We start from the raw sequence: 144,179 nt of genomic DNA, 5'->3' as shown, positions 1-144,179 counted from the left end.
GGCCTGCACTCCAGCTGCCTGAACCCAAATTGATGCCTCCTGGGGACAACCTAAACCCATGCAAAAGCAACAGGTATAGAGGATAAAGCCCTGATTCTCTGTAACCTAATGGACTTTGTTTCCTACTACACCCTCACTTGGCCTCTTCCCCTTACAAGTCATACTTCCAAACCCACTAGCAAGGGATGCTTCTTAATAAATGAATATATTTCCAAGAATCCTCTTCTCAGAATCTGCTTCTGGGAAACCAATGTAAGAGGATCGAGTTAACTGGCCCAAGTACTTGCTTTAAGACCTTGGTTACAAATCAAACACTTGGATGAGAAATGTTTCCATCTTAGCAAGGCTTCACACACAAGCTTTAGTATTCTCTGAAAATTTGAGAGAATAAGATGGGCATTTTGTCCTTCATTATAAAAGATGGAGGACTACTAGAGTTGAGAAGTGAAAACACAGTGATGCATTTTGGATCAAGATGACCTTCTGGGTAGCAATCACTCCTGAGTTAGAGTCATCAGACTTTCCATTGTTGCTTGTTCCCAAGTGAAATATTTCCTAAACAAAATTCAGAATGTGCCAAAATAAGCAAGGCCTTCTTAGGTGCTCAAAATTACAAGGTAATTATAACCTTCTAAGTAAAATACAATTAAGTAGGAGTAAAATGGTCATCATTTGAATGTTTAATGGAATTCTATCTAAGAAAATCTCTTTATCCTTAGAGCTTAATTGTTTGCAGTAGATAAAACCCTGAGCCCCTTCACAGTAGAGGCATTTCTAGTTTATCTTTGTATCTCTAGTAGTCGATATAAAAATGTGTTAAATGAGTAAGTAAATAGACTTTAGTTGACTTTTAGCTATTGGTATACTAAACAACCAATGGCTTTTATGCTTTAGAATATTATTTGTTCCGTTTTTTGCTTTCCCTCTGTAAAGGTCCTTTTGAAAATTCCAATCTGACCAGGCTGAAACTAGTGAGGAATTATCCAGGCCAGAAGAAAAGAAGAGACTTTTCGTGGTCAAGTGGGGTAATGGTAGCAGTAGTCCCAGTTGGAAAATCAGGGAAGCTTGGAGACCAAAGATGTCTAAACTTTAGCATGCTCACCTAAAAGATTGTGAAAGCACAGATGGTTGGGCCCCATCTCCAGAAGTTCTGATTCAGCAGGTCTGAGGTAGAAACCAGGAATTTGCATTTTTAACAAGTTCCAGATGATGCTAATGCTGCTGGTCCAGGAACTACACTTTGCCCTAGAGTGGTCAGCAAACCACTGCTCGCGAGCCACATGCGGCTCTTTGGCCCGTTCAGTGTGGCTCTTCCACAAAATACCAAGTGCGGGCACGCACGTACAGTGCGATTGAAACTTCGTGGCCCATGCACAGAAGTCGGTATTTTGTGGAAGAACCACACTGAAGGGGCCAAAGAGCCGCATGTGGCTCGCGAGCCGCGGTTTGCCGAGCCAGTTTGCCGACCACTTCCCTAGACCACTGATGCCCAATCTTGGCTTAATGTGGAGTCACCTGGAGTGCTTTTAAAATGTTGATGTCTGGGTTCTCCCCAACCCTGATATTTTGATTAATGGTCTAGATCAGAGTCTGGAAATTTTGACTTGTAAATGTAGTCAAGATGCAAACCATTGCCCTATCCCATGGTGCATAAGGCATGTGAAAAAGTGTATAAGCCTTCCAGCTCTGAAACTTCTCAGACCCTCCTCCCAGTTCCCCACAGTAATGTGGTTTTTTTAAGTATCTTTTTATTGATTTCAGAGAGGAAGGAAGAGAGAACTAAAAACATCAATGATGAGAGAGAATCATTGATCAGCTGCCTCCTGCAGGCCCCACTCTGGGGATTGAGCGCACAACCCAGGCATGTGCTCCAACCAGGAACTGAACCATGACCTCCTGGTTCATAGGTCGATGCTCAACCACGGCGCCACTCCCGCTAGCCCCACAGTACTGTTTTTAAATACACTTCAGTTATGCCTCGCTTCCTGTATCACAATTACTTGTTTGGATTTCTATCTTCCACCCATAATAATGGAGCTCTTTGAAGATAATTTATCTCCCTTACCACCCTAGTACCAACCTAGCTCTTAGTAAATGAAAGGTTTTTTGGCTTTTTTTGTTGTTGTTTTTGTTTTTAAATATTTTATTGATTTTTTACAGAGAGGAAGGGAGAGAGATAGAGAGTTAGAAACATCGATGAGAGAGAAACATCGATCAGCTGCCTCCTGCACATCTCCTACTGTGGATGTGCCTGCAACCCAGGTACATGCCCTTGACCGGAATCGAACCCGGAACCTTTCAGTCTGCAGGCCAACACTCTATCCACTGAGCCAAACCGGTTTCGGCTTAAATGAAAGGTTTTTGAATGAATGTTGAACCATGTATTATTCAGATTGTTGACTCCTCCCTTTTGGGCAAAAAAGGTTCTTACTCTTCCCAATTGACTCTCCATTTCCACCTAATTGCTGAAGGCCTTTACCTTTAACATAATTTAAAGATAAAAATCAATTTAGTAAAATCTCATACCATAAATTGCAAAAACAACAAAACTAAGCCCAAACTATTTGAATGGCTTCCAAAAAATAGAAGCTAAAACAGAGCTATATTAAGTGAACTAATTAAATAAGGAAATGAGAATTTTGCTATTGCATTACAAGTTCCTGGTTTTACCTAAATGAATGATTTTTTTTTTAAAAAACTGTGGAAGAGCAAAATGACTTCATGGTAAAACTCTAAGCCCTAGAAGATCCTAGCATCCCTTCTATTCTAAACTTAGCTCAGCCACTGGCCCACCATGTGAATGAGTCACTGCTCTTCCTTGACTTAAATCATCCCTCTTATAAAACTTGTTAGGGAAAGACGTCACTGCAAATTAGATGTTGTAGCTAAGTTTAGCTATCCTTATGACATAAATATTGTAACGTATGTGAGTTCAATCATTTTTGTCTCATGACTTATATTTGGGCAGGTGCTTGAATATGTGTTTTTATATATACTGTAGCTAAAGATATACCTTCAGCATACACATAGATTATATGTATATTAATATATATGCAAATATCCACAGAAAGCACCTTGCACAGAAACATCCTTGAGCTATTTTAAGAGGCAGCATTATTTTACTGACAAATGTTCAGAATTTAGCTCTTCTACTTGCACCCAGCCTAATCTCTATGAATTAACTGTTCTCCTCAGAGAGACTGTGTATGAGTATGTAAGTGTGCAGATTGGAGGAAAGATGAGAAAAACTGTCCTCCCCCATCCCTGGCTTCTCCTCAGACAGTGCCATTCACATTAAGCCATACACGCAGGTGCCAATGGTATAACCTAGGGGCCCATGGGGTCTCTACCAGAAGAAATCCCTCACAGGCTTCTCAGAGAAGCCTGGGGTTCCAGTCATCACAGCATTACCTTCATTTTTTAAGGGCCTTCTCAAAGAGATCATGCATTTTACCTGGATCAGGACAGGGTGTTATCTGGCAAAGGTTGCCCATTTAAAATATGAGTGACAAGAGATTATCTGATCAACCCCACTACCACCCACTTATTGTCACTTCTTTGGGATAAGGATACTGAAAGAATGAGGAAAAGGAAGACTACACACAGAGAGACTTGAGAAGGCCTGAATCCTGCTTGGGAGGAGGAAATTAGAAACCTGGACAGTCCAGAAGCCCCACGAGGGTCTAGGCACCAGGGAGCAAGAAGCAGAGAACAGTATGAGGAACACTAGAAGCTAGGTAATTATGAGCAAAAGGCTAACTCTGGTCAGCCGTGACTAAGACTGATCTCTGCATGGGAATGCACAGTTTACAGAGAACTTTCTCAACTCATTGGAATCCCATAAAATCCCGGTGATTTAGGTATTGTTATTTTCATCCTCGTTTTATAGAGGAAGAATGTGAGATTCAAATAAAACTGAGTGGCTCACCCAAGTTCACTCAGCTAGTAAATGCAGAGCCTGGACTGCAAACCATAGTCATCAAAATCCAACCAGTCTTCTTGTTACACTGTGTCAGGCCAAGCAGTGGCTATGCCAAACGATGCTGTCCCTTCCAATACACACAGATGTGATTATATTCCACCACTGAGTTTCCACTTACTGTGGCCAGAACTGACCCATGCTCCCAACAATAGTCAACAGGCTGCTCATATAAAGGGAACCAGTACATAAACCCTAAAACATGGGGCAAATAACTAAAGGAAAAACTTAAGAGGGAAATAAATATTAAGGTAGGTAAGGAAGATATCCCAACCCCCCTAATCCAGAGGAGTATGTTGTTAACATCATCCTGTGGGTGAACGGAAGATCTGAGACCACAGAATGTAGGTTTTGGGAGGGGCCTCAAGAGTGTGGACCCACACCTCCAATATCAAGCCCATTGGCCATCTAGCCTGTCCATCAATACTGAAAAAGAAACATTCTTCAATTTCCTTCAGAAACCCATTCCCATGTCCAGTCACCTTTCCTATGGAAAAGGTGCTCTTTTGTATCTAATTTAAATATTTTTCTATTCATTAGTTTTCTTTGGTCTGTTTAAGAAGAGATTATCCATGCCATTTAAATAATATATTTAATATTTTAAAGCCTACTAAGCATCCTTTCAGTATTTCCTCCCTAGTAAAACAGGCACATCTCCTTTGAGATCTCATAAGTCCTATTTTTCATGCCTTTAATCAATTCCATTGCTCATCTGTGGTCCCTTTCCAATTTTACCACATACACCTTAAGATGTGAAGACCAAAATACAGTACCCTGGAGGCAATACTCTGCAGAATAGAACAATAAAAGGCTGGTTTCCTAGCTTCTGAAAAAAAGATCGCAAAATAAAACCCAGCGTCACGTTCATGCCCAAATATCATTAATAAATCACAGCACCACCTTGCCGATTCATCGAACGTGTGCCCCTTCCCTGGCACTACCCTCCCTCCTCAGCTGTCTCTCAGTGGTCCATGTTGAATGCTCCTGCACATAACCCTACCCTGACCCTTCCTATGCAGCATCTCTAGAGAAGAAAGATCCACAGCAACTCACACGTTTAAAATATAAGAGGAGCCACTTCTCATTATCACAGATGACTGGAGAATCACAAAATTTTAGAATGAATGGAATGTTTAATCTAGCACCACAATGGGGCGGGGGCGGGGGGCGGGGGGAGGAATTCACAATGTGCATAGGTGCTCAATGAAGCCTCTATAGGTACAAATAGCCTAAGGACATTTGTAGGTGATTTATACACTTAGGTCTGTCTATATCAAGGGAAGCGTTATCCCCATTCACCCCCTCACAGGTTTGATTAGCAAAGCAAGCAAAACTGAGAAACCCAGAAGTAGTACTTGGAGCTTGTTGGAAAATATATCGCGGCAGGGCCAGCACTTAGCCATTTTCTCTCTTGTTTTCCCTTTCCACCTGCATATTAAACTAAGCTATTCGCTCCTCACAAAGGGAAACTACTGCAACCTGAATGTTCCCATTTTTCTCCCTGAAGCAAAACAAGATTGTGTAAGTAAAAGCCCCAGAAATGTTCTAATCAAGAATGAGAACTAAACCCCCAACAACTAAGATTTAGGCAAACAAGATAATAGATTCCAGAATCAGCAGAGCCTCCTGATGTCGCTAGCAGCATTGCTAGCACACAAAACTCAATGCTTGGCTCTTAATAGAGACATCCTCACAGCTGACTGCCCCAGGCTTCTCTGCCTGGAGGTGCAGAGGCCCTGTTGGCAAATATTTACTCAGTCTCAGAGCCTCCTTTCCAGAGTGGTATTTTTCTTTACTCTGCTGATGGAAGGCAGCCCTATAGATGCCAGAAGCTGGTCCATCCTTGCTGCTTGACACAGTCACTGCAGGAAAGAAACATCTGCACAGCATATGTTTCAAGGGACCTGGCATATATAGCATATTGTTCTTAATATGTTTGCTCTCCTTAGCGCCATGTGTTTTAACCAAGGTCACCTCTCCGAGAAAGGTTGTTTCCCCAGGTGGAGATTTTTCCCTGAGGTTAGGGAGGGGATGCAACCCCTTAACTAAGTGCCAGGCGGGTAGTTAACCACTTTAACTACAAACAATCACGCTTAAGCTACATAATCTTTACTCCCTGGAATGGAGATAAGAAATGCCCTAACCTTTGTAATAGAAATTGACAGGATTAAAATCAACTGGTATAAATACAGATGTAACAAGACAATAAACATCAGATCCTAACCAGAACTTTGGCTGGAGATCCTGGCTAGAGGTCCTGACTAGGCTGCTGATCAACTGAAGGCTGTCTCCGTGTCATTCCTTCTTCGCCGACTCCGTCCACACCTTTGGGGACCTCTGGACCTGCTGGGGTTGGACCCCAGCATATAGAGGCCAATGAAGTAGCACTATGTGCCACTGACCCTCCTACAGCATCCAGTATGGAGCCTGGGCCATCTCATATTCTCCCAGAATTCGCTTAGTTCTCTGAAATGTTAGCATGTTGCCTGCATTGCCAGCTGGGTAATCTAATGTAGTCATTTCAATAGAGAAGAGCCTAAAAAACCAGTAAAATTATTCTATTATATGTATTTCACAGTTAAACCATATCTGTTTCCAAAAATATACACAGTTATTTATTAGCCATATTTAAACTGGTTAAAGCACAATGAAGGTAAGAGATATTTGTACTCCCATGATCAGTGCAGCATTTTTCAAAATAGCCAAGAGGAGGAAACAACCTAAGTGTACACTGACAGATAAACACATAAAGAAAATGTGGTATAGCCGAAACCGGTTTAACTCAGTGGATAGAGCATCGGCCTGCGGACTGAAGGGTCCCGGGTTCGATTCCGGTCAAGGGCATGTACCTGGGTTGCGGGCACATCCCCAGTGGGGGATGTGCAGGAGGCGGCTGATTGATGTTTCTCTCTCATCGATGTTTCTGACTCTCTATCTCTCTCCCTTCCTCTCTGTAAAAAAAAAATCAATAAAATATATTTTTTAAAAAAAAAGAAAATGTGGTATAGCCCTGGCCAGTGCGGCTCAGTGATTAGAGCTCTGGCCCAAGTATTGAAGGGTCAAGCGTTCAATTCTGATCAGGGGCACATACCTGGGTTGCAGGTTCGATCCCCAGCCCCAGTTGGGGTGCATGTGGGAGGCAACCAAACAATGTGTGTCTCTCACATTGATGTTCCTCTTTCTGTCTCTCACTCTCTCTTTCTCCCTTCCCCTCTCTCTAAAAAATCAATAAGCATGTCCTTTGGTAAGAATTTTAAAAAAATCTATTCTCTTGTACTTGACTGTAAGTGGCAAGATGAATTTACAATAAAATTATGTTCATATCAAAACACACATACACTAAGGATAGAGCATTTAAGAAAAAATAAAGATAGTATCAACCATGCTATACTCAGCATTCTTAGGTCTATAACCAGGGCCGGTTTCATGGCCATACAAGCTGTATAGTCACATTGAGACCCAAGCTCAGAACAGGCCTGCACTTGATTTAATACCTTGTTCTTATTGTTGTTGTTGTCTATAAATTCTTAATAATTTTAAGGGTCTTGCATTTTCATTTTCCACTGGGCCCCACAAATTATGTAGCTAATTCTGTTTGTGTCTGTTCACAGAGTGGTCATCCTTACATAGTTCATCCTATGTGACTACACATTGATGGTGTCTGATCATTATTATATAATCTGTGCAAAATGAGGCAAAGCTTGTAAAATAAGAAAATAAACCAGCATATTGACACAGGAAGCTTACTAAAGGTAGTTATTTTAACTAGATAAAGTAGTTACGCTGGTGGTTGGGCATTTTAGTTTGAGATAAAAGAGATTTGGAAATCTCTTACTTTGGACTTCCCTCTACCTGATCTGACCTACCACTGGGCAAGCAAATTACCATTGCTACCCTCCCAAGCATATCTCCCTCCAGGAAGTGGGAAGACCTGGGAAGCCATGCTCATCAAACCTCCTTAAGCCTGATATCTTCTGATATCCTTTGCTAAAAAAAAAGAAATCCTCTTTGCTTATTACAATAATGGAAACTCCTAGAATATGTAGGTGTCTAAGTGCTCATTTTCACCCTCCAGCTCATTTCTCTGAAGGATTTCTTCAGGGTCATCTAAAGGAACCAAAAAAAGGGGGGGGGGGGGGGGGGCGGTATTTTCAGAGACTTGAGTATCCTTGCAGCAATCAGGTGATTAAGTTGCCTATAGTTCTTAAATAACATGAATGAAAAATGAAACTAAGCCTAAAGTCTAAGTGACTTTAGTCTATACAGAGATAATTTATTAAAAATAACTAAAAATTAATTATTGCAAGATTTAATCAGACAAACCTTACTCCATAAATTTGTTGATTTTTTTCCCTCCTTTTGTAGGATGCTTTTCATAAGAATATAGCTTATATTCTTTAAGAATAACTTGTTAACTTTAAACTGTTAAAAAACAAACAAACAGTTCTCCCTTCCTACATCTCAAACAAATATTCCAGTAAGACAGCATCCTCTCTCCATTACTAATGATAATAGAGGGAAGCAAGTATTGATTAGATTTATGGGAAATCTAGGGCCTTGCTTTGACAGTTTCAATATCTTTTTTTTTTTTAATTGATTTCAGAGAGGAAGGGAGAGGGAGATAGAGATAGAAACATCAATGATGAGAGAGAATCATTGATTGGCTGCCTTCTGCACGCCCCCTACTGGGGATCTATCCTGCCACCCAGGCATGTGCCCTTGGCTGGAATCAAACCTGGGACCCTTCAGTCCGCAGGCCGACGCTCTATCCACTGAGCCACACCAGCTAGGGCTCAATATCCTTCTTCACCAGCCTTTCCACCAGGATACCTAGCAATCAGCAAGTTGAACTGGTTCACAATTTTGTTTCTTCTCCTTTCCCCTCTCTAATTGAAGCACAATAAATAATCAGAAGACAAAATCTGCGAGTAGGATTATCAGCTCCTTACATAATTATAAAAGTTATGTGAGCAAGATGTGCCCCCTGCAAAATCACAACCCCAAAATAATTAATACTAAGAGCATCATTTTTTTCCCCAGTTCACTGAAGGACAGAGCATCTGGTTTCCACAGGCAAAAGAGTATATGGCTCCTTTAACTGAGTAACATGCAATTAAGTGTCTTCCATGGCTTTTCATGGTTTGATAGCACATTGCTTCTTAATGTTGCATAATATTCTATTGTCTGGATGTATCACAGTTTATTTATCCATTCATGTACTGAAGGAAATCTTGGTTGCTCCCAAGTTTTGGAAATTATAAATAAAACATGGGTGTGCAGATTTTTTGTGTGAACATAAGTTTTCAACTCCTTTGAATAAATTCCAAGGAGCCTTATTTGCTTGATCCTATGGGAAGAGTGTGCTTAGTTTTGCAACAACAACCAAACTGTCTTCCAGAATGGCTTTTTTATTGAGTTTTATCATAAGTTTCATCAATATAGGAAATAGCAAATTTTTTTAATCCTCACCTGAGAATATTTTTCCACTGATTTTCAGAGAGAGTGGAAGAGAGAGTGAAAGACAAAGAGAAATATCAATGTGAGAGAAAAACATCAATTGGTTGCCTCCTGCATGTATATGCCCCCAGCAGGGCCCAGGCCCGGGAGGAACCTCCAATGGAGATACCTGCCCTTGACCAGAATCGAACCTGGGACCTTTTGGTCCACAGGCCAACACTCTATCCACTGAGCCAAACTGGCTAGGATGCAATTTTTTTTTTAACTCAGAGTAGAGCAGTTAATTCTAAGCCAATAGTGGTTCAAAGAAGTAGCATAGTTGATGGCAAAGATAAGTCAAGGCTCCTCAAAGGATATTTCTTACCACAGTTAAAAAAAAATTACTATAGTTCACATCTATATGTTTTGTAATATTTAAATATTGAAATATTAAAATAAAATTTTAGTAGAGGATGTGAAATCTTTCAAACATTGGACACTAGAACTTGTAACACTTCCTGTTCACTGGAACCTCTGCAAACCAGTCATAACACTCTCTTCTGTGTTCTGAAGATACTAAACCAATTTGAGTTGGGTTTTCCATTACTTAAAACACAGGTCCTAATTTATATTACAAACAACAAACACAAAAACTGGTTTAAGCAATGAAGGGGATTTATTGGCTTATTTAATAGGGAAGTCCAGCTGTAGTTCAGGCTTCAGGATTGGTTTGATTCAAGGGCTCAGTGACGTTGTCAAGGACATGTTCCTTCCTATTCATCCTGTCTGTCTCTTATGGTGTCAGTTCCACTACAAGGCTGCCTTCTTTTTTTTTTTTTTTTTTTTTTAAATATATTTTATTGATTTTTTACAGAGAGGAAGGGAGAGAGATAGAGAGTCAGAAACATCGATGAGAGAGAAACATCGATCAGCTGCCTCCTGCACAACCCCCACTGGGGATGTGCCCGCAACCCAGGTACATGCCCTTGACCGGAATCGAACCCGGGACCCCTCAGTCCGCAGGCCGACACTCTATCCACTGAGCCAAACCGGTTTTGGCAACAAGGCTGCCTTCTTACTAGTATATGGTGTGTTGCATTATACATTCAGAAGGAAAGAAATAACTTCTTTCCCAGAAACTTCATGAAAAAAAAATCTTCTCTAATCCAACTATCTTAAAATGGGTCACATGTTAAGTCCTGAACTGTGGTCATGGAGTGCAATTATCCTGATTCGTTATAGCTAGAAGTGGAGTTAGTGTCTCATAAAAACCATGTCCTGCATGAGAGACATGTGGCCAAGACAGCAAAAATCAGGATAGTGAACAAGAGAAGGGGAAATGTGCACAGATACACATCATACTGTCTATTTTCTTTTAGGTTTATAGGTAGTATTCCCCCCTGAATTAGGATTCTGTAATATATATCAAAGATATAGCTAAGAAGAAAATAAACTTAGACCAGATGATATCACCTACATATAATGTTCCACTGTTAAGAAATATTTTTCATTATATCCGTTTTCCTGTCTATGAACTCATGTTTCAAATTACATTTCTGTTGATGGGAGGTTTCTTTGGCAGCTGCAGATAACTGCTCTGTAAATTATCACTTTGAGAGCAGTCCAGTTCCCAGTCTGCATCTCAAGAAAACCTTTTTCCTTTATTCTAAAAAAAGGTATTACTGTCTTGAGACATAAGGTGAATTCTCTTTAGTTTGAAAATACAATTCTTCTTTATCAGAATCCTATATAATAAAAGCCTAATATGCAAATTGTCCCCTCCACCAGGAGTTCAACTGCTCGCTATAACGTGCACTGATCACCAGGAGGCGGCGCAGAACATGGCCGGTGTCAGGAACACATTGCTAGCAGCAGGCAACAGTGGAGGTGCTGCTGGCCCTGATGGGCCCCAATGAGAGCAGGACCGTGACGGAATAGTGGAGCAGGTGAGTGGGCAGTGCCAGGCCAAGGTGGGTGTGAGCAGGGCCTGATCCACCCCCCTCCCCCCCCATCACCCCACAAATGGCCACCAGCAGCAATGGTGGGGAGGCGGGGGAGGCTGCCGCCTTGCTCCCAGGTGCTGAGGGAGCCGGGCAGGGGACCTGGCCCTGACTGATCACCCCACAGATGGCAACCAGGGGCCAGGCTGGGTCGGGGAACTGGGGGAGGGTGGCGGCGACCAACCTCCCATGGCACCCAGGCAGGAGGCTATGACCTCTCACTGGCTACCTGGAGGTGAGGGTGACGGGGGATGGTGCAGTGAGAATGCGGGGTGTCTGCCAAGCTCGCTCTCACTCCCCGTTACCCTCCCTCGGGACTCCAGGGCTCACGGGCCAGGGAAGCTTCCACACTCAGGTGCTGGGCACCTGCAAGGAGCCTGCCCCACACTTACGCACTTACACGGCCTCTTCTGGGTGAGCCAGGTCGCAGCTGCCAGGACCACAGGGGCTGGTTGGGCTCCCCATGGGTTTGTGCAGGAGCCGGTCTGCAAGGCTGGCTGGGAGAGAGTACTCTGCCCGCCTGGATTCTGTGTGGTGCCGCTGGGAAGCCCAGAGGCCCACACTGCACCCCAGCCTAACAGTGTCTGGCTGCGCTCACCTCATCTCTGCGTGGGGACTCGGGCTCTGTGACTCAGATGGAGGGGGGTGTGTGGGGGTCCAGGGGCCCAGGTGCTGCCCAGGGCCCAGAGGTCAGCTCGCACTTCGATCACCAGCCAGGCCTAGGGACCGCACCCGTGCACAAATTTCGTGCACCAGGCCTCTAGTGAAAAAATAAAGGCCTAGTGGCTTGAGTCTGTTGCAGCCTTTTGCCTCTATGTGAATTTATAGTTCATTTTTTCTTATGGCAGAAACACACCTAATTAATTTGGCATTGTTTTCTATGTAGCTTTTGTTGGGGGGAGTTCTAGTTTGATACATGATGAATACCTAAGTTAAATTCACTCCCTATATATGCTTTGTAGTTGTCCTATTAGAATAAGGGAGAAATGTCATAGTGAATTCTGCAAGTCCTCTCATTATTTCAATCACTCAAAAGAGATATTTATTATGTTCTCAGAAGTGTGTGTATCATCTATGCCCTTCAGGAGGTCGTCTGACTGGGGAGATGAGCCATACTCTTTCAAAATAGTTAAGGAACAGGGCAGAGCAGTGTGGAATTAAGATCACAAGAAGTACTACGGAGAGTAAAGGTCACAGGAAAAGAGTGGGAGGATGGTGCTGGGGAATGAAGATATGGTCACTCTGGGAAGCTGAGGAGGATCCCTAGAAAAGGAGGGCTTGAGTTGGACCTTATGAAATGTTTAGGTTGACAGGTAGAAAAAGGACATTCTGGGCATGCAAGAATTGTTGACCAACCAAAGATGAAAAGAAGCATTTGCGTTTCAAAGATTGATAAGAACCTCTCCTTCTGAAGAAGGAGGATCCATGTTGGGGAGTAGTAGGAGTAAAACTGGCTACACAGTGGATCCAGAGTATGAAGACCTTTGATCCCTGTGACAGTAGAGGCTCCCCTGGAACATCGCATGAGAGGAACATGATAAGAAGGAATTAAAACTGCCAGTTGAAGGGAGAACCACCAGTTACAAACCAAGGTAGGAAGCCAGTGAAACCATGGGCACCAGCAAGAGGAATGAGCATCTACCTTCTTCAAAGGGTTACGATGAAAGAGAAGAGTTCAGATTTGATTTTGGTTTCCAATTTTTAACTGTGTGAACAGTAGGGCTGAGTTTAAGGTCATAGTGGGGCACCAAGTGAAATCAACTTGTAAATAGTTGTGGGGGGAGAGGAATGCACTCAAGCCAAATTTGGATATAATGCAATTGGAAGTAGACTTCTGGATCTGAAGAAGTACTGCCAGCTAACTGCACAGTTTCTCTCTATTATTTCAATAGTCTCTCAGTCATGTGACTGAATTTCCTCAACATTGCTTAAAGGATCACTCTCCTTCCTCTGTAACAGACAAATCCAACCAGAACATATAAGTAAAATAATGCTAACTATGGCCTTAGTGATCTAAAGGAAATATTGCAATTTTCAAAGAACCTAATGTCCATCCCAGGAGAATATGGCTCATTGATGTATTTATTACTTTGTGCAAGCAGCATGACCTGTTACCTATTTAATGCGGGGGGAAAAACACTCAGCCCCTGCACACATAGGTGCCTACATGTCACCAAATTCTAAATCTATGTGATCTCAAACTTCAGTGCCTATTAATCTAGAACTTTTAGTTATAATACAGAGTCACTGTTTCTGTTAGAGCCCTAAAATCTGCATTATTAACAAGTCCCCCAGGTAAAAAAATATATATATATATATTCTTTGGAAAAGTACTACCTTAACTCCCAGCTGTTAAGCTCTCTCAACCAGCATGCCTCGCCCCTTTTAGGTGTCGAATAAATTGTATTGTATTAAATCAATGTATTCTCAGCCTTTACAGCTTTAAAGCCCATATTATAACTTCTTGGATACCTAAATATATCAAGCCATCCAATGAAAAGCAATTTTTTTGAGTTATCCTATGTAAGAGAAGAGCCAGTTGCTATATACATGAGCTTGACTTGAACTCGGACAAATCTGGGGCTTTTCTCTACTTTCTGGACAAGTCATTAGCCCCAATCAAAACACTTATCTTTCTTCATTTTTTTCCATTGACCACACTAGGGCACTATATATGTCTCCATGGAGTGGGGGTGGGGGAGGGTATTTAAAGATGACAAAAAATGCCATATCTCATAAAACCCAATGTAAATATGAATTATACAGTATCCATTTCTTTTAATTTACTGCAAATGGGATTTCTAGATCATAAGTTCCTCCCTATATGATTCTGGGCCTTAAATACTGAGCTACATTCTGTAGATAGTTTTTTAATTCTTGCTGCTCTTTTGATTTTTGCTGGTCCTTTAGTATTATTGTGACATATTTACTGACTTATTAATTTAGTGCATTAATTTAAAATGAAAATCTGGCAACTTAAATTAAATAATATGACTAATTATAAGTGACTTTCAATACAAAATTTTTTAACCCAGATATCATCAAAGGCTTCAAAAATAAACACCTCTGAGAAGTTTATAAAAATTTTATATGAAGGCTTTGCTTTAAAGGCTTCTAATGTAAATTAATAAAACAAATAATTCACAAATGACTTTTCATATTTTGTCCTAGGCTTCAAAGTGCATTTTCTTTTAAAGGTATTTACCTAACTCTTTGCTTACTTATGGTGTTTTTTTTTCCTTCTGTCCAAAGCATTTTAATCACAGATAGTTGTCTATAGTTCTCTAAACATGTTAAAACCTTCAAAATTAATTATTTAAATCATCTTTATACAGAACTTTAGAGAGTCCAATTTAGTCTGCAGAGTGACTTGCAAGAAAACAATGTTAGGCTGATATTTTAGAAGCATAACTAATACACAGGTACTCTCTCCCACCACTGGATAGTAACTTTCTTAAATACTGAACAATCTATATAAACATTAGGGGATAGAAATCCATCTAAATTGTACATCCTATAAATGTCCCAACATTCGTGCCCATTTATAAGCTTAATATCTCCTCAGGTATTCTTCTCTAAGTAGCTACTTCATATTTTTAGTTGAATCCATAACCCATCAAGCAGATATTAAAGCACATTTATGAAAATACATAGATGCTTAAATAAGTATATATCCCAGACATTAAAATTCTTATGGTTGGTAAAGGAAATATAATACTTTAAGAGATTTTAAAGTAGTTATTTCCTGATGTCTTTTTTCTCCAAACATTAGACGAAGTTGCATTGTTTACAAAAATTTATTCATACAAATTTCACACACTTCATATAACAGTTATCAAAGACCTAATTATAGATATCATGTGTGTAATACTTGGTTAAGATGTTTTTATAATCATTTGCACACAAAATAAGAGCTTCAAGACTAACATCTACCTAAATTATCACTATATCATAAATCTGCTTTAGGTTAGTAAGGCTCTTGGCATTTCTAAAAAGTATACAAAAGATTAAACTGGATGATCACCGTAAATGCTTGCAACTAGCCACAGAAACACTAAATTAGACTTCATAAATAAAAGGTTAACTAGAGCCCTATTTCACCACTAACAGCTGACACAAATACAGAAAATTCTGCCCATTATCCAAGAAACAAATAATTAAGACTAAAATGCAAGCCGATGTGTTGCAGCATTGTAGGGCCACTAAATAGCCATCTGTGATTCGTGGCGATTTAAAAGGCAAAGAAAGGCACTACAGCTGCAAACTGCGTCCCAGGTCACATTGCCTGAGGAGACTGCAGAATTAAAGAAAGATTGATCCCATACACAGGACTCAGGCATAGATCGAAAGCCTCTGTGCTTTCACTGTCTGCAATGTGATCTCCTGGCAGCATCCATCCCGCCTGGGAATGCAAATTCAATTCTGTTTTCTTTGATTTATGACTTCATACTGATCAAATCCGTAAAGGAAAAGGAAAGGTCCTTTAGACTTTACAAGCTAATGTTTAATCTTTTCTTGTTGTTCTTCTTCTTCTTTTTCAAAAGAATCTGTGCCTGAAATCTGGGAGTTTGTTTTGCGTGTTGTTGCTTGATCTGGTTGTTGGGTGAAGGTTCTTTTGTTTATAGAGATTACTTGATATGTTCAAGAAATTGATAGGAAACAGACAGACATGCTTTCTGTAGCCAAGAAAGGATACAAAGGGAAGTTCTCAGGGTCTGGTGGAGCTTGTTTGCCTTACTCTAGACCACAAATATAAGATAGTACTCATACATAAGACGAGGTTTAAATGATTTATCAATTAGTAAAACTGAGCAACATGTGAACACTACACATTCTACTATGACAAAGGTTGGTTTATGAAATAAATTTTACTAAGCAATAAGCCATAATGTAGAAAAATACATTTTACCTACAAACTCAATAAACAAGAAACAAAAGGTTCATATTTAGTGCATCATTATTTAGTGATAACTACACAGGGTTTCCTAAACTTTACAATAAGCGCTTGCATCAAACAACAACAAAAGTAAGACACATTCACAAGTTTAAGAGAAGTGAATGAAAATGGTAACCAGTACTTAAACAGTGCAAGAGGGTAGGAAGGCAGAGTCTTCAGGGGAAAAAAACACCAAAGAAAAGGGTGGCTCCTACAGAGCAGGGTTCAAAGGGGAGGATCCTGGCCATTTCACAAGATGAGAAGCATGGACAGCACTGGAGAAAAACACATTGTACTTTGCATCCATTTCTAACACCCAGCACCCAGTCAGTCAGGCTGGGGACCTAAGGTGGGGACTCGGCTTAACCCCAGCATCCCAGATCTGGGGCAGCCCCAAAAGAGTCCCTCTCCAGGGTCCTCCTCCTGCTGCCTTATGCTCTGCCTCTTCCAGTATACCTGCATTTCTTTCACTTTGTTCCAATTGTCCTAACCTTGGGATAGTGGGTTTCCTGGAAGTACAGAAAAGGGAGCTCTTACTCCAGTCTCCCTTCTCTGTATAATCTCCCAACTCCTGCCCCAGGGAATGGTGTGAATTCTGGGGAGAAGCACAATTTAGATAGAGCTGTTGTTTTATCGGGAGAATTTCCTTGTGGGCTGAGAGTCCAAAGAGAGACAAATACACATAAAAGTAGAATCAAAGAAAGCAGAAGTATTAGAATTGTCACCCAGCAAAGGGGATAGTGCCTAGTTGAGTTGGGCTGGGATTGAAGCAGCCTGCCCCAGAGACTCACCGGGAGAGAATGCTCTACAGCAATTCTCCCAAACCATTACCTCAAAATCTCCCTGAAGCAGGGCGTCATTGTTTATATACAGTAGCAAATGGTCAGTATTAACATCTTCAGGCCTGTTGTGGATAAAAATACTATCCTTTTAATTCCAGTTTACAAAAATAGGAGTAATATTTAAAACAATGATTGTCTATTTTTCTATCTATTTTATATAAATACATAAACAGCTCAGGTGAATTTTCAATCCTGGTGCACATTTTTATGAACTGCTCTCTATTATACTTATATATATTCTTAAATATATATATTTATAATATATATCAATAATTGGTCCACAAAGTATATCTGTGCATTCTCTAGTGCTTTGTAAAAAGAAAAACAATATTATTATCAAAATATTCATTTAATGGCTTTACTTCATACATAAATAAATGTTTGGATAGAACACATGAGCGATGACTGTTCCAGTTTGTAAGGAAAATGACTTTTCATTGTGTCAGGGTTGTATACACAAGGTAGCTGGTAACTCATCGCTACAAATACGCTATTCGGCGTCCTTTGTTTTTAACTCTTTGTTTATACCTTTTCCCTAGGACAGCAGCCAAGTATTTCTTGACAGCCATTTGTTTCCTGTAGCGGCTGTAGCTGTCCGTGAAGATTCCGTCTGAGTGGCGCTTGGAGAGCGGATCCGAGTCATCTTTTGCGTTATCGCTTCGAATGCCACTGCAAGGATAGGGGTCGGGGAAAGGGTGGCAGGGCGGGAGACACAGGTTCAATAGCTGCAAGGAGCAGGCGGGCCCCACCCCACGAGGGAGCCTGCAGAACGGGCACGGGCACGGGGTCTTACTACCCTCTGCCTGGCCTTCCGCTGCCAGTAGGAGCTGGAAGGGAGCTGCGACAGAAACCTCTCATTCTCCCTCCCCGCCCAGGATTTCCTGGTGCCATGCTCTTAGGAAAGGGGCCCCTTAGGAGGGCCCGGCCAAATGCACACAATTTAAGCCTAACCTCTGTCCATGCGATATGACCATCCCGTCCATGCGATTGCGCTGAATTGTCCTAATAGAAAATAACAAAAGAGCCCTAAATACCACGTCGGCTACTGCCCTGGAGTTTACATCAATCCTGTTATTGCTACCGAGTCAGACACAAGCATTCCCCTTCCACACGCTAAGTTGTAAAAACGTGATAATAATACAAGTCGACAGACTGTAGGCAATATTTTTCATCACATGAATTATTTATTACGAAAAATGTAATCTGTTTCCCCACGGGCTTTATTAAAATGCTGCCTTCTGCTGAGAGATGCTCCACACGGCCCTGTGCTCTGCGTAGGTCTAGCACAAGCAAAAACGGTTTCCCTAGGTGTCCAAAGTTGAGGGTTTGTTGGTTTCCATTTGAATTTACAATAAAATAATCTTTTAAGGCAAACTTAGAGGAAATTATAGCACATCGTCCCGCGAAGCTTGAAGGTTTTGAATGACTGAGGGGACTATTTGGTTTCTCTTTTTTCAATTCAAAACGGATCAAACCCTCCGGTTTCCCTGCCCATACTTTTCTCTGCTGGATCCCCGAGCTCTCTCGCCAAACTTCAGGTACCGCCTAGTAATCGTCGCAGGTGGCTGGGGGCTGGCCCCGCAGACCCTGCAGATCCCGCGGCACAGACTCGCCCTCAGCCCCACGTGCACGCAGAACGTAGGCACCGCACCGCCCACCCCGCGCCCGCGCTCCAAACCGACGCCCACCTCGGCGCGCGCGCGCCACCTCGCGCCCATTAACTCTTTCACAAACTCTTACCCCACGCCCTTGGCCACGAGCTTCTGCAGTAATTTCTTGCGGGACAACTGGTCCAGCACTTTGCGGTAGGCCTTGTGAAGGATCGCGTGGGCCACATCTCTAAAGGGGAGGCAAAGTGCGCGCCCAGGGTCACCGCCTCTGTCCCCCAGTAGCTGCCCAGCTCCCCCATCCGCCACCCCCCACGGGGCACCCTCGCCTCTTGGGCTGCTCCGGGAAGCTGCCGGGAAACCCCAGAACTCCCGAATAACTTTCTTGGGACGTTCCCATGAGTGACTGCCAGGAGCGGGAGTTCCTCTTGCCCTCCCAGGTGGCAGGTGTGGAGTCTGGGCTCCTCACCGGCCGGCCGGGCGCGCATTCACTGCCACCCCTTGACCACAGACCTTTCGCGACTAACTTTCTGTCGCTGTCGTAGGCACCTGGGAGAAGACAGCCTGGAGGACTTTTATGGAAAAGAACCTACAAGGTTGGTCAACACCTGTCCCTCCCACAACCTCAGTCCCGGGTGCGGAGGCCGCACGGTCAGTACCTTATCTCCCCCGGGTGGTTGAGCGCGTGGGCTTCGCGGTGCGCAGAGGCGGATCTGTCTATGCGGGGCGGCTCCGAGTCATAGAAGTTTTGCAGCTGGTTTCCGTCCTGGTCGTACGCCTCATCCTCCGACCTGCAGGGACAGCCCGGGGCAGAAGGAGTGCTCAGTACCAGTGCCTCCTAGGCTCTGCGAGGACCCCCAAAACATGGGCTCTCTCTGCTTTTTCTTCCTCCTAAAAGGTCTCCCACGGAGAACTGCCTATTCTTCCCCGGACAGGGGTCGAGGTCGAGTAAAGGGTGGGGGTGGGGGGACTACATCCAAATGAAATTCCCACCCCGCGAGGCGGCTCTCCCAATCTTCCTTGTGCGGGCGAAGGGTCGCCCAGCGGGGCCGCAGCCACCCGGGGCACTGGGAAGCCGATGCGTCTCCGCCGACCACGCACACCTGGTCTCGGAAAAGGACCGCCCCGCTGCCCGCCTGGTGTCTGGGCCTCCCCGACAAGCCGCGAAGGGCGAGTACGAGAAAGATCCTAAGAGACTAGGCGCTGGCCAACTCGCAGACCCAGCAGAGGAGGCCAGGAGCAAACCAGAAAGGGTGGGGGGATGGGGGTGTACAGCGGCCAACTCCGGCAACCACCCGCACCCAGCCTCTGCGCCCAGGGGAGCCCTTTCCCGCACAGATGTAGGTCACGGAGAACCTCCGGCTTCTATTTTGGGCCGGAGAGGATCTGGCAGGAACGCGAATAATAAGATGCCGCTAAACTTGGTTTGGCGGCGGCTCATTCTGTGGCAGGTCCGTGCCCTCCGTTGCCTCTCGCCCGGGGAAAGGGCCTTTGGAAATAGCTGGGGGGGGGGTGGGGGGGTGAAATGGGGCTTTTTAAGTCCACCAAAAAATTGTTCTCGTTCATCTGTTACGATGGCGAGGCGACGGGACCGCATCTCAACCTTGGGGACCGGGAAAATGGGCACCAGGGGACCGAGAGCCATTAAGAGCGCTGCGGCCTCGCAGTCGCCCTTGCCTACCGCTTCTAGCCTTGATATAGGACGGGGAGGGGGGCGGGGGTTAAAACACAAAAACTCCTCACTTTGGGCCGCTACAGAGACCCGGAAATCGGCCCGGGCAAGCCTCGCTCCCTGGGAGGGGTTCAAGTCGCGCGTCCTTATTCCGCACTCCTTTCCTTCCCCCCTAGAGAGGTGAGGGCGAGGCACGCACACCCCTTTGCCTGCCTCGCGCCCAGCCTTTCTCGGGAGACCCGCCTCGGCCCTGGCCGGCTGGCCGGAGCCCCCGGGCCCCGCTGGCCACCTTCACCCTTCCCTGTACCCAGAGGCTGGAGTCAGAAACCTTCTCTCGGGCCAAATCAATGGTCAGCGGCCCCAGCGTTTCGGGGCGCGGCTCGGAGAAAGAGCTTTGCAGGCGGAACTCGCGCTCCTCGCCGCCCGGCGCCGGGTGACGCTGGTGCGCGGACGCCGAGCTGCAAAGCGAGCTTTCACTCACCGGGTGACCCGTGGGGCATTCTAGGGCTGAGAGGGGGAACCCGACTGATTAGAAACCAGGATTAAGTGGGGGGGGGGGGGGGAGCCAGGCGTACTGCGCCCGGGGCGGGCAGGGCTGTCCAGATCCTGCCCGCTGCTTGCTTTCTCTTCCCCGCTCCCTGCATCCACTGCACCCCACTGCACCTGTTTCTCCCCTCCCTCTCAGACTCGTTCTTCCTTCTCTCAAATCGCTTTTCCTCAACCGTACCCAGTCAACACTCCCCTTCCTCAAGACAGTCTGAGACTCGAAATGCAGTCGGAAAATATCCCTTGAAAGAAAGCTCTTCCAGGAGAAAGAAAGAATTGGAAATAGGTGAGAGAGACCCCTCCGCGCCCGTGCGGAACCAGCTGCAACAAAGCAAAATCCCTGGGAGCTTCACGCTCAGCCCTCCCAGCCGGCTTCGGGCGCCCAGGTTCGCCTAACTCCAGCGGAGACCCGGGCGAAGTCAAGCTCCAGGCCATGCCCGGCCCCCTCCCGCGGGCGGGGCTGGAGGTGGATAGGTTTCTCCTGCCAGAGGTTGCGCGCTGGGTCCACCGGGGCCCCTCGGCGGCCTCGGGCTGGGGGAGGGGCGCCAAGCCCAAGTGGAGTCCGCGGGGTCCTCGAGCTCAGCGGGGGCCAGGGGCCCGCCGCCCGCTGCCCGCCCACCCAGGCCGGCGGCGGCTCTCTGGAGCGCGTGGGGAGGTGGTCGTAGCCGGGACCGAGGAACTGCAGGGGGACTGCGAGGAGGTGCCGAGGGAAGGGAAGCCCAGCCTCGGTTCGTCCGGGCAGCCAGCACCTACCTGATCCCGGGAAACGGGAGCCCGGTGGTGTCCGGTGAGCAGTACACGCTGCTGTGCATTATTATCCCGTAGACCAGCAGGGCCAGCCTTGTTCCGCTACACATGGCCATTCTGTGCGGGACGGGAAAGAGGGCACACAGCTGTCAGAAGGCCCCCGGCCCGCCACCCTCCAGCCCCAAGAACTCGCGGAGCTGGAGGTCCGGAGCAAAAGGCTCCCGGCGTGGAATACCCCTTAGTGACAGCCCGAGCTCGCCCCGCCACTTCCTCCTCTCTGTAGGTAGTTAGAAATAGATCTAGGCATCGCCAGACCTGGTGCGAAGGAACACGAACTAGGACCCTCATGCCGGCAAAAGGTTCGGCAGTCAAGTGAGCCGCCTGATTGGAAAAGACTCCCTCCCCCTCCCGCTACCATTCAGTTCTTACCGCCGCTAGGAAGGGTTTGCTGCCAAGTAGGACGGTTAGCAAAGGGTTCCTCCAAGTTTCTGCGCTGGAGTCACAACGCAAGAGGCATCGCCGTCTGGTGTTAGTGTCTGGGGGGGAGGCCGCAGGAACGAACAGGAGCAGCAGGAGGAGCTGGAGGACTTGTTTGCTGCGGCCACGATTCTGTTCAAAAGTTTGTAGACGCACAGAACTAGGAGGGAGCGTGACACCGAGAGAATGGGGCGAGGAGAGAGAGATGTCGAAGGAAGAAAGAGGAGGCGGCAAGCTAAAGTGGGGGTGGAGGACAAAGTGACCTAAGTCCACCGGGAGAGAGAAGGAAGTGATTAAGGAAAAGAGGGGGAAATCCAAGGAGGAGAGGAAGGGAGAGGAAGAGGGCCAAGGCGAAGCCGGTGTCTGGGGGAGCCGCCGGGTCAGGCAGCTTCTTGAGTAGGCAGTGCCTCCTCCGCTCCGAGGCCCCTCTGGCTGCGGCTTCTTCTGCTACCGCCGGTGGTTACAGAGGTGACCGGCCCTCTGCTCCTATTTATATAGGCAGTGGGCAGAAATCTATCTGAACATGGTTTGGGAAGAGGCTTCTTCGTCAACATCTGTCTGCCTGTGGCCTTTAAGTACAGAATATTTTGTTGCACTGTTGCGCTCATGAAATGACTTCCTTTTTTCTCTCTCTCTCTCTCAGTCACGCAATGATCGGGTATCAGAAAAAGACGTCAGCATCCTAGTCCCTCAAGGAACATATTAACTATTCTGTGCTGTCCTCTTGGATGATGAGATCTGGAGTCATCCACTTCCCATAAACACCTTTCACTCACACAATCCAATTTTTAGGAAGTCCAATTATTTTGATGGTTTTCAGTTTTACCCTTTCCTCCAAGATGGGTGAAGAATTCATAGAATTTAGGGCATGGCAAAAGACATGTTTTTAACGATGTCCCTACTATTTCTCTCTACTTTTCATCAAGCCCCAGCAATCAGAGCTCTGGTCTCTGGAATTAAGCACCATCAAGCTCTCCTATTAATACATTTAATTTAATCTCCTAATTTCTTGCGTATGTTCTTTCAGATAGACAATTAAATGTGGAAGTCGTTTTGTTTTTAAAGGGAAGTCTTGCAGGATTTTCAGTAAATTGCTAATGAGTCTGGCCGTCGTTGACAGTCTGGCTATGAGTGGATTAATTAGAGTCAAGCTGCATCCAGAGCCTGGCTCTGAGTACTAAACCTGTTTGGTCACAGATGCTATAAACATTGAAAATTGCCCCTGATTCCATCTTTCACCACCGCCTCTAAACCTGAGAATTTGGCAGGGATGCTATTAATGTGGCAATTCATTGCCCAAGTACCCCACTCTTCAGACACCCCCCTTGCAGTGTCTATAAATGCCCTGAAAGCGAAGAATGGTCCGACCATTCTAGATTTCAGTAAAGAGCATTCTATGTCTCCTGTTAGGACTGGATTTAGAGCTCTAGATATGACCTATTTGGACACTTTCACACTTTCTGTAGCTCTTACTGATTTGAAGATTGAATGTGCAAGATTGTGCTTTCCACAAAAATTCAAATTTTAAGAATTTTGGAGTGAGAAATGTTTTTCCCCTTTATTTACAACAGGAGTTGTAAACTGGGAAAGTACAAGGATTCCCAGTACAAGTTCACCTACTGAGGGTTTCTAACAGGAATCCCTCTGATGGGGCTGCTAAAAAAAAAAAAAAAAAATTAACTGAAAATGAGGTGGGAAGAGGAGAGCAATAAGGGAAGACCACAACACCAGGAGACTTCCAAGTCCCTGGGTAATTTAAGAAGATTTGTAAATTTCTATTCCAGTGAAAGAACTCGGGTCTATTTCTTTCGAAAAGGAAATAGAGTCATCAATAACCATTAGTGTGTGCATGTTAATTATTTGGATCTTAAAAATTCAAGGAAATGGCAATTTAGTGAGAGTGTTTCCTGTTACCTTGATTTGGATCTAACATTTAAATAAGCTATATTAGTTCTGCATGCTTTTTCTAAGACAAAATTATAATGCTTCGTGTCAATGCCTTTCTTGCTCTCTTATTTGAGGTTTAATTCTTCCTCCAAGAAGACAAAGTTTTGCTTATTCCTCTCCATTATTGACCAGAAACTGCCACTTCCTGTCCGTTTATTCCTGGGGATGCCCCAGATTGCTTGCCTGCAGTTAAGCTTCAGACCACATCTACATGGAGATGTATCTCTTTGTCTCCACTGCATATGTTCACTGATTTATGCTGGAGTGTTTGCATGCGTGTCTTCCGTGTTCAGCCCTGCCTCTTGAGGAAGCTCACACAGAGTGGGAGGTGAGCACCACCGATAATCAAGCAGATGTCTTTCTTACAAAAGCGCCCAAGGCTATTACGGACTCTGGCTTTCGTGTCTTCCGCCTTGCCTCACGTCAAAGATGAGCTCCATTAAAATCCTTATTCTTTCCTCCCACGCGAATTCTGAAATGAATTCAATCTGTAGAAATACTTGAAAATTTCCAAGTCTCCTTGTACAAATTCACTATCCAACTTTAGTAAAGGGAGCCACCATGTGGGGAGTTTGTTGACTTCATGGCTTCTTAAAGGGGGGAAACCACAAACACCATTAACTCGGTGGGGAAGGCAGACGGTGGAACTGCTGGCCCCACAGCCCTGCAAGACTGAGCCGCACCTCTGGCTTGCGAAGGTTGCGCCACTTCCCTCTCCTCAGTGAAGCACTCTCAGAGGAGGTCAGGGCCTGATGAAGTGAGAGGCTAAGTAGAGAATTTAATTTGAGAGTTTTAGTCACTGAACTCCAGAAAAATCTAGCTTTGGAGACCCACTCATTTCTCAGTACAATCTAAAGACCTGTCCAGCCCCCCACACACAGCTCGCTTGTGGGACAAGATCGTGCTGCAGATCTTTCCTGCCATTTATGTCTCTGATTAGGTGAGTTTGGTGCCAGTGGGAAGGGAAGCTTTCCTGTTCTGGAAAGTTCTGGCCCTGGGCCAGGGGAAGTTGGAAGGCTGAGGGAGTGAACTAGAGGCTGAGGACCGGGTCGAGAAACTGCGGGAGTCTGGGGCTGCACCCCTGCCTGACCAAATCTTCAGGCCATTTTTGCTTTCTTTTCAGTGGAGGGGACTGCGGGGCAATCGAGGTCTCAATGACTAAAACTACCTCCAAGAACTCTAGAAAATGGGAATTTGCTTCTAAGCTTGGGAGAGTTCTGTCAGGCTGCAGAGGCCCGGAAGCAACCCTATTGTGGGACAGGGCAGTACCGACTTGTTCAGTACAAATGCAGGCACCAATCTGGCCTACTGTGAGGGATGGGGCCTGGGCCGGGGAACCTGAGGACCCCCACCAAAGTGCCCTGTGTGGGTGGAGAAGGGAGAAGGGGAGAGAGTGTGAGAGGATAATTGGGAGGGGCAGGAAAAAGGGGAAGAGCCTTCCAATTTTATCCTGTTCTTACCGGGCTTCTCTCCCAAGGGAATTTTTACATCCTCCTGAAATGACTAAGGTTAAGAGCCAGAGAGACACCTTCAGATGTCCTATATGTGCTTGAAAATGACATGGGGGAAAGAGGGAGAAGATGAAGAAGGGACCAAAGAGTTAAAATTTCCTATTTATAGAGAACGCAGAGGAACGTTAGCCCCACCCCTTATCCTAATGTTCCACAGGCCAGTGGAATTCCCAGGCCATGGAAGCAGAGAATGGCATGTAACTGGAATCATGTTCAGTTAGAAAAGTTGGTGGGACCACAGAAATCTTCAAATTGGAAGATTTCATCCATGTCCTCTGTCATGCCAAGGGACCTGAGGGAAGGCGGCGGTCTCCTGCTAAGGAGTGACCCAAAAGCTGCTTGGAAATACTTGCTGAAAATGATAAAGACCCTGAATTCCAAGTCCCTAATGTATCAACTCCTTTTTTATCCTGTTTGTCCTGAAGGTATGAAAACATAACATTTGGTCTGAAATGGTGAGTATTAGCCAAAAACCTAGCTTTTTTTTTTTCTTGGTCACTGGCACATCTGTCTTCCTTGAAGTGTCAAGACTTTCAATCATTTGGTTTAAAGAACTCTTTAGCCCTTGGAAAAGTAGATTTTGTATTCAAACAGAAGAATACGTCTAGCATATTCACTGAGTGTTGGAACTTGCAGGTGGCTTGACAACATTAGCAAATACCTGGCATAGACAAGAGCCAGTTCCCTAGGGTACAGAGATTTCTACTTCTTTCCTTCTGGCCTAGCTACCCATCCTACACATAGTTTCCATGTGTCCACTTTTTCCCGCTTTCTTTGGGCTATGGAGCAGCTCTCCCCAATGCCTGTACCATCATCACCCTCACCTCCTACCCCAACACATAGGAAAGAACATCTGATATGAATATGCACATGGCATATTCATGCATTCCTAGTTTAAATAATACTAAATTGGACTGGGAAAGTCTTAGATTCTATTAATTTCTAATTAGTGCATGGCATATGAATCAGGTTATACTAAGCTTTTTCGAGCTTGATGGAAAACATCATCCTCTCACATGAGTGACAAAAGTAAATTACAACACTATTTTCAATTTCACTCTAAACTTTTTCTCTTCTGATTCTTCCAGGAAATGTGATGACTAATGACTCACTTCATACTGATTCCACCTGTAGGGAAACCCAAATGTTCTGCCTCAGAACATCATGACCATCACTTACTGCACTGCCTGCATCATGCCCTTCTGAACTCACTATGAAGTAAGGAGCTGATGAGCTTACCCATAATGTGTCATGACTTATATCTCTGACCTTCAGAATTTAGTATTTCACACACTATAAAAACAACCAGCAACGGAAGTCTTCCCAAATCACATGAGCAAAAGCATCTCTCTCTTATTCAAGCACAGGATTTGCATGTTCACAGGGTCAAGAGATTTTGCCAGTTGTTTTAAGACAAAGCAAATACTCAAGAAGCAAAAACTAGGATCTAACCTCTGCTGCCTGTTTGAGTGATTTCAACTACCTTACAAATATGGCTCTTGAAGGCTGTGTTCTCTGAAATATTTTGGGAACCAAAAGTATATACCCCAGACTTCACTCTGCAGCATCTGTCAAATTCTCCAGAGATTTCCAGAACATGTCCTCTTAAAAGCCAAGGGGAAGACAGCCTTCTCTCTAATTCATTCTAAATCCTCTGCTCATATAAGGCTTAAATGCAGGAAGAAAAGATTGGAGAGGATCCAAGAAACTCAATATCCTAAATGAGCTTTTGTGATGGCTTCTGAAAATGTTGGAAGAAAGGTCTGTGTGCACAATAAAACAAGGTTTTAACATGTAAATCATAAAAAGGATATTGCTCTACATAGCATTCCAAACCTCTGTCCTCTGAGTTCAGACTCAGCCTTAAAATTTGTGAATATAGGTATATTTGTAATAATTTTGGAGCCTCTGAATTTTATTATCCTTATTACTCGCACTTTGTAGTAATAATAACTGCAAATACATAGATATGACTTTGAAAAAAGCTATCATCTGCTTGGAATACAATTATATTTGCCATGAGTTCGATATTTGAAAACTTCCAGTTATTATTTATTTAAATTCTCTTAAATTCTTCCTTCCAATGGGGCTGCATGATTTTGCTACTCCCCAGTTAATAACAGCAATAACAGCAGCATTAATAACTATTTACTAAACCCTTACTTGCTAAATGCTATTTCCTTTACCCTCAAACTATCCTCTGTCTAGACACTATTAATATTCCATTTCACAAGTGAGAAATTGAGGCTCAAAGTGGTTAGGCATCTTACCCAAAGTCACACAGCTTCTACATTGTAATGCAGAGATTCAAATTCAAATCCCAATGACCCCAGGTAGTCTTAATGACCATAGTATATTGTACTGGTTTACATATTTATTTTCTTTAGAGTTGTTATAAACACAAATTGCTAATTTGATATGAGCTCTAATCTGTGACCCACCTGAGAAAAAAGCAGGTTTCTTACTAATTTTCAAATTTAAAATTATGTTTAATGTAATAGTAACCAAATTGCTATTAATACAGTAGAAACTGGTTGTTAGATTACAAACATATCACATACTTATAGGCTTTGATAAGTAGATATGCTTCTAAAAATATGTGCATTGATAGTGCACATATTCTTATTTACATATGTCAAATTGTTGAAAAGGTAAAGAAAAATACTGCCATCCTAAGTCATTATTTAAAATTATTTCATACCTAAAAATGTAGCAAAAGTTTCAGTGATGTGCTTAAGTTAAAAAAAAGAAACAACAACTCTCATTTTCTTTTCTTTTTTTTTTTTTTTAAATATGTTTTATTGATTTTTTTACAGAGAGGAAGGGAGAGGGATAGAGAGCTAGAAACATCGATCAGCTGCCTCCTGCACACCCCCTACTGGGGATGTGCCCGCAACCCAGGTACATGCCCTCGACCAGAATCGAACCTGGGACTCCTCAGTCCACAGGCCGACACTCTATCCACTGAGCCAAACCGGTCAGGGCGAGCTCTCATTTTCTAAGATCACCATTTAATAGTCATTCTGTCGTCATCCTATTTTATCAAATCATCATGTAATTCAGTATCACAGAAACCATATTATTTTCAGTGAGTCAAGATTTCTGTGAGTCAAAGAGATGATGTATATAAAAATGTTTTATAGCCCTAACCGGTTTGGCTCAGTGGATAGAGCATCGGCCTGCGGACTGAAGGGTCCCAGGTTCAATTCTGGTCAAGGGCATGTACCTTGGTTGCGGGCACATCCCCAGTAGGGGGTGTGGAGAAGGCAGCTGATCGATGTTTCTCTTTCATCCATGTTTCTAACTCTCTATCCCTCTCTCTTCCTCTCTGTAAAAAAATCAATAAAATATATTTTAAAAAATAAATAAAAATGTTTTATAAACAATTGATTCTACACCAATATAAGGAAATTAACATTTACTGAGCTCCTTCTTTGATAGCAGTGGCATGCTCTATGTTATCAAACAATGCCCCATTTAATACTCTTATTGCTCTCAGAGGTAGATATGTTAGCATTATTCCTATTTTTACTGATGGTTAAACTGAGACTCTTAAAGGTGAATTAACTTGCCCAAGACACACAGCTAACAAATGACAAAGTCAAGTTTCAAACCCAAGACTGGCTATTTTCAAAGTTTCTGTGCTTTCTCCTACCATTTGACCTCCTTGTTATTGCAACCCAAGATTATAAATACCCTTATTATAAAAGGGGAAAGAAACACCAGTTTTCATAAAAGCACATGATTATTTAACAAAACATGAGGGTTTTCCCAGTTTTGTTAAGTTATAATTGACATACAGTATCAATTTAAGGTGTATAGCATAATGATTTTTATAATATATATATTTTTTAAATTTTTATTGATTTCAGAGAGAAAGGGGGAGAGAGAGAAAGAGAGAATCATTGATCGGCTGCCTCCTGCATGCCCCCTACTGGGGACCAAACCCACAACCAGGCATGTGCCCTTGACCAGAATCAAATTCGGGACCTTTCAGTCCGCAGGCTGGATCTCTATCCACTGAGCCAAACCAGCTAGGACATGAATGAAGATTTTTAATGTAAAAGAAAATCACAAAAAATTATAAAGAATTTTAAGTTTGGGCCCTGGCCGGTTTGTTTAGTGGTTAGAGTGTTGGCATGTGGACCAAAGGTCTCGGGTTCAATTCCTAGTCAAGGGCACATACCTGGGCTGCAGATTCAATTCCCAGCCTCAGTCAGGGTGCCTGTGGGAGGCAACCAATGGATGTGTCTCTCACATTTATGTTTCTCTCTCTCTTCCTCCCTCCCTCCCTCCACTCTGTTTAAGGATCAATGGAAAAAGTATCCTTGGGTGAGGATTAGCAACAAAAACAGCAAAAGAGAATTTTAAGATTGGAAAAGAAAGTTTAAGACTGATGACTTAAAAGAATTTTTAAAAAGAGATTGATTAAGTGACTAAACTATTTTTAATTTCTCTATTAAAAGAAAATCCACAAATAAAGTTAAAGGACATGGAAAATTGGGGGAAATGTTGCCATTGTTCGTGAAAAATAAAGAATTCACATTTTCAAAATGTAAAGAATACTAACAAATTCACACCTAAATGCAAAGTTGGTAAAGGACAAAAAGGCAATTCACGAAATTAGAAATATGAATGGCCAATAAATTTGCACAAAGTTTCTCTTTTCCCAAATGGATAGTCAGCTGTCCCAGTATCCTGTTCTTTCCATTGGAAATTGCATAATAGTGTTTAGTTCCTCATATTTATGTATTTTATATTTATTTCTTTGATCCATACTGTGTAGCATAATGGTCATACAAGTGCAAATTAAAATGTTGTGAGTTTTTTAATTTACCAAATTGGAATAATTTTTTTATATTCTACTATGTTGTATTGTCAAACATGCCAAGAAATGTGTGTCTCAAGCCCTGCTGGCAGGAGTGCAAATTGATCCAAGTTTTCCAGAGAGCAGTTTGTCAATTATGCATTAATTTGACCCTCTGATCTTACGCCTATGAATTTATGCTGTGGAAATAAGCACGGATCTATCCAAAGATTAACTACATCCCTATTCACAGCATCATTGATTATTATAAGGAACATTTGAAAACAACCATAAAATGCCCCATAGTAGGGGACTGATTAAATTTCTTTTAATACCTCCCTACAATGGACCATCATTTCTATTGTAGAATGATGAAATGAAGTAATGCTGTAAAAAATCCTTCATGGCACGAAAAGATGCTTCTAATATGTTGTTCATGTTATTTTTCATGAACAATGCCAACATTTCCCCTCACATACAATACAATACCAGTTTTGTAAAACCAAAACATTTATGCATGTGCATCTGGAAGGACATATACCAAAACATTAACACTGTTCATTACCAGTGTTGGAATTATTAAGGAGATAATGGATTTTTCATTTTCTTTTTATTCTTAGCCATTTTTTCATCGAATTTTTTAAATGAATAGTATATTTTTATAATAAGAAAAATAAGTATGAGATTTATTTTCACATATAATACATGACTTTTCTTACCACATTTCCAATAAATATGTACTTCTTCTTTGTTAACATTTCTTTTGTCTTATACTGAGCTAAGCATCTATTTGAGTTTCTTCATCATACTGATCTGTGACCTTCACTTGGAAGGAAAGCTAAAGACAAACCAGGACAGAAGAAAGAATAGAACCAAGGCAACACATCCAGGAAATAAGTTTAGCAAAGGCAGGTATGAGAAGAAACACAACAGAGGAGAGAGCCAACCAATGCAACCAGCAAGAGTGGTTGTTTCTACCCTGGCCGGTATTGGAGCATCAGCGCACACACCAAAGGGTCATGGGTTCGATTCCTGGTCAAGGATCCATACCTGGGTTGCAGGTTTGATCCCCAGCTCCAGTAAGGGTGCATGCAACCAATTGATGTGTCTCACAGCTCTCTCTCTCTCTCTCTCTCTCTCTCTCTCTCTTCCCCCCCTTCCACTCTCTCTCTAAAAAAAGAAATCAATGAAAAAAATATTCTTGGGTGAGGATTAACAACAACAAAAGATTGGCTTTTTCCACCCTGGCCAGTGTAGCTCATTTGGTTGGGCATTGTCGAGCCAGCCAATCAATGTTTTGCTCTCACATTGATGTTTCTCTCTCTTCCTCTCCCTTCCTTTCTCTCTCATATAAGAAAAAAAAAAAAAACAGGAGTGGCTATTTCCAATGAATATATTGAATCTTCTTGTGTGTAAGTCAATACTGATAAGATTAATTAAATGTGTTAAATCAAATTTGTGCTGAATGAGGTTACACTGCATCTTGGAAATATACTCTATCCTACATTATTCAGAGGTGGATCATATAGCTTGTAGTTTACACAGAATTTGGCTCCTTTTTTGATCCAAGTCTGTTGATTCATTTTGTGGGACCAAGAAGGTCCAGACATGATTAGTGTCTCCTGACCCCCATCTCTCCTCCACGAAGTATATCCTTTGCATGCCAAGCTTTGGGGATAGTCGTTATCAGGGCTGAACAACATCTAGCAAGCAGGCTTGGACAGGTGCCATGTTTGAGACCATTAGACAGAATTTTCAAGAGGTGATGTTATGGGATGAACTGTGTTCTCCAAAAGGGAGGTGTTGAAATCCTACCCCAGTACTTCAGAATGTGACCTTATTTGAAAATTGAGGCTTTGCAAATATACTCAAGTTAAGATGAGGTCATTGGAGTGGAACCTAATCTAATATAACTGGTGTGCTTATACTTTGAGGAGATTTGGGCACAGACACGGATATGTACAAAGCGAAGATTATGTAAAGAAACAGAGAGGAGCACCATGTGAAGATTGGAGTGACTCTGTCACAAGTCAAGAAATGCCTGGGGCTACCAGAAGCTGGAAGAGACAAGGGGGTTCCTTCTCGTACAGGTTTCAGTAGGAAGATGGCCCCGCCAACACCTTGGCTTGAACTTCTAAGCTCTAGCATTATGAGACAATACATTTCTGTTGTTCTGGGCCACCCAATATAGCATGCTTTGTTTCAGCAGCCCTAGGAAACTAACACAGGTGTTATAATCAACCCTCCAAAAAAAAAGTGCAGGTAATTCCTTAGGGATATTGGGAAATACTGAAGTATTGAGGATCTGCCCAGCCAATATGCTCAGGGGTTGAGCATCAACCTATGAACCAGGAGGTCATGGTTCAATTCCCAGTCAGGGCACATGCCTGGATTGTGGACTCGACCACCAGTGTTGGAGAGTGCAGGAGGCAGACAATCAATGATTCTCTCTCATCATTGATGTTTCTATCTCTCTCTCCCTCTCCCTTCCTCTCTGAAATTAAATAAACAAATTATATATATATTCTTTTTTAAAAAAAGGATTGAAGATCTGCCTCTACCTGCATGTGCAGGCAAAACTTCTGCCTGTTTTATACATATACCTTTACATATAACTTTTCATTTTGCCATCATTTTTCATGTTTAAATTGAGATCAAAGTTTGGTCTCCCTCACAGGAATACTGCACAGCATTAATATCTTAAAACATATTGGGAAGCACTTTGAAAAGGAAGGGAGTACATAAATATAGCAGAACCAGGTAACGTGACAGCCATAATAAACATGCTGAACAGAAGTGGTTTTGAGACCTAATAGATTAAGGCAATTGTTAACTCCATTTAATGCTTTTTAAATGGCTTGCAATCTTATGATGCTTCACTAGTGTGTTAAAATAACACACTGCACCAGCTGATTGTGGTGTGCAGACAGAGTGATCTTGTAGAGCTGTCTACTTGGTTTACATGCAACAGTGTGTGATGGCCATTCCCTAGAGGTTCACACAACAGACAACTCGTAAATAAGGCTATCCTAGGACGGCCAATGTTTTGCTAGCTAAATAAAATCTCTTTAGGAAAACTGCATGACCCAGAGTAACAGGAAGAAAACAAAAGGAGACCACGGGCCTTTGAGATGGAGCACCAGAGTGCCTTGAGACACATGGTTCTAGATTCAGTGGAAGACAGTACTCTATGAAGTCAGCCCACTCTTTTATCCCAAATGTCTCTGGTGTAGGGAAAAACACATGTTTTAGAGTGCGAAAATTGTTTTCACCTGTTCTCTTATACTTTAGTAAATCTGAGCAAACTTTTACATTTAGGATCAAGCTCTCGCCCCGATATGTAAAGCAAACAACCCAACTCTTGAGCTAGAGGCACCCAGAATTATCTAAAAAGCTAAACATAGTAATACTACATACCACTGCACATAAAGATTTGAGGTCCACAGTTTAGTACTATATGACAGATACAGATTTTGGTACCGAGTGTGGTTCTAGAGGTTCTAATTAGAAATGGAGATGGAGAGAGAGGTTTCAAGGAATGGGCTTACAAGATTATGGGAACTAGCAATCCTTAAGGAGGCTGGTAGGCTGGGAAGTCTCAGGCAAGAATTGTTGCTTCTGTCTTGAGTCCGAATTTTTTCTTTCTCAGGGAAACTTGCTTTAGTCTTAAAGCCGATCAATTTATTGAATGAGGCCTTCCCACATTACCAGCATAATCTCCTTTACTTAAAGTCAACTAATTGTACATGTTAAACACATTTACAAAATACCTTCATAGCAAGACAATGTTTGAATAACAGGATACCATAGTCTAGTCAAGATGACATATAAAACTAACCATCACAATCTCCAATAGTGATTTCTGTTTCCATTATAATTAACAATACAATCCCTTTGGTCATCCAATCACAATAAGACATCAAGTTTTATCTAAATTGTATTCTTTGTTCTCAGTTCTTCTAAAATCATGAAGAAACTATCATTTAAATTTAATTTGCATTAATAGTATTTTTTCATGGTTAAACACTACTTCCAGAGTCAACAATCCTATATAATAAAAGGCTAATATGCAAATTGTCCCCTTGACCAGGAGTTCGACTGGGAGTTTGACCAGAGGGTGGGCCGGCCAACCGTCTACAGACCCTCCCTCTGGCTGCCCCCCCATCAGCCCCTCCCACCCCAATAGGGGGCTGGGCAGGCCGGCCAACCACCAGCAGCCCCCGGCCCCAATCAGGGCGGGCTGGCCAGACCCCACCCATGCACAAATTCATGTAAGGGGCCTCTAGTTTCATATATAATAGCTCTACCACTAGGACAAAATCCTTAGTGGTTTGTGGATAATGTTTTGAAAACACTTATTTATAGCTGTGAATTGCCAGAAATAACAGCCAAATTAATAATTAAATAGAAAGCTTTTATTGTAAAATGAATAAACCTAAAATAAATAGGAACTATCTGTAATTCTTCAGTATACAAATTCATAGAGCTTTTATTTAACTGAACAGTTATTACAATAATAACTAACAACCCGACATCTTCCAAGTCCCCTGGAGCTCCTGGCCTCTAAATCCGAGAAAGCTGACAGGGACAGCCTGTGTGGGAGGAAATAAGAGAGAAAGCAATGAAAAAAACATGGGGGCCGGTGGGAAATACTCTGATCTGTTCTGTATTATTACACAGAGGAGAATCGATTTTTACAGTCATAAACTCAAATATGCAAACCTGTATTTTATTTTCCTGTAACTGAATTTAATTTCTGCCCTGAGCTTCCATTACTGCCTAATAGCAGAAAGTTTAATCTAATAATTTCCAGGTAAACTCAGTCAAATCAATGATTACTCATTCACTCCATGTTTTTAGTCAATTCAGGAATTTTTTTATCAGTAAATTCCAGGGATCCCCTGTTCCATTTTTACCCAGGGGCATAAGAGCCAGAGAACTTATAGAAGGGCCTGTGCTTGAGCTGGTGAGGTGTGTAGCTCTTGATGGTCTGTCTTCCATGGTAGCTACAGTCATGTAACTCATCTTGCTGGATCTTTAGTGGTGGACATCTTTTCCAGCTGTCGTTTCTCATTCAAATGGTTCATGCAGCATCTGCTGACTCCTTCCCTTCATCATGATTTCCCTTCGCTCATGACTGGAGGTCACTTCTAACCCATCAGCCTTCTATCAGCTAATCATACCCCTCTCATGAGAGCATGAGAGCATGGAAACTTTCTAATGCCCTGTGCACTCCTCTGGGTCCACAGGTGACTTGTGGGGCAGCATCAGGCACTCTCTGTGCTGATTTGCCCTGTGGGCATTTGCCACTGCCAAATCATACTTTGGGAGGGGGATTTCTACCCAGGCCTAACTGGGGAAAGGAAGCACTCACACACCACACACACACACACACACACACACACACACACACAGCCAGGACTATAATGCCGTTATGCCCTAATTCTCAGACACACACAGCCCAGAGAGGGGAGGCAAAGCATTGGGACCATTTTCATCAGAAGTTAACTCTATTCTCAGCTATCACTGAAAAAATTTTTTCCACCAGTTCACCCTCTTGAATGGGGGCTTAGTATGTACACAGACAGACCCGTGCTTCAGTATTCAAAGACTTTTCTCACCAACACATTTTCATTGTAAGGGAAACCCTAAGGATGTTTTTTATAAAGAGTATTTTTATTTTAGCTATATCACCCTTTGCCAAAGATAGCAAAGTTACACTGATATAAAAAAAAAAAAAAGTTGAGAATTTTGGCCAAAAAAAATGAAAGTGCAGGGATTTAGCCTTTCATGTCACTGTAGTTACAATGTTCTAACAGAGAAGCTATTATTGTTCTACCTGGACCATGGGACACCAGTACCGAAGCTTCCTTGTTTAGGAGGTCTGACAGGTTTATATTTGAATCCCAGGTCCATTAAATTCTCTCTAATTGGTCTTAGACCAGTTATTTAACCTTTCTGAAACTCATTTCCTCCTTTTCCATACCTGTCTCACAGAATTACTCTGAGAGTGAAATGGAATAACAAGAAATAAATTGGTGCCCTAATCCAATAGGGCAAAATTTGAAAGTTACCAGTTGGCACAATCTAAACATAAATAACTTATAAAAGCTAAATTTCTTTGTAGATTAGATAAAGATAAGATTGCCATGACAAAATAATCATCTTTCCAGGATGATTTTAAAGATATTTTAATATCTAAGTATTCAGGACTATTCGACATCTTAAGCCAATCGCTCATTACTTCCTGTCCCTTCCTACACAGACATATGTCCATTATATCTGCTCTATAATTCTACTTCAATTCCAGTAAAGCAAAATCTACCCAGATTGGTAAGTTTTTACATAGCAGCAACTTTTAAATGTTGGCTTGGCTGTGCCCTGGAAAAGCAAACACTGGGTCCTGTTACATCTGGGATTATACAAGAAGTTTTCTGTAGTTTGGAGATTCCTTGATCTATGGATATTGTACTTGCTCCTGACTTGGTACTTGCTCATCTCCTCTAAGGAGAGTTTATCACTTGATCTATTCTCAAGCTAACCCTGACTCACCTCTGCTATTTCAGTCTTGCTTCCAACCTTGTTTTCAGGATCCACTGCTGCCCACAGTGTCTCTACCTTGGGAGATGACCTCAGACCAAAGACCCAAGGAAGCTGTACTCCTGAATTTAAAACCAAAATCAACAGGAGAAATTTTAAAGGTTTAAGTAAAAAAAAGATTATTATCAAAGTAGACGAGAAAGATGATTTACACTAAGTATGGTGACCCTTGAAGAGGATGTGATTAAGAACAGAAGGCAGGGTTATGGGATTTTTATTTTATTTTTTAAGAAATGAGGGATTTCGCTGGAGGAGGAGCTCAAAACCTATGCATTATATTATACTGTATTGTATTGTTCCTTCTTCTCACAAAAGAGTGAATCACATTCGATATATTCACTATTGTCAGAAAGTGGGGTTCTAGATGAGAATGTTAGAGCCAGATGATGCTTTAGAAATCAGTCATAAAAAAAAAATTAGTCATCTGGTCTGACTTCCTTATGTGATTCTTGAAGACTAGCCCAGGAAGATTTAATGACTGGACCAAGTTGATACAGCTGCCCCATGGCAAAGGGGAGACTAGAACCAGCCCTTTCTGATTGGTGTTTCTAGTTTCTTGGGATATATTCCTAGAAATGGGATCACTGGGTCAAATGGGAGTTGCATTTTTAGTTTTTTGAGGAAACTCCATACTGTTCTCCGCAGTGGCTGCACCAGTCTGCGTTCCCACCAGCAGTGCAAGAGGGTTCCTTTTGCTCCACATCCTTGCCAGCACTTGTCATTTGTTGATTTGTTGATGAAAGCCATTCTGACAGGTGTAATATGGTAACTCATTGTCGATTTGATTTGCATCTCTCGGATGATTAGTGACTTTGAGCATGTTTTCATATGTCTCTTGGCCTTCTGTATGTCCTCTTTTGAAAAATATCTATTTAGGTCCATTGCCCATTTTTTGATTGGGTTGTTTATCTTTCTTTTGTTAAGGTGTATGAGTTCCCTGTAAATGTTGGAGATTAAACCCTTATCGGCGATAACATTGGCAAATATGTTCTCCCATGCAGTGGGCTTTCTTGTTGTTTTGCAGGATAATGTCTCTTAATAAGACAATAAAGAAATAACATACTTGCTCTAGCTGGTTTGGCTCAGTGGTAGAGCATCAGCCTGCAGACTAAAGGGTCCCAGGTTTGATTCCAGTCAAGGGCACATGCCTGGGTTGTGGGCTTGATCCCCATTAGAGGGTGTGCAGTAGGCAGCCAGTCAATGATTCTCTCTCATCATTGATAATTCTATCTCTCTCTCTCTCGCCCTCTCCCTTCCTCTCTGATATCAGAGAGGAAGTATTTTTTAAATACTTTTTTTTTAAAAAAAAGAAATAACGTACTTTCAGCCAATGATAGATTAATCACACTATTGTTCCAGGCAAATGGAGATGAAAGGAATAAAGTCCAAATTTAGTAAAAAGCCCTAACAATGAGTTTCGAAAGGGAACCCTTCTCTAGGAACTGGCCAGCCCTCAAACTTAAAGCCTCCAGAACTGATCATTCCTACCATCATAACCGAAGGGCCTACCATTGGGTCCTTCCAATCCCTCCACCTCCTTGAAGTCTTTAGTTTTCAGATAAGTTGACTTGAGCCTCCATCCCACATGATGTTCATAGCCCTTCTCAGTATTTCTGAGAATTCTTGGTGGTAAGAACATATATATTTCTCCTGGTTGCCTCTCACTCTTATTTCCTACTCTATTCACTTCCTGTGGCAACATCTGCAATATGGAAACTAGCCCTGTTTCCTTATTCTCCAAAGTGCTATTAACATAAAACAGTGGCATATGACAGACTTTTACCAAAGTTTAAAAAAACTGGTGAAGGACCATATATTAACTATGTTTCTAGCTTCTGTAAACTCAGTGCTTTCGTGTCTGCCCTACATGCATATGCTGGGCATGCCTCATTCTGGACAACCCAATAATTTGCTTGAGTTACTTTGCCTTGACCCCTGCCCCCTCAAGAGGAATCCTCATGGGGCGGGGGGGGGGGGGGGGGCATGATTTTCTAATACAAACCAGCCAATATAGAGTCCACACCCCCAAACACTTTTTTTAAACATATTTTTATTGATTTCAGAGAGGAAGGGAGAGGGAGAGAGAGATATAAACATCAATGATGAGAGAGAATCATTGATCTGCTGCCTTCTGCATGCCCCCTGCTGGGGATCAAGCCCACAACCCGAATATGTGCCCTTGACTGGACTCGAACCCAGGACCCTTCAGTCTGCAGGCTGACACTCTATCCACTGAGTCAAACCAGCTAGGGCCCAAACACTTTTTTATAGGTCTCTCACACTCTTGGCCATTATCCACCTGCACTAATCACCCCAGGTAACTCAAAACAGCCCCTTTCTCTCAGAGTCTGATAAAATTATTCAAACTAACAAAATCTAAGCCTATTTATCTTACCTCGACTGTTGCTTCCTGAAATATAATAATAAACTTTTGCCCATATTTCCTCCCTTTCCTTTGCTTCATGGCCAACCCTGGTGTTCCCTCATGTGGTTCCAGATAGCATAGTGTGCCCATTTTCCTTGGGAACTTGAGTAACAAATTATCTTTTCAATGGCAATCATTTGCTATTGTCCTCACTATACCTCAAATTTTCCATTAACACACTCTATTCTAGAACAGATCATAACAGGGTACACAGAACAGGAATCAGCCTACTGTGTATTACTCAACCTCACTGTTCCTTAGCCATCCCCTGATAAGGAATTTCTTAGCAGCTATATTTTTGTGGGACTAATCTCCCACTGAGGCCATTACTCTCCATGGTTTCTTTTCTTCTCATCCTTGGGGTTCCCCACACCCTGACACAGATAGCCTCTCAATGGTTTTTGTTGTTTGTTTTTTTTAATGTGTGAGTAAATGAGTTGAGTGAAGTGCCAACATACTCAGATTTGGCCTGGTATCCTTTACTTTTCTAGACTTAAGGAGTAAAATTAAATAAGGTGTATTACATGGTTATTGCAGTAAATTCTTCATACAGTACACAACAAATTCTCTTATACCTTCTCCTCTTCTCAGTTCTTGTTGGAGTTCCACAACCTGTGATATATGTAACTAAACTCAAGATCTGATCTTTCATATGTAAAATAAGTGATTAGATGATCTTTAAAGCCATGTGCATCCCTAACATTCTCTGATTCAATAGACACACCCTGAAACTTGTCTCTGGGAGAAGGGGTCACAATGCTTTCTGGTTGCTAGGATTGGATGTGGCACTTAGAAGGAGCCCAAGTTGTGGAAGTCGTACAGAAAGCATTAATAAAGAATAACATCAAACGTCAAGCATTCTATTCGGGAGGTGGGAAGGGGAGTTAGTTGTTAGAACATATATATCTCAAACAAAGGATCATCCTTAAAAAGCAGATTACTCATCAACAAAAGTAGGATTTTATAAATGTAATGTTTCAAATTGCATCAAAACTGGCCTTGTGAAAAAAAAAACAAAAAAAAAACCTTATTTCCTCCTCCATTCAGCTATGAGTGTAGCTGTGTCATCCCTGCACTGTGGCATTTGTTCAGTGAACCAATGTCCTTCTCAAAAGATTGTTTTTCACCCAAACAAAAATAACTCTGAATCACTGGCTCTATGAGTTTTTTCCCTTTGTTTGGTTCACAGCATGAATGACAGATTTCAGTGTATTTATTTCTTGCATAAGCAAAAGTTGCCATTAACCTAAAATGCTCTATGTTGCAAATGAAAACCGTTGCTTCTTAATTTCAAATGTTGGGTAACTATGCAGTTCTAATTAGGAGTTCATGATTCTCCTAAAGGAAGGATATGAGCAACAGGGAAAAATAAAAGAAGTTTCACTGAGAATGGGAAAACTACTGATATTCAACGCTTTTTTCATATACAACTTAAAAAATTCCCTTAGTAATTATTTCTATAGCTTTCTATGGTGTCTAGGATCAAATCGTTGAAAGAATTTTACATATGTTTCCAGATTTCATAAAGAAAAAATATTTAACACAGACATACAACGCTCTTTTCTGCCTCCCCTATTAAATAATTATTTTTTCTATAAACATCCCTGTACATGTAACCTAACGTTCAGTTTTTCCTTGTGAGTTTGCTACAGATAGTAATTTTCATCTCTACTGCTATGTCCTCTCAGAAGATCTATCTCTCCACTCAGATCACTTACTACACATTCTTGTAATTGCTTGTCCATTTAATTGACCAGAAAAATGTAATCTCCTTGAAGGCAGAGCCCATTACTGGTTCCTTTAATAAATGAATAAATTAGTTAAAAGAAAATTAATAAGTTAATTCAAAGGGAATATATATAACATATGCAAAATATATCATGTCCCTAAGAGAAAATTTTATATTTCTTTAATGTCAGATCTATGACTCAAATATTCTAATGTAATTTTCATTTTTTTCAGCCTCATTGAGATATTAATGACATATGTAAATTTAAGGTGTACAAGGTGATGATTTGACACATGTATATATTTTCAAGTGATTACCTCAATAAGGTTAGTTCACACCACTATCCCCTCACATCGTTACCTTTTTCCTGTGTGCGGTGATAATTTTTAAGATCTCTCCTAACAACTTTCAAGTGTAAAATACAGGATTATTAACCATTCTGGTAATCATCATTCTACTCTCTATTCAAGTTTTGGCTTTTTTATATTCCACATATGGGTGGGAAACTACAGTATTTGTCTTTGTCTGACTTTCTAATGTGATTTTAATAGTAGCAAACAGAAGGCCAGTGGTTTCAAAACATTTCAAAAACAAAGATAAAGCGCTAAGATAATATCCTGATAGACAATTCCATTATCTCTTTAACTAAAACTTCAAAGTTTTCATTCTGTATCTTGGAATTCCAGGAATGGACATGACCTCTGACATTTAACAAGACCAACAGCTCTGGCCAGTTTCTTTTCAGCAGTTAGAGCCTTGTCCCATGGACTGAAGGGTCCCAGGTTCCATCGCGTGCCGGGAGGCAACCAATTGATGTGTCTCTCTTACACAGGTCTCTCTCTCTCTCTCTCTCTCTCTCTCTCTCTGCCTTCCTCCCTCCCTTCCTGCCCCCCCCCTCCCTTCCACTATCTCTAAAACAATCAATCAGTGGAAACAAGAGCAACATTTCAGATGCCTTCACAGTAAACTGGGATCCAATGGTTTTGCAAATGCTTAAAATCAGGTCATCACAGATCACTAGCATTACAAAGGACCTCCGAGTCTCCAGCCCAATCTCTCCCATTGCAGTTGAGAGCAGGCCCTGTAAATGGGCGCCGCCCACAGCAACCTCCCAGCTCCTTCTTCAGAACCCATGTCCTGCCACCTGCTGCCACGCTGGCCAACAGGTCTTTACTCTTCCATTCAGTCGCCAAAACTCCTCAATCTCAGGGAAATTTTAACCACCCAATGGAAAACGTAAATTAATGTAAAAAATGAAATCTTACTGATAAACCTCGACAAATTCTGAATCTTGCCCTTAAGTTTCTTTCCAATTTAAAAAATATATGCAAAGGACACTTATGTAATACCCTTTGTAATACTTTAAGCGAAAAATAAAAAAAATAAAAAAAATAAAAAAATATATATATATGCAAAAGCCATGGTGGCCTTCAGACAGGCAATGGTCTGCTGACTTGAACAAAACCTTAACAGACTTTGGTTACCAATATGTAACCTATAAAGACCGCCTCTGCATGGGCCACCTTAGTTGTTCCTGGGCACAAACATCTGTGATCAGAATCCTCTCCACTGAAGTATTTCCAACCCGGAAAATATAGAGGGCAGGCGACGTCCTAGCACTTACGGTGCAGCAGCGCCACCTAGCGTCCCTTATGAAGGACTCTTTCTCCCTGCCAAAACCACAGCCTTTTCCCGTGGTAGAGCCTGAAACTGCTTCTACCTTATCACAGGAAATCCTTTCATTCACAGATTACAATTCATCTAGCAAATAGGAATCATCTATCATAAAGCCAACTGAGACCAGAAACAATTTATATTGGTGAGCAGGAACCTCAGTCTTCATCTCTTTTATTTTAAATAAATACTTCAATTATTTAAATTGCACTTTTTTCCCCAGCTGTACCTAAGTAAAAGAAGGCAACAACTGAAATTGACAGCAGCAATTTAAAGTGCACCACTTCACAAAAACCTTCAGTGGGACAGAAAAGAGCACACAAACATGAAAAGGGAATATATAACGTTCACTTATTTACCAAAGTTAGTATCACGAGCCTCAAGGGAGCACTTGATTATCTCTAAAGATACAGTCATTAAGAAAAAGAAAAAATATCAGATTTTTTTTCCAGGTTTACTTGGCTGTCAAGGGCATGCTGACATTAAACTTGAGAGCCCTTGCTCTTGTGCTGTGTGTTTCCTTGGGTTCATGTTCTTTTGATGCAAGGCAAAATGACATTTGACAAAAGTGAACCCCCTTACCTTTAAGGAATGATTGTTGAGAGATCAAGCCTGAAGGAGCCTTCATTGCATGGTAGATCCCAAATCGACAGCCAAGCTTCTTGGCTTTACACACTTTATCTCTGGGTGGTGCATATATTCTATTCCAAATAAAAGAAGTTCACCGTGCTCTAAGAAGCAATTTCCACACAAGAGAAAAAAAACATAAAGGTAACTTGTAACAATCTTTAACTTAATTAATGTAAGAATGAACTTGGTCATCTCAGACAGAAAAAAATAATAGCACTGCTTGAGTTAGTACCTTAAGGGGAGCTCATTAATAAGAAACCCAGTGAGTCTTGTCAAGATTTAAAAACCAAAAACCATGGGTGCAAATAAAATTGCTACAATCAGGCCATCTCCCATTTCCTCTGTGTATTTGTCTCTTCCTGACAATTGTCTATGATTATTTGAATATGCCCAGGTGAGACCTGTTAAAGGTCACCTGGGGTTTTCAGAAACTGGAAGATTATAAAGCTATATCTGAACTCTACAAGAGGAGAAGTTCTGAGACTGTTCCTCACGCATCCTGGGCTAATTCTTTATTTCTGTGTTTCATGAAAAAACAGTGTTTCCTGAGAGCTGGGGTAGCCTTGTTCAGAATGAGATTCCCCCAGCTGCTAGTCCACATTCCACCTAGAGAGTGGCAGGTCAGAAACACAAAGCATTGCCTGAATTGTAAGTTTCATGTAATGGTTAGTCAGCCAAGAAAAGGTGAAAAGAAAAATCTTAAATAACTTGTTAGTGCCCAGGTTTCTAACATAAGTGTGAACGACCAATTCTAGGAAAAATTTCTATAGTAACAAAGGAGCTAAAGAGAACCAAAACCCAGAACAGGAGGGCCAAAGAAGGCAGGGGTCTGGTTTTTATGGTTAATGTCCCTTTCCCACTTTTCTTATTCACAAAATTAGTGCATAGCTCCGACCTGTTGGGAGTTAACTAGTGTCAGAGCTACCTATGGTCAGGAAGACCCTGTTTCTTTCATGTTCTCAAACTGAGGCATTTGCTGCAGTTTCCATGGGAATAAAAAGAGAAGGGCATTTATTATCTCAAAGGATCTCGGAAATAATAGCCTCTTTCTGGAAATTTCCCCAACCTAGTTTATGAGAAAAGAACCACCATAGAAGCAGGGAACTCCCTTTGATTGAAGAAGTCGCCAATTTCAGAATAAAAATTAGGAAAGAGCTCCATGTTATGTTTTCTCAAGTTCACCCAAATCTGACCATCCTAGGGACTCGTCACTCTTTTCTCATTATCATTCTTGTTTTGATCATGACAATTTGTAAGCATAGACATGTTTCTTTCAAGTAGGCCTCGATATGACTATTTTTTATTTGGGATTTTTCAATGTAGGATGAGCATTTTTATTTTCCCTAGGGCCATAATGAAATGCCAGATTTCCTTCTGTGGAGCAGCCTTGCTGGAAGGGATTCTGCTGAAAGACAAAAAGAGAGAATGGAGAAGGGGAGACCACCATGTACGTGGCCCAAAGCACAGCCTACTCTTATTCTATGAAAGCCTGTGCGCTCTTGCTGTCAGGTCTTGCCATCTGCGTGCTGATTATCACTGGGAAGGAAAAGCAAACCCAGTGGCAAGCAGTTGAATCTTTAGATGCTAGAAGACCGATCTGGGGTCTCTTTTATATAACAAGCCAACGATCTTGGTTGCTAAGGATACCTTTTCACAACAAATATGTAAAGTAGAGAGACCTTGACAAAAGGTTAAGGAGGCTGAATAGAATTCTACAGTGAGGCTGCCTGTTATTGTTTCTCGCACACCTGAGTGTTGTTGCTTTTAAATGGTATACGGCTTTTAGACAGCATAACAAGCCCATATTGTTCAGAAATAATTCCCAGAATTAGCGAATCTCTCCCCCTCCCCTCACCCGCTGCCTCTGGGAACCACAAATCTGTGGTTCTGAATGGAAGCTGGAGTTCAGAAGACAAAGAGGCTTCCCCAAGGTGCCAGGCAGGTGAGGAGGACAGTGGCCCTGAAATTCTACTTCACATCAATGTCAATGCCCCACACAGATTTCTCTGCCCTGTGGGCTATTCAAAGGTTTCCTATGGGTCCAACAGTACTTTTTATAAAAATTGAGCAAACATTTAAAAAAAATGGGAAGATCTCAAACAAAACAGACCCCAGGTTTCTTGCTTCTATTAAACATGAGAAGACATCCAAATGCCTAACAGCTACATAAAAGATGCTCAGCATCACTAATCTTTGGGGAAATGCAAATCAAAACCATGATGAGATATCGCATCACACCTGTTAGACTTGCTTTTCTCAAAGACAGGAGAAAGACGTGCTCACGGGGATGTGGAGAAAAGGGAAACCTTGAGCACTACTGGTAGGAATGTAAATTGGTGCAGCTACTATGGGTTCTTCAAAGAATTAAAACAGAGCTACCATATGGCCCAGCAATCCCACTTCTGGGTATATAGGCAAAAGAAACAAAATCATTATCTTGAGAAGATATATGCACCCCAAGTTTACTGCAGCATTATCTACAATAGCAAGACATGGAAGCAACATGTGTCCATCAATAGATGAATGGATAAGAAGTTGTGTATATACCCAATGGAAAAATATTCAGCCATAAAAAGGAAGGAAATTCTGTCATTTGCTACAACATGGATGGACCTTAGGACATTATATTAAATGAAATAAATCAGACAGAGAAAGACAAATACAACATGATCTCTTATATGTGGAATCTTAAAAAGAAGAAGAAGAAAAGAAGAAAAAACAGATTGTTGGTTGCCAGAAACAGTGGAAAAGGTGGGGGAAGAAATGGATGAAAATGATCAAGAAATACAAACTTCCAGTCATAAGGTAAATAAGTCCTGGGTACAATATGCAGCATGGCAACCTTAATTAACAATACTGCACTGCATTTTTGAAAGTTGCCTAGAGAGTAAATCTTAAAAGTTTTTTTTCTCATCATAAGAAAAAAATTTTGTTACTATATAAGGTGATTGATGTTAACTAAACTTATTGTGGTGATCAATTCACAATATATACATATATGAAATCATTTTTTAAAGGAGAAGATCTGGTAGCAATGAGCAGCAACCTGACCGCTCTAGCTACTAAAAACTAGAACAAACTCATTCCACCTGGAAGTATCCACATATGATTGTTGTGTTGAGGTAAATGTTTTGAGGATGGAATGTTATTAAATAATTTCATTTTTAAATTTTTATTAAATTTTAAATTTTTATTAATTTTTTTAGGGTGGCATTGATTAATAGGATCAGAAAGCTTTCAAGTGTACATTTTATGATCCATGATCTGTATGTTGCATTGTGTGTCTACCACCCAAAGTTAAATCATCTTCTGTCACCAAATATTTGGCCCACTTTATTCCCTACCTCTTTCACTCCCTTTCCTCTGGTAACCACCATACTACAACTTCATTTTTAACATAAGTATTGAGTAATATTATTATATCATAGGATCTGATGTTAAACATGTTTTCTTTCTCCTAAAGTTTATTGATGAGTTTTATTTTTCATAAAGTGCAGCAATTCAAAAATTCATGGTGAGCTAGGTATATATTTTTATAGTGGGTTCTAGACTGATAGATACTTACAATAAAAGATAGAACATAAGTTTATTATGTCATTTTTACCATATATATCATCCAAACTGTTCCTACATTCTTGATGACATTGCATCAAGAATGCATATTGTTTCTAATTGAGAAATAATCTTTATAACCATTTTTTCATTTCCATAGTTAGGTCATTTATGAATTCTTAGCAGCGTGGAACCAATTCAATCCCTAAAAGTTTCCTGAGATTTTATTCTAATTGCTACTTTCAGCCAAAACATTTTTTAGCACACAATCCTGATAAGCTCTCTGGGCAAATACAGACAGTGTGGCATTTCGTTCAATCTCTCTATAAAAGGGATAATTCGCTATGTTATAAAAATGGAGGTGTTTCACTTAACCCAGGACGAAAAGGTCTGCCTCATCCTAACTACCCCTACTTTACTAAAAATATTAAACCTCACTTTGAAAAATTGTATTCATTATGTTAATAAGTAAGCAAATGAATTACCAAAAAATGTTAATCTAATACACAATTGATGGTATTACAAATAAATTGAACACTCCTTGTGCCTCATGAATCTCAAACACAAACATCTTCTCTTAACTCAGGTCCATATTTAAAGTCATAATCATGGGAACTCTATGAATAACATGCTTAAAAGTGCTTCCCCAAAAGAATACTGAAATTACTTTTCCCATTAAAAATTCTATGACAATTTCTCTTCCTTCTTCCTAAAAAAAACTAATTTAAATTTAAAAAATAATTCAGAAATCTAATGTCCCAACGGTCCTAAAGAAAACAAATGCATATTCCACTTGGAATGAGGAAACCTAATAAGAAGGTATTCACCTGTGTAATTAGGCAGCCAAATGTCTGACACAAGCTCTGCCATCGGTTCAAGCTGTCAGTCCGACCCTGAAACAAGGCCCAGAGACCCTTGGCTTTATCCTGTTCCTCTTGACTTCACTGAGAGGTCTCCCCAAATGTTCTTACTCCATTCTTTTCAATACTCCACTTTCCCAAAGGGCCCAGAGGATAACAGTTAAGAAAGTCTGATGTGACATTCCTTAAGCTCTAAACACACATGTGTTTATGGAATAGAGAGAAAACCTGTTGTGGGTTAACCAGTGAGAAATTTTTTATAAGGAGAATTCTACGATGGCCCCAAGAGTCCTACTGTACATGCACTGTACAATCTCCTCCCCTTGAGCGTGACTATGAAGGGATTATTCCCGTGATTATATTACATCACATGGCAGAAGGGATTTTGCAGATGCAATTCAGGTCACTCATCAGTTGGCAGTTTATCAAAAGAGAAGCCATTTTAGACGGCCCCCGCCTAATCAGCCGAGATCTTGAAAGTCACTGGGCCCTTCCTGAAAAAGAGATTCAGAGGATGAGAGAGGTTCTCCCGCTGGCCTCGCAGGGAGCACACTGCCATGATAAAGAGAGGACCATGTGACAGGGCAGGCAGGCAGCATCTAGGATATGAGAAGGGATCCCAGTTGGCCAACAGCAAGAAAGTGAGAACCTCCATCCTACAACCATAAGGAACTGAATTCAACCAACAACCAATGAACTTAGGAGAGGTCCCCAATCTCCAGGAAGAGATGGAAACCCTGGCCAAAACCTTGATTTCAGCCTTGTGAGACCTTAAGAACAGAATCCAACTAAAACATGCCTGGACTCCTGTGTGATCACAGAAAAATATATATGTTGGTCTCTGCCCCTGGTACCTGGCACAGAGCTCCTAAAACCCTGGTGATTTTCTAAGTGATAAGAGCACTAGGAGCATATTTTGTTCTAATATATGGTTTTTGACCTCAGTTGCTGACAAAGAGTTCCTTAAGCCTGTGTTTTGTTCCTTTCAAACAACCTGTTTTTATCAGCAGGGGTTTTGCAGTATTTCTTCCCTCCCCGTGTTGAAAGGGTAAAATCACTGTGAACCAATGGCCATGACGAGGTGCTATGTGTCTGTCAGGGAGTGTACACAGGTCTTGGTACCAAAGAGTGAAAGCAGTGTCTGTCCCTACAATTTTAGGCTCTCCTTGACCTGAGAAGGTACATGTCTATGAAGGGACTAAGCAAGAGTAATTCTATGCCTATTGCACACACACACAAAAAAAAAAACGTGGGAGGGGATGTATTAGATAACTTACAAAATATTAAAACACAAGGCAACAATTAATGAAATATTTTAAAGAACACTATGTGTACTTAGCATGGATTAAGCAGTAAAATTGAACACTCATTTGATCATGAGTTTTCTGGTAACCAAAACAGAAAAGCAAAGAAAGTTTAGTAAGAGATCTCACTTCCAAATAGAGAAGGGCACATCAATTCTTTTGACGGAAGAACCAGCTTCTAAATCGAAATAGAAAGCTAGAAAGTTTTCCCCTCTCAAAAATCGAATTTTATGAGGCAGACCCTTAACAATGAGAAAAGAAAGGGACAGCTGTGATTCCTACAAGTTTAATTAAAGCAGCCCTAGAAATTAGTAAAATGACAGGTTAGTCTAACAATATTGTTTTGTTACTCTTGAGTCTGCAGGCCGATGCTCTGTCCACTGAGCCAAACCGGCTAGGGCTGTTTTGTTACTCTTATAACGATATTTCTAAAGGAACTATGAACACACACACACACACACCATCAAGAACATTATTTTCTGATCACCTAATATAATAGAGTCAAATAACTTAGAAACACTAGGAGAACAGGTAAATATAATGCCCACAAATCTTTTTTCACATTTTTCCTTTCTCTCTCTCTCCATTAACAGATTTTGCAAGCAAATTTCTGGCAAGTGCTGAATTGCAATCAAATCACACTGACAAATACTAAAATGCCAGTCTTCTGTGTTGTTGAGGGGAGGAAAATACATATGTTTTAGATCTCAGACATGCAGATGGTACAATTGAAAGTGTTGGGAAATTTTAGGAACCTCATTTTTATTCTTGCCAGAGACAGAGCATATCCTATTTTCTCAGGGAAGCTACCAGAACCACATTATTTTTTCTCAAAAACTAGCTTTGGATCTATTCATAAACTAAAAAAGAAAAAAAAGTGCTTTGTTGATAAATCTGTATCATAATACATGTTTAAAAATGTCACGTCTGGAGTTCAAAGGACTGCTTTTAATTCCAGCTCTGGTATCTACTAATAGCCCTGGACAAGTTACTGTCTCAGAGTTTCTGCTTCCACGTCAGGAATGATACCCATTTTTCAGAGTTGTTTTGAATAAAGAAAATAATGTAGATAAAGTGCTTAGCATAGTGTAAGCACTTCATAGATGGCGCTACTGCTGCTACTGAACGTGCTCAAGCTTCAGCTTTCCCCTCTCCAGCCACCCGCCCCCACCACCACCACCACCACACCACGTCAGCCCCTCTTCTCTGCAGAACCCTCCTTCTCCAGCCTTGGGCCAGCTGATGGACAGAACATGTGCCCTGGGAAGAAACACAGAAGGAAAGACAGCGTCTCTTTGTGAATAGCTGTACAAGCCCTTAATATAAATTCTGTTAAAAGTGGGGCTGGAGCCCTAGCTGGTTTGACTCAGTGGATAGAGCGATGGCCTGTCGACTGAAGGGTCCCAGGTTCGATTCCGGTCAAGGTCACATGCCTGGGTTTCGGGCTCAGTCCCCAGTAGGGGGCATGCAGGAGGCAGCCAATCAATGATTCTATCTCATCATTGATGTTTCTATCTCTCTCTCCCTCTTCCTTCCTCTCTGAAATCAATAAAAAATACAATGGGACCTTGACTTACGAGTTTAATTCCTTCCGAGACCAAGCTCGTTAAGGAGCTAGTTAAGGAGCTCATTAACTCAAATTACTCTATCAACTCAATGCAAAAAATCTGCCGAGAGACAACTGGTACCTCAAAAAACTCGTTAGTTGGTACACTCGTAAGTCAAGGCCCCACTGTATATATATATTTAAAAAAAAAAAAAAAGGTGGGGCTGGAGGGCCCTGGATGGGTAGGTCAGTTGGTTAGAGTGTGGTCCCCATAGGCCAAGGTATTTGGTTGGGGAGGGACGGTATTTGGTTGTGCTGGTATCCCATACTTGCCAGGACATTTAGCATACCTGCTCCCAAGACACTAAATGCCAGTTGTACCGCCCATTCATTGTGACAACCAAAATGAGCCCCTCTGTGGTTCCAAATCTCCCTTAGAGGGTGCCCCATAGTTCACTGAGAATCGCTGGCTGATGGTCAGATGGTCTTGCTGACAATAGTTAATCAACAGTTATCATTCCTTCTTTTAAGTTGTTAGTTTTTGATAAACAAGCCAAATACTTTCATGATATTTCTCTTTTGAGGAAAGCGCGAAGAAACATAATGGAGTTATCATACACTAACAAAATTAAGTAAATCAGAATGGGCTGGAACATGAGGAATAAATTGTATTTTACTTTAACTAGTCTGAGGACTTAAACTTCTGAGCTATGCATCACTGCCTGGAGATACATATAAATGCTATAGACAACCCTCGGAAGAACTGAGGAATGTTCACAAATCCAGGCTGCCCGACATCCATTATCCAGACCACCTGCCACCGGGAAGAGCACAGTTTCAGGCCAATCCAAAGGCTAGGAACGCAGTACAGGGTCTTCTCAAGAATGTACTTTTTCCTATAAAAACTCTTAACTTTTCTCCTTCCTTTGGAACATTCTGGATGTCACCTGGTAGTGTTGACAGATTTGCAAGTCTTGAGCCTCTTGAATAAAACTTTGTCATTTCATTTTAGTGGAACCTCCAGATTTATTTGCACTCTGTCGACACTTTCTACTTGTTCTGGCCAGAGAGAATAAATTTCATTTATATAATAGTTTGACATATTTAGATAAGGTAAAGCACTTTTTATAGTGCTTAGCAAATCGTGAACACTCAACAAATAGTTACAATATTCTTTATTGCTACCATTACCAGCTTTATTTGATGGTTAAATATTAGTTAAAAGCTGCAACATTTTACACCATTTTGAGCTTAAATTCCACCTGAAAGGAAATATTTTTATTTTTTCCAATTCCTACATTAGCACTCTAATCTCCCAAAGATTCCATTTCCTTGCCTATAGAGGTGGGGAATTGTATTGACACTATGGGGTTGTTATGAGGCTTAAATGAGACTGTTTGTGAAGTACTGGTGAGAGACAGCAACTAAGCAGATTTGGGGGGTGTGGGGGGTGTTTGTTTGTTTTTGTTACTTGAACAGATTCAGGTGAGAGCAGGGGGAATCAGGGTGTGAGGGGGATAAAAAACCTCAGATAGCTTCTGAAATCTCTGTGTAATCTAATTCCAAATATTAAATGTACATACTAATCACCTGGGGATACTGTTAAAATGCAGTTGTGAGTCAGCGAGTGAGGGTGGGGGAAGGGGCCCTGGGATTCTGCATCTAACAAGCTCCCAGGAAGAGACTTTACAATCTGACAGATCTGGATTTGCATCTGATTCAATCATTAATTTTATGTGATGTTATCTTTGAGATTCAGGCTCCGTATCTGTAAAATGGTGATAATAATACACACCTTATATAATCAGTATGATAATTACACAATACAACATGTATAAAACAATTGCCATACTGTAGACACTTAGTAAAAGTTTTGATTTCCTACCCAGAAGAAAACTTGTAGAGAGTTTTGAAAAGATTGATCAAACTAATAAAATTTCATTTTGGTGATACAGATTTACTTTTCTTAAAAGTGGCTGTGGCCTGCCCTAACCAGTTTGGCTCGCATGGATACAGCATCGGCCTGCGAACTGAAGGGTCCCGGGTTTGATTTTGGTCAAGGGCACATGCCGGGGTTGCAGCTCGATCCCCAGTGGGGGGCATACAGGAGGCAGCCGATCAATGATTCTCTCTCATCATTGATGTTTCTCTCTCCCTCTCCCTTCCTCACTGAAATCAATAAAAATATACTAACAAAAAAAAAAGTGGTTGTGGCCCTCGCCGGTTTGGTCAAAAGTGTGGGTGGCCTTGGGACCCCTGAAGTGTATGCAGTGTCTGAATTTAGGACAGTCACGTGGAACACTGAGCCCATGACTTGTGGAGTATGACCCTACTCTGGTGGTAAACATCAGAAATGTATGGCAGTACCCCCAGTTGCAGGTGAAATACAATGGAAAGAGACATAGAGCTGAACCTCGCCAACCTATAATGTGAGGGAGAAATAAATCTTCGATGTCTTGAGCTACCAAGATCTTGTTTATTTTGGGAGCATCATGTAATCTAATCCGACTGGTACAAAAGTACTTAGATTCCATTCTAAAGGAATGATGTCTGATTAGCTAAATTACTAATACTTAGTCTGGTGGGGAACATGGTATACCACACAGGGATACAATGGCCTGTGGTCACTCCTGCTTTGGGCTGCTCAGCATATTTTGCCCATTCCTTTTTGTCAAGTCACTGGCTCGCCCCTCTCCCTGGATCCAGGGGTGGGCATGTTCCACAGCCAGGCCAATCTCAGTAACTGCACACAGTAATGGAAAGAGATCCACGAGAGGCAGGCCAGGACCTCTCCCCGGGGTTCCCTAGCGTGGAGTGCAGCTGAAGCTCCCAGTGAGCCCCTTTCCCGTCCTGTGGAGAATGCCTGTCTGCAGAGAAGCTGAGCAGAGATGGCAGAGATGAAAGACAGACATCCATGAGGACAGACCTCATGGCATTGCACCCCAGTTTCAGGACTCGACACCCCAGCTCAACTTTTCATTCCAGAACTCAGCTTAGAATCCTTCCCAACTGCATGAGCTTGGAATTATTTTTTTTAAGCTGATGTGAGTTGGATATATCTCATGATAACTGAAGAACCCCGACTAATGCAAACTACAATTGGAACAATTTTGGCTACAAGAAAACTCTTTGGGTGAATTTCGTGTTTTATTTTTGTTTTAATGGATTGGTATTGTTAAGTTGATACATTTTCAGAATTCTAGCTTAAAAGAACCCTGGGAACTACCAAATACAGAGATCACCAAAGGAAGAGAAGGACTCCAAAGTGAACAAAAAGACTTGTATTTCTAAAATTCTCTTGGATGGGCCAGGCCATGAGTAACTGTTGTCTAAGTATGCAAATAGTATTATCTCGAACAACTAAGCCCAAGTTATCTCATTATAAACAAAATTTTCCAGAATAGTAAGTCGTTTTTAAAAGGATTACAGCTTGGCCCTGACCGGTTTGGCTCAATGAATAGAGTGTAGGCCTGCGGACTCAAGGGTCCCAGGTTCGATTCCAGTCAAGGGCATGTACCTTGGTTGTAGGCACATCCCCAGTAGGAGGTGTGCAGGAGGCAGCTGAATTGATGTTTCTCTCTCATCGATGTTTCTAACTCTCTATCCCTCTCCATTCCTCTCTGTAAAAAGTCAATAAAATATCTTTTAAAAAATAAATAAATAAAAGGATTACAGCTTGGTAATTTGCAAAATAAGCTCCTTTTGAGGGATGATTTTATATAAGTAGGGTTTATTTTCTCTCGCTGGCAGTTTTGAGACAAGAAGCAAAATAAGCACAGTTGCCTCTACTGCACACAGCATGCGACTATGTGTTTGGCATCAGACAGACCTTAGTTCGGGTCCGACTTTGTTGCTTAACACCCATCATGCCTTGGACAAGTTACTCAGCTCCTCTGGGCTTCAATTTCTTTATCTGTAAAATAAAAGTAATATTTACACTATTTATAATCTGTAGCTTAAATGCTTAACATATATATTTAGCAGGGCATATTAATATGCTTAATAACTGATAGTTACTAGTATTATTATATTGAGTAATCCAGGCTGCTTCCAGGCTGTCTAAAATGTGTTGCTATATAAAATAACATCCTCTGCCAAAACCACTTTGGGTGGAAAGTTACTCATGGGATTGGAAAGATGCCTACTTTTTCTAACACCTGTATAATCATTATCTTACTATTTGAATTAAAAATAGTGGGATTCACTTTTGAAAAGCAAATAGCAGCCATATTGAGGGGCAGAATGTACTTAAAGAGAAAACTGATCACTTTTAATTTGGTCTAAAAATATCAACCTCAAGCTGAAATAAGTAAAGAATGGCTTATTATTACAGTCCTTTCCCCCTCAGAGAAACCTTAGCCCTTTAAATCTGCATGTAACTAATACAGTGTTATTAGCTCATGACAATGATTTCACTTGGCCAGATGGTTTCCATTTGGCTCAGGCAAGTATTCCCAGAGAAATGGCTCCTAGGAAGGCATGTCTCCATAAAGACATGCTTAGAACTACTCTATAAAGTAGTTCTAAGAATTAAATGAGATAAGGTGTGCAAACTATTACAGTGCCCGGCACTTAGTGGGGACTCAATAAATGTCAAGTGCACGCGCGCACACACACACACACACACACACCTTTAGAAAGGGAGAGTCTGGGAGAGTGGTGTCAGTTAAGGAGACAGTTAAAAGGTGAAGGTAAAGTCAGTGGTGTTAAATGCTACAAAGAGGTCTTCGTGGGGTTGTGTGGGGTTTTTTGTTTGTTTGTTTGTTTTTAGCTAAATTCTACATTTTGACATCTCACATAGTTGGCCTTCTGACCTCCATTAATGTGATGTCATTAGAGATATTAGATCACCCTTTGAGACATGTAATTAGCAGGAAGAATGATCTCAGTGTTGTTCAGGAAAGGAAATCACAACATGAGTCTGGCTGTTCTGGCATCATTACATTCAATAAGAAAGAGGCGCCTGAAAAGCGTCCATTGAATCTGGCAGCGGTAACTTTGGAGGAGGAGTTTCAGCAGGATGGGTGAGGTACTATCATTTGAGGAACTATGACATGTGAGAATGGCGATACAGAAATTACCTGTTCTGTTAGAGGGTTGGCTCGGACCAGAAGAGGACACCCAAAACAGTAAAGTGGAGAATAGGATCAAGTTTGCTTCTTTGTTTAAAGATGCAAAACACACATGAGTGTATGCTCAGGAGGAAAAGTTGGAAATATAGAAGAGAATGATAGTTGGTATATAAGGTAAGAGGTTGTAGGATCCAGAACACAAGTGGAGGGTGCACACCTCTTACTGTAAAATGAGAAGGAAATATGAATGAGCATAAATGTCATAAACGTTTAAGAATGGGAGTAGAGAGCTTACATTTCTCATGGTGTACTGTACTACATTTGCTCTGAACAGTTAGACCTGAGATTGAGAGGCAAGAAGTTCAAGGGAAGGAGTATAAGATTGATGCATAGAATTAGAAAACTAGGTGATTGGTTTGATATCAGCACATAATAAATTTTGGGTACGATAGCTTTAAACCCACAAATTTCTTCATAGAGTCCATGAATGACCCTACTTATAAAGGAACTGGAGCTCTTCTGAGCTTTTGAACTAGGTCTTTGGAGGGTAAAATTTTAGGCTGAAGCTTTGCTGGAAAAAAAAACAACAACAAGTGGGTTTAAATTAACCTAGGGAGTGGGTATGTGTAGTCAAAAACTGGAGTCATGGATCTCATTCCTCAAGGGTTCAAGGATTAGCACAATGATGGAAAAACTCCCTCTCTCTTCTGCTCTATTATCATTTTACTAGAGGCCCGGTGCACGAATCCGTGCACGGGTGGGGTCCCTCTGGGTGGCCTGCAAGGATCGGACCAAAACCCGCAGTCCAACACCGCCTGCAGCTTGCTTCTACCTGCCGCTCCCGCTCATCCCAGCCCCACTGTGCCTGCTGTGGGCTCGCCAGCCATGAGCCCTGCATCTGGCGCCCTCCCAAGGGGAGTGGCCTGCGGGAAATCGGCTCTCCAACATCCCCCAAGGGGTCCCAGATTGTGAGAGGGTGCAGGCCAGGCTGAGGGACCCCACCAGTACCCGATTGGCTGGGGAGCAACCGCGGGAGGGCTCCAGGGCTGTCTGGCCCATGTCACTCAGTCCCAATCGCCGGTCCCCAGTAGCAAGCTAACCTACTGATCAGAGCATCTGCCCCCTGGTGGTCAGTGCACGTCATAGCGAGTGGTTGAGCAGCCTTAGCATATCATTAGCATATTATGCTTTGATTGTTCGGTTGTTATGCTGTTTGTTCTATTTGCATATTACCTTTTTATTATATAGGATTATTGTATTTGTTTCCTGGCAGCCTTTGTTGCAGACGCCCTCTTTGCTCATGGGTAGGAAATTCATAATCCAAGGCCATTCCCAGAAGCTTGTGTTATGATAACCTTCTGAATTTTACCTGGATCTCCAATATTATTAGTCAGTCATTTAAAAATACTTTAGGGTCAAAAGCTGTTGTGGCTCATTGTAGAGTGAGCCTGACTTTATTTCCGTTCAAAGGTGCAATGACATAAACAGCACACAGAGAGTAATTTTACGGTTACACTGGAAAACTCAAGAGATAAGCCTGAATATGAAGATGGATTAATTTTCAAGGTCACTGTTTCAGTAAAGAAAAATCTAATTAAAGTAAACAGATTCCAAGTAAGTTTTGGCTAATATTGGCCTCTCTCCAACAGGCTGAGTGTGTCATAAATTATTCACATGTGTTGATGAGTTACTCTGGTTGCCATGATAAGAGGCTGGCTACTGCTCCATGTCCACCTCATCCTCAATTTCTTCTAACAAAAGAGCACTCTTACCATGAATAGGTCCCCCTGTCCCTGGAGAGATTTTTTCGTATATAAATAAAAGCTGCCTGAGCCCCTGGGTCTTCAGTCTCGCTGAGCCAATTAACAGCACTATCCGTTTCTACCACAAGGTGGCGCACGCAAACGTCCAAAGATGTGGCGCAGCTATGCTGCAGAATGCCAGCCTTCACAGAGCTAGAAGCGGGTATTAGAGGAGAAAGGATCATCTAAAATCGCCATGCATTTCACAAGTGAGAATCCTAAGACCCAAAGAAAATAAGCGACCCAGCCGAAACCACGCGCTGCTTTGGCTAGGGCAGGATCAAAGTCCACGTCTCCACATTGCCAATCCCAAATTCATTCACCAGGAAGCAGTGGTTTTCAATCAAAAACAAACGGACAAACAGAAACACTCTCTTTTATCCCAATGAAATTGTATAAAGAATACGTACTTCTTCCACACCCTTCCCTCCCCCCCCACCCCTTTCTTGAGTAGATAAATGAAAATAGATTCTCTCTAATCGAAAGAATTGTCCCTGCCCAGCCAGGGTGATTCAGTGGTTGAGCATCGACCTATGAACCAAGAGGTCTCCGGTTCAATTCCCAGTCAGGGCACATGCCCGGGGGAGGGAGAGGAGGAAATGCAGGAGATGGCAGATCGATGTTTCTATCTCTCTATTGACCGATGAGAAATCTGAAGCATAAAGATCACAGAGCGGGGAAATGGAAGAGCTGGAATTTGAGCCTCAGCAGTCTGGCCCCAAAGCTTGTGTTCTTAATCCCCAAAGCTGTGGCCTCCCAAGTGTGCTGGCAGCTTTGCTTAGAAAATTGCAACAAGCAGGCAGCCAGTCTCTCCATAGGCATACCGTCTATCTAGTAATTTATCTGCAGCTCCACTCATCCTTGAATCCTCCCCTTTTCTATCCATAATTTTGATTCCAATTTCTTCAGTGCCCCAAGGACTTGCTCCACCAATTATTTTTCCTTACCCCTCTACAGAAACTGCTCCACTGAAGCTTCTAATGAAACCTTGTTTGACAAACCCAGTGGCTGCCCCGAGTCCTCTGCCTTCTAACCCTCTCCCAGGGCATTTTTCCCCTGTTGGCCATGCCCCTGGCCCTCAGCCTCCATCACCTTACAAAACACGATCCTCCTCTGGTCTTCTCCTTGCACAGCAGATGTTCGCACTCCGTTTTTTCAATGCAGAAGTTTGACCCCCACCTTAGACCACGTAACTCAGAATCTCATTCTGGGGCCCAGAGATTTTTGCTTTTTCAAAGTTCCTCAGGTGATCTGGCTGCACAGCCAAGGTAAGAACCACTACCCTTAATAAACCAGACATGGCAGGTAAATACGCATGATTCCACTCACGTGAGGCATTCAAATAGTCCAATTCATGGAGATGGGAAGTAGAACAGGGGTTACCAGGGCCATGCAGACTCCATGCCATCACTGTTTCCTTCCCCTGAAGTGTCTTTTCCTGCCTTCCTGCCTTGCCTGATTTATCCCTACTCCTCCCTCGGGCTCAGCTCAGTGCTGGTGCTAGGCTAATTGGGCAATGCATTCTCTCTCTCTCCCTCAGCAATCTCATTTGTTCATAGCTGCAGCTCTTCCAGACATATTATTCATTCCCAAACCACCTTCAGCCCTGGCAGTGCTCCTGACTTCCGATTCAAATTCACATTTCCCACCAGCTCTTCTCCACAGACACCCTCTTTCCTCTGGCACCTCAAACCCAACATGTCCAAAACTCGAGTTATCTATCACTTTCCTTCTTTCTACCTTGCTTTTTTCTCCTGTGTTTTCTTTTTCAAAAATTAGCATCATCATGTACTGTGTATATCAAATACTTAGGATGGTGTTTATAGCTATTGTTATCATGTTTAGGTTAATAATATTAACAGTGATAGACTTATAACAGTAGAAACGTGATAAAGACTTTTAGAAACATGGTAAAACTGGTAATGAAGTACATACCACTCCACAGCATCTCCATATTTAAAACAGCATTTAAAAAGTCAGTCTCTTAGAATATCAAGGTAATCTTAGCAAAGTAACTTGGGGCCAAATACATACTGTAATTGATTATTCCCAGAGCAATACTAGGTACAGTGAAGAAAACTTCCTTTGAAAAGTGGAGCTTTGCCAGAAAGTGTGAGGAAAAATAGAAATACTAAAATATGTATGTCAGATATATAGACTAAGAAGACACAGGTGGCCAAAGGTTGAACAACTTGATGTCTCTCTAATCAGGATGTGCTATAGATTATATGTCTTTCAAAATAAGTATTAAGATTAACTGACTAAACAAAATAAGTGTAATACTGTCCCAAAGATGAGCCAATCTGAATGAATAAACAAATCGTGGTATGTACATATAATGGATTATTCAAACTTAAAAAGGAATGAAATTCTGACACATGCCACAACGTGGAAGAACCTTGAAAACATTATGCTAAATGAAATAAGCCAGTCACAAAAGGACAAACGCTGTATGATTTTACTTCTATGAGGTACTTAACGTAGTCACGGTCATAGAGACAGAACATAAAATGGTGGTTCTCAGGGACTGCGGGGAGGAATAGGAGTTAGTTTTTTTGGGTTTTTTAAAATACATTTTATTGATTTTTCACAGAGAGAAAGGGAGAGGGATAGAGAGGCAGAAACAATCGATGAGAGAGAAACACTGATCAGCCGCCTCCTGCACACCCCGCACTGGGGATGTGCCCACAACCAAGGTACATGCCCTTGACCGGAATCGAACCTAGGACCCTTCAGTCCACAGGCCGACGCTCTATCCACTGAGCCAAACCGGCTATGGCAGGAGTTAGTTTTAATGGACACGGAGTTTCAGTTCAGGAAGATAAAGAAGTTTCAGAGATGGATAATGGTGATGATTCCACAACAGTGTGAATGTGTTTATGCCACTGAACTGCACTCTTAAAGATGGTTAAGGTGGGTGGTAAATTTTATGTTATGTATGTTTTACCACAATTAAAAAAAAATGAAAATAAGACCCATTAAGCTCATTAGTTAATAGACAACCATAAAGTTTCCTTAGGTATTCATAGGGTGGGGCAAAAGTAGCTTTACAGTTGCAAAACACCGAGTTTATCCTTATATTATTATTTATTATATATTTCCCTACTAATAGGTATAATTTATAAACTTTCATATATATGTAACATACTTCTCAAGGTTGAAATATCAGTAAGGAGAACAGTTTGGGAAGCAACTTTCAAGTATATTGAAATTAAAATTGGAAAGAAATAGTTGAAAATGAAAGTATAACTTGCATCTAAGAAATAGCTGCAGGAGGAGGAGGATGGTCCTTTTAAAAAGAGAACAACAGGGAAATAAGAGGTACTTTATTTTAATACAAAAGTCAATTAGAACAGAAATTCTAACATAAACCTGTCCCTACACCTCTGCCATTATACAAACGGAATATTTAATTTTGAGTGTCATGGAAAAATGAAGAACTATGAATATTAAAATTGCATTGTATTCTCTTTTTGATTGAATACCTTTTTACTGGAAAACATCAAATCAAAAATATTTCCCAAAATAATAAAGTTAGCATGTCCAATATGTTCTTCCCCAGCCGCTCCTGAAGAGGCTTTAGAGAAGCAGTTAGTTTTCCCAAAACATCCATGTGCTTCTCCACCTCCTCCAGGCTCCCTGGGGTTTGGGGCTGGGGCCACGTGACTAGTTCTGGCCAGTAGCAGGCTGCCAGGTGCCACTTCCTGGCTGAAGCAGTTAAAAGCCTGTGAGCCTCGTCCTCTCTATATCCCTGTCCAGGTGACTGGCAGGTGAGAAGGTGATAGAGATCACAAGATACAGGAAGTCTAGATCCCCAAGAGGTTGCTTGGACACAGACCCTGCCAGCCTGCTCTGGACTTTCTGATAAATAAAATTTTGTTTCCTAAGCCACTGAGATGTGAGGATTTATTTGTACCATCACACAGCCACACACTTTCACTGACATAGAGTGATGATAAAGTAGGAATTATTAGTAGCCTTCATTAAATTCTAAGAACGCTAGAGGGCACAACTGTGCTGTGGAAAACCTTGGCCTATATTGTAAATGAAGCAAGGTGAGGAATTTTAGTAAATCTGTTAGCTACATTTCGCCATTTGAGATCATTAAAATAAAAAAGAATTCACGATACTTTCATTTGGACACAACGCCAATAAATTCCAAAAACACGTAAAGCACGTGTATACATTTACAAACATGAATATTTACATCATAAAACTAGTAGAGTGTTCTCAGTGTAAGAGAAGAGTTTGTTTTCCATCTGTATTTTTTTTTTTTTTCTTTCTTCAAATAGGCTTATCTACTGGCAGTGCCTGTTAGGCCACGCAATCCATACATATTCTAACCGGATCACTTGAGAAAGCTGAAGTTTTTAAGGTCTCATTATAAAAGGTGACCAGATGTTCCAAACATCAAGTTGTGACAGGAAGCTCCCCACCCATTGCAAATGTCATGCTGAGTTCTGAGCAGACTTCCTTTTCCTGTTTCCTTTTTCCCCTCTCTCCCATTTTTTTTCTTCAAAGTCTATTCAAAAGCTGCTGCCAAAACTGTCTTCCTCTATTGTTGTTCTGATGACATCATCCCCTTCCCTAGCTCACCCTTGTCTCATGATCAAAGTTGGCCTTCATTTCCTTGGACTGTGGCTGTGCCTTCCTCTATGTCATTTTCCCCTTATACCTGCTTCTTCTCACCAACTGCTACCCAGGATTGTTATTTTTGATGTCTCAGAGTTGAGGTATCTTATTTATCTGTACTTTGAACAAAGAGAGTATTCCTGTGTCTTTATCCCAGACTTTCCCAAGTCTCTTCCAAACCAACATCAGGTACATATTCATGCTCTAGAACTTATTACGCACCTTCTACAGGCATAGCATTGTCCTGGGTCCTCTAGGGCAGAGTATGAAAGAAGTGAAAGGCATGGTCCTTAAACTCAAAGTTACCAGGAAGCCATTCAAGTTGGGCCCTTGGGAGACCAACTGGAATTTATTCTTCTTTAGAGACTGAAGAAATAGGAGGAAATTATTCAATATCAAATAACTACACCATCAGAATGGCAGATTTGGGGTAATTCTAATTATTTTATCATCTTATCAAGATTATAACTTCAATAAAAAAAGATTTGAGTCTTAAATTGGTGTTAAGGATATAAATCCTGCACCAACTTACAAAAACTATTATTTCCACTACATATCACACTCCTTTAAAAATATTTTTGAGTGAGTTTAAGACAATATATCAGTATCATATCAACAGAGAAATTTTATTGTAGCACTTTAGAAAAAGGCAGCTGAGTCAAACCCAAGACTCTAACTTTAATATGAGAAAAGTTATCATCTAAAGTATATGATATTATTTAGTGAACCAAACTGGAGTATAAAATTAGTTACTGTGGTTATAACCTACTGTTATTGATGTGATATATACAAAGTCCATTTTGCATTCCTATTAATGTAAAATTTTGAGATTTTAAAATGCCTAATAATCACATGTATTGAAAGAACATCATTTCTTTTTTTATTATTAATTTCAGAGAGGAAGGGAGAGGGAGAGAGATAGAACATCAATATTGAGAGAGAGAATAATTGATCGGCTGCCTCCTGCACACCCCCTACTGGGGATAGAGCCTGCAACCCAGGCATATGCCCTTGATTGCAATCAAACCTGGGACCCTTCAGTCTGCAGGCTGATGCTCTATCCACTGAGCCAAACTGGCTAGGGCAAGAAAATCACTTCTTAACTGAAGATCTGGATGATATTTTTTACGTAAGAGTTTAGAATTTAGTCTAATTAGATTTGGTGTATTAGAAAGCATACTAAGTTAACAGTTCCTAAGTCAGTCATTAATTTGGTGCTTGGTGCTTGGTGTACTAGTTTGAATCTCTCATTCCTCAGTTTCCTCACCTGTAAAGTGGGGATAGTGACATCTACTTACCCACTCTTTAAGATTGTAGTAAGAATCTAATGAAAGAAAAAAAAAAAGATTGTTGTAAGAATCAGATGTGATAGTATACTCAAATAATTTGACAAGTATAAAGTATTTTTCAAAGTAAGGCAATACTGTCATTATATTTATGCCACTGAGATTAAAGATGTTGTGGTGCAAACAAATTATATACTTTATTGTCTGGATCAACTAAAAGTTCATGTCATCTTTAGTTGTTTATGGAAACTGTTTTAGACTTACAGGCTTAAATGGCAACATAATATTAAGTAAATTAAATGATCTGCCTCTGCTATTATAACTTCTCCAAATGCTTCATTTCAAATCAAGTTAATATTTGTGCATAAGAAAAATTATTTATTCTCAAAATGTGTATATTTTTAGGATTACAGAATTCAAATTCCCTGTCATATTTTTCCTGACACAATAATATTAAGTATTCTTAAAATTTTTATCATGTGCTTACTATGTAGCAGGCATTAAACTAGAAAATAAAAGCTAGAAATAGAAATAAAATGAAAGGTACCTGCTATAGAAGAGTATTATTATTTTACTTGAGTGTTTAAAATTAAAAACATAATTTGATATTTTAAATAACTATAGAATCAAAGAAATAGTATTGGTATGCCACATTTATTAAATTGTATTAATATTTCTTATTAGATATAACCTAAACATAACCCAAAGTAAGAGGCAACAGGCATTCTTTGAGATAAAAAAAAAAAAAGCTATTGGAGAAGCACTGATTCAGGCAGAAACCCACGGGTTCTGATTAGGAGTCAAAGGCAAGGGGTATCTGTAAGAAAGAGAAGAGTGGCCTATAGGGCGTGGCTCAGTGGGTAGAGTGTTCACCTGCAGACTGAAGTTCGATGTTGGTCAAAGGGGAGCTTGCTGTTTTTAATTTTTAGTACCATAGTCATTAGTTCTTAAGTTACAATGTCTACTTTCCTGTTATCCTTTCAAACAGTTCTTTTGGGCGCAGGGTTGCTTTTGGCCCAGACCAAAGTTCATTTTGCCCCATTTTAACATTCCAAAGGTTTGAGGCATGGCAGCTCTGGCTCCATTTTAAAGTGGCTCCATTTACATTATTTTTTACAAATAGTAGCCAATTTTATTCCCAGCTTATAGAGAAAGAAACTGACACTAAGAAAAGTAACTTGTTCAGGTTCATACATCTGGTAACTGGAATTTGAACCCGAGCAAAGGTGTTCTTCGTCCCCATGCTGCACTATCTCAACAAAAGGAACGTGGATAAGTACATGTTTAGAACTGGTATATAGACCAGGAGTCCATGAGGACATTTCTGGATAAGATTAACATTTAAATGAGTAGACTGAGTGAAGCAGATTGCCCTCCCTAAGGTGGGTGGGGTGGATCCCATTTAATCAGTTGAAGGCCTGAATAGAACACAAAAGTTAACCCTTCCCCAAGTAAAGGAGAATTCCTTTTGCCTGCCTACCTTCAAACTGGGACACTGGCTTCCTTCTGTCTTTGAACTGGAACTGAAACATCATCTCTTCCTGGTTTTCAGACTTTTAGACTCAGCCTGGAACTACACAATTGGCTCCTCTAAGTCTGCAGTTCACTGACTCAAACTCACACTGCAGATCTGGGACTTGGGACTTGTCAGCCTCCGTAATTACATTACGTACAATCTCTCTCTCTCTCTCTCTCTCTTCTTTCTATCTACACACACACACACACACACACACACACACACACATCCTATTGATTCTGTTTCTCTGGAGAGCCTTAATACCAATTTCTTAAGGCCCACCCAAAAGCTAAGGAGGATGGAGAAATTATGATTCTCTAATATTTTATAGTTCATGTCTGAATAGGGTAACAACAATGATTTGTTCCAGTCATAACTCTAACACTTAGTAGTTGTTTAATCTTGAGTAATTCACTTAATGAATGAATCTCATTCATTCATTCATTCATTCATTCATTCTACAAATACAGAATGCCTTTTCTGTGCCAGGCCCAGAAATTACTGATGTAGGCATTCTGGAGGTCTGGGGACCAGAAGATCTGCAACCCACTGTGGGTTCTTAGCTTTGCACAGGAAATAATTCAAATACCAGCCAACATAGAGCTTAAAGTGAAAGGGAGTTTACTAATGAAGCAGTGAGACAGAGGGGCTACTGCACAGACAGAGCAGCCTCTCCCTGGTGGGATTTACTTTTTATTCAGACTGATTTAATTGAGAGGTAGGGTATTCGATAAGGGGGAGGACTATTCAGGATTTTTCCAGGACAAGGGTGGAGACTTCTCCGAAGAGATCAGTTGGCCAAGTTGTGTTCTTAGATGGGCTTTCCCTTTCTGATCATGGCAGCTGTGGGTTGTGTTGTTTACTATGCTAATGTATTACAGTGACGCTAGGGGTTACCAGAAGGTAAAATTAGTCACCATGTTGGATGGAGCTGACCTTCTGCGAGTTCTAAGGCATAGAACCCTCCATGTAGCCCTCATTGGTTACAGCTGTTTGGCCACATACCCTATCTCAGCACTGTATGAGACACTGAAAATGTCAGAGTAGGTAAGATAAAGGCCCCACCCTTAAAAATTCAGTAGAATGAGAGCTACGGGCATTTCATAGAAAAATTTTTTGTTCTCAAGAGTTGTAAATGTTGAATTATCAGGCACCTTTATCTCCTACCCTACCCCAGCACAAACCCTCTACTTGTGGCATCGACTAGCACTCTTATCTTCAGCCCAGCTAGGCTCTCCTGTTGCTTCCTTGTTTCACTGTCCTAAACCTATTTTTGCTGTGGCCAACAAATTCTTACTTACTCTGCTGCACTTTGTCTCTTGATTGAAATCTTTCCTTCCAGAAGACAAGAACTGGGGTCTCCTCCTCGCACTGGTAACACGTACAGTAAAATGTACATTCCTGGGAGGGATCCGTCCTGCACCTCAGCTTCTGGAATGGCTGAGAGGGAGATCGTCCAGATGTCAGGGGTTCTGTACACACGCACAGTCCTTCCCAGGTCTTCAGAGTGTTATCTGTGGGATTCATACATGTCTCGGGCACTGATACACAACTGAAAAGTTCAAAAGCTTAAGTCCTCAGGCTAGGTAAGGTAAAATAAAACCTATTCATGTTTCAACCCATTCTGATTTAAGTAATTTTGTTAGGTCGGCTATGGCACCTCCGTTTTGTTTCTTCATTCTCTCCTCAGTTTCATTGTTCTGATTTTTCATAAACGACACAATGAAGTACATACCTCATAATGGAAATTTTGTGTAAAATATTTTCAGTTTCCAAGTGGTAAACTTAGCCCAATAAGTTCCAAATAAGTCACTTATAATGTTATTATGAGAATAATTGACATTATTTGTTTATAATTATAAAGAAATTCATCAACATCTAACTGAGATTAATATTTTCTGTTCGTGACAAGTATGCAAAAGTACTTCATCATGTAACATAGATGAAAAAGGGGCCAAATCCTAAACCTGACAAGCTCAGAGGAGGCCTGCATGATGTGCCTTCCAAACTCAGAGACTGACAGCAACCACATAGGGTGGTCTGGACAAAAATTTCTGTCTGGCCGATGTGACTCAGTGGTTGAGCATCGACCTATGAACCAGGAGGTCACGGTTTGATTCCTGGTCAGGGCACATGCCCAGTTGCAGGCTCAGTCCCCAGTGGGAGTCAGCCAATCGATGATTTTTCTCTCATCATTGATGTCTGTACCTCTCTCTCCCTCTCCCTTCCTCTCAGAAATCAATGAAAATATATTTTGAAAAATAAATATAAAAAATTCCTAATTATAAATGAGTCAGGGAGGATAGTCACATCCTAAGGGGTAGCTTCCTTGACAAAGGTCAATCTTCACCGTAAGTGAGACCGTCTATTGTCTTTTTGCATCTAAGAAAACAGACCTATGAAATATCAGAGTATTCACCTTTTCAAGGCCCCGTAGGGCACAGCCACCACAACAGAGCAAGAGACCACAGAACCCCTCATTGTTTTCTTGCCCTGAATAACATCTCTGTGTGCTGTCAATGTTCGTTATTAACTATCCTATACCCACCAATGTAAAAGAAGTATGTGTCTCTCCATTTTACTCTTTATCCAATCCCAGGACACAAAATCAACATGAAATTTAGTTGCACTAACAAAATATCTGAAGGAGAAATAAAGAAAACAATCCCATTTTACAATAGCATACAAACAATAAAACACTTAGGAATAGATTTAATCAAGGAGGTGAAACATCTATACATTGAAAACAATAAGGCATTGATGAAAGAAATTGAAGAGGAGACAAATAAATGAAAAAATATTTTATGCTCCTATGTGGTAGGCAGAGCAAGGATGATGGGCCAGGTACAGAAGGTCATGAGGGTGGAAAGCCCCAGGCGCCTTGCAATGGACAATTGTAGGGTGGGACCTCGCCCCCAGGGTGACTTTTCCTCCCCTAGCATATCGCTGGTCATGCGGTTTTGACCCCCTGACCTTTCCTCCCTAGAGATAACATTTAGGCCTCAGTTGTATTTCAGCTCCAGGTCCAGAAAAGCAGCAAAACCAGACCGGTGACCCCATGACTGACCTCAGGACCAGCTGTATTGAATGATGACCCCTGCCCTAGTGAAAAGATGTTCAACATCACTAATCATCAGAGAAATGAAAATCAGAACCCCAGTGAGATAGTACTTCACACCTGTTAGAATAACTATCAGCAAGAAGACAAGATAACAATGTTGGCAAGGACGTGGAGAACAGGGAACTCTTGTGCACTGTTAGTGGGAATGTAAATTGGTAAACAGCATGGAAGTTCCTCAAAAATTAAAAATAGAGCTATCGTATTGTCAGCATAGGCAGTTAGAGTCATTAATATAAGGAAGAGAGCAAAAGGGAATGAAATAATTTTCATAAACTGGGAAGAAGGAACAAGTAACAGAACAGAATTTCCATCTAGCTTACTTATAAACAGACCCATTAATACACTCTAGGGGCTGCCTCCATCCAGAATGGGACAGGAATCCTTAGAAATGCTAAAAGCCCTGTACCGGAGGTGGGGGAGGAATTCCTCTGCTGGGGCACATGCGCAGTGCGAGTCAGGGTGATGAAATAGAGAGGTAGGGCCTAGGGTGGGGATCATTGGAAAGGTAATTGGGTTGGATAGAGGGCATGAAACCCCAATAGAATTTACTGGGAGGAGAGCCCAATCCAAGCCCTCGAAAAGTTAGGTATTTCAGTTGGATAATTTCAATGGTTCTTTGTCCTTTACCTAAAGTTTAGGTCCTACACCAAGAAGATATATGAAGGATTAACAAAAGCCTTGGGGCAGTGCTTCTAGAGTCTGTCCACCCTCTAGGTCCCCTAGGGTGTATTATTTCCCCTTAATTCATAATAAAATCTTACCATCACATTTAGACTTCTCTACACGTGTGCATTTGGGATTCTTTCCTCATGTTGCTGCAAAAGGACCTATAGTGCACACCAACAACACTATCCTATACAATAAAAGCATAATATGCAAGTTGACCGAACGGAGGAAGGACCGGTCACAATGACGCACACTGACCACCAGGGGGCAGACACTCAATGCAGGAGCTGCCCCCTGGTGGTCAGTGCGCTCCCACAGGGGGACCGCCGCTCAGCCAGAAGCCGGTCTCATGGCTGGCGAGTGCAGCAGTGGTGGCGGGAGCCTCTCCCACCTCAGCTGCAGGTGGAAGGTAAGGAGCAAGGGGTCCTGGACTGGGAGAACCAGGACTGTGAGAGGGCGAAGGCCAGGCTGAGGGACCAACCCCTAACAGGCCCCCCCAACCCTCCCCCAATGAACAAATCTCGTGCACCGGGCCTCTAGTAGGATTATAAAGAGGTTCTATTTTTCTCAGGAAGGAATAATGCTGTTGTAATAAACTGGTTATTATTTAACAGGATAGGAGTGAAAGGGGAGACCAAATAATGTAGGCATGACATTCATATAGCTTTGCAAAAAACTGCATTTAACACTAAGTCTGTTCCCCGCTGACTGAAGGCGGAAGGGACTGTAAGAGGCAGTTCAGACACAAGCCCAGTGAGGTCTAAGACTCTAAGTGAAGTGAGAGAGTGATTGCCCTTCAAGCTCACTTGAAAGCAAGTCAGTGACCAGGATGGGCGTGGCCACCGAAAGCCAGAGAAACCTGAATATATAAACTTCTAGACAAAGGAACCACCCTCTCTTGGCTCCTGTGACTCCTGCTGCAGGGAGCTGCACCTCACTGTGCCCGCATGGCCCATGGCCACGTTGGATCCACACGTGGACTAATGGGCTTTATTCTGGCTTGAGTGCTAAACCACACCTGGCTGCAACATGAAACAGAAACTCTGGACAGTGGCCCTGTTTCTGGCTTTGCTGAACTCCCAGCTGCCCCTCTTTCCTGACTGGTTGGGGGAAATAGGACATTAGAAACTGAGGAATGTAACTCCACACCAAAAAAAATCTTCTACCACCTCTCATCCTCCCCTGGTGGCTTCTGAAAATGCTTATTTCAGTGGCACCCCAAGAACCCCACAAGCAATGGAGTTCCCCTTGGACAGCAAAATGATCCAGCAATCTCACTGGTTATCTATCTGAAGGAAATGAAATCACTCTCTTGAAGGACATCTGTACCTTCATATTTATTGCATCATTATAGTCAAAATATTGAAATTACCTAAGTGTCCACTGACAGATGAATAGATAAAGAAAATGTGATGTGCAAGTACATATATAAAATTTTCATCCATAACAAGGAAATCCTGTCATTTGGGACAATATGAATGGACTTTGAGGGCATTATGCTAAGCGAAAAAAGTCAGGCAGAGAAAGCAAATACTATATGACCTCACTTATGTGAAATCTAAAAAAAAAAAAAAAAGCCAAACTCAGAAATAGAGTCTAGAATGGTGATTGCCAGGGGCTGGAGGGTGGGAAAAGTGAGGAGATGCTAATTGAAGGGTACAAAGCTCCAGTCATAGGATGAATATGTTCTGAGGATCTATATTCGGTGTGGTTAGTGATACTGTATCATATACTTGGAAGTAGCCAAGAGTGGATCTTAAATGTTCTCATTGCACACACACAAAAAATTACAATTATGTGAGGTGATGGGTATGCTAACTAACCTTATTGTGTTAATCGTTTCACAATAAAAACATAAATCATCACGTTTAACTTAGACAATGTTATATGTCAATTATATCTCAATGAAGCTAGGAAGAAAAACATTGCATAGCTATATAAAGGCAAAAATTGTGGGACCAGAATTTTATGTTAATTGAGATATTATTTACATACCAGAAAGTTAATTCTTTAACGTGTACAATTTAGTGGTTGTTAGTATATTCACAAAGTCGTGCAACTATACCACTAATTACAGAATCATTTTGCCCCCTAAAAAGAAATCCAATACCTACTAGCAGTAGAATCAGAACTAATATTTACTCCCAAGCCAAAGATCTTTCCACTTCATAGTTTTATGTGGATTTTCAATCTGATTATATTAAGGTAAGTTTACTAAGTGTTTATATGTCCAAATGATCAAATTTATGATATACATGCTAGGACTTTGCATAGTTCTGTGCTGTTAACTATCTCAAGATTATATACAAATTTCTGTATTTTTTGTTTTTTATTTTTAATATTTTTTATTGATTTCAGAGAGGAAGAGAGAGAGATAGAAACATCAATGATGAGAGAAAATCATTGATTGGCTGCCTCCTGCACACCCCCCACTGGGGATCGAGCCTGCAACCCAGGCATGTGCCCTTGACTGGAATCCAACCTGGGACCCTTCAGTCCACAGGCTGACACTCTATCCACTTAGCCATACCAGCTAAGGCTGTATTTTTTGTTTTTTAATATCTACCAGATTATTATTCGTTGTTACTCCTCACCCAAGGATATTTTTACATTGATTTTTTTTTAGAGAGTAGAAAGGAGGGACAAAAAGAGAGAAACATCGATGTGAGAGAGACACAACTATTGGTTGTCTCCCATAGGTGCCCCAACTGTATTGAGCCTGCAACCGAGGTACGTGCCCTTGACCGGAATCAAACCCAATACCCAAGTCCACAGCCAAAGCTCTACCACTGAGCAAAACCAGCTAAGACTCTACCAGATTCCTGAGGGTACAGGCAAACATTTAGGAACAGATCTTATGTACTCTAAACAGATTCAGGGAATATTTTGTTCTTTGGATGTATAGTTCATCATCTCAAAAGAAATAACACTGGTAATTTTTACAGAGAATATGTGAGACTTTAGAGAAAAGTTTAAAGAAGTTATTTATTCTGGAGCCTTTTATAAAAGGAAACTTTTTTTTTTCAATTTCATGGTTTTCAAGTAAAATCCACAGCTAGACAATTGGTCCTTAAGCCACCTACGGAGAATCTAAATATTTTCCTGAACAAGAGTTCAAATAAATTTTAAAAGTTCATCACCATAGCATAAAACAAATTTCCCAGTCCATGGTTTTCAAACATCCATTCCTTGGTTTCTAGCTCTGTTTTGATTTTAACTTGTTGGAATTAATATTACTAAAATGAACACGAGTGTCAATTCTTTACTTAAAAAAAAAGTCATCATCTCTCTTTTAATATAATATAAACTAAAATATACAGAATTTATTAGGAGATAGTCTATAAATGTTTTATGTATGAATAAATAAGCTGATTTTTTAAATATGAAGCCGTCAGATGAACCCATTGCAGACAGCCAGTCATACAGCAGCTCAGCCTTTGTTCCAGGATTACCCAGTTTGAAGTTCATTCTTCTCGAGGAGCTCACGGTCTTCTAAGCATCCACCACGATCAACAAAGGAGTTAAAGAATTGAATCTTGGAAATTGAGTCTGTGAGAAATATTGTTTAGAATGGATTTAGACCTCAGAACCTCATTTCTATCTGAATCATGCAGGGATGACTATAAGTTAGAAAATATGGACTTTAAACCTAGCCAAAGACCTGCTCTCCAAAAGGTGGGGGCCAGAGGTGTATCTGGGTTTCAGATCACTCAGCTTAGCTTATTTCAAAACAGCAATAACTCATGTGTAAGGCAGACACTGCAAAGACTCTATAAGTCATTTCACTCATGGCTGCAGCCAGAAAAACAGCAAGAATGAAGTGATTTTTCAAGTGTCCTAGAACAGTTTATGATCAGCAGGTACTGCAGTGACAGCTCCACATTGAAGGAAGAATGGGAATCATGTGGCAGAAACCTGGAGACATTCATGGAAGACGTGAGTGGTGATTGCATGAAGCCCCCTGGCTTGGTTCACGTGCGCATGCAGGGGCAGGAAGTCCTCTTCTGAGGATGTGCCCTTAAGAGAAATCATTGTTCATCTAACAAAACAGTTGCCAACTGGATCCCAACAGAGGCAAATGTGAGGACACCCTTCTGGACTCCCCAAGATCCTTCTCTGCAAAGTATGAAGGACAAGGAGATGAAGATAAAGAAAATGGTGGCAACATTTCTTTGAAAACTACTGAAGTAAATGACAGTATTACTAGTCAAGGCAATCAAACACCTTCCCTATTCATTATCCAGGGCGAGGCCTGAAGAGGGAGGTGTTTCTTTGGAGAATCCACTCAGCTCCAGAAGAGCACGTCTAGGCACCTCCAGGTCTCAGGAAGGGCCCTAAAAGGACCCTCTAATCAAGATCTCCTTATGCAGGTGGGACCAGTGTTTCTCTCCAGGTCAGACCAGATCACCCTTGAGCCTGCTCTTACCCACCAGAACAATGAGGGAAACTCCACACGTGGGGGACACCAAGAAATATTCCACGGAGCCCAAAAGCCATTCCAATGTGAGGAGTGTCCCAAGATCTTCAGTTTGGGTTTTTTAGAAATTCACATTTTTTATTTATGTATTCCTGATTATAAAGGCAATTTATTAATTTTAATGATTCCAGAATTTGTACAAATAAATGTTGTTCCACATGGCCATTGAAATAACTTTTCTGTGGTTCCCTGTCTTTGGACACGTAAGAACTTGGAGAAGTCTGGAGCCAGCTTGCTCCCTGCAGGGTCAAGATCAACCATCCCACATAGAAAAAAAAAAAAAAAAGAAAGAAAGAAATAACTTTTCAAAATAGTGTCTTTCCTGTAGTCACAATGACTTTCAGTACTTAACCTATCCAAGCCTTGAGGAATCCAATCTGTAAATGGGGATAGTACTACCAACCCCAGGATTAGTATGAGGATTCACTAAATGATGTAGGTAAAGCACCTGAAATGTGAGGGCTCAAGAAAAGATAGCCATTGCTGTCAATCCTAGTTCTGTATTGCCAATCTTATTAATTTGTTCAGATGACCTAAAATGTTTCATCAAAGCATGAATCTTATGTTAATTTTGTTATATTATTCCCTTAGAATGAAGAAAAAACAAGGTAGCTATTTCAAGTAATCAAAAGAGCTGTTCTTATACAGTCAAAGAAACATAAATACATACTGCAAAAGAATTAAGTGCATTATGGCTTATACCACATAATAAAATCTGGTCAGATTTTAGTTTGCTTAAACACAAATGTGATCTATACCATTGAATATTAATAATAAAATAATGATCTACATAAAAATAATTATCCATGCCACTGAAAATACAAATAGGTTTAGCTTGAAAAAGGAGAATAAAATGGGTTTTCAAAAGCATATATTTATTCTAAACACGTTACTTTAAACCCCACCCACAATGTTAGCCTACAGAATATAATAAAAAAGTTATTTAATACCAACTGTTTATATTTCATGATCTGGCATCAGTTACCTTAAAAGATAAGAGCATGACCAATTTATAGTTTCTTTTCTAAACCTTTGATGTAGGTAAACATTCTAACTTTAACTTCTTGCCTTCAAGCAAAGTTATGTTCTACTTTTCATAACCCAGTTGTAAAGATTTCCAGGAAGTAGCAACCTGATAGCAATTTTAGTGGTGTTTAAACTCATTGTCAGAGACACTGACGTATTATGACCACATATCAGTTGAAGGCCAAACACTTGGCAATGGCTACAGGAATTGCAAATAGTGTCTTGGGCAGAAATTACAAAGCTATAGGGCAGAGATATCAAATGGGTCTCAACATATAAGACCAATTTTATTTTATTTATTTTTTAATTTTATAGAGTTGTGATAATTAATAAGGTAATATGAGTAAAGAGCCTTGCATAGAATCCTGGTTACAGTTCATTGACTGTACTGATCAAATTAGATATATTAGTAACCCAGACAAAGAAATTAGATGGCTGATTGCTCTTTTTAAAAATATATATATTTTTATTGATTTCGGAGAGAGATAGAAACATCAATGATGAGAGACAATCATTGATCGGCTGCCTCCTGCACGCCCCCTACTGGGGATCAAGCCCACAACCCAGTCTTGTGCCCTGGACAGGAATCAAACCCAGGACCCTTCTGTCTGCAGGATGATGCTCTATTCACTGAGCCAAACCGGCTAGGGCTGATTGCTCTTTATGAAGCCTTTCTCCCTCTACCTAAAGTTTTTCTCTTTGTAATAACTTTTGTGATTATGTTTGTATTTATTTATTTATTTATATTTTTGGTATAAAGCTGTTTAAAGCAGGGATGCATTTCATTGTATTTTACGTTATCTGACCATTATAGTTAGTAAATGTTTATTACAATTAACTGAAAGTTATTTGCATTTGGCTGTCTGTATTTAGTGCAACAGTTTTCCAGTTATTAAATGACAGAGAATGTTAGTGCATTTTTTTTTAAAAAATGACATACAACTGATTCTTATTATTCACAGTAATTATGTTCTATAAATTCACTACAAACACGGAATTAGCAAGTACTGAGCCACTGGTCCTGGAGAAAACACAGGGTTAGGTTCCTGGGAGCCTCTCATCACAGTTTTGACACAGACCTATGCATAACCCTGTTTTATGTGTGTTTCTGTTTAAAGGCAACTTATTTTTAAAAAGTCTTTATTGTTGAAAGTATTATATATGTCCTCTTTTTCCCCCCATTGGCCCTTTCTAATCTGCCCCCCCTGCCTGTCCCAGTCCTTCACCACTCTATTGTCTGTGTCCATGGATTATGCATATCTATATAAACAGAAGCTTAAGCAACCGAACGACCAGTCGCTATGATGCACACTGACCACCAGGGGGCAGGCTCTCAATGCAAGAGTTGTCCCCTGGTGGTTAGTGCACTCCCCCAGCCAACTCCCCTGGCTGGCCAACCTCCCGCAGTCCCTCCATCCAGCCGGCCGGCCCTGATCACCAGCCAGGCTGAGGGACCCCATCTGTAGAGTATTTCGTGCACCGGGCCTATAGTATTCATTTAAGTTCTTTGGTTGACCATTTCCCACCCACCCACCCACCTGCCCTTGCCTTCCCTGAGATTCCGCAGTCTGTTCTATGCTTCTATGTCTCTGGATCTATTTTGTTCACCAGTTTATTTTGTTCATTAAATTTCACATATGAGTGAGATCATGTGATACTTGTCTTTCTCTGACTGGCTTATTTGCTTAGCATAATACTCTCCAGGTCCCTCCATGCTGTCTCAAAGGATAAGCAATCCTTCTTTTTTACTGCTGCATAATAGTTCATGGTATAAATGTACCACAGTTTCTTTAGCCACTCATCTATTGATGGGCACTATAAAACCAATTTTAGATGTTTGCTGGCTGAATTGTTGTACTGAGAATTTTGAGGACTAAGTCAGTGGCTCTAGGACAAAGAGTGTGTACTATGCTGTGATCTAAATGCAATGACTACCATAGGGAGGCAGAGGTGTTACATAAGACAACTGTCTCCAAGTGTGGTCAATTCTTACTAAATGCTGTTTTCGCTAAATGTTAAAAATGTTGCACAGTATTTTGCAGATGTGGATGTAAACAGGATAAGCTCTAGAGAAAATAAACAGGGTAAGGGTAGTCAATTGCAAAGAAGAAATCAAAGTATAATTAGCCAAATAGTATGTATAAGGAATGGCTAAACTTCCATTCTAAAGACAGAGTTTTGGATATGAATCCTGTTTCCTTTACTTGTTGCAAATAAACAAAACTACCTTGTGACAGCCATGTCTCATTCTTGAATAGAACACCCCAAGCAACAAACCCCTTGAGTTTAGTAACAAGAGGGAATGACTTGCCAGCTCTGTTTTAGTTTTGGGGTCTTACATGTGGCTCAAGGCAACTGGAGTCTCAGCATTGGGGTCCTACCATCTCACATCCTTGCTTCTTGCTGTGCATCTGCTTCATTCTCTCTGTGAAAACTGGTCCCCCCAACCCCATATTTACCCCTACTCTGTGCAGGAGATGCTGCCCTCGCATCACCTGTGTTTACTGTCAGGAGTACAAGAAAGAAGCGGAAACTAAGTAGTGGTTCTCATCTGTAAAGAAAAGATATGGTCTCTACTAAATTCAAACTGAAAAAGAGGGAGTTGAGAGAACTGACAGGAAGATTGGTGGAGCAGGTTCAGGCAGGAACCAAGGAAGGGAAGGCGGCATTCAGGTTCTGCCACAGGGATGGTCTGCTGAGACACAGGCACCATCAACACAGAACACTTGTTGCCTACTACTACTAGACTGACTCCCCTAGCCTGAACACTCACCTTCTGCCACTGGCCTCTCAACTCTACCCTACCACCAGGAATAATCTGAGTCACCTCTGTGTCACTCCCTCAATATTCAAAATTCCTGAGGGTAGCAATACTCAGAACAGAGGGCTATAGTCCAGCTATTGGGAGAGGACCAATTCTCAAAGAGGAACTTGGGTTAAACAGACACTCTCAAAAGGTGTCCATTGCATGCTATATCCTGCTAAGCAGAGGGCATGTGAGAAGGTGCAAAGTACCGTCGAGCTTAGAAACTGCTGTCCCAGAACAGAGTGAGAAACCAAGTGGAGAGTATGAAAGTTTGAATTGATGGGAAAGGTTACATAGGAATAGGCAAACAGATACCAGGAAGAGCTAGAACTGAAATCAAGAACTTTGTTAGATATAACAGGGCTGGGACCAAATTACAGAAGAACCAGAAAGAACTGAAGAGATGAAAGACTAGACGTTCAAAAAGTAGTCCTGGAGCTAGGAAGGCACAACAAGCACAGGTGAAATTCTAAGATTGTAGACCAGATGACCATGAAGCTAAAAACTACAGAGTGCAACAGAAAAGAGCAAAAAGATGGGCTCCTGTAAGATTGCCATTTGTTACATGTATACATTGTAGGATGTGTCCTTATACATCCAATGAATTGGTTGTTAGACAGCCCAGGTGAGGGGGAAGTAAACTGTAATACACAGGCACCAGCCCTTAAGGCAACGAAGGCATGGGGAACATTCAGAAATCAATGGTTTACTGTACCTCTCCACTAAGCTTGATACAATGAACCTTGTGTCGAGCCAGCTCAGCCAAGGGTTCCACAAGCCTGCGTGAGGGTGGTGAAGGATGAAGAAATGACAGACAGAGAGAATAAGCTGGGGTGGATCTTCCTGTGCCTGGCTGAGGCCACAGAGAGAGATCCAGAGGCAAGCTGAGAGCCTTTATTTTATAGCCAGAGGTAAACAAGGTAGTGGTCACCAGTTACAATGTTCTTGTAAGTTTCACTTGTTTTGGCAGCACTTGCTGCACCTCCCACAGCCCATTAGCTACCCAGGAAGGATCTAGGGAGCGTCATAAGGTCATGTGCCCTCTAAACTGGGACTTGTTTGTGGCTTTGCCAACAGGTCAGTTGGAGGGTTTAACCCTATAGCCGCGCCCTACAGAACCTAACATTCTAGGAAGAACACTTTCCTTTTGCCTGATCCTCCAAATCTTCGCTTAGAGGGGTCCTCATAGTCCTCCGAACTGGATTACCAGCAGTTTTGGCCAGGTGGAGGAGGCAAGGCTACAGTGGTGTAAATCACTTCAGGTATTGGAGTGAGGAGATCCAGGCTTTGAGTGGTGAGCAGTGGGGTGGAAGGCATGTTTGGGGTGGGGTAGTCATTAAGGAGCAAAGACCAGTGCATGCACCCTGTGTAGGACTGCAGTCTTTCTAGTTACCAGGAAGAGAAAATCATCATAGCCTCAGTGATGAAAGCAGCAGATTACTGACAGCTGGCAGGAGAGGTTTACCCTCAACACAAACATTTCCTGGCAAAATCACATGTTCCAGGATTAGAGCAAGCATGCCCCAACTAAACTGCACATTTTTTAAACTTTCAAAAAATTGAAAGCATTAAAATAATGCATTTCACTTGTAGGAATAACATATTTCATTCATTTTGTTTCAATTTTTCTCCTGAGTTTTTCATCCAGCTGATTCTCCCAGGAATTCCAAGACTTGGGTCCTTATCACGCTTTAACACATACCTCCCAGACCTCTAAGCTGTGTGGGACATACACAAATTTGCTTCTTTTGTCCATTTCATGAATGAACAGATTTTCACTTAAAAACAATTTCTATTCTACTAAACTCAGTGAGAGTTTAAGATTCTTTCTCTAGTTTTTGTGTTTTGTTTCTTGGTGAGCCATTGAGTTGAAGATTTACAGACTGAAGCTTGGGATTGCATGATAAATATTCAAAAAAAAAAAGAAAACAGGGAATAAGGTAATAAAAATAATCAAAATGAGGGTGGAGAGAAGAAAAGTTCATGGTGACTTAATATAACCAATAACAGGTAGGAGAGATTTTGACACTCTCACCTTTAAAACTACATACAGGACATCTTCAAAGACACTTTATCCCTTAATCTGGGATAGACTAGGGTTTGTTGGGGTCCAACCCCAGCAGGTCCAGGGGTTCCCAAAGGTGTGGACGGAGTCGGAGAAGAAGGAATGACACAGAGACAGCGTTCAGTTGGTCAGCAGCCTAGCCAGATTCTCTAGCCAGGATCTCCAGCCAGGTTCTGTGTTTTATTGCCTTGTTACATCTGTATTTATACCAGTTGATTTTAATCCTGTCAATTTCTATTCCAAAGGTTAGGGCGTTTCTTATCTCCATTCCAGGGAGTAAAGATTATGTAGCTCAAGGGTGATTGTTCATAGTTAAAGTGATTAACTACCCGCCTGGCACTTAGTTAAGGGGTTTTATTCCCTCCCTAACTTCAGGGGAAAATCCCTACCTGGGGAAACAACCTTTCTCGGAGAGGTGACCTTGGTTAAAACACATAGCGCCAAGGGGAGCAAACATATTAAGAACAGTATGCCATATACGCCAGGTCCCTTGAAACATATGCTGTGCAGATGTTTCTTCCCTGCAGCGACTGTGTCAAGCAGCAAGGATGGACCGGCTTCCGGCAAGGGTTAACTAGCATTTTAGAGTTGATTTTTTGAGGCTGAAAGTTTAGAACAACAAAAATATTATCTCTATTTTATTTATTAGTTTAGGAAAAAAACAGCTCAAGGGATTTATTTTCCAGCTACAAAAAAACAAACCCTGAATATAACCGATGTGGAAGTTTTCATGCCTGCGACAGTCAGTGGCAAATGAAGTTTTAGTAGTTACACGGAATAAAGCACCTTTCCACGTTCTGTGTGCCATTTTGTTAACGTGAGAGCCTATGCCTACCCCCGGCACAGTGAGCGGAAGAAACATTTTCCAGACCCTTCTATGCCTTTCCGGGGTTCCTAGAATACGAGTACTGACACCTGATTGTACTATTTCTTATCTGTTGGAGATGATATTGAATTTCGCCAAAAACCACACAGGAAACCAACAATCCCACATTGACAGTTTCGATAGCCACCGCAAAGAAACACAAAGAGGAACTTAATCCCCGAGTGTGACGGGGCAGAAGTGATTTCATCAGAAAAGCCTGGATCTCCAGCCCATTCCGATCTTGACTAACCCTCCTCTTTAACCCATTTCCTTTTGGATCCTCTCCCTTCTCCAGCGACTGGATACAAGGCAATAAAAAAAAAAAAAAGTTCTTGGATGCCGATGCGCGGGACTCCAGGTCGGTGGGCCGCACTGCCGGGGCGGCAGCCTCAGTTTCCCCCGCTGTCCCGCAGGGTCAGACCCGCCCCGCTCCCTGGGATGTCGGCGGGATCCCGCACAAATCAGCTGCCCCAAGCGAAGCCAAAGATCTCATCGCTGGGAGAGTCGCCAACAAAACTCCGCCGCGGTTCAAACACAGGCAACAGGAAGCTCGGGGCCGGGACGGCCCGCGGGAGGCCCGGCGCGTGTGGCTGGACGGCGCCCGGCCGGTGAGGAGGCGTCAGGAGCACCCGGCGCCCTGCGGAGCGGGACTCCACCACCGACCAGTGAGTGCGGGGCCTGGCGCCGAGAGCTCACCGTCCCCCCAAACCCTCGGCCCGGCCCGCCCCCCAAAACAAAGCCCCGGAGCCCTCGGCACCTCAGACACCCGGGCGAGGGCGAGGAGAGCGGCGGGGGGGACGGGCTCTGCGCCCCCGGCTCCATCTCCGGGCGGGGAGGGAGAGCGCGGCGGGTCGGCTCTCCGCGGGCACAGAGCCGCCCCTTCACGCCCCCCGCGCCGCCGCGGGCATCCGCCTCGGACCCCGCCGCCATGTTGGGTCGGGATCCGTGACTCCGACTCGCCACCCGGGAGGCCCGCGGCGGGGCAGGTGGGCGGCCCGCCGGGCTCCGCGCCGGCGCCGGAAGGTCGGGGCCGCGGGAGCCCGGGGGGCGCGGCGCGAGTTCCGGTCGCGGGCGGCCGCGCGCAGGTGGCTGCCGCCCCCGCCCCGCCCCCGCCGAGGGGCGGTGCCAGGAGCGGGGCGGGCGCCGCGCGGAGAGGCGATGGAGCGGGAGGGCGAGGGGCGGGAGCCCGGGAATTCCCTCCTCCCGGAGTAACAAGTCTGGGGTCGGCCGCGCTGTCGTCGCTGCCGCCGGGCGCCGGGACCAGGAGGTGGAAGGAGGGAGAGGGCCCCGTGGGCCTCGCCTCCGCCCGCCGCCGCCTCCCCACCCCCGGAGCCCCAGGAGCCGCGACCCATGCGAGCACGACCGGCGGGCAGGTAAGGACCGGACGAGGCCCCGCGGGCGGAGGCGGCCGACCCCGGCCGGGCAGTGTAGGCCCCGGCGCCCGCCCACCCGCCCGCCCGCGCCCGGAGGCGCCGCCGCTCCCCGCCCCCGCCGGCTCCGAGTCGGGAAGTTGAGGAGAAACTTCTCCCCTCCCCCGACCCGGCCAGTCCGGCGGGCGTGTCTCCTTCCCGACGCTACCTGCTCGCCCCCAGCCTCGGTCTCCGCCCCGTCCCGTCCGTCCCGTGCCCACCCGAGTCCGACTTAAGGTGCTGGGAACGCTGGGACCCCCCCCCCCCCGGACCCCCGCGTCCTGTCGGTGGTGCGGGCCGCCCCGCGAGGTGAGGCGCGGTGTCTCTGGGCTCGTACCCCGGAGCGAGCGGCGGGGCTGGCGGCCCGGAGGTCGGGGTCTGAGTGCGGACCTGCGCCGGCGGCAGCTGCGCCGGGAGAGCCGAGCCGAGTCGGCGAGGGCGTGTGTGGGGGGGCGGGTGGGTGAGCCTCGCGCTCCCCTGGGTTTGATTGAAAACCACAACATGTTAAAGTTTCCCTTTGTTATGTGCTGGGGGCTGGGAAATATGCCATTCAAAGCGTCCACTTGTACGGTCTTGTGCCGCTCCGTCTCCTCTGTCCACAGGGTACAGAGGATTTTGCTCTCAAGTGTGTTTTCCTTCCTGATAATTGCTTCCAGCTTGGGCTGTACTGGGGCAGGGCAGCGCTGTTGGAAGAATCGAGCCGGACGAAGGGACTGCTTTAATGTCGTTGTGTAGCGAGTGAGAGACAGCAGCGTTTGGATTTGGTTGAGTTCTTTTCTGCGTAATTAATCGAAGCAGGCTTGGAATAATACACTAGCCACTTAAAAATTAAAGAAATGAAAAGCCTCCCGTCTAGTGGGATCACAGCGTTATGTTCATGCGGTGTATGATGTGTGCATGTCCCACCGGTGTGTGTTCCCGTAGGTGCTTTCACCTGTGCGTGTATATGATTATAGTGTGTGTGTGTGTGTGTATTGTAACCGGAGGATTGCCGTACTAACGGTGTCTTGATAATCCTAAGGGTATTTAAACCACCTAGTTAAGTTTCTAATGTTAAATTACACACGGAGGAAAATATGACTAAGTGTGTACGCTTGACTGTGCCCCTAAGGCGAGCATGGCAAATTAATATCTGAACTCGCTGCAGGACTTGGCACGCAGTGGCCAGGGAGCGTTTTGAATGGACAGGTAATGAAGGAGCGCCTGAGATTAGAAGCCAAGGATCTTGTGTACATCATGACATAGGTGGTTTTCATATATTGTTCCGTAAGAAAGAACTTTTGGACATTAGCTAAACCTCAGTGGAGATTTTGAATGCTGGTTGACAATTCCTAGGCTCCTAAATTTGAAACAAACAAACAGACAAACAAAACAAACCAATTGCCTTTTACCTGAATCTGAATACAAGACAGTTCGTATCTATGTTTTCAGAATAATAAAGGTAGAAGGGGTCTTAAAGTATGTAGTCTGCTATAGCCATCATAATGTTACATTAGCTTTAATTTTGCAGTATGTTCTTGCTGACTTCATAAACCACAAAATTGAATCCTTTCTGTTCAACCGAAAGTGAAATTACAGCTTTGACCTATCTTCCTGGGATAGGTGGAATTTGTCTTATGACTGAAGTATAATGTTAATACATGGTTTCAGTTTTTTTGTGTGCGTGTTTTTTTAAGTTCCGGAAATTCTCAAGCTACAAAATCAATGTCTGTGCATCCCTGGTTTGTTCCCTGGTTTCATCACCAAAAACAAAAGAACAAACAAAAGTCAGTGTCCATGCAAATAAATTTCCTTTGTGGTATGTAGTGTTAGAAGAATAAATATTCTAAATGACTAGCAATGACCCAGTATAAGAGAAATGTTACTAGCACATGGTATAAGACTTGTTTGTACAAAGTTTAACGCTGTGTCTTTTTAGATAGTATTTTATTAATGTGAATAACTTTTCTTTATAAATGTATTTAACTCTCAATCTCATGTTCAGTGTAGACATCATTAGTTTCTACTAGCATTATGCTAAAAAGAAGCTTAATTATACTATAAAAAATTTAAAAGAGCAATACTAAACTTTGCCTAGGAATACAAACTTGGGTGATAAATCTATATGTATTTTTTAAAACCTGCAAGGAAGTGATTTCTACAGAAGTAAAGGTATGGGAGGAGGGAGGAAGTTGTGATTGGAGACCCAGCTTCTTAAGTGGTGGCAAAGTTCTTTTAACCTGGTGGTGTTTGCAAGGGTGTTGGCCTTAGTATAAATCATTAAGCCATACATTTGTTCTGTGTGCTTTTCTGTATCTGTGTTGTAGTTTACATAAAACTTTTTTCTTTTTTAAAGAAGCCTGTGTGTAACCTGTTTTATATAAGGTATTTAAATAAATGACTTAACATTTGGTGACTGACTTTAGAATACTCTTAAATTGTCCTTTGCAAACAGGTTTAGACTTATTAAATAATAATTATTATATCCAGCTAGTGCATGCAACTTCTTTGACATATAAATAACATATTAATATTTTGAGAGAAGACACCAGGTTTTTACTAACTTTAAATCCTCTTCAGCTTTTATATGTGACAATTAGTAGGTATCAAAATATGTTTATTAAACTAATGGATACTGTTGGGTCATTAAGTATTAAATACACTTTATTTTACAAAAAATTATATAATGTAACAGTTAAAACTCAGAATTAACTATGGCATCAAGGTAAAGTCTTGACTTTTATCCATATTCAGTTTTCTGGAATAGTAATACTTCAGATCAGTTTTGATAATCTTAGTTTTGATACTCTTAAGGATGTCATGAAATTCTGAGCATAAAATATGTTTTTACTTAAGTTAAATGAAGATGTGTCTTATAACACCTAAAGGAGTATGTTTTGTTTCAAAAGAAAGCAAAGTACAATATGGCATTGGAGTTTCAAAAATGCTGAGAATCATTGCATTATGCTACTTTTCTTGTTTTATGTAAGGCTTGCTGTTTTAGTTGTTGATAGCTTTTAGTTGTTGGCATTTTGTAATGTAGAGTGAAGGAAGGGATCACATCTGTGCCAAATTCTTATATCACAGGAACTTTCAGTCATGTTATGAAGGTGATGTTTGTGGTGCTGGCTTTGTTACATGAATATTTACAGGAAGTTTTAGTTAAGATCTTCCATTGTTAACCCTACATGGCTTAGGTCATCTTCAGTTCACATTTAAATAGATCTATAATACAAATACAAGTTCCTCTAGCAAGGTATAACTGCCTTTCTTTAAAGGAAATAATCTGTTCCTATTAAAGTATTTTGTTATCTTATTGGTAGTGTGTACGGCAGTTTGTGTGTGTCTATGGTGGGGTATGTATTACCGCTTTTCTTCCTCTCAGCTGCTTCAGCGCCACAATTAGCCTGAGTATTGCTCAGCTGCAGCTGCTGGGTGATTATGAACCATCCAGCTCCTGTCTAAACTCAGAGGCAGATTTAGCAAAAGGAGGTATAGTAACAGCAGAGGGTGAGAGAGAAGAGCCAATGCTGCTGCCAATGTAATTTTAACATGTCTGTATTCCAAGGAATCATTGGCTGCAGTAGCACTACTACTGTTTTGGAACTAGCCGACTTGATGGCAACATATCCTGGTCTGGGTTGGGTTTACCTGGTGTTACTTTTAAGATCTTGAAGCTCACTCCAGGAAAGAGTAATTTCAGAGTACAGGATGATGTACCAGTGAGGTACGGTAGGACTGAGTTTAAGCCTCTATGCCTGGGATAGCATTGCCCTTCAGTTTCCCTTATTTGAGTGTATACATGAGGCATATATCATGTACTTACTCCATGCTGCTTTAAGCTGTCTCTCTCAGAAATGCTGCAACTGTTACTGTTGTTTGGGGGTGGCAGGAGAGTTTATAAAGCAGGTTCTTTGGATTCCCACTTTTTCCCCGGAAGTAGAAGACCTTAAAGAGATCTAGAGCTGCATATCCCCTGAAGTCTGAATTTTGCAAGTGGGAACCCTATATTCTATTTCCTGTTATTCTTCTTTTACTTATGGGATATGAGAAGATGGACATCAATAAATGCAGGCAAAATATCATCTAAATATGGCAAGCCACAGACTGGAATGTGCCATAGGCAACGTTTGCTGCTTCTGAAATGTTGCTAAGTTTATAAACATGCCAAGAAAGAGCCGTAGTATCTTGTCTTCTCTTTTACCACTACTGTTGGGAAATCTACAAAGACAATTCCTTATATTAATCCTGGCTTTGAAACTTGGTGGTCCAGGGTTTTGGCTAATTTTGGATGGGGGATAGAGAGTATTGGGAGAAAACAGTACTCAAACTTGTATAACCAAAAGGAAGGAAGAGATATAGAAGAATACACAGTTGAACCTTAACAGGTATGCATTGTCATTATGGCACATACTTAGCAAGACATTGGTGTATTGACCCCCTTCTTTGTGCTCCTACAAAACTCCGATGTAAAAGCGCGTTTCTCCTTGCATTATCATTTTTTTTCTATGACTGATATATTTTATCTAGAGCTCACTGTGGCAAGGAATTCTTTTTTTAAAAAAATATATTTTATTGATTTTTTACAGAGAGGAAGGGAGAGGAATTGAGAGTTAGAAACTGCTGGGGTCCAACCCCAACGGGTCCAGGGATCCCCAAAGGTGTGGACGGAGTCGGCGAAGAATGAATGACATGGAAACTGGTTTCAGTTCATCAGCATAGGGAGGTTCTCCCTCCAGGATCTCCAGCGAAGTTCTGGTTAGGAACTCCAACCAAGTTCTGGTCAGGATCTCCAACCAAGTTCTGGTGCCATGTTCTCTCGCTAGGTTCTCCAGCCAGGTTCTCCAGGTTCTCCAGCCAGGTTCAGTCGCCAGGTTCTTTAGCCAGGTTCTATCCAGGTTCTTTTGCCATGTTCTGTCTAGGTTCTCCAGTGAAGTTCTGTAGCCAGGTTCTGTCCAGGATCTTTTGCCATGTTCTCTGGCTAGGTTCTGGTTAGGATCTGATGAGGATCTGACGTTTATTATCTTGTTACATCCGTATTTATACCAGCCGATTTTAATCCTGTCAATTTCTATTACAAAGGTTAGGGCGTTTCTTATCTCCATTCCAGGGAGTAAAGATTATGTAGCGTAACTACCCGCCTGGCACTTAATTAAGGGGTTGTATCTCCTCCCTAACCTCAGGGAAAAATCCCCACCTGGGGAAACAACCTTTCTCGGAGAGGTGACCTTGGTTAAAACACATGGCGCTAAGGAGAGCAAACATATTAAGAACAGTATGCTATATATGCCAGGTCCCTTGAAACATATGCTGTGCAGATGTTTCTTTCCTGCAGCGACTGTGTCAAGCAGCAAGGATGGACCGGCTTCCGGCAAGAAACATTGATGAGAGAGAAACATCGATCAGCTGCCTCCTGTACACCCCCCACTAGGGATGTGCCCGCAACCAAGGTACATGCCCTTGACTGGAACCGAACCTGGGACCCTTCAGTCCGCAGGCCGACGCTCTATCCACTGAGCCAAACCATTCAGGGCAGTTCTTTTATATGAGTCTTAGTTCCTAGCAGAATAAATACTTAATTTTTAAATTGTATACAGGGATCTGGTTCTGCTATATGACTTCTTCCACACACAACATCTCTATAAAATTTTCTAAAACTAGGTTTGTGCTTTTTTATAAGCTAATGTTAAAACAAATTCTTTTGATAATATGTTTTTTTACCCTCAAAGTTTTGTTCTAAAAAGATTTTATAGAACTGTTTAAACACTTGCAAATGTGAATTTAAGGGTCATTTTAATAAGATTTATATATTTATTAAATATATTTTTATTGATTTCAGAGAGGAAGGGAGAGAGAGGGAATCATTGATTTGTTAGTCTACTTATTTATGCATTCATTGGTTGATTCTTGTATGTGTGTGTCTATGGCAGGGTATTGTTCTGACCAGGGATTGGGACAATGCTCTAACCAACCAAGCTACCTGGCCAGGACTAGTTGGTGACTTTTGCTGCATATGTTAATACTTATAATTGTTCCATGGGAAATTCATAGATTTTAAAATTTTATTCTGATGCAGTTTGCATTTTATGGATAAGGATACTTTAAAAGTAGTAGGCTTTTGAAAAGGAGGAGAGAAGGCAACTGTAGTGTAATAAGAAAATGACTAAAAGGTAGAAGACCATCTGTATTTTAATTCCACTTCTGACAATGAAGAACTGTGTGGCCTTCAGTATATTCCATAGGTTTCAGTTTTACCATTTGAAACAGGAGGTAGTTAGGTCAGATGGTTTCTAGTATCTTTTCAACCTTATGATTTGTGTGGTTCTGCTACAGTTGAAGTTTTTGTATTGATAAAAATTTTAAGGAAATGTTTTAGAATCTAGAATTTAAAATAAAATTAGATAACAGGTAAGTAAAGATTACAGTGAAAACCTGACAGATTTTGTTCCCAGTTTGTCAGGCATTTACTTGAAAATCAAAATCTTTTCCCAAAAGAAGTCTTTTCTGTAAGGTTAGCCTTTTAGGTTAGATTTCCAGGCAGCTCATTAGAGTTTACCTATAAAAACCTAATGGTCTGGCTCAGTGGTTGAGCGTTGTCGACCCATGAACCAGATCACAGTTCAATTCCTGGTCAGGGCACATGCTGGGCTTGTGGGCTCAATCCCCAGTAGGGGGCGTGCAGGAGGCAGCTGATCAATGGTTCTCTCATCATTGATGTTTTTCTCTCTCTCTCTCAAATCAATAAAAACATTAAAAAAAAAACTAACAAGTATAACAGTTTCAGTGGTAAATGTGTTCAAACTGATTTTCAGGTTTCATTTTTTTTTTTTTTTAACCTGCTGAGCTCTTGAACAGATGAAATATTTGGCCTACTAAATAGATGCTATGACTATACAGTGGGTGAATCCATAGCCTATCCAATCACCATACCTTCTCACCTTCCTAGCTCTTTACTCTAGAAATCACTCTGTTATGAGTTCCACTTTGGGATACTAGGACTCTCCCAATGAGGCCTTACTGTTAAGCCGAAGTATAGAGCTTCCCTAGTTTATCCTACCTGCTTCCTACTCTAACCCTATAGGACAATGTGAAGAATGGGAAAGCTTCAAAAGATTAGGAATGAGAAACAAAAATGAGCAAAGTAGAGAAGGGCTTGGGAAAAAGAGGGAAGGACTTAATGTGGAGTTTGTAATTTTCCCTTTTGTGTCCTTTCTATTTTTCACCCAAGTCACTTCTCTTAGGCATTGGTTAAGGAAAAAAGCCTATTCTGTGACAGGTGTTATGGTATGCATTCATGTACATTATCAAGTTAACTTAAATCTTTGAAATGCCTTTCCAAAATACACAGAAAAATTGTGGATGAGGTAGGTATTTAATTATACATGAAGAGACAGGATCAGAAAGTATATGTAATTTGCCACTGTCATATGACTAAATAATTGGGTAGAACTGAATTTGAATCTAAGGCTAATTGACAATAAGCCTGTTCCCTATAAGACAACTTCCTTAGGAATAAGGAGCAATGATGGAAAGGGGCATTTCCTATCTTTTTCCTTCTCCCTTAAACTGTACATTTGTATTGGAGCTGAGAATTGTCAACCACTTACACTTCTTTTAGTGGAAGTAGCTTTCTGATGCATATTTCTTAATGCAGGTATTATATGAATTGAAAAGGATGGCATATTATACTAACTAAACTCTAGTAAATGCTTTCCTTTTGTAGGTTTGGGTCTATAATGGAAAATTGATATACTAATTCCAAAGCATTATTTATCTTTTTATAAAATAAGTTAATTCTAGATTGACAGAGACAGTGTTCAGATGTTTTATCAGTTTTCTTTCTTTTTTTTTTTTTTTTGGTCCACATTTAATTCATCAAAAACAAATAAACAAAGGAGCATGCAAAAGATGAATTATTACACTAAACTGTAGCAAATGCTGTCCTTTTGTAAGTTTGGGTTTGTAAGATGTATACGTATACAGTCTATTTGTATATAGTCAGCTCCCCAACCCCCATGCTCAAATCTGGCTCAAACTTTGTACAATATTGTTTTCATTTCTACTAATTACATCATTTATTCCTAGATGAGTTAGTAAAAATAAATGGAAGGTCTGCATTGGCTAATGGTCCTCCATCACATTTCAGACCCATGCGGCAGGAAGAGAGAACACTTTCTAATTTGCCCTGTCAGTAGGATGGAATTTCTTACACCTTGGTACAGACTCACCAGCCTTCACTTCCTTCTGGAGGAAACAGTAGGATTCTTCCATAATGGCATGATCCTATAAATCTTATTGTTACATGAAATTTGTACTCTCTGGATGAAGAGCCTCATCTAAAGCTTCAAATGGAAATTTGTTTGCTGTTATTGTCACTGTGTCACATTCTATTGACAGTGATTTCCTTCACCATCTTAGAAGCTTTTCTTTTTGGCTTCCTTTTTTTTTCTTCCAGTTATATCTAAGAATGTACCCTTTGTCTTCTCTAATAAGCTGGAGCATTGTTTTCTAGTGGGCATACTAGCTTATTTTGTAGCATTATTATCCCACATAGAATATCTACAGTACAACTGCACACATCACTCTTAACAGTTCTGCCATTGACTGTGTTTATTGAGTCTACAAAAGGGTTGGCAAATACCTTTAAAGCTGTGGTGCCAAGTCTAAATGATGGGACCACATCTACTACTTGAATGTAAGTTCCTTGAGGACAGGGATCTTTGTTTTGGTTATGAAAGTTATTCCAGGTATCTAGAATAACACATAGTAGGCACTTTTTAAATATTTTAAAATATAGGCGGATGCAACAGTCTGTTGGCAGTGTTTGCCTACCATGGGCATGAAAGAAAGGAATTCACTAAAAATCCACACTATTGTCACTTTAATTTTTTATTCCAAAATAACCAAAACAGGCAAATTCATATTTTAAGGGGATTCACATTATAAATGGAATGAAATCCTTCAGAACATAGATCATGTAGAACATACTTGATTTTATGATACAGATATAGTCCTGGGAATGCAACTGTACGAAAATTTGATATGTACCAAAACCTATTTTTTATTTGAGTGTCTGTGATGGGTGGGGAACATCTGACCCTTGCGTTGTATAAAGCCCATGAAATCATTTGGTTTGGCCCTGCCACAAGGCATTAGGGGTGAGTTAATTAAATGTTTCATCAAATACAGCAGGCTATTTTTTATTTTCATTTTTATTTATTGTTAATCTTCACCCAAGGATCTTTTTCCATTGGTTTTTAGAGAGTGGAAGGGAGTGGGAGAGACAGAGAGATAGAAACCTTGATATGAGAGACGCATTGGTTGGTTGCCTTCCACATACCTGAACAGGGCCGGGATTGAGCCTGCAACCAAATTATGTGCCCTTGACCGCAATCAAACCCGGAACCCTTCAGTTCATGGGCCAACGCTCTATCCACGGAGTCAAACTAGGGCAGCAGGCTAATTTTTAAGTTGATAATTTTGTATGACCTGAGAATGATGTTATAAATATTCATGTGACCCTTGGCAGATAAAAGGTTCCTCTACCCCTGGTCTATAAGGTTCCCACCTATTTCTGTATGGAAATATAGCAGTTAATAAGTAATAAATAATGCATAAAACTAATAGCATCAATTGTTGCCACACTAAATTGATAAGATGATTTCAGAATTGATAAGATGATGTCAGAAATGGTTAACATGCATTTGCCTTTATTATATAGCTGCTGTTTTCTTGTTACTCACCTTATATGGACATTTTAAGGCTAGAGCAGATGTTGAAATCAAGCATTATCAAGTATTTACAGCTTAAGAAGTTATAGATAACTAGGAAATTAATCTGATGTTAATTTACTATGGATAAAATTTATTTTACCTACTCTTTTTTAAATTTTTTTTTTTTTTTTTTTTTTTTTTTTTTATAATAATTTTTATTTCTTAAAGTATTACAAAGAGTGTTACATATGTCTCCTTTTTCCCCCCCATGACATTCCCTCGGCCCCTACCCCCCGCCCCCCCCCCGTCCCGTGTCTTGTGTCCATTGGTTAATCTTATATGCATGCATATAGGTCCTTCAGTTGGTCTCTTAATCCCCCCCCCAACCCTCCCCAGGCTCCCCATTGTAGTTTAACATTCTGTTCAATGTTGCTCTGCTTCTGTATCTACACCTGTTCATCAGTCCATACTGGTCCCCTTTATTTGTCCCAGCCTCACTGGAGCAGTCTCAACCTCACCAGGGCCGTCTGAGCCTCACCAGGGCCGTTTCAACCTCACCGGGGTCGTCCCTACCTCACGGGGGCCGTTTCAACCTGACCGGGGTTGTCCCTACCACGCCGGGGCCGTTTCGACCTGACTGGGGTCGTCCCTACCTCACGGGGGCCGTTTCAACCTCACCGGGGTTGTCCCTACCACACCGGGGCTGTTACAACCTGACTGGAGTTGTCCCTACCACACCGGGGCCGTTTCAACCTGACCGGGGTCGTCCCTACCTCACGGGGGCCGTTTCAACCTGACTGGGGTTGTCCCTACCACGCCGGGGCCGTTTCGACCTGACTGGGGTCGTCCCTACCTCACGGGGGCCGTTTCAACCTCACCGGGGTCGTCCCTACCACACCGGGGCCGTTTCGACCTGACTGGGGTCGTCCCTACCTCACGGGGGCCGTTTCAACCTCACCGGGGTCGTCCCTACCACGCCGGGGCCGTTTCGACCTGACTGGGGTCGTCCCTACCTCACGGGGGCTGTTTCAACCTCACCGGGGTCGTCCCTACCACGCCGGGGCCGTTTCGACCTGACTGGGGTCGTCCCTACCTCATGGGGGCTGTTTCAACCTCACCGGGGTTGTCCCTACCACACCGGGGCCGTTTCAACCTGACCGGGGTTGTCCCTACCACGCCGGGGCCGTTTCGACCTGACTGGGGTCGTCCCTACCTCACGGGGGCTGTTTCAACCTCACCGGGGTCGTCCCTACCTCACGGGGGCCGTTTCAACCTGACTGGGGTTGTCCCTACCACGCCGGGGCCGTTTCGACCTGACTGGGGTCGTCCCTACCTCACGGGGGCTGTTTCAACCTCACCGGGGTCGTCCCTACCACACCGGGGCCGTTTCGACCTGACTGGGGTCGTCCCTACCTCACGGGGGCCGTTTCATCCTGACCGGGGTTGTCCCTACCACGCCGGGGCCGTTTCGACCTGACTGGGGTCGTCCCTACCTCACGGGGGCCGTTTCAACCTCACCGGGGTTGTCCCTACCACACCGGGGCTGTTTCAACCTGACCGGAGTTGTCCCTACCACACCGGGGCCATTTCAACCTGACTGGGGTTGTCCCTACCTCACGGGGGCCGTTTCAACCTGACTGGGGTTGTCCCTACCACGCCGGGGCCGTTTCGACCTGACTGGGGTCGTCCCTACCTCACGGGGGCTGTTTCAACCTCACCGGGGTCGTCCCTACCACACCGGGGCCGTTTCGACCTGACTGGGGTCGTCCCTACCTCACGGGGGCCGTTTCAACCTCACCGGGGTTGTCCCTACCACGCCGGGGCCGTTTCGACCTGACTGGGGTCGTCCCTACCTCACGGGGGCTGTTTCAACCTCACCGGGGTCGTCCCTACCACACCGGGGCCGTTTCGACCTGACTGGGGTCGTCCCTACCTCACGGGTGCTGTTTCAACCTCACCGGGGTCGTCCCTACCACACCGGGGCCGTTTCGACCTGACTGGGGTCGTCCCTACCTCACGGGGGCTGTTTCAACCTCACCGGGGTCGTCCCTACCACACCGGGGCCGTTTCGACCTGACTGGGGTCGTCCCTACCTCACGGGGGCTGTTTCAACCTCACCGGGGTTGTCCCTACCACACCGGGGCTGTTTCAACCTGACCGGGGTTGTCCCTACCACGCCGGGGCCGTTTCGACCTGACTGGGGTCGTCCCTACCTCACGGGGGCTGTTTCAACCTCACCGGGGTCGTCCCTACCTCACGGGGGCCGTTTCAACCTGACTGGGGTTGTCCCTACCACGCCGGGGCCGTTTCGACCTGACTGGGGTCGTCCCTACCTCACGGGGGCTGTTTCAACCTCACCGGGGTTGTCCCTACCACACCGGGGCTGTTTCAACCTGACCGGGGTTGTCCCTACCACGCCGGGGCCGTTTCGACCTGACTGGGGTCGTCCCTACCTCACGGGGGCTGTTTCAACCTCACCGGGGTCGTCCCTACCTCACGGGGGCCGTTTCAACCTGACTGGGGTTGTCCCTACCACACCGGGGCCGTTTCGACCTGACTGGGGTCGTCCCTACCTCACGGGGGCTGTTTCAACCTCACCGGGGTCGTCCCTACCACACCGGGGCCGTTTCGACCTGACTGGGGTCGTCCCTACCTCACGGGGGCTGTTTCAACCTCACCGGGGTCGTCCCTACCACACCGGGGCCGTTTCGACCTGACTGGGGTCGTCCCTACCTCACGGGGGCTGTTTCAACCTCACCGGGGTCGTCCCTACCACACCGGGGCCGTTTCGACCTGACTGGGGTCGTCCCTACCTCACGGGGGCTGTTTCAACCTCACCGGGGTCGTCCCTACCACACCGGGGCCGTTTCGACCTGACTGGGGTCGTCCCTACCTCACGGGGGCTGTTTCAACCTCACCGGGGTTGTCCCTACCACACCGGGGCCGTTTCAACCTGACCGGGGTTGTCCCTACCACGCCGGGGCCGTTCCGACCTGACTGGGGTCGTCCCTACCTCACGGGGGCTGTTTCAACCTCACCGGGGTCGTCCCTACCTCACGGGGGCCGTTTCAACCTGACTGGGGTTGTCCCTACCACGCCGGGGCCGTTTCGACCTGACTTGGGTCGTCCCTACCTCACGGGGGCTGTTTCAACCTCACCGGGGTCGTCCCTACCTCACGGGGGCCGTTTCAACCTGACTGGGGTTGTCCCTACCACGCCGGGGCCGTTTCGACCTGACTGGGGTCGTCCCTACCTCACGGGGGCCGTTTCAACCTCACCGGGGTTGTCCCTACCACACCGGGGCTGTTTCGACCTGACTGGGGTCGTCCCTACCTCACGGGGGCTGTTTCAACCTCACCGGGGCCATCCCAGCCTTACCGGGGAAACAGGAAGTTTGGCCTTCTGTCCCCTGCCGGCGGCTCCCCACTAGACAAAATCTCCAGGCGTTCCTGGTGGTTGCACATCCAGCGCTCCTGCCCTCCACCAAGTGCACAGACTGCTTGTCTGCTGTCCCGCAGCGCCCCACCAGAGACTGGGACCAGTGGGCATGTTTGTGCGCTTGCTGGTACAGCAGTTCCACAGTGCCGGCCGAGTCAAGCCCAGCCCTGGCCGGCCCCGGACCCGACTCTGCCCCCCGATTGCGTCCCTCCCAGATGCAAGGAGCTGAAATCTGCAGCCTGCTGGGATGGGCTCTGTACTTGGTGCTTCAGCACATCCTACTCAGTCTCTATGCGCTTCTTTCTATGCGAGGAGTTGAAATCTGCAGTTTGTTGGGTTGGGCTCTGTACTTGGTGTCACATCCTACTCAGTCTCAATGTTCTTTCTCTCCTTCCAGTTGTAGAGCTTCCACTGGGCCAAGTTTCCCATGGTTCTGTATGATAGGTGTTTGTCTGATATTTGGTAGTTTCGATGTTGTTGTGTGAGGTAGCACGCACAGGTCTCTTCCTTATGCCGCCATCCTGGTTCTCCTGGGTCTGCTTCTTGAGTGTGTCTCTCATGGCTGCGAGCAGTTGAAGTCTGCAATTTGTTGGGATAGGCTGCAAAAGCGCAGGTGGGTCTTTTTGTGCACCTGGCACAGCTTGGATGGGGATGTAAATTGATTAGGGCTGAGTCTCAGGGAGTCGCCATGGCGGAGCAAATAGCACTGGCTGAGTCTCCGCGGCCCCTTGACTCTCTGCCAGGGCTTTGTGTCCCCCAGTGCCGGTGAGCAGCTGTGCAACAGAGTCTCCCTCGCTTTCTGATGGCTGCAAGGCCGTGCTGCCTCTCCCCGTAGGGTCTGGTGCTTCATGATCCCGCCTGAACCAGCTCAGTGGATTTGAAAGTTTGCAGAAGAAGGCGCTTCTACTTGTGGGTCTGGCACACCCCAGATGGGAATGTAAATTGCGTAGGGCGGGGTCACAGGGAGTCGCCGGGGCGGAGACTCAGCGGCCCCTTGCCTATCCAGGACACCAGGTTTTTGCGTCCCCCAGTGCCGGCGAGCAGCCGAGCGCCAGAGCCTCCCTCGCTTCCTGACCGCTGGAAGGCCGTGCCGTCTCTCGCCTTGGAGCCTGGGGCCTCAGAGACCCGCCCGAACCAGCTCAGTGGATTTGAGAGTTTGTAAAAGCACAGTCATTCCCTCTTGTGCCTCTGGCACAGCCCTGAGGGTAGGGCGGGGTCACAGGGAGTCACCAGCGTGGAGGAAATAGCGATGGCGGCGTCTCCGCGCCCCTCGCCTCTCCGGGACACCAGGACTTCTTGTCCCTCGGTGCCGGCGAGCAGCCGCGTATCAGAGCTTCCCTCGCTCTCCGACCACTGCAAGGCCGTGGCCGCCTCTCCCTGTGGGATCTGGGGCCTCAGAGACCCGCCCCGAGCAAGCCCAGAGGATTCGAGGGTTCGTAAAAAACCGAGAATCCATTTGCAGCCCGCGTGGCGTGTGACTGCGTACCTCTGGTTTTGGTGCCTCCGTAGCTCCCACTCAGTCTCACTGCGCTTCTTTCTTTTCCTCCAGTTGTAGATCTCCCACTGGGCCAACTTCCCCATGGTTCTGAGTGGCGGTTGTTTACTTCATAGTTGATAGTTTCAATGATGCTGTGAGAGAGCAGCACACACAGGTCCGCTCCCTACGCCGCCATCTTGGTTCTCCTCTTTTTTAAATTTTTAAAAATTGATTTTAGAGAGCGGAAGGGAGGGAGAGAGAAACATTGATGTGAGAAACAAACATCAATTGGTTGCCTCCCACATGTGCCCAGACCAGATTGACTCATAACCTGGGTATGTGCCCTGACCGGGAATTGAACCCCCCACTTCTGGTGTACGGGACTACTCCAACCAACTGAGCCATACCAGCCAGGTCTACTTAGTCTTTTTTTAAATGAAGATATTTATTGAGATTATTTTCCTGATTTTGGAAGAACTACATGTTCATTTTAGGAAACTTGGAATACATAGGAAAGTTTTATAGAAGAAAATAAAATCACCCACAATACCACCAATTCTGATAACCATTGTCAGTATTAACATGTATAAATTAGTCATTATATTTTTTCTGATCTTTTCCCTTTTTTCCTTCCAAGTATTGAGGCGTCAACCTTCCTTCCAGATGGTTGGAGGGGTTGCAACATGGGGAGAGTGTGTGTGTGTGTGTTTTCTACTGAATTTATTGGGGTGATATTGGTTAATAAAAGTATATAGTTTTCAATACATCATCTACATATTGTATTAAAGAAGCCATATTCATATGTTAATTTGACTAATATTTATCTTTTGGGTCAATCCTAAACATTGATGGATAAAAGGATTCATAATTCAATTCTTGAATTCAACCTTTAAAAAATTGTATCTACTCAAGTCAAGGCACCATGTTAATTAAGCTTTTTAGAAGATAAAAAGGAAACTGTCCTATTCTGCTTATCAATTAAGTATACTACTTCCTTAGATAACCTGAAGAAATACTGTATTGGAGGTTTAAAGTTCAGTGGCAAATCAAGAGAAGAGAGAAATGCACATTTAGGAAAAGCTTGGTGGGGGTGGGATTTGAGTAGGGTTTGAAGAATAAATAAAATGGGCATGCCAGAGTAGCTGATAATGTGAATAAAGACAAAGAAAAGATGGAGAAGGCAAGATGTTTTCTGGTGTAGTTAATAGGTGTGCATTGAGCATAGGACTTCATTGTGGCTGCTCATCACCTGGGATGTCTGTTAAAATATACCCTCTTAAGTTCTACCTCCAGAAATTCTAATTCAGTGTACTTGGACTGAAAGCCAGGTATTTTCATTTTTTAATAAATATCTCAGGCTATTGTAGAGACATATTTCTATAACTTGAAGGTTTAAAGATGTTCAGTTTGACACAGTGGTAAACCCACTGGAGCTCTGAAGTTTTAACTGCCTCACCCCTTGGACAAGTTAACCCTCTGTGTATCAGGTCTTGCTTCTGTAGATGAGGGAAAAGTAATTGCTTTTCAGAGTATTTTGAGAATTTAATGAAATTATCCATTTAAAAAATATTTTCATTGATTTCAGAGAGGAAAGGAGAGGGAGAGAGATAGAAACATCAATGAGAGAGAATCATTGATCGGCTGCCTCCTGCATGCCCCACACTGGGGATTGAGCCCACAACCCAGGCATGTGCCCTTGACCAGAATTGAACCTGGGACCCTTCAGTCCACAGGCGGATGCTCTATCCACTGAGCCAAACCAGCCAGGGCGAAATTATCCATTTTAAGTGCTAAACAGTGGCTATCCCATTTAACTGTTCAATGTTAGCTATTTTTGTAGTTATTGTCATCTAATTAGAAGAAATGTATTTTACTAGATTATAAATAAGTTAATTAATTATTTTACCCTACATGCTTATTCAGACTAATTCTTGGTGTATTACCTTGTATTTAGTTACTTCTTTTTTGTTAATCCTCACCTGAGGATATTTCTCCTTTGATTGTTTTAAAATTCTTTATTATTGAAAGTTTTACATATATCTCCCCCCCCCCCCCCGCCATTGACCTCTCCCCGCCCCCCAGCACATGCCCCCCAACCCCCTATTGTCTATGTCCATTGGTCATGCTCATATGCATAGATACAAGTCCTTTGGTTGATCTCTTACCCTCCCCCCCACCCCCACACACATACACCCTCCCCTGCCTTCCTTCTGATGTTTGAACGGACTGTTAGATGCTTCTTTGTCTCTGGATCTATTTTTGTTCATCAGTTTATGTTGTTCATTATATTCCACAAATGAGTGAGGTCATGTGATATTTATCTTTCTCCCACTGGGAGGGATGGAGAGAGAGAGAGAGAGAGGTGTGAGAGAGACACATTGATTGGTTGCCTCCCCACACATGCACCAACCAGGGCCAGGAATCAAACCTGCTACCTAAATGTGTGCCCTTGACCGGGAATCAAACTCTTGACCCTTTGGTGCGAGGGGTGATGCTCCAGCCATTGACCAACAGAGTTTTAGTTCTTTTACTCATTTATTCATTAAAAGTTTTGAAATGTAGTGAATGTGCATAATATTAGGTATATGAAACATGAATGTCATAACTACTTGTCCTCTAATAGCTCACTTGATTTTTATTTTAGTAATTGGTAACTAAATATATGGTTAGCAAATTCAATAGTTTCTATTTGGGACAAAACAATATATAATAATTCATTTGAATTAATTTTAATTCACATAAAATGCAAAAATGGTATAGAAATTGTCAGGGGCTTTATTAATTTATTAAAGGTATAATTTTAAAATAGAACAAAATGCTATACTTTTGGAAACATTTAAAAAGTACATTTTAGATTTTTCTTTAAACATTTATTATTAGAGGGAAATTTGACAGTGTAAATCACAATATTCAAAAAGTAAACTTTGACTTCACTTATAGAAATCTTTTATATAAAAGTATTCATATATGGTCAATTCTCATTGTTTGCCATAGTTATGTTAGCAAATCACTGTGAACACTAAATTAGTGAATACTGAACCATTACTCCTAGAGAAAATACAAGGTCAGGTTCCTGCAAGCCTTTGTTCATAACATTTTCATCAGTTGACCAATACATAATCTTGTTTTATTTGTGCTTCTATTTAAAGACATCTGATTTAATACATATTGTTGATTCATTAACAGTGAACTTACAAGGGCACTATAACTCATGTCTGAATGAAGCTTATCTATAACTAGAGGCCCGGTGCACGAAATTCGTGCACTGGGGATGGGTGGGGGGTCCCTTAGCCCAGCATGTGCCCTCTTGCAGTCCAGGACCCCTCCCTTGTTACTGCCCACCTGCTTGCTGCTTCCTACCGCTTGGCTTGCTGCTCCTTAGTTCTGCCACGAAGGCCTTGGGTCTGCTGGGTGCCGGGCCTGCGGGTTTGTGTCTCTGATACCCACAGCAGCCCCAGCACCAAGGTGGCGGGCCTTGGGGCTGCTGGGTACAGGCCCCCCATGGCATGTTTGTGTCTTCTATCAGGCCCCAAGCAGCCCCAGCAGCCCCAGCACCACCTAAATAACTTAAGGGAAACTTTATTTAGTCTTCTTTTAAAAGCAATCTAGTTTAAAAATGAGTTGCAGTTAAGACAGAACAAAGAACATGGTACCTAAGAGTGAGATAGACTGACAGAGGAGAGGCTGGGCACTGGTCAGGGGCTTACATGCCAACTGTTCTACACCTGGGAAATGATATAAAATCGGTTTCTTTAGTTTTCTGCTTAATGGTCTTCTCCAGCACTGAGGTCAGGGGAGCCGCTTTCCAGCCCGTAGGCTGCTTCTCAGAGTCGAAATTTTCGCCATAGGCCTCTGCCTAGGACAGGACCTCTGCACCCCCAGGGTGCATAAACACACAGGGCTTCCATCAGGCTCTGCTGATCCCGGGGCGGGAGACCTCTCGGCTCCGCTGATCCAGGCAGCCAGGAGGCCTCTCAGCTCCGCTGATCCCGGGGCGGGAGGCCTCTTGGCTCCGCTGATTCCGGGGCGGGAGGCCTCTCGGCTCCATTGATTCCGGGGCCAGGAGGCCTCTCGGCTCCGCTGATCCCGGGGCGGGAGGCCTCTCTACTCCATTGATTCCGGGGCCGGGAGGCCTCTCGGCTCCACTGATCCCGGGGCCGAGAGGCCTCTCGGGTCCGCTGATCCAGGCGGCCGGGAGGCCTCTCGGCTCCATTGATTCCGGGGCCAGGAGGCCTCTCAGCTCCGCTGATCCCGGGGCGGGAGGCCTCTTGGCTCCGCTGATCCCGGGGCGGGAGGCCTCTCTACTCCATTGATTCCGGGGCCGGGAGGCCTCTCGGCTCCACTGATCCCGGGGCCGAGAGGCCTCTCGGGTCCGCTGATCCAGGCGGCCGGGAGGCCTCTCGGCTCCATTGATTCCGGGGCCAGGAGGCCTCTCAGCTCCGCTGATCCCGGGGCGGGAGGCTGCTTGGCTCCGCTGATCCCGGGGCCGGGAGGCCTCTCGGCTCCCCTGATCCCGGGGCCGGGAGGCCTCTCGGTCCGCTGATCCAGGCGGCCGGGAGGCCTCTCGGCTCCGTTGATTCCGGGGCCGGGAGGCCTCTCGGCTCCACTGATCCAGGCGGCTGGGAGCCTCTCGGCTCCGCTGATCCCAGCCTGGCTGGCCGCCATCTTGGCTGACAGTTAATTTGCATATACTCACTGATTAGCCAATGAAAAGGGTAGCGGTCGTACGCCAATTACCATGTTTCTCTTTTATTAGTGTAGATAATAAAAGGGTAATATGCTAATTAGACCGGACGTCATTCTGGACGTCCTTCCTGATGAAGCCGGGGCTGGAGGGAAGCCAGCCCGGGTCCTGGGTGCCTTCCAGCAGCTGGAGGAGGGAAACCCAGGTCCCGGAGGGAAGTCAGTGCCGCCGGCAGCTGGGGGAAGGAAGACCTACTCTTGCATGAATTTTTGTACATCAGGCCTCTAGTATAACATATTCTCTGTAAGGCACACCACAGCATTCTTGATTTAGGAACACTAAAGACAGCATTTCAGCACTAACACTTGGGGACCATTTTAATCAGTGACATCACCAACAAAAAGCACAAAAATGCAAAAGAAAAAAGAGTGGTACTAGATAGTGTGGGAAGGACACTTGTTTAGAGTATGAGAGCCTTGTTTGACCTGAGCTGGGGATGTGTGGATCTAGCAACTCAAATTTTTCATAGCTTTGTGCAAATGACCATAAAAGTGCCATGACCATTGATTTGTGGGTGGTGGGGGTGGGTGTGTTACAAGTAAATTTTAGTAAGCAGGGGCTAATTTGCAAATATGAAATCATGATAATGAAGATTTATTAATGTTATTCTTATATAATGAATGATGCAGAATGTCTTCTGGGCTAACTTAAAAAGAACATCTAATCTAATAAAAGAGAAACATGGAAATAGACCATACCTCCACTACACCCACAAGCCACGCCCACAAACCAATCAGGAGCAAATATGCAAATTAACCCAACTAAGATGGCGGCGGCCACGGAGCTGGAGCGAGCAGGAGGCTTGGGTTGCCCCTGGCGATGGAGGAAGCCAAGCTTCCCGCCTGCCCTGCTGGCCCTGAGCTCCGCTCAAGGTTACAAAGTTTCTATTATAGAAGATAAATAAATCCCAGATACCTGCTTTCAGCCTGCTGCCCTGGCCATCCTGAAAACGGCCATCAGCCCCTTACCCAGGCTTGCCAGGCACCCCAGTGGGACCCCCCACCCTGATCCAGGACACCCTTCAGGGCAAACCAGCCTGCCCCCACCCGTGTACCAGGCCTCTATCCTATATAATAAAGGGGTAATATGCAAATTGACCCTAACAGCAGAACCACTGGGAATGACTGGTCACTATGACACACACTGACCACCACGGGGCAGATGCTCAATGCAGGAGCTGCCCCCTGTGATCAGTGCGCTCCCACAGGGGGAGCTCTGCTCAGCCACAAGCCAGGCTGATGGCTGCCAGCACAGCGGTAGTGGGGGAGCCTCTCCAGTCTCCTCAGCAGCACTAAGGATATCTGACTGCAGCTTAGGCTTGGTCCCCCCTGGCAAGTGGACATCCCCCGAGGCTCCCGGGCTGTCAGAGGGATGTCTGACTGCCAGCTTAGGCCCGATCCCCCCGGGGCGTGGGCCTAAGCCAGCAGGTGGTCATCCCCCGAGGGGTCCCAGACTGCGAGAGGGCACAGGCCGGGCTGAGGGATTCCCCCCCTCCCGAGTGCTTGTGCACTGGGCCTCTAGTCCTATATAATAAAAGGCTAATAAGCACATCGACCAAACGGCTGAATGACTGGTTGCTGTGATGTGCACTGACCCCCAGGGGGCAGAAGCTCAACTCAGGAGCTGCCCCCTGGGGGTCAGTGCGCTCTCACAGGGGGAGCACCACCCAGCCAGAAGCCCTGAGCCGGGCTCATGCTGGTGAGTGCAGTGGTGGTGGCGGGAGCCTCTCCCACCTGTGTGGCAGCACTAAGGATGTCCAACTGATGGCTTAGGTCCGCTCCCCGTGGGGAAGAGGCTAAGCCGTCAGTCGGACATCCCCCAAGGACTCCTGGACTGTGAGAGGGTGCAGGCTGGACTGAGGGATTCCTCCCCTAACACTCCCCCCCCCCCCCCCCCCGCAAGAATTTCGTCCACCGGGCCTCTAGTCTATATGTGTGTGTGTATATATATATATATATATATATATATATATATATATATATATATATATAAAGCTGTGACCAGCCAACCGGCCCATACATATGACATGCACTGACCACCAGGGGGCAGACACTCAACATAGAAGCTGCCAAGCTGTGGTGACTTGACAGCAGCGGTTCTCGGGCAATGCACCCTGGAACCAGAGAGGAGGGAGCCTGATTCCTTTCAATGTGCACAAATCTGTGCACTGAGCCACTAGTAGTACATATGAAGATCTCAAAGAAATTTAGTATGCAAGGAGCAGAGTATACAAGAAGATGAATGGAAAGAGAGGAGCCAAGAGAGGAAAATAAAGTAAATCATGCAGGGCCTTCTGTTTCATATTAAAGAGTTTAGACTTTATATTGGAAGCTAGAGGGGACTGGGACATTGAAGGCTCCTAATCAGATTTTCTTTTTAAAAAAACAAACACTCTTCACACCACAGCCTTTAGAAAAGACTGGAGAAATTGTAACCCTAGAGACATAGAGATTGGGTAAAAAAGCCTTTTCAGTAATCCAGACAAAAATGATTAGTAGTCAAGGGAAGTAGTGATTAGTTGAGAGAAGTAGAAGAATTTTGGAATTACAGGATAATATAATCTTGTCTTGGTGACTGACTAGATATATGGGTCATGGGAGAGGGTATGAGTTCAGAATGACTCTCAGGTTTCAGACTAAGGCAGCAAGGTGGATGGGAACACTGTCCTTACCATTCATTGAGACATGGGTGATAGAGAAGGAAGAGTGGATTTTGATGGGAAAGATACCATGACCCCTTTTGGACATGGTAAATTTGAGGTTCCTTGAAGATGTTCCAGTGGTTAAGAATGGATAGCTGTACCAGCTAAAAGAGCCTCTTCTAGTGAGTGGATATTTTGACAAAACAAGATTCATCTTCAATCTTTATGTTTCTAGAAGAGAATATCTGTAGATATGTAATACGATATTTTAAAAGGTCTAAGAGACTTCTCATCAAATTGAAAAGTAAAATCATGCTCTCTTCCAACAAATTGCTAGAAAGTAATTGTTTGTCTTTGCCATTCTATTGTGTAATTACCGTTATTCTGTAGCCTTTTATTTTTAGAAGAAAAACAGGCTTATTTAAAGGCAAAGTTGGTATCTCATATATCTTTTTACATAGTAGATATCCAGGGAGTTATATTAGCATTGATTTTAAATGAAACAAAAACTAAGAACGTTAAATAATAAACATTCAAGTACCTACTGTATACCAAAACCAAAGCCTTTAAAAATTATTAATGACAGGACATAATTTTTTTAATGGAAATTAAAAATTAAAATAAAGATATCTTTTAACATATTTGGCAATTACATTTTTGAAGCAAATATTTTAAGATTATTTGTATTAAACTTTAACAAAACCACAATAAACTATTTACTTCATGTAGTAGTATAACATCTTACTTGAGAAAGGATATTAGATAGCAAAATAAGCTTAAAAGGACAGTGTTTTAAAAGAAAATGTTTATAACTTCTGTACATCTAAAATTTTTTCAAAATTAAATTTTTTATAACTGCAAAAAAGATAGTGGTTTTAAACATACATAATATAGATGTTACAATTAAGTTCTTGGGTATCAATCAAAACTTAAACATTTTTTTTCTTATTACTGTTAGAAATATTAGCTTAAGAATGAGAGATGAGGATACAGCTTCTGCTAATTCCTGAGAAAAGGCTAGTGATTTAACAGTATACAATACCTGTATCAAAAGACATCAAAAATCAGAAAGGTTCCTAGTCTCTGAAAGCTGTAATAGATTAAACTGATTTACTTCATGCCTTGCTTCCCTAATTTACTTCTTTTTTTTAATCTTTTCTCTTTTTTAATTGTTTTATTGCTTAAAGTATTACAAAGAGTATTATATATGTCTCCTTTTTTTATCTCCAGCCATGCTCCTCATCATGTGACGTATTTTGGTTTTTAAAACACACCTGATTGTTCCTTGCTTGTTGCTATTGCCAAAAGCTCCTTCTCCCCAAATATTCTGCATTTAGTTTCCTGTTTAGAGTTGCGTATTTGATTTATATAACTGTTAAATTAAGTTTTAAATCTATTGACTAAAACATACATTGAAACTCAAGATAATGAGTAAAAGTATGATGGAAATAAAGTAAACACCACAGGAATTTGGGAAAAATCAAAGAGTGTTGGGTCAATTTTATAAATTGATATTTTAACAAATGTGTCTATCTTATTTCTTCTGCTCTTTAGTCTTAAAGAGATTTTATAAAAACAGAAGGGATATATTCATTATTATAGAAATAGTTGCATGATATGTTTTTAAGGTTTAAAACTACCTAAAGAAGAACCCATACAATGTCAGAGGAGTATGTAATTGACATAAGGACTTGAAAGTAATACAGTAAATTGTTTACTGTAATTTGCAGGTCAAGTCTTGATAAAGGAAAGTAGGTAAAGTATGAAAATCTGAGAGGATAAAAAATTTTAAGATAGGTATAAAATCAGTTTTGTCAAGAGTTGACTGTAGAGGAAAGTATGCTTAATAAATATTTTGTAAGTGCCTGTCTACAAACAAACTGGTTTTAATAATTGTCTATAGTGGCTAAAGGTAATCAACTTTTACCTGGGATCTTCATAATTGATCTGTTCTATGTTGAATTTCATAATTTCTTTAAAATCTTGGGCTTTTTGTAATTTGTGATTTTTTTAAACTATGAATTTTAAGTTTTCTTTAGAATTTTTAACATATTTATATTAGGTCCTTCATATGACTGATTTCATTGAAGAAACTATGAGGAACCACCAGGAATTTAGAATGAGTTGGCTTACTTTTTCTTTGGGGTCAATTGTTTGTATATATAAAAATACCACAAAAAAAAAGGAAGGAAAAAGATGGTAGCAAATTACTAAAGTACTATCAGTGAGCCCTGCAAGCTCAGTTTTCCATTGCTCACATTTGCTGTTCTTTCTGTCCTTGGAAAATTAAGTTCTTTGTTTGCTTTTACTAGACAAAGTGCACGCCCTTTAGTAGTCTGCTGTTTCCTCCTCTCTGCTCTGTTTTCTATTTCATAGCTCTGCCTGTCCTTTGTGCTTTATGCTAAAAGGAGGGGATTTAAAAATGAAAGAGAAAAATCATTGGCTGTGTTTATCGCCTATAGAGTACCGTGACCTATGGAGAGTGATCATTTTCTATCTTAAGAAATTAAGTCTAGACTTATATGCATGCATATAAGATTAACCAATGGACACAAGACACGGGGCGGGGGGGGGGGGGGGGGCGGGGGGGTAGGGGCCGGGGGAATGTCAAGGGGGGGAAAAAAGGAGACATATGTAATACTCTTTGTAATACTTTAAGAAATAAAAATTATTTAAAAAAAACCAAACAAACAAACAAAAAAAAAGAAATTAAGTCTATAAATTTATTTCTCTAGAATTTCCTAAAGATTTAAATTGGAGCCATCTGGGCAAAATGCCAAACTAGCCTTTTCTTCCCTGCTGGATACAGCATATAAAGTCACAATTATTTAGCTTGCTAGAGTTAGTTTATAGAAATAAAATACATTTAAATGTTTTTTTAAGAGTTCAGAAGTATATGAAATCATCTGAGAATTTTAAATCACTGTTAATACTGATAAGGCAACATGGTCAGGGTGGAGAGGGACAGGATGATGCTTTCAGTTAGATTTGTGTTGTAGGTGGAGTAGTGAAGTCCATTGCCAATAATGTTATCATGTGGTAACATTTTCTGAAGGGCTAATATTTAATAACTTATTAAAGAACAGAAAATGTTATATGCAGGGCTTCCCTAAAGGCTTTCTGGGAATAATGCAGCATAGAACTCAGAAAACCCAGCTCCCTAGTTGTGTTTACTTTTTAGCCTCATCTCCTTGAGCAGGTGACTGAACCCTCCCCAGGCTTTAGGTTCTTTATTAAATATAAAATGTAGAGAATACCTCTATTCTTTTCCTTCTGACAAATTAAGATTATTATGGGGTCAAATTAAATATTAAAGTACTTTGGAAACAAAGCACTGTCAAAGTGTAAAATATTTTTAAAACAAAATTCCTTTAACACCCAGTACAGTGTAAAATGTTATCAGCTAATGATTGAGGCAGATGCATTTAAAAAATTATTTCAAATTTGTGTCAGCGCTACTAAATACACTGTTACAAAGTATCCTATACTGATAACAGTATAGGAAATTCTAATAATGTCACGTGATAGAAAGTTGAAAAACTTTTATTTGACTTACAGAATTGATAACTTAGGAAATAGAAAATCTGCAAGTATTTCTAGAACTCTTGCTATATACTTATCTCTTTGGGGAAAAATAAATATTAGGCAGGTTATTGGAAAGAATTAGATTAGGTTACAATCCAGTGATTTAGTCTTTCAGCAAAAATTAAATAGCCCAGCTAGTATGGCTCAGTAGTTGAGCATTGACCTATGATCCAAGGGATCATGGTTGGATTCCTGATCAGAGCATAGGTCTGGATTGCTGGCTCAATCCGCAATTGGGGTGTGCAGGAGGCAGCCAATCAGTGATTCTTCCTCACCATTGATGTTTCTCTCTTTCTTCCTCTCCTTCTCTGAAATCAATTAAAAAAAAAAAAAAAAGAAAAAGAAGCTGGAGGACAGGTTAAGAGAAGTAATGAAAAACTGATAGGGTGAAGAAAAAAACTGACTCTTGAAGGAAAAGAAGTTAGGAATGTCTTGCAGAGAGACAGGCCTAAACAAGGGTCTTGAATGGACAAAAAAGTGAAAAAGAGGGGTTATAGAAGCTAGGAATAGAAATGTGGGTTGAGTGGATAATTATAGTAACCTCTGATATAAATTGATGTATTTCAGTTGGCCTGTTATCAAATTAAAAATACTGGTTTTCATATTTTTTTCCTCCGTACAGCTGCTATTCTTTCAAAGGCTAACTTTATGTAATTGTTAACAATGTTCTATTAATATTTAGACCTTGGATATAGGTAATCTTGAAAGTACTTTGTATGGATTTTTAAAATATTTTTACATTTAACATATTTTGCAGATATATAGTGATTGTTGGTTAAAATTCATCCTTCAACTTTGAGTATTGAGTCAGAAGTTGTCAATCTGGTACCTTTAAAAGTTTGCATTGCCCTAACCAGTTTGGCTCAGTGGATAGAGCGTCAGCCTGCGGACTCAAGGGTCCCAGGTTCGATTCCTGTCAAGGGCATGTACCTTGGTTGCGGGCACATCCCCAGTGGGGAGTGTACAGGAGGCAGCTGATCGATGTTTCTCTCTCATCGATGTTTCTGACTCTCTATCCCTCTTCCTTCCTCTCTGTAAAAAATCAGTAAACTATATTTAAAAAAAAAGTTTGCATTTATTAGAAGACTTAGAAGTTTGGACATATCTTGAGATGCTAATTGGCCTTTTGTATTTCATTTGTGAATTGCCTTTTGATAAGCTTTCCTATTTTTCTGAGGGGTTATCCTTATTTTTTCATGTGTAAGAGTTGTCTATGTTAAGAAGGTCAACCAGTTTTCATATATACACATTCATGTGTGTGTTGAGAAAGCAAGTATGAGCAATGAGAAAGTACAAAGATAATTATTTCTCATATCTTTAGCTTCACTTAAGAGTGTACCACCTCTGCTTCCCACATGAAAGTTAAATAATCATGCCTATTCATATTTTTTTAAGGTATCTGCTTTTACATTATGCTTTAACAGTTTTCCAACACTAGATTATTAAATGACTTACCTTTAATTTCTAATAACACTTCTAGAAGCAATTGCCTTTCATATGTTTAGCTATAATTCTCATGGTGTCTTCAGTAGGTATTTAGATTTCCAATCCCAATCATGTTTCAGTGCTGTCACATCCTCAGAATATACCCATTAAGATAATGAGCTGAAAAAACCTTCTAACTCTGAGATTCTGTTTCTATTTTAACATTTATAGCTACACTAAAGGCCCAATGCATGAAATTTGTGCAAGGGACTCCTAGGCTGCTGCCCCAGCCCTCGCAATGGCAGCCCCAGAAGGACGTCCGGAAGGATGTCTGGTCTAATTCGCATATTATGCTTTTATTATTATAGATTTTTAACTAATGTTGTATAGCCTAGGTGAGTGGTCAGCAAACTGCAGCCCCTTGAGTGTGGCTCTTCCACAAAATACCATGTGCGGGCGCGCATGTACAGTGCGATTGAAACTTCGTGGCTACACTCAAGGGGCCAAAGAGCCGCATATGGCTCTCGAGCCGCAGTTTGCCAACCACTGGCCTAGGTTGTTTTTCAGAATTTAGGAGGCACACATCTTATCACTCACTTCCCCTTTGAATGCCATATAAGAAGGGAAAATCTGTAAAATAAGAATGACTTTTGAAAGTAAATGAATTAGAGAGAACCAAGGTGGTGGCAGAGGTAAACACCTGTATTTGCTGCCTCTCACAACCACATCAAAATTACAACTAAAAGACAGAACAACTATCATCAAGAACCGCAGGAAAGCTGGCAGAGTTGAAGTACTACAAAGAGAGGTGAAGAAAGCACATTGAGACTGGTAGGAGGCACGGAGGCGCGGAACGGGCTGGCACCAGGGTGTGCTGCTTTTTTTAATCGGGAGGGAGATACAAGCTCCCGCTTGCTCTGAACTCCAGTTCCGGGCGAGACTCTGGGGGACCCAGACACATACGGGGAGAAACTGGACTGTCTGGCATCGGGGCAGGAGCACGAGGGCGGCTTTCCAGACGGAGGTGCTCGCAGCGGTCATTGTTCCTGCGCTGGGACCTCTCTGGTGCAGGGCTGACTGGCAGCCATTGCTGTTTGCTCCGCCCTGGGGATTCCCTGAGACCCCACCCCACCCAATTTACAACCCCACCCAAGCTATGCTCAGCAGCTATTGCATATGAATGGCCTGTGCTTTCTCAGCTTAAAACCTGTCATAAACAGGAAGCAGCTGGGTCAGGGGGCCCCAAAGCTATCAAAAGAAGGCCCAAGAACCAGCGTCTTGCTTCACAGCTGGGCCTCTCTGGGCACTTCCAAACCCAATACAAAGAGGAGGAATCTGCAGATCTTTCTGTAGCTCTTGCTTGGTGGCCCCAGGCAGTGGCTGACTTTGCACTTCCTTGGAGATCCAAGAGCCAGTGTATCCAGTGGTCAGTGCGAGACCATACCAGATTACAACTCTTCACATCCATAAGTGACACACTCAAGGGGCAGACTCAGTGAGCACCAAAGCCCCACTGAAGCACATCCTGCACCATAAGGGTATATCTCCTGCACGGCAGCTCTTCCATTGTAGACATAGCTGGTGTTCTCACAGCCAATTGGCCTGGAGGTCAATTCCTCCCAGTGACACCAACAACAATCAAGGCTTTACTACAGGACTGTGCACACAGCCCACAAAGGGTTGCACCAAGAGTGTCCACCTCAGGTGATTGGGGAGGCTGAGCCACTGGGCCCTAAGGACACCTACCACACAAGGCCACTCTGTCAATTCAAGGAGACTTAGCAGCTACCCAATACATATAAAACAAACACAGGGAAGCAGCCAAAATGCGGAGACAAAGAAACATGTCACAAATGAAAAAAATGGAAGAAAGCAAAATGCTGGATATAGAGTTCAAAACCACAGTTATAAGGTTACTCAAGAATCTTCTAGAACAGGGGTGGGCAAACTTTTTGACTCGAAGGCCACAATGGTTTTTTTTTTTTTTTTTTTTTTTTTTTTCACAATGGGTTCTTAAACTGGACCGGAGGACCGGAACAAAAGCATGGATGGAGTGTGGATCTTAGTGAGAATGCCAAAAAAATGGAAAAGGACCAGTCAGAAATTAAGCATATACTGACCGAAATAAAGAATAATATACAGAGATTCAACAGTAGACTAGAGCCGTGGTCGGCAAACCGTGGTTCACAAGCCACATGCGGCTCTTCGGCCCCTTGAGTGTGGCTCTTCCACAAAATACCACGTGCGGGCGTGCACGTACAGTGCGATTGAAACTTCGTGGCCCATGCGCAGAAGTCGGTATTTTGTGGAAGAGCCTGTATTTTGTGGAAGAGCCACACTCAAGGGGCCAAAGAGCCGCATGTGGCTTGCGAGCCGCAGTTTGCCGACCACTGGACTAGAGGATCCCAAGAATCAAGTCAAAGATTTGAAATACGAGGAAGCAAAAAACACCCAACCAGAAAAGCAAAAAGAATCCAAAAATATGAAGAAAGTGTAAGGAGCCTCGGGGACAACTTCAAGCGTACCAACATCCAAATTATGGGGGTGCCAGAAGAAGAGAGAGGGCAAAATATTGAAAACCTATTTGAAGAAATAATGACAGAAAACTTCCCCTATCTGGTGAAAGAAATAGACTTACAAGTCCAGGAAGCGCAGAGAACCCCAAACAAGAGGAATCCAAAGAGGACCACACCAAGACACGTCATAATTAAAATGCCAAGAGCAAAAGACAAAGAGAGAATCTTAAAAGCAGCAAGAGAACAACAGTCAGTTAGTTATCTACAAGGAAGTACCCATGTGACTGTCAGCTGATTTCTCAACAGAAACTAAGCAGTCCAGAAGGGAGTGGCAAGAAGTATTCAAAGTGATGAATAGCAAGAATCTACAACCAAGATTACTCTATCCAGCAAAGCTATCATTCAGAATTGAAGGTCAGATAAAGAGCTTCACTGATAAGAAAAAGCTAAAGGAGTTCATCACCACCAAACCAGTATTATATGAAATGCTGAAGGGTATTCTTTAAGAAGAGGAATAAGAAAAAGGTAAAGATAAAAGTTTATGAACAACAAAGTGACAAATACATATCAACAAGTGAATCTAAAAATCAAATGAATAAAAAATCTGATGAACAGAATAAACTGGTGAAAGTAATAGAATCAGGGGCATGGAAAGGGAGCAGACTGACAGTTTTTGGGGGGAAAGGGTGTGTGAGGTGCAGGAAGAGATTGGGCAAAGATCTTACACCTATTGATGAGGACCATGGAGGGGTGAGGGCCTGGGGGGGCGGGTGGGAACTGGGTGGAGGGGAGCTGCGGGGTGCGGGGGGGGGGGGTGGAGGAACATCTGTAATAATCTGAACAATAAAGATTTTTTAAAAAGTTAGTGAATTAATGAAATCTCCGTTACTGCTGCTTCTGGAAGTGAAAAAAATGCAGATTTTGTAATATTAGTAAACCTACTGTATGCATGTCACATTGATAGGTTGTGTAGTGTATAAGAAATGAGTAATTCTTGCTTTTAAGAAATGTATTGCCAGTAATTTGGAGGTAGGGTGGGAATTAGGCCAGTAAACCCCCTTACCCTCCCCCCTCCCCCCCAAAAAAAAGGAGTAAGTCAAGAGTTCATACAGAAATTTTCCCAAGCCCTGGCCAACGTGACTCTATAGAAAAATCTTCTCAAGCCTTGACCAATATAGCTGTTGGTTGGAGCATTGTACCGTACACTGAAGGGTGGTGGATTTGATTTCCTGTCAGGGCACATACCAGGTTTCGGGTTCATCCCCCATCTGGGGGAGTACAGGAGGCAGCCAGTTGATGTTCCTCTCTCTCTCCCCTCCCTCTCCCTTCCCCCTCCCTTCTCTGAAATGAATAAAAATTTTTTTTTGAAAAAAAAATAGGAGATGAAATTGGAAGGATAGATTGGGGTCAAATTGGGTAAGCATTGGGGCAGTGTCTATGGATAAAGAAGGGGAAAGATGTGAAAGATGTGGAGCTGCACTGTCCTAAATGGTAGCCATTAGCTACATACAGCTATTGTGCCTGGCCCAAATTGAGATGTACTGTAAGTTTAAAATAGATACCAGATTCTAAGATTTAGCACACACACAAAAAAACCACATGAAACATCTCATTAAAAACTTGTATATTGATATGTTGAAATAATTATATTTTAGATGTATCGGGTTAAATAAAATTTACTAAAATTCTACCTGTTTCTTTTTATTATTTTTAATGTGGCTCCTAGAAACTTTATATTGTGGCTCAGATTACATTTCTATTACATACTGCTGGTATAGGTTGGAGTATAACCAGTATTTGCTAATACCTACTATGTGCCAGATGTTATCTAGAACTTGTAATAAATGAGTTACTCCTCAGAAAACCTTATGAAGTAGGTGGTATTATTATCCTCCTTTTTCAAGTAACTGAGGTCCAGAGAGGTTAAACAACATATCTAAATGACTCCACTAGTAAATAGAAAGCCAGGATTCAAACTTGGGTCTCTCTGGCTTCAGAACCCATGATTTTCCCTATTCATTGTGGCATGTTTTCATTGGACCATTAAAAGTGGTTGTGTTGCCCTAGCCGGTTTGGCTTGGTGGACAGAGTGTCGGCCTGCGGACTGAAGGGTCCCAGGTTCGATTCCGGTCAAGGGCATGTACCTTGGTTGCGGGCACATCCCCAGTAGGGGGTGTGCATGAGACAGCTGATCGATGTTTCTCTTTCATCGATGTTTCAAACTCTGTATCCTTCTCCCTTCCTCTCTGTAAAAAATCAATAAAATATATTTAAAAAAAAAATAAAAGTGGTTGCGTTGGAGAATGACATAATTGGAATGATGCCTTAGCAGATAATGAGGGGAAGAGATTTCATCTTTAGCTGTCTGGTTTTTATTTTTGTTTTGTTTTGTTTTTTTAATGTTACTTTTTGCAGGAGAAAAATGCTTTGTTTAAAGTTAACTTTTGAATTGCATCTTTTTGATATATCCTTTATGTTAACTGCTTCTCAAAGTATTTACCTTATTTCTATTGTAGATTTTATAATGGGCTGCATTAAAAGTAAAGAGAATAAAAGTCCAGCAATTAAATATAGAACAGAAAACACTCCAGAACCTGTCAGTACAAGTGTAAGCCATTATGGGACAGAACACACTCCAGCAACACCATCATCTTCAGCAAAGGGAACATCTGTTAATTTTAACAGTCTTTCCATGACACCATTTGGAGGATCCTCAGGGGTGACACCTTTTGGAGGAGCATCTTCCTCATTCTCAGTGGTGCCAAGTTCATATCCTGCTGGTTTAACAGGTGAGATTTAAATGGACAATTCTGTTGTAAATTTGAGAATATGACCTTGGGCAATACATGCATAAGGTTTGCCTGCTCTAAGAAAAATAATTTACTGGTTGACTTTTTAAATAAGTTTGTTATTAAAGTCTCTTAACATAAAAATTAAAGTGTTACTGTTTTTGGGAAATCTGGTAATAAACTGATAGTGATTACACCATTAAGAATTTCATTAACTCATTTTTCAAGTAATTATTAGGTGCCTACTGTGTGGCTGGCACTGAGGATATAAAGATTTAAAAAATACAGCATAGGGAATAAAGTCTTAATTATGTATGGTATCAGATGCATACTAAACTTAACCGGGGTGATCACTTCATGAGATATATAAATATCTAATCACTATGTTGTACACCTAAAACTATATCAACTGTAATTGAAAAGTAAATTTTAAACATACCTCTCCCTCAAGAATGTTGCAGTTTCTCAGGATTGTAAAGTGCTGTCCTCTATTAGTAATTACAGTCAAACCTTATTTCTAGAACATCTCCCATCTCAAACAGTGCGATTCTCCGAAGAATCGCAGAAGAAATGTCTCAGTTGTTGACCCAAACTTCAGTTTTCAACATGATAACCCTTTTATGCTCATACCTCAGCATGACAAAAAGCGTCTCTCAGGCAACAAAGAAGAGAATGCTTTTGTTGTTGGAGAAGTCAATGATTAACACAGTTTTAAAACAAAGACCATCAAGAGTATTTATGTTGCTAAGGTTGTAAAAGTGCTCACAAAAAAAACGACCACAGGCAATTGAATAGATAGAAAAACTGTTGTTGATTGGATAAATGAAATACAGCCAGTGGTAGCATTTTGGAGGCAGTGATATATTAAAAATTCATTTAAGGCTAGTAGAGATGGTTCGATAAATTTAAGAAGTGTTTATAGATTAAACAGTACATTAGATATTGTATTATATATAAGAAAGGTTAAATAAAATGGAATTATTTGGGGGTCTGGAACGGATTAATTCAGTTTACATTATTTCTAATGGGAACAAATTTTTCGGTTTTTGAACAAATCGCTTGTCAAACATGTATGCAAATTAAGTTCGAGAACCGATGTTCCACTATACTTAAATGTTAATTAAATGGCAAAATGGTGATGATAATACAGTTTTTCTATTAGGTACTAGTGATTTAAAAGAGAAAAATTCTGAGCTCAGAGTTTAAATGATTTTTTTTAGAGTCAAAGATAAGCAGAGAGAGCCCAGATTTAATGTCTTATTCTAGAACTCCATTTATTATTTATATCATAATATCCTTTCAAGAACAGCAAGAAGTGAGAGCTGACAACCTTTAATGGAGCTGAAATGCCCTAAAAAAAAGTAGTCAGAAACTTTAAAAAGAGTTATTTTATGAAGGATCCCATATTAGGATGCTTTCCCTTGAGTAACAAAACATACCTGGCTTAAAAGGTAGAATGAACTCCAGGATTCCTTCATGTCATCAACAACCCAAGTTTCTTTGATCTCTCTCCTGCAGTCCTTGGATTTTCCACTTTATCTTCAGACTTAGGACAAAACAGTTGCCAGCATCAAATTGAGCAACATGTTTCCTTACTAACAACCAATGGGGACAAAAGAGGACTCTCTTCTACAAGCATGGACTATAAATTTGTCCCTTCAGTTTGCTTGCTTCTGAACCAATAATAGTGACCAGAGGGATGCCATACACTAATTGTGTTAGACTGTTCCTGTGGGGAGTTATGGACCTCAAAAAGTCAATTACAATCTAATTCCAGCCCCCTAACTCTAAATACTTCAGTAACAGATGGCCATGATGGTATTTATCAGTCATCAGCAAAAATTTTAATTATCTTCAGGATTATATGTTTGGGAAAGACAGTAATCTAAAATGATTAAAGTAAATATTGATAACTTTAAGACAGAATTTAGTGACCTAAAGCAGTTTATATATGTGAAATAGTTTGTTCGTGGATATTAATTTATTAATAAATATGGAGTGTCTGTATGCCAGTTATAGAGAGTTATGAGAGAAACAAGGTTTCTGCCCTAAAGGGTTGGACAGTAATTATATAAACAACTATTCAGTGTGATTAACAATTCTCAAATGCTATGAAAGAACTAACCAGAACATTGGTGAAGGCCTTTTAGATGATCAAGGAATGGCATCTTGACAAGAAATTATTTGAGCTGTTTTATTATTGAGAATGATCTAAACCTATGCAGAACTGGGAAAAGAGCTTTCTGCAAAGTTTAGGAGGTACACATGGACTTGGCAGTTTTTGAAGAGTAGTAAGGAGGCCCATATGAACAGAGGGTAGAATTGTATGATTTGGGATTAAAGAGTCAGGATTACTCAGGACCTTGTAGACTGGTAAGAAGTTTGGGTTTTATTCAGAGCCAGAAAGAAGCTATTAAAGACATTTCAGTTAAGGATTTTGATGATTGAATTGCTTTTTAAAAGAAACTCATTCTGGCAGATGTAGGGAAGCTGATATACAATGAGTTAGGAGGCTACTACTCTCAGAAGTCCCAGTGAGAAGGAACATGGGCTTGGATTAGGGTGGCAGCAGTAGAAACGGAAAAGGAAGTAGATATTTGAGAGGTAGAACCACTTGTCTTGAGTACCTGGTTGGTTAGTAATGCCATTTGCTTAGGTAGGGAAGACTCAGGTAACAGGCTAGAGGAGAAAAATCAACACCTTTGTTTTTGTAACTAATAAGTTTTAAATCCTTGTTAGACATTAGGTAGACATGTAAAAAAGGTAGTGTTATATGACTGGAATCCAGATAAATGAAATAATCTGTTTTATTCTTTGTTTTGTTTGCAGATAATAGTTTGGCTGTGTAAGTGTGCTAATCTCTTAAGCATCTGCACACAATGCTATATAAGATAGTTATTTTTGAAATTTATAAGTCATATCAGCCATACAATTTAATTGCTAAGAAAAACATGCCATTTTTATATTTGAATGTTAAACATAATAAAGTATCTTACTAAAACCTTAGTTATTACTGTTAATGATTAGTTTTAAGGATTGAAATGTTCACTCATTGTTTATAAGGAATTTAGAGAATCAATGCCTGTAATTTGATGCTTTTTCTGCCAAAGAAGTGATTTGATCTTTGTCTTTCAAGCCAGAGAATCAAAATTAAATTTGTGTCTCTGGGTCTGAATTTTAAAATTTGTAGAGTATAATACGTCCATAGAAGGCCTTAAGAGAGTATCTTATTGCCCTAACCAGTTTGACTCAGTGGATAGAGCGTCGGCCTGCGTACTGAAAGGTCCCGGGTTCAATTCCGGTCAAGGGCATGTACCTTGGTTGCAGGCACATCCCCAGTAGGAGGTGTGCAGGAGGCAGCTGATCGATGTTTCTCTCTCATCGATATTTCTAACTCTCTATCTCTCTCCCTTCCTCTCTGTAAAAAATCAATAAAACATTTTTTTTTTTTTTTTAAAAAAAGAGTATCTTATTAATTTGAAAATGCCAGCTTCCCAATTTCCAACTTTCAAAAATAGATTCTGGAGACCAGGGGAAAAAAAACTATGCTTAAGCCTTTTTGCTGGCAGTGATTTTTAATTTCTCTTCTGTTAATTTATCTATATAATTTACCTTGGTCTTCTTTTCTTCCAATAGGTGGTGTTACTATATTTGTGGCCTTATATGATTATGAAGCTAGAACTACAGAAGACCTTTCATTTAAGAAGGGTGAAAGATTTCAAATAATTAACAATACGTAAGTGTTACGAATGAGAAATACTGACAGTCACCTGGTCTTTACATTGAAATCACTGAGCTAGTTAATGATTCAGAGATGAGAGTAGTGGGGTGTGGACCTCTGCCCATTCGGTTGGACAATGCATTTGTTTTCTTTAGACATATGGCAGAATACTACTGATGTAGCCAGAAGTTATTACTTCTATAAATCGTGTTGCTGTGGTTCTGCCATAAACAGTAGAGATTTAAGAATGAAGAGTGAGGGAGTATATGTAAGTAAGTACATTACTTTAGAAAATCTTTATAGCCGTTACCGATTTGGCTCAGTGGATAGAGCGTCGGCCTGTGGACTCAAGGGTCCCAGGTTCGATTCCGGTCAAGGGCATGTACCTTGGTTGTGGGCACATCCCCAGTAGGAGGTGTGCAGGAGGCGGCTGATTGATGTTTCTCATCGATGTTTCTAACTCTCTATCTCTCTCCCTTCCTCTCTGTGAAAAATCAATAAAATATATATTTAAAAAAAATCTTTATAAAGAGAATTCTATATTCCTATTTATCTAAGTACTAGATGATTTAAATATCTTATCTGTTTCTTCTTACCAAAAAAAAAAAAAAGGGAAAAAGGCCAGGTAAGGAACCCCTGTAATCCCAAACTGACCAAATTGAGTGGCTTTTTATGTATGTGACTCTTAGACTTTTTGTCATTTAGTGGCCCACCATAGAAAATTCATTGTTATTTATGGAAAAATAGATTCCATAATTTCATTAGCAAGCATAGCAGCTACTTTGTAACTTCTTAAAATATTTATTTATGGTCTTTTTGCTTCCAGTCATGTTTTCTTCCATCCTTATTCTCATTTGCTACCAGTTATTATTCCAGAACATAAAATATGTTCATGTCTCTCTGCTTTAAAATCTTTTAATAGTTACCAGTTGCCATCAGGATAAAGAAAAATAACAAGAATATTAGGCATTATTCATTGAGCTTCTTCCCCTTTCTCACTCCACTGCCTAGCCATGTTGAATTACTTGCGATTATCTGAATATTCTGTGGTTTTTCACCTTTTCCAGGCCTTCACATATATGATTTTTTTTCCTGGAATGTGATTTCTCCTTTCCCTCCCCCCCTTCTTTATATGGCCAACCCAAATCATCCTTCAAAATGTTTATTCCTATGTCCTTTCTCAAGGAAGCCTTTCCTGACATTCTTCCTCTTCTGCCTGGCCCAGTACCTACCTCTTGCTGGATCAAGTGTTTTTTTTTAAAATGTTTACATAGCATCCTATGCAAACCTAAATCATAGCTGCCATTGCAGTTTCAAATTATAACTTATCACTTGCTTATTATTCTTTTAGACCAGTGGTTGTCAACATGTGGCAAAATCATCCAGGGCACATTTGGCAATGTCTAGAGACATTTTTGGTTGTTACAGTCAGTTTGTTACTACTGTCATCTAGTGAGTAGAGGCCAGGGATATTGCTCAGCATCCTAGGGATCCTACAATGCATAGGACATACCCCCACAACAAAGAGTGATCTAGTCTAAGAAGTCAGTAGTGCTGAGGTTGAGAAATCCTACTACTCTGGACTGTGTTTCTTGAGGGTAAGGACTATCTTTTTACTCCTGTTTTCAGCATACCCTTTCATAAAGTCTGTCACTTAAGAAGGTATTCAATAAATGTTTGAATGAATCAGTGAATGATGAGCAGGAAACTACAAACCAGGTATTTTAATTTATAAGTATTTGAATTACCAAAGGATTTTCCACTTCGTTTTCTAGAAAGTAAATGTACCTCAAGTATTTATAAAATTTCAATTTCAATAAAATATTTTCAGTATTTCTCTCTGTTAAAGCAAAACATGCATTCAATTTTTAGTAGTGGAACCCATTTTTGTATCTTGCTCATTAGAGACTGATATTTGCTTCTTCCACATTAATTTTGGAAAAGTCAAGGCTTATGTTTTCCAAATTACATACAGTTCTTGTGTTGTGAATTGCTTATAGTCTTACTTGCATATTTATGGATAGTATTTTTGTATATATTCTAAGAATTAAATTTTTTGTTGTTATTGCCCATTAAGATTTTTTTTTTTTTTTTGCTTTTTTTTTTTTTTTTTTTTGCGGCCCTGAAAAGGGCCTTTGGTTGCCCATTAAGATTTTTGGCTACAGGAGTTCTAGAGCATCCTGATTTTTCCCCCTAAAATGACTAAAAAGGAAGATCATAATTTTATACACTGTTAAAAATAAATAAAAAAGAATGAGCTGCTGATACATGCCATAACATAGGTGAACCTTGTAAAGATTATGCTATGTAAAAGAAGCCAGTCAAAAAGATCATATATTGTATGATTGCATATATATGAAATGCCCACAATAGGTATATTCATAAAAACAGAAAGTGGATTAGTGGTTGGCATTGGTGGGGGTGGGACAGAAGAGGGATGGGAGGATGACTCTTAATGGATATGAGGTTTCTTTTTGGGGTAATGAAAACATTCTAAGATTGATTGTGGGATGGTTGTACAACTCTGTGAATATATTAAAATCCACTAAATTGTACATCTCAAATGGGGGAATTTTATAGAACATTTAATAAAAAATGAATAATTTGAAAGATTTACCTTCCAAATTGTCTTATTCAGTATAGTTTATTGTCTTAGGTTGAAAGAGTAATGTAACTAAAAGTGTAATTTTTTTGTTGTTTTGCTTTGAAGCAGAAATGTAATTGTGCTTTTGCTTAGCTTTATTCCTTTAATTCATATAACCTATTTTTAAATATTATCCTTTGAGTTGATTCTTGATCACATGAATGCATAATTTTAAAAATGTATCCTTCAGCTACAAGACAACACTGCAGTACGTCTATCTTAAACGGTAGTCTACCTTGTGGTAACTGTTGTTTTATGTGTTGCAGGGAAGGAGACTGGTGGGAAGCAAGATCAATTGCTACAGGAAAGAATGGCTATATTCCTAGCAATTATGTAGCCCCTGCAGATTCCATTCAGGCAGAAGAGTATGGCACTACTTCATATTTTATTAATTGTTTTGATTTTAAAAATGTTTTAATGCACATTCTACTTAGCCACAACTTTACACACACACAATTACATATCAGTCTTTATACAGCTAATGTAACATATTAATAGGAAATGTTACTTAAAAATTAATAATTAATGCCACAGTACTTGCTTAGAGTAGGATTATAAATGAATCTGCATTAATACTGTATTGTTATGCCTTTATCTTTTCACTTAAAAATTATATTAACCTTTTTTTTTGTATTCTGAGCCTTCTCTCACTTCAAAAATTTACCTCAGTTTGTAGTATTATATCAGTGTTAATTTACCTCAGTTTGTAGTATTATATCAGTGCCTGCTCCTATGTAGGGGAGAATCCTTGTCTTTTAGAAAGTATGCCCTAAAGGATTTAGGGTAATGATTCAGCATGTTTGCCACTTACTCTCAATAAGTTCATGGGGAAAAAATGCACACACAGGGAAAGAGAATGTACAAGGCAAAATGTTACATTTGGGAAGCCTGGTAGAGGATATCTGGGAGTTCTGTCTACTACTTTTAAAAAGTTCACCTTCAATGACATCACTTTCAGGTCAAACCAAGTTTATCTTGCATCCATAAATGCTACTTCATTTTTATATCACAACACTTAACACAGTAGATATTGCACATAGTAGGTATTCTGCCAGTGTGTGTTTGCTTTTATTAATGATATGTAATTTGTCTCCATAACTGTCCTGCTTTGGCAGTTGTTACATTGTTTTGTTCTTTTGTCTTTTTCTCCACTATTGTGAAATCATTCATGGCAGAGACTGTAATGTCTACACTGATGTAGAGTTTCTAATTTCAATATGGTTTACTTGCACGTTACTGAATACAGATGATCACATTATTGCCAGAGAACTACTTTTATTCTTCCTACTATGGTCTTATTATTTCCATCTGCCACTGATTGAAAGGCTCTGTCTGCCATTATGGTCTTTCCTTCTCCATTTACTGTTTCTGTGACTCATGTAGAGCTTAAGAGACATGTTAAATAGTCAATACATGGAAATACTATGACAGATTATATTCTAACAGTAATATTTGTAATAGTCCTATCTAATAAATGTTTTTTATTGTATTTTACTATATTTTCAAGCTGTGTTCTGTAGCTGTTTTTGTCATCCACCCCATCTTATTCTATTCTTATTAATACTATTAATACTTACGTATAATTTTTCTTACCCTTACACCTTTCTAACTCAGAACACTGTTTTTTTCCAGATGGTATTTTGGCAAAATGGGGAGAAAAGATGCTGAAAGATTACTTCTGAATCCTGGGAATCAACGAGGTATTTTCTTAGTAAGAGAAAGTGAAACTACTAAAGGTATGAATATTGTTATGTTGATATAAGTATAAAAATCTTCTTAGGCTGTATTTTGAGAAAGATATAACAAAAGGTTTCATTTCTTCCTGCTCCACCAGGTGCTTATTCCCTTTCTATTCGTGATTGGGATGAAGTAAGGGGTGACAATGTGAAACACTACAAAATTAGGAAACTTGACAATGGTGGATACTATATCACAACTAGAGCACAATTTGAAACTCTGCAGAAGTTGGTTAAACACTACACAGGTATGTAATATTTCAAAGGTGAAAATTATTTCTTCAGTTGTATTTTATGAGGACAGAATCCATATCTTCATGTCCTTAGGTTTAGCATGTTTCTTTACACATATGTGTTCATTGGATGTCTTTTGTTTTCTAATTTTAAAATGGGTTCTTGGATGATGTGCTAAAATCAGATTATCATCATTTGAGTCTTTATATTTTACTGGTATAGTGTTTACATTGGAGTTCCATTTCATGACAGCTAAATACAAAGATTGATTGTGACAATAAGTAAAAAGGCAAAACAAATATTTTATTTAGGGACACTTATTAAGGAGGTAAAGCAGCCCTGGCCGCTGTGGTTCAGTTGGTTGAGTGTTGTCTCATGCACAGAGAGGTCGCTGGTTCGATTTCTGGTCAGAGCACATGCCTGGGTTGTGGGCTTGGTCCCCAGTAGGGGGCATGCAGGAGGCAATTGATGGATCCATCTTCTCTATTTTTCTCCCTCTCCCTTCCTTTCTCTAAAACCAATAAGATCATATTTTTTTTTAAAAAAGAAGGTAAGCTAAAAACTTAAAATAAAAAGTTGTGTCAGATGTCCTTTTGGTTAACCTTCTTCTGCATGAGATGGACTACATAAGACTTCCTGAAATATAAACATAGTAAGATTTATTTATTAAATAAAATCTAGTGAAGATGCATTTTTCTTTTCCTAAAAAATTAAGCTATATCATTCTTCAGTTTTTCAAGGATCTTTGAAAGGTATTTAATATTAGTCTATCTCAAAAATTTTCATTGTCAATTTGATACTTGAATGCATCTGAAAGTCTTTAAATGATTAATGCTAGGGGAGGGGAAGTTCCTATGGCAGTTTCTTCTTCAGTAACAGTTAGCTGCAAACTGAGTTTATCAAGTGATCCTCCAATGTTGACATTGGCCAAACGTGTTGCCAAACAGTGGCATCAGTTATAATTGCAATTGTTAGAATGCCAGTTTGCATGGTTACTTGTTGAGAATGGGAGGGAGCATGTCTTATTTACAATAAGAAAGATTGTATAAGCAGAATTCACAAGTTAAGCCATTATGAATTTGGGACTCCCTGTTTTTGTGTCTCCCTTATTTAAAAATTAGTTTTTTAAAAGAAGTTTTCCCTTGATTTTTGGTGTGCTTTCTATATTAGTGATTTTTAGAAATAACAGTTAATGGTAGTGTTCTTTTTAGAAAGAAATAAAGCAGAGTAGTCAAAAGTAGAACTTTGGAGGCAGCCAGACCCTGGGTTTGAATCCTATCTCCATCATTTACTAATTGGGTGACCTTGAGAGTGTCGATGAATTTTCCAAGACTCATTTATATGAGATATCTGTAAGTTGCTGAATTAGCACAATAGCTGGGACATAAGTATTCAATACATAACTTTTTAAATGTAATTAATAAAATGTTTCATTTCTTGTGTGTTTTGCTTTTTACATACAATTTTTTTCTGTTTTTATTTAAAAAAAACTAATAGAACATTATATTTTTTGTTTTCTATAATTTCAACTTTTTAAAACATTGATACACTACATGTGACTTATTTTTTGTAAGTAATTAATTTTACAATATAGTTTATTCATTTACCTAGAACATGCTGATGGCTTATGCCATAAGTTAACAACTGTATGTCCAACTGTGAAACCTCAGACTCAAGGTCTAGCAAAAGATGCTTGGGAAATCCCTCGAGAATCTTTGCGACTAGAAGTTAAACTAGGACAAGGATGTTTTGGTGAAGTATGGATGGGTAAGAAGCCTGAACTTTTGTGTGTGTTTTTGTAATTGTTTTGCCATAGATAAAAATACACAATTTATGATAAGATATGTTGAAATATTTTAAGTCACTGTTGCTCATTGAAGTTTGCTAAGAATTTCTTTCAAATGTAGATCAAAATAGTAAAAGTGTTGTTTCTCTAGGAACATGGAATGGAACCACAAAAGTAGCAATCAAAACACTAAAACCAGGTACAATGATGCCAGAAGCTTTTCTTCAAGAGGCTCAAATAATGAAAAAATTAAGACATGATAAACTTGTTCCACTATATGCTGTAGTTTCTGAAGAGCCAATTTATATTGTCACTGAATTCATGTCAAAAGGTATGTGTATATAAGTCTCTTATTATCCATGTTAATACATTTTTTAAAAACAAGTCTTCAGTTTTTTATGCATACAAATTTTTGTATAGTGTTTTCTACTTTGAGATTTTTATGTAAACATTTGAAAAGAAAAAAATCTGACGTTGTGTTATTCCAAAGGATAGTACAAAGTTTAAAAGGAAAATAAGCAGGCTGAATTTATTTTGCAAGTAAATAGTCCTTAATTTCATGTGACCAAAGGAAATGGAATAGCTAGGAAAGTGAAAAAGAAAGTATTTGTAAAAATTGAATTAAAATAATTCAATCAGAAAGATATTTATATCTTTGATACTAAATCAAAGAAATTAATTTTATTTTATTTTAATGTAAGCATAACCTTCATACTCAGGCATCTAGAAACATTCTTTTTTCAGTACTGTCAGCTGAAGTGTCTCCATTTTCCCAAACCCCAAGTTGGGATCTTTAGTTCCAGGGTTGGTTAGGGCCAGGATTAAAAACAAGGGAAAGTAGTTGCTCTTCCCTCCTTTTCCCTTTGCCTAATGTGCTTTAGAAGAAAAACCAGTTATAAAATATGCTGATAGGCTCCCTTTTTACCTTCTTGAATTTTATCTACATTTTAAAACTCTTTAATGAGTCACTCATCCATATTAACACTGATTATGTCATCCCTCTCCAGTAGTCCATCTTGACCAACAATGTAGTTCCATCTAGTGGTGACAGGATCAACTACAAGCTATACATTTGCTATGGGAAATGTTTCCCCCCCTAAAAGGGATAGAAGAACCAAAAGGTTAAAATAACTCCATAGCCTACTAATTGATAGCCAAGACATACCTAAAGCCTCAAAGCACATGGTACTTCTTGGAAGGAAGCTCTCCTGCAAACCACTGCCAAATATCCCATTTCAGAGTGCATTAGATGAACTAGAAAGGGAAGAAAAGAGACAACAAAGAGGAGGTTTAAATCAAAATATTGATAGTATAAGAATATAGGTAAAGCTAATGGCCCATTAGCTTTGTATATTGATTTCAAGAATTATTTTATTGGGGGAAGCATGGTAAAAGTCTTGTTGTCAGGTTGCTGGGTTAGGATTATTTCTAGACGGGAGATTTAGAATGTAAGGTCACAAATATCCCTTCTATTTTTTAAAATTCTGTAATTCCCCATCTTGCAGTTGGCCCTCTATAATCCATCCAAACTCATTGCCTCAAGGCTTTCACATAAATCCACTTTTCTGGCCAGAGGGTCTTCTTGTTGCTTCTTGTTTCCATGAGTTTGTTCATGTTATTTTGTTCAACTGGAATTTGGTTTCCTTATCTCTTGACCAGTCCATCAACTGTACTTTCTTCAGACTGTACTTAAGTCGGGTTTAGGAGCCTTCCACTGATAGTCCAGTGTGTCATGATCATTATATCTTCTGCAATCTTTTCCATCAAACTATTCTAGAAGTTATTAGCAACCAAAATGTATTGAATGGTTCTAGTATATAAGGTACTCTGCTATTTATTATACGGTAGATTAAATTTGGAGAGAAAAGACCTAGACTTCTGAAGAGTTAATTTTTAGCATAAAAGTAAATAACAGTTTACTATAAACAAGTGAAGCTACAGGCCAACGCATAATAAATTTCAGTAAGTATAATAGAAATTGAGGAAGAGATTACACAGGCTGGAATAAATTGAGAAAAATTAGTAGAAAAGAAAAGTCCTGACTTGCCCTTTATGGTTATGAAGGATATGGATGTGTAAAGGGCAGAGCTAAGAGGATTGAGGAAATGAGAATCAGAACCATAGCTAGTGAAAAGTACAGAAGTAGTAGAAGAAACTAGTTGGAAATAAGCCTAGAGAGGGGTATATGAGACAAGCTTAAGAATTGCTTTCAATTTATTTCACTATTATTTATTCAGTACTTACTGTCAGAGTTGTGAATGAGTTTTCAGGTCTATGAACTTTTTCTGAAGTTATTATGTGTCAATTTTTGCATAACTTATGTATGTTTTCTGGAAAGAGTTCATAGTTTTCATCAGATTCTCAAAATAACTTATGGGGGAGAAAAAGTTATGGACCACTAGTAAGATCCAAAACATTCTATGATAAATGGATATAAGAAACATTTTAAGGGGATTGGGAATTGTCACAATGATACAAATTCCAATCCCAGATTTCTATACTCTGCAGCTTTTGCACAAAATATTTTAGCACTTTTGTTACACTGAATGATGTTCTACTTAGAGTATTGATCAAAGAACTATCTTCTTTCTATACACTTGGTTCTGACTCTCCTTTTGCAGCCTCATTCTCATCTTTGGGCTCTGTGTTCTTGCTTCGGAAGGACTGTTTTCAGTTCCCGGAACTTACTGTGCTGTTTTATGCATTACAGACTTTGTACTTGTTATTCCCTCTTGGAATTCCCTGTTTGCCCCCATTCTTCCTTTAAGATGCATCTTCTCTGTGAAGCCTTTTCTAACTTGTCTGTAGAATTAACTATATCCACTGTGCCTCTACTGTAGTAGTTACAATAACTTTATAACTCCTACCGTACAATATTTGTTTGCATATATTTTATAGATCTATATACTATCCTCCTATATAATAAAGAGGTAATATGCAAATTGACCCATCACACCCTCGCACAAGATGGCCGCCCACATGTGGGCACAAGATGGCCAGCATGGGAGGGCAGTTGTGGGCCATCAGGCCAGCAAGGGAGGACAGTTGGGGGTGATCAGGCCGGCAGGAGAGTGGTTAGGGAGTGATCAGGCTGGCAGGCAGAAGCGGTTAGGGGCAATCAGGCAGGCAGGCAGGCGAGCAGTTGGGAGCTAGCAGTCCCAGATTGTGAGAGGGATGTCCGACTGCAGGATTGGGCCTAAACTGGCAGTAGGACATCCCCCAAGAGGTCCCAGATTGGAGAGGGTGCAGGCTGGGCTGAGGGACAGAGCTCCCCGCCCCCCCATGCACGAATTTCGTGCACCGGGCCTCTAGTACTTTCATATTAGATCAATATCTTTTCAAGGGCAGAGACCATGACTTATCTTTATATCCTCTATACCTTTTTACAGTGCCTCACATGTAGTAGGCCCTTGGTAAATAATTCGAATGGGCAGATAAATGGACAAACACAGTAACATGTTCCCCTTAGTAAGTAGACAGACCGGAAGAAATGTAGATATTCTTTGACTTTGATACTTTATACATGAGACTAAGTCATGATTTTCCTTCTTTTGTAATCATGTCACATAGAAGGGGCATTCTTTGTCTTGTTTTATTTTACTTTCCTTTTGAAATACTTTTAAACTTATAGAAAAGTTGCAAAAATAATACAAAGAATTCCTGTATATATTTCAGCCAGATTTGTCAATTGTTAGCTAGATATATCACTAATATATAAAATAAAGGATTTTCCTCTGAACTATTTAAGAGTACATTGCAGATATTATGTTTCCTTCTAAGTATGTCAGTGTTTTTCTCCTACAGACAAGAACATTGTCTTATATAACCACAGTATAATGATAAAGTTCAGGAACTATAACATGGATACAATTCTATTATTTAATACTAGTCTATATTAAGATTTCACCAGTCATCCTAGTGATATCCTTAATTACAGCAATTTTTCCCTGATCCATTGTCTAATCCACTGGTTGGCAAACTCATTAGTCAACAGAGCCAAACAACAACAGTACAACGATTGAAATTTCTTTTGAGAGCCAACTTATTTAAACTTAAACTATATAGGTAGGTACATTGTTATTAACTTAATTGGGGTACTCCTAAGGCTTAGGAAGAGCCACACTCAAGGGGCCAAAGAGCTGCATGTGGCTCGCGAGCCGCAGTTTGCCGATCACTGGTCTAATCCATAGTCACCAATTTCTTTTAGTTGTAATTTTTCTTTGGTCTTTAATCTGGAGAGTATCTCATCCTGTCTTTCATAACATTTTTTTTTTTTAAGAGAATGGTACCATCGTTTTATAAAATGTGTCTTAATTTAGGTGTATCTGATATTTTCTCCTGATTAAATTGAGCTAATGGTATATTTGAAACCAGTAATAGAGGAATAGCAGCTAGACTTTTCATTTCTAGCCTTTCTCTCTGCTGTTATTCATAATACTTTGCTGTTCCATATCTTCTGCTGAAATTGAGAGAAGTCAGTTGGACTAACACTTCCACATCAACTGAGCCACCTAGATTTACTTTTAAGTACCCCAAGATATTCCCAGTTGTCTTTAGTTCTTAATTCTGACTGACTTAAAAATATGTAAGGATACTGCTTTTTGAATCAAAATTGGAACTGTTGATCTTGATCAAAGCAAGGAAGGAATGCCTATAATCTGGTGAGATTATCTCATTTTCCTTTTTTCTTACGTTATCAAGAAAATTTTATAAAATTTCAGTTTAGGGCCTCTAGAGTTTAAAGATAGTTATTCAGTAATTTCAAGCTACAAAAAAATGTTAAAGAATGAAAAGCTGAAGTTTTTGTATTATGATGTGATTTATTTGCTTATTTTCCATGAATGTCTTGCTGTCTCTTATAGGGAGCTTATTAGATTTTCTGAAGGAAGGAGATGGAAAATATTTGAAGCTCCCACAATTGGTTGATATGGCTGCTCAGGTACTTGTATATTATACCTGTATCATCCATTTGAATCGAAAGTGTGCACTAAACATGTAAAATAATTTTAATGGAATGCTATTGTTTGTATAATGAAATCATGAAATTTAAGAGCTGGAAGAGATATCCTATATAATAAAAGGCTAATATGCAAATTGTTCCCTCCACCAGGAGTTCAACCAGGGGGCGGGGCTGGCGGCCAACTGCCTGTGGCCCCTCCCCACAGCTGACCCAGCCCAATTGGCCAGATCGGGGCAGGCTGGCTGGACCCCACTCATGCATGAATTTGTGCACCTCTAGTTAGAGATAATCCAGTCTGATCTCCTAGTTATAGATAATTTAATTATAGATAATGTTGTATCTGAAGACCAGAACTATTTAAAATTCAGGTAGTATTAGTATTAGAACCAGGTATGTACCTACCATAACACTTCTGTCCTGAATCATATGGCCTTTCAGAAACATACTGCATCCACAAATATAAAATCTCTCTATATTTTTTTAATCCTTACCCAAGGATGCGTTTTTGTTTGTTTTTGTTTGTTTTTAATGATTTTAGAGAAATGGGGAGAAGGAAATAACGTTGTGAGAGAGAAACATCTATCGGTTGCCTCCCATACACGCCCCAACCAGGGATTGAACACACAACCTGGGTATGTGCCCTGACCAGGAGTCGAACACACAACCTTTTGGTGTAAGGGATGATGCTCCAACCAAATGAACCACTTGGCCAGGGCTATATGTATTTATATTTTAACAGATACATTTTTAGACAGTGAATGATAGCTATTCCTAAGGAAATAGTACTTTTGGAAATCTCAAATATCTGATGAAGTTTAGGGAAACTTTTTATTCTAAGAAACTGTCTTGTGAAACATTAGCATATGCCACATCTAGTTCACACCCCTGAGTTCAAGGCTCTTGGACTTTCTACAGTAGAGGTTGGCAAACTGTTTTTGAAAAGAGCCAAATAAATGTTTTAGGCTTTGTGGGCCACATACATCCCTGTTGTTTCTCCTTCCCTTCCTCCTCCTCTCCTGTCCTCCTTCCCTTTCCCTCCTTTCCTCCCCAGTCTCCCATTCTTCTTCCCTGTCTTCCTTCTTCTCAATTATAGTGTTTTCTATTTTTCTTATTATCTGCAAAATTATGCCCTTTTATCTCCTTTCTAGATATATGATTTTTCAGTGATCTAACTTAAATACTAACCAAAATTGTTTTATCCCTCCTTTCCTTTGTATCATGTGTCTTTTTATTTTTCTCTTTCCAAGATTGCTGATGGTATGGCATATATTGAAAGAATGAACTATATTCACCGAGATCTTCGGGCTGCTAATATTCTTGTAGGGGAAAATCTTGTGTGCAAAATAGCAGATTTTGGTTTAGCAAGGTTAATCGAAGACAATGAATATACAGCAAGACAAGGTAAAATTATCATTATTTTGTTTGTTAATCCTCACCTGAGGATTTTTTTTTCATTGATTTATTTTAGAGAGAGTGGATGGGGGGAGTGAAGGGAGAAAGAGAGAGAGAGAGAGAAACGTTGATATGAGAAAGACACATTGATTGCCTCCCACACGATACCCGACCAGGAATTGGGAATTGAACCTGCAATGCAGGTATGTGCCTTTGACAGGAATTGAGCCCAAGACCCTTCAGTGTGTGGGCTGATGCTCTAACCCAGTGGTTGGCAAACTGTGGCTCGCGAGCCACATGCGGCTCTTTGGCCCCTTGAGTGTGGCTCTTCCACAAAACACCGGCTCTTCCACAAAATACCGACTTCTGCACATGGGCCACGAAGTTTCAGTTGCACTGTACATGCGCGCCTGCACGTGGTATTTTGTGGAAGAGCCACACTCAAGGGGTCAAAGAGCCGCATGTGGCTCCTGAGCCACAGTTTGCCGACCACGGCTCTAACCATTGAGCTACTTGCCAGGGCAGTTGCCCCCTTTCTAATGAAACCTTTTGTGATTGTGCTAGTGAAAATTGATCTTCTGTTTGAACACCTAAAGAACTATTTTATAACACTTACATACATATATATAGAAATAACCTGAAGTATGTAAAACACCTGTTGTTGCCCTATCTATATATATAAAAGCCTAAGTGGCTGGAACGACTGGTCACTATGACATGCACTGACCACCAGGGGACAGACGCTCAATGCAGGAGCTGCCACCTGGTGGTCAGTGCACTCCCACAGCCAACTTCCCCTGGCTGGCCAACCTCCTGTTGTCCCTCCCCCAGCCGTGAGGCCCCAGTGGCTAGTGGCCAGCCTCCCATGTTCCCCCCTCTACGTTCTTTCCCCCAGCCTGCAGGCCTCGATCAGCCCTGATTGCCCGCCAGGCTAGGGACTCCACCCGTGCACGAATTACATGCACCGGGCCTTCAGTAAGTATATAAGCTACATGAAGGCTATGCTTTTCTCTCCCATAACAATTACCATAATGTCTTGTGCATAAAAAACATACAATAAATATTTGAATTAACTAATACAGACTTTTAAAAATTATAGTACAATAAAATTTTCCAGAGAGATTTCATAAAATGAAAAAGAGATTATGGTAAAAAACCAGTAGACATTAGAACCCAACAGAATATGCCTTCTTCAACCAATGATGAGCTATAGCTATTAGGTGATAGACATACTTAAAAGTTACTGGTCCTATAATACACGGTTTTTTTTTTTTTTTTAAATATATTTTATTGATTTTTTTACAGAGAGGAAGGGAGAGAGATAGAGAGTCAGAAACATCGACGAGAGAGAAACATCGATCAGCTGCCTCCTGCACATCTCCTACTGTGGATGTGCCCGCAACCCAGGTACATGCCCTTGACCGGAATCGAACCTGGGACCTCTCAGTCCGCAGACCGACGCTCTACCCACTGAGCCAAACCGGTTTCGGCAGTTTTTATTTTTTGTTTGTTTTTCATCTTCACCCAAGGATATGTTTCCATTGATTCCAGAGAGAGAGAGAGAGAGAAAAAAAAACACATCAGTCGGCTGCCTCCCACATGCACCCTGACGGGATTGAACCAGAAACCTGGGTATGTGCCTTGACTGCGAATCAAACACATGACCTTTCAGTGTAAGGGATGATGCTCCAACCAACTGAGCCACAATGGCCAGGGCTATAATACACGTTTTATTGTTGTTGTTTTTTAAAAAAATCTGTCTTCATTGTTGAAAGTATTTTTTCCTCTATTGATCCTCTCCACCTCACCCCCTCCCCTCCCCAGGCCTTCCCCAAACTGTTGTCTGTCCATGGGTTATGCATATATGCATATAAGTTCTTTGGTTTAACTTTTCCCCCAGCCCCACCCCCGAAATTCATCAGTCTTTTGTATGCTTCAGTGTCTCTGGATCTATTTTGTTCATCAGTTTATTTTGTTCATTAGATTCCACATTTTAAATATTTAAAAAAATGTTTCCCGTGTATCTTGCACTTTCGAAGAATTTAAATCTGATGACATAAAGATAGTGACAGAAAGAAAGCCCTCCTTATGCCATTATTTACACAAACAGATTTTTAAAACAATTTACTTAAGCATGATGTCATATTGTTTTAGGTGCAAAATTTCCAATCAAATGGACAGCTCCTGAGGCTGCACTATATGGTCGATTTACAATAAAGTCTGATGTGTGGTCATTTGGAATTCTACAGACAGAACTGGTAACAAAGGGCAGAGTGCCATATCCAGGTAAGCTTGCATTTTACTAGCTCTTGTTTATCCCATTAGTGACTTTAATTGGAGATTATTAGGAGCAGAATGTAAGGGCGAAGGCCTTTTTTTTCTTCTCTCATTGTCTCTTTCTCTCTTTTTCTCTCCCTCTCTCTCTTTATTTTGGCATTGGATGGACAGCAACCTGTGAGAGTCACAATCCTTGAGATAGGGCAAGCACATGAGGTTTGCCCCCTTTGACTTCAACTTTCTCTCTTAGGGCATTTTCCAAAAGGGCTATTTATCTCTACTGTTCTCTCAGATAATAAACATATCTTAAATACCCTGGCTCATCTTGCCCTCCCCAACCTCCATCTCCAAGCCCCTCTCTTACAAGTTGTGGTAACACAGGGTGAGCTGTGGATTCCGTGTACAAAGGAATACAAGAAAGGAACTGTGTAATAACTTGAAGAAGGTTAAACAGGTGATGTTAGATAAAGAAACTGTTACAGGAAAGTGACTTGATACAAAGTTACATAGTAAGTGTACTTGGCAAAACCAGGACTAAAACGCTTCTTCTGAATTTCTATCTGAAAGTTCTTTTAGACACTATCTTACTGCTCAATGTTCCTTACTAGCCCACGTTTGGTAATTAATAACTTAATATCAGAACCTCAGAGTACCACCCTAAATTTTCATTAATCAATTGGGATTGGCTTTTGAAGGCTTTAGTGTTGAAAGTAAGGTTTACTGTGGAATGAAAAAAACTAGATCTTCTGAAACAGCCTAGCATTTTCTAAGGTCTTTTTGATATACTTTGACATTGAAAATTTATTTCTTTGTTAAATTAATTTCAGCCCTAGCTGGTTTGGCTCAGTGGATGGAGTGTCGGCCTGCAGACTGAAGGGTCATGGGTTTGATTCCAGTTAAGGGCACATGCCCATGTTGTGTGCTCGACCCCCAGTGGGCGGCGTGCAGGAGGCAGCTGATCAATGATTCTCATTGTTGATGTTTCTCTCTCTTTCTCTCTCTCTCTCTCTCCCTCCCTCCCTCTCTGAAATCAATAAAAATATATTAAAAAAATAATAAAATAATAATTTCACTAAGTAAACATACTATACTTTGAATCATTTTGTGGCTAGGGGATTTATTTTATTCTCTCCCCCTCCCCCCCAGTTTTATTGAGAAATGACTGACATACATCACTATATAAATTTAAGACATACAGCATAATGGTTTGATCTACATATATATTATGAAATGATTACCACAGTAGGTTCATTATATGTTAGTGGTGATTGGCATCATTGGTTTTTGTTTTTTTCTGTTGTTGTTTTTTTTCCCAATATATTTTTATTGATTTCAGAGAGGAAGGGAGAGATAGAAACATTAATGATGAGAGAGAATCATCGATTGGCTGCCTCCTGCACACTCCCTACTGGGGATCAAGCCTAAAACCTGGGCATGTATTCTTGCCTGGAATGGAACCCAGGACCCTTCAGTCTGCAGGCCAACGCTCTATCCACTGAGCAAAACTGGCCAGAACTTTTTTTTTTTCTAATTTATCTTTATTGTTGAAAGTATTAGAGATGTCCCTTTCTTTCCCTTATTGACCCTTTCTAGCCTCACGTTTACCACACTATTGTCTGTGTCTTTTTTCTTTTTTTAAAAAATCTTTATCATTGAAAGTATTACATAGGTCGTCCTTTTCCCCCCCATTAACCTCTTCCAGCCTGCTTCTGTCCTCCTCCCATCCCCCCAGGCCCTCACCATCCCATTGTCTATGTCCACAGGTTATGCATATATGCATACAAGTTCAGTGGTTGATCTCTTCCCACCCACCCTCCCCTGCCTTCCCTCTGAGGTTCAACAGTCTGTTCATGCTTCTAAGGCATCATTGGGTTTTTTTTTGTGTTTTTTTTTAATGTGAAATATCTTCTTAATAATGTTTGTTTGTTTGTTTGTTTTTAAATATATTTTATTGATTTTTTTACAGAGAGGAAGGGAGAGAGGTAGAGAGTTAGAAACATCGATGAGAGAGAAACATCGTTCAGCTGCCTCCTGCACATCTCCTACTGGAAATGTGCCTGCAACCAAGGTACATGCCCCTGACCGGAATCGAACCTGGGACCTTTCAGTCCGCAGGCCGACGCTCTATCCACTGAGCCAAACCGGTTTTGGCCATCATTGGTTTTTAATGTTTGAATCTTGTGTGTTAGGTATGGTAAACCGTGAAGTGCTGGAACAGGTGGAACGAGGATATAGGATGCCTTGCCCTCAGGGCTGTCCAGAATCTCTACATGATTTAATGAATCTTTGTTGGAAGAAGGACCCTGATGAAAGGCCAACATTTGAATATATCCAATCTTTCTTGGAGGACTACTTCACTGCTACCGAGCCACAGTACCAGCCAGGAGAAAATTTATAATCCAAGTAGCCTATTTTATATGCACAAACCTGCCAGAATGTAAAAGACTTACGTAGACTTCCTCACATACAGGAATCAAAAGAAGAAAATCATCTTCACTCCGCATGTTTTTAATGGTAAACTGGAATTCCAGATATGGTTACACAAAACCACTTCTTTGTGTTCCAAATGTTAAACTCTAAAGTACCAGTGATGAATTTTTCAACTTAATTCAGGGTCCAAAGAAAGTATAGCTAAGATATTGATGACAGTGTGAATGATAGCACGGCAGTGAAAAGCAACAAGGCTACTGTTCATAAGTCACTTCCTTTCTTATTCCCCAAATTCAGAATTTTTAAGAGAAAATTATTTCTCATTATAGATAAAACTTGGGAGATATGAACAGTTATGCCATAAGTTTTAAAAATCAAGGAACTTAACGGGACCAAATGATTCCATTCCATTTTTTAAATTTGCTCGCATTCATTATTCTCAAACGTTTTTTCTATAAGTTGAAGTTAATATGCAGTTTTAATATATGCCTTCCTTGCATGGAAATGAGCAAGGTTTTTTAGAAGCAAAAAGGAATATAAGCAACATCTAACTTGGTTAAGTGTTAGACGACAGCAGTGGGATTTGAAAGTGTAGTGCACCTGTTAAAATTCAAACTTGTGGAACTGGAAAGTAGAACTTTTTCACTTTAAATCATTTTCTGAAAAGCTCAGTTTGGAATAATGAAGGGAACTACAAAGTAAGTTAATCTTTTATAAGTTTGCATTAATTTTTTTAATGGCAATATTTAATTGAAATTGTACTATCCAATCCAAGATATCCAATCTCTAGAATAGCATGAAAAAGTAAATCCCAGAATTTAAATAGGTATTATGAGATATTACTAAATATGTACTTATGGTGTGATGGCTGCCACAAATGTAAAAATATCACTAGATCAGGGATTTGAATGCACTTTTGCCCTTATTGCATATAGACTAACAGAGAAGAATTGTATTTAAAAGAAATATGAGAAAAGAAAAATGTGAAAGTTTTACAGATAGAGGGATGGAATGTTATGTTTAATGTTGATTTATGGGATGACAAAATGGCTTTGCTGGCACTCAAAGCTTCTCAACTATTTTTTGAGATATTAAAAGAGTTGTAAGATAATGACTGTAAGACTAATCTAACCATAAACACTAAATAACTGTTATAGCCTCAAAATAAGTTAAGGCTTCCCACTAATTCCAATGATACAGCTTTTATGCAAAACATTTTTAAAACTCCAGTTTTCAAATTTGTGTTTGAATCTATATTCACTTTTTAAATATGCTTAATGGTGATGAATTTTTTCCCCTTTTAGAATTTAGCTGATTTAAAGTGGAAAACTTATTTAGAATAATAGTGGTGAGAAGGGGGGACAGTTTTTGCTCATTTAAAGTACAGAAGTAAAATATACAAAATAAGACTGATTTTTATAACTAAGAAATTCCAAAATATGAATTTGAATAGCAGCATTCTTGGCCTAAGGATCTAGCAAAGGAACTGAATCTGACAAAGTAAAAGTCTGGTATTTATGTTTTAAAATACTCTTTTATAGTCACACTCTAAATAAAGCAATATAGCAGGTCCCCATATTTTAGGAATTCAGTTTTTAACTACCATCACTTACCTGATTATTAAATGTAACATTCTGTGCCATGGTATCTATGTGGAAATTCAAACCATTTTAAAATGTGACAGATGACCTTCATGCAAGTTGGCAACAGTTCTGGTACTAAAAATTGTGGTGGTTTCTTATGTTTACGTAACCTGCTTAGCATTGAATCCCTCTTCCAAGAGGATCTTCCTGTGAAGACTGCCATCAAGTCACCTTTACTCTTAATGTCTGCAACCTGTGACATCAGATTTTTAAAGGGCTCATGTGAACTATGGTATAATTTTTCTAGCATTTAAAAAAGGGTAATAAAATTATATGTTTATGTACTAATTCTGTTCAGAAAAATAAGCCAGGAAAAGATGATGGTATTCCTTTGGTTTTGACTAAATGGAGCTGTTCCTTCTAATATCAGTTGTATAGTAAGGAAATAATACTAACTCACTGTGTATTCAGTTTAAATGGTTATGTATTTTTAACTTGCCAAGAAAAATACCCAGCTTTGTATATTTGAGGATTTTCTCCCAACACCTTTTCACCTTCAATATCTTATTGTGGAACTTTTAACCCTTCCCTCCCCACTCCCCCCACCCCCCCCCCCCAAAAAAAAGTTGGCAAAAACAACCTTATAGCACAAACACTTTTTAAGATAAATAATGGTAGCCTAAAACTTAATATTTTTATAAAGTATTATATTGTTTTGTGGATAATTGAAATAAAAATTCTCATTGAATGTACCCATTTATCTTTTTTTGCCACTATTCATACTTTCTCACCAGATTTTTAAAATTGGTATTTAAAGCAAAGTATTTAGAAAAAAAACATCTTCATTTATATCAAGTTTATTCTATGGTGGTTTATTTTCCATGTCAGGTGAATGACATTATTTTTACAAGTAGCTTTTTTTTTTTTTTTAAGTAATATCAGCAACTACTGGCTATTCACAGAGAATCTGTGTTGAAGAATATAAAATAGAATAACTTCTGATCATAAGGAATTTAATTTTCTAGAAATGAAAAAATACATGAGCCTATTTCTGTGTATTTTAACTTCTTTAAGTATAATGAAAATAAAATTATACTAAATTATGAATGGACAATCAAAACCATTTGTTATTTTCAATAAGGTATTAGTATTACCTTTTACTATATATATCTAAAATTATTGGTTTTGTTTTTCCCTGATGATTTCAGATGAGTAACGTTTAGTCAAACACATAATTTAGTAAACATATATTAAATATTTTTTACAATATAGTAATAGTGCCTCAGTATTTTCCTATTTTGCTAATTGTCTTTTAATTTTGCATGTAATATTTTTGACATGTTAGTTGTACATTTGTATGTTGTCAAGCCCTTTTTATGCTTAAAAAGTCCTTTGCATTCCAAGATTAAATATTCATCTCATTAAATTTTATGCTTTTCTTCTTTCTATTTCTCTTTAATTCATTTGGAAGTTATTTGGGTATAAAATGTGACTTAAGGATCTAGTATGATTCCCTCCCCCATATAATTTTCCCAATACCACTTATTGGTTAATTCATTCCCATCCATAGTTTTTGGTTCTTTCCTTTACTTATGCCTCTATCTCCACACATCTATTTTGTCCAATTAATTTGCCATTCTTCCAACAACATAACACTTTTAACTACATTTAATTATATTAATATTAATTTTAATCACTTGATAATGCATTTTAATAATTAAGCAAGTTGCCTTTGATAGTTTCTTTTAAAAATCTTGGTATTCCCACAAATTCTTGATGAAGTTTAGATTTTTTCGTATTTCCAAAAATTTCAAGTGAGATTTGGGTTAGGATTGCATCATGCTTATAAATTAATTTGGTAAGAATTAACATTTTTCAGATCAGTCTCCCCATCTAATTTATGCAAATCTTCATTTACATGTCTTAGTAAAGATCTCCAATACTTTGCTCTATGGAGTTGGAAAATGAGCCTCATCTCTTGTCTGATGATACTGTTATTGGTGAGGTGCTATCTGTCCCCACCTGTTGCTGGTGGAAATGGAGCTCTTGGGATGCCGCAGGAATAAGAATATACTAAGGTCCCCGTGGAGGATGAGGTATTGTAGAAAGCTTTGTTGCTGAGGTAACATTAAGGGAGTTCCCCTTCAAGTCCCATCTCCCTCCATCTTGCCATGGAAAATGTCTCATTTTTATCTTCAGGGCTAGAATCACAGTCATTGCCCAGTGTTTCTACACCATATTAAGGTCCAATCCAGTCCAGCATCTGGCTAGGTTAGTTGTGTTACCAGCTGCAGTCTGTTGCATGTGAGGTCCACATGGCATGAGCCAGGCAACTGCTTCTAGGGCCCCATGGTGAGCTAGCACAGGTCACAGAGCAAGTGAAAAGCAGGAGCACAAGCAGCAAGAGAGAGACTTCTTTGGGGGATTTTACCCTTCCAAGATTTTGTGTGCTTGTAGTGGGTGGCTTCACCCCCTAGCCAGTTATCCTTGTTCCCGGATTAGACTGATGGGCACCTTTGCTACATCATCCCAGCATCCCTGTGCATGCATCCCTCTTCCTCCTTGGACCCCTTACTCCAGTGATTTGCAGGGAATGGACTGGTAGTTCCCTGGAGAGTATGAAGCCTACAACTTCCTGGTGAAGCTGCCCAGATGATCATGCTTATAATGCCTGGCCTTTGCTGTCTTCTATTACTAATATTAATAACTAGCTAGTTACAATGGTAATAATACCGCTCTAAAGATTCCATCTCGGTGCTGCTGGAGACCAAGTCCCCACTTCGTTACAAAAGAAACCAACATGACATGCAGAGATGAGGAAGAGTGTGTACCCCAATAAATAGCATTTATTTCCTTAAAATTAGCTCCTCCCCTATTACTGTTCCTCTAGTTTTCACTTTTTTGTTGTTTAAATGGCATCAAGTTGAGTTTCTGTCACCACAACCAGAGTCCTCATTAACAACTTGGCGATCCCGAAGGGAATACTGATGAAAATAAGCAGCACATCCTTTTATTATTTTGCCCCTCCATATCCACACTCTGCTGAAAGGCAGACCTGTACTTGTCTGTGAGTTCCCCTTGCTCTCTGGATTCCTGTTGGCTTAAGCCAGTGAGGAGCCCTAGCAGAAAAACAGAGGAATCTGTACAAGAGATCAACGTATTTCTCCCCCAGGCCCCCTCCCTGTGAGGTTGGGCTGTGTCCTTTACCCAAAGGTTCCACTCAATATGGCTTCCTCTCTCACTTGGAGAACTGATAACAGCTGTCATCCCTTATCTTTCTGCCTTAGGAACGCTTCTACTAACTGGTTACTGCATTAATTCTTGTGGCTTCCTCTTCTGCAGCCTCTTTGTAAATAAATATCTTTGATTTATCTTAATTGGCTTGTGTCATCTGTTTCCAGTTGGGACCCTGATAAATATTTGTCATACTACCTACCAATAGCTGTATCAGTAGAAAATAGGACTCTTAACATCATTACATCAAGGTAACAGTTTATACAATACAGTAAAAATTTTGGTATAATACATACAATATTGTATTAAATGTAAAATTACTATAAGAGCTTATTGCGGAGAGAACAGCAAATTTTAAGAATAGTCAGAACTTCCAATTTCAAAGCTGGAACTTTAAAGACTTTTTCAATTTCTATTTTTCAAGAATTGGTTAACCACATGTGGTAAAACTTCAAACAGAATGATTATTTGTGCCCAGCTGGTGTGGCTTGGTGGTTGAGCATCAACCTATGAATCAGGAGATCAGTTCAATTCCCCATCAGGGCACATGCCCCGGTTGCGAATCGGTGCCAGATCAATGGTTCTCTCTCATCATTGATGTTTCTGTATCTTCCTCTCTGAAATCAATAAAATATTTTTAAAGTGATTATAACACCCCCATTCAAAAATTTAATGAATCACTCAATTCATCAATTGGAATTTTTTTTTAAAGGATAGGAATGAGGTGGTGAGAGTGCTGAGTTAAATAAAAAAGGAAGAAAATGAAATATCCAGAAAATTAGTACAACAATGGCAGCTAAGTTAAATAGACAATTTGTGAAAATTCCTACTAGCAAGGAATGGCCCCGACCTTTAAAAAACATGTCTGATACTCAGCTGTAAGGTAGTTGCTCAGCTCTCTTACCATCATCAACCTTCAAATCTACACACAGGCCTGGGTCTGTGGCACTTAGGGCACTAAAGGGATTAGGGTAATGTCCAGAAGGGTTGACAAGATACAAAAAGAACATTGGGTTTCACACTGAACAGTTTAAATGCAATGAGGAAATGAATATAGAAACTGACTTGGGTAAGTGGAAGAAAAAGTTTACCACGTACTTCCAGAGATACTGGGAGGGACACCAGAATTCCCACTTACAAGAGGAAGGAATTCAGTCCAGCTTCACTGACATCTTAAAGGTCAAGCTGAAGGACTTTGAGAATCCCAAGTAAAACAAAACAAAAAAAACTGCCTCCATTCTAAGTGGTAATAGGGATCAGTGACATAAAAAGCAAAGCTTTGCAGTTGACCAAAAGGATTGACAGTGATCCTAATAGAAAACTGAATTATTTAAAGTGGTTTGTCCCTTTGTGGTAGGCAGTTAGACATGAGCAAGGACTATGGGGACAAGTACAGAAGGTCACCGGGGTGGAAAGCCCCAGGTGCCTTGCAAGGAACAATGGTAGGGTGGGACCTCGCCCCCAGGGTGACCTTTCCTCCCTAGAGATAACAGTTATATTTCAGCTCCAAGTCAAGAAAAGCAGCAAAACCAGACAAGTGACCCTATGGCTGACCCCAGGACCAGCTGCTCTGGCACTGACCAATCAGAGACCATGACCCTGAAAGGACATACCTGGAAAACTGCTGAATATTCTATAGAGATCTTCCCCTGGGATCTCCCCTAAAATCTCCAGCCTTAAAACCATTAGGACTACCCAGCACATTCTCCCTCCTAAGAGTATGCCCCAGCTTTTGCCTTTCCCTTTCCTTCCCATTCCCCCACCCCCACCACGTGCCTTACCATTAGCTTCCTCACTCCCAAGCTCCAAGGGCCCTTCCTTTAACTCTATAACTTGTTTCTTACACCCATTTCTTCTAGGAATTTACTTCTACTTCTGTGATTTACCAAATAAATGTTCTCTTATAGTTTGGGTCTTGGCTCTGAATTATTTCCTAGCAGAGCCCAAGTATGGAGGTTTCTGAACCCAGGTCCAGTCTGACCCCACTGGTCTAGCACCTGTTACCATTCCTACCAGCTACAACACCTTCAAGGTTGTCACATTCCTACTCACTTATAATTGCACTGTTTTCAAGGAAAGCCTTGGTCTCCTAAAACATTGAGAAAAGATAACTGTGGAATTAGCAAGCTAAATGCATGTTTTTATGTCTCCTAATGCCCCTGAAAGAATAAAAAGATCTGGGTTGTTGGTTTGTTTAGTTTTGTCATCCGTACTATCGCTGGAAAATTAGAAAGGGTGGCATCAGTTTAACAGAAATTCCTAGACAAAACCTAGTCCAAAGCAAATACAGAAGAGAATTCTTGGAAAGTTTTTAGTGCTATTTCAGAGAATTCAAACTCAATAAGTACGAAGAGGAGAAGGGAAGCCACATTTTTGTTTATTATTTACATACAATGAAATTCACCATCAAGTGAACAATTAGAGGAGTTTTGACAGATGTGTACAGTCCTGAAACCACTGCCAAAATCATGATATACAACTGGCAAGAACAAATTCTGAGATGTCCTAAATTAAATTCTGGTAGGCGGGAGGTTGGGAGGAAGAGACAAGGGAAGTTAATCAGTGAGTAGCCACGGGCTAAACCCAACAAAAGATTGATTGCCCACATTCCTGAATGTATGTCGAAACTTTGAATTAACTTGTGGGCAGCTATTTCGGCAATAATCTAGCAAGAACAGCTGACCGTCAGATGCCACTGCATTCTTATGCATAAACTTTCCAGACTTGCCCACAACCACTCTAGCAGCAAGTACTTCTTCCTTACAGACTGCTGACATATCCCAGAATTCCCCCCAATTCACCTTCTCCCGCCCCCACCCTGATCTATAGTCAATGTAAATTCTTTCGAAACAACTTACATCGCTCCCTACCTCGCCTCCAAAATTCATTGTATGAAAGAGCCAGGATGGTGGACATGTTTGTCTTCATCTAGCCCTGCTGTTGTTTTAGACTGCATGCTCCAGGACCTGGTCCTTTCTCTGGCTACCATGTGGCTTAATAAACCCTTTCTTTCAGGACAACTTTTGGTCTCGAAGGTTTTTGTGTCACAGAACTTTTTCATCTTTCCAAAAAGTTCCCTCATGCCTCTTTACAGTCAGTCCCCTCCATTCATTCCTAAGCCTGGAAAACCCTGAGTGTTTTCTCGCTGTAATTTTACATTTCTAGAATTTCATATAAATGGAATCTTACAGTATATAGCCACTTATGTCTGGTGCTTTTTAAAAGCACAGTGCTTTTTTATTTATTTATTTATTAAATTGATTGGGATGACATTGGTCACCATGAACATAAAGGTTTCAGGTATGTGTTTCTATGTCACAAGATCTGTATATTGCACCATGTGCCCACCACCCAAAGTAAAATCTACTCCTGTCACCTTATATTAGGACCCCCCTCCCTCCCCACCTCTTTCTCTCTGGCAACCACCACACTGCTATTTGTGTTCATGAGTTTCAGTTTTATATCCCACATATGAGTGAAATCATATGGTTCTTAGCTTTCTCTGACTGACTTACTTCACTTAGCAGAATGTTCTCAAAGTCCATCCATGTTGTTGCAAATGGCACTAATTCATCCTTTCTTATGGTTGAGCAGTATTCCATTGTGTATATTGCTATGAGAAATGTCTGAGATTTTGCTGCCGATGTTTTCTTCTAGGACTTTCATGGTTTCGAGTCTAACATTTAAGTCTTTAATCCATTTTGAGTTTATTCTTGTGTATGGTGTAAGAAGGTGGTCTAGTTTAATTTTTTTTACGTGTATCTGTCCAATTTTCCAAACACCATTTATTGCATAGATTATCTTTACCACATTGTATGTTCTTGCCTCCTTTGCCAAATACACCCATAAAAGTGTGGGTTTATTCCTGGGCTCTCTATTCTGTTCATTGATCTATATGTTTGTTTTATGCCAGTAGCATGCTGTTTTGACTACTATGTCATTGTCAGGTAGCATTATTCCTCCAATTTTGTTCTTCTTTCTCAAGATTACTGTAGCTATTCAGTCTTTTGTGATTTCATATAAATTTTTGGAATATTTGTTGTAGTTCTGTGAAATGTGCTATTGGCATCTTGATAGTAATTGCATTGAATCCATAGATTGCTTTGGTTGTATAAACATTTTAATTATATTAATTCTTCCTACCAATGAACATGCATATGCTTCCACTTATTTGTATCTTCTTCAATTTCTTCAGTATCTTATAATTTTCCAAATACAGGTATTTTACATCCTTGGTTAAATTTATTCCTAAGTATTTTATTTTTCCTAGAAGTAACAGTGCTATTAATTATAGTCGTTTAAGAA

At 41.2% G+C, this 144,179-nt stretch overlaps 2 protein-coding genes and 2 pseudogenes across 7 annotated transcripts; 3 read left to right on the top strand and 1 right to left on the bottom strand.

The window, feature by feature from the left end:
- Positions 1 to 15,213: 15,213 nt before the first annotated feature.
- Positions 15,214 to 22,895, bottom strand: ADCYAP1 (adenylate cyclase activating polypeptide 1). Of its 3 annotated transcripts, XR_011472178.1 has the most exons (7): positions 22,195 to 22,895; positions 21,772 to 21,882; positions 19,460 to 19,591; positions 18,934 to 19,032; positions 18,145 to 18,195; positions 16,112 to 17,862; positions 15,214 to 16,007 (listed from the first exon to the last, which is right to left on the bottom strand). XR_011472178.1 is itself a non-coding variant. In XM_070420552.1 (6 exons), the coding sequence occupies exons 2-6, from the start codon at positions 21,879 to 21,881 to the stop codon at positions 17,673 to 17,675; spliced, it is 582 nt and encodes a 193-aa protein (XP_070276653.1). In that variant the 5' UTR covers position 21,882; positions 22,195 to 22,895; the 3' UTR covers positions 15,214 to 17,672. The 3 variants fall into 3 exon arrangements, 2 of the variants coding, with proteins under 2 accessions (XP_070276653.1, XP_070276654.1); XM_070420552.1 differs by having other exon boundaries at positions 15,214 to 17,862; XM_070420553.1 differs by lacking the exon at positions 22,195 to 22,895 and adding an exon at positions 22,081 to 22,170 and having other exon boundaries at positions 15,214 to 17,862.
- Positions 22,896 to 72,558: 49,663 nt separating this feature from the next.
- LOC139013491 (zinc finger and SCAN domain-containing protein 4-like) lies at positions 72,559 to 81,110 on the top strand (annotated as a pseudogene).
- Positions 73,565 to 73,669, top strand: LOC139014769 (small nucleolar RNA SNORA38; annotated as a pseudogene).
- On the top strand, positions 80,587 to 137,392 carry YES1 (YES proto-oncogene 1, Src family tyrosine kinase). 4 transcript variants are annotated; one of them, XM_070420549.1, is made up of 12 exons: positions 80,587 to 80,826; positions 113,605 to 113,877; positions 117,514 to 117,613; positions 120,509 to 120,607; positions 121,875 to 121,978; positions 122,077 to 122,226; positions 123,824 to 123,979; positions 124,150 to 124,329; positions 128,861 to 128,937; positions 130,206 to 130,359; positions 132,505 to 132,636; positions 134,817 to 137,392. In XM_070420549.1, the coding sequence occupies exons 2-12, from the start codon at positions 113,613 to 113,615 to the stop codon at positions 135,023 to 135,025; spliced, it is 1,626 nt and encodes a 541-aa protein (XP_070276650.1). In that variant the 5' UTR covers positions 80,587 to 80,826; positions 113,605 to 113,612; the 3' UTR covers positions 135,026 to 137,392. The 4 variants fall into 4 exon arrangements, with proteins under 4 accessions (XP_070276650.1, XP_070276652.1, XP_070276649.1 ...); XM_070420548.1 differs by lacking the exon at positions 80,587 to 80,826 and adding an exon at positions 81,313 to 81,534; XM_070420550.1 differs by lacking the exons at positions 80,587 to 80,826; positions 134,817 to 137,392 and adding exons at positions 81,313 to 81,534; positions 133,455 to 133,771.
- The last annotated feature ends 6,787 nt before the right edge of the window (positions 137,393 to 144,179 follow it).

Source organism: Myotis yumanensis, unplaced genomic scaffold (assembly GCF_028538775.1).
Source record: "Myotis yumanensis isolate MYYU_CA2020_CCGP unplaced genomic scaffold, mMyoYum1.0.hap1 SCAF_7, whole genome shotgun sequence".
Lineage (NCBI taxonomy): Eukaryota > Metazoa > Chordata > Mammalia > Chiroptera > Vespertilionidae > Myotis > Myotis yumanensis.
Note: the sequence above shows the minus strand (reverse complement) of the source record. Positions and strands in the feature narration are given on the sequence as shown.

What these genes read in the sequence shown, in the direction of transcription:
- ADCYAP1 (XM_070420552.1), bottom strand. Translation starts at nt 21,881, where the DNA reads ATGGCCATGTGTAGCGGAACAAGGCTGGCCCTGCTGGTCTACGGGATA. An exon ending in CTCCCGTTTCCCGGGATCAG is followed by an intron (nt 19,592 to 21,771) that starts GTAGGTGCTGGC and finishes CTGTCCCTGCAG; the next exon opens with GTCGGAGGATGAGGCGTACG. An exon ending in CTCGTGGCCAAGGGCGTGGG is followed by an intron (nt 18,196 to 18,933) that starts GTAAGAGTTTGT and finishes ATTTTCTATTAG; the next exon opens with GACAATTCAGCGCAATCGCA.
- YES1 (XM_070420549.1), top strand. Translation starts at nt 113,613, where the DNA reads ATGGGCTGCATTAAAAGTAAAGAGAATAAAAGTCCAGCAATTAAATAT. An exon ending in TTTCAAATAATTAACAATAC is followed by an intron (nt 117,614 to 120,508) that starts GTAAGTGTTACG and finishes TATGTGTTGCAG; the next exon opens with GGAAGGAGACTGGTGGGAAG. An exon ending in CACTGAATTCATGTCAAAAG is followed by an intron (nt 124,330 to 128,860) that starts GTATGTGTATAT and finishes TGTCTCTTATAG; the next exon opens with GGAGCTTATTAGATTTTCTG.